The sequence below is a fragment of the Pseudonaja textilis genome, chromosome 10 (genome assembly GCF_049901715.1).
Source record: "Pseudonaja textilis isolate UNSWEBS1 chromosome 10, rPseTex1.2, whole genome shotgun sequence".
NCBI lineage: Eukaryota > Metazoa > Chordata > Lepidosauria > Squamata > Elapidae > Pseudonaja > Pseudonaja textilis.
In genome coordinates this window covers 7,833,532-7,977,710 of record NC_141999.1, presented here as the reverse complement: position 1 = coordinate 7,977,710, position 144,179 = coordinate 7,833,532, and the positions used below count along the sequence as shown (strand labels likewise).

The window sequence follows — 144,179 nt, the reverse complement described above, 5'->3', positions numbered from 1 at the left end:
CCCAGTTTCCAAGTTCCAACTGTCCCCCAGCCCTGGTCACGTGGCTGCCCACGTCACCGCCACATTTATGGCAACTTGCAGCATCCCACACGTCCCTCTTTCACGATGGTTTTGCGGAAAACCAGCAGTTACTTTGCTTAACAACTGCCAGGAAAAAAAAAGGGGGAATGAGAAATCAACCAGTTTATGACCATCACTGCATGACGATTGTAATGGGCAAGCTCCATTAGGTGAATATGTTGAGAACTACTGTGTCATGCCAGGGAACATCCTCACAGCATTGCGTAGCGCACGGGCTCAGCAATTCAACCCCGAGTCACGGATGTTCTTCTCTGGGCTGTCTGAGCTCTGCCTGGGAACCTTCAGCCAAGTCTTGCTAGGCGGCTTAAGGGTCTGCCGGTCTGTGACTGGGGAAGCTGGACAGACAGACAGACAGACGGGCTGGGCTGAGGCCGAGGCTGGCTCCAAGTCCCTCAAGGAGCTTTGCGGACTCGAGATGGATCTGAACTTGAACTTCCCTAGTCGGTCTCAGGTGTTTTTATCCCCCAGCCCTCCTTCCTGAGAGGGAGGGTGCTGAAGTTGAAAAGGGGATGATGTGATTTACGGCTACTGTCCATTTCAAGTCTTTTATTACTTGCTGGAGCAACTGCATTGGAGAAAACAGGTGCTGTTTATGTCAAGGGAGCCGGTCAATCCCAGGGCAGCATTTTTCAGAGGTGGCAAATCATCCCAACAGGTTGGAGAAAAGTGGCTTTTGTCTTTGTTGAATGGATATCCTGCCTTCCCTCCAGAAACACAGAATAGAGGATGCACAGAGCGCTTCCTTCTCCAATTTTATTTCTCTACTGTGAGGAAAATCCCAAGAGGTGGGTTGAGTTTCTTTCTCTTCCCAACTCAACCTAGTGTCAGCTTTGGAAGCCATATTCCACGCTGCCACACAGCCTGAGAAAGTGCGAGTGGGGGGGGGGTACTTTCAATTGAGTAGCTCTAAGTAGACAAAATAAAACTCTTTCGTTAGTTCAAGGTCATGGAGTGTGGCGCAGGATGAAATAACGATCTTACTTTTGGACTGGATGGTGGTTGGCGCATGTGATGTGATGATGACCAGGGGAGGGGATGGATTTGTAGTTTGGGAAATTGTGGGAAGCCCAAAAAAACTTTTAGATTCGGGATTCCACAGATGTGCCAGGTGCTATTCTAATAATGGTCCTTTTGAGATAATGTTTGTCTCAGAGTTACTGATTGGAGTGGAGGTTTGTTGGAACGCTGACACCTAGATCTCAAAGGTCTATGGGGATTCTCAGTCGTCCAGGTCACGGTTGACCCCAAGGTGCTTTTTCAAAAGGCAGCTGGACTTTTCGTCGGCTTTTCCTTGAAGACGTTTCACTTCTCATCCAAGAACAGAACGGAAGAAGCTTCTTGAACAGAAAGTGAAACATCTTCAAAGGGGGAAAAAAGGCAAGTCCAGTTGCCTCTTGAAAAAGCACCTTTGGGTCTCAAGGTTGGGTTCCCGGCCTCTCCCAAGGAGCTAAGGAGAGGCTTGAGCCTAGCTTATTGGCTTAGGGTGCTAGCTGATTTTGAAGTGAGGCAGAATAGAAAGCTCAGTTGGGCCCAGGTTGATCCCAAGGTTAATGTTATAAGCTGCTCATAGTTGCCTTGTGGAGGGAAGGGCACCAAACAAATTTCATAAATAACAAAAATATCTTCCTTTCTGAAGTCCTAAAAGCCCCAAACTTGGAGAAACTCAAATTTTCTCCTCTGTTCAAGTTCCAGATAAAAAAACCCCAATTTAGTTGCTACATTGCTCTGACTTTTTAGCAGCTTCAAGCAGGTCTCCGCTTGGCTTAGTACCTGTCCAGGTAGGCTTGGAAGGATGATTGGAAAGGACAGGAAACCCTCCCCAACACACACCCACAACCCACACACACACACCCCTAAGGCGTGGGAAAGTAAGAAGGGGTAATTTGTAATTTAGTCCCTGTGGTCATTCTTTCTTTGCTTGGGGCATGGCTGTAATTCTTACGCACACACACACACACACACACACACACACCCCTTTCTTGTGTCCCCGATAGACACCCCTTTATGGGGTCCCTGAATTGATTCCTTGACTTGGTTAATGAATCTTTCGGGAGAAAGCCTGCCCCCGCCACTGAATGCTCCTGTTTAATCGGCCATTTGTGTTGGGGGTCCTGACTAACCCCCCCCCCGAGAGCAGCTCCTCCTTGCTCCTCCTCTGCGTTTCAGACCCATTGAAACGTCCAGACCTGTCCAAGCTCAGATTTATTTTTCAAGAGAGCAGCCCGGCTAATCCTTCAACTTGTGCAGGCGGGGGTGGGGGGAAGAGGGGGGGGAGGGGGACGAGAAGAGAAGGCGCATTGAAAAGGCTGAGCCCGCAGGCCATCTATGGGAGTTTGGTCCCCATTGTGAGTCTCGCCTCTGCAGCTGCGTCTTGTCCATTCATCCCAGCCCCGGCCAGTGTGGGCTCTGACGTGACGGGAGCTCACCCTGAGTGCGTTTCTCAGCCTGGCTGGGTGAGCCCAGCGGAGGCCTTTGTGCGTTTGGTTTGGGCGCTTCTTCCAGGCGGAGGCCTGCAGAAGTGCGTGCCCACCGTCACTGCTTTTGTTCCCCTGCCAGTCCCGGAACAAAGTCCCCTGCTCAGCCCCATGGGATCGGTGGTGGTGGAGGAGGAGGAGGAGGAGGAGGAGGAAGAGAGCAGGCTCGCTTGATGCCGAGGGAAGGGCCCTGCTTTTGAATCCAGACAGCCCCAATCCTTTTGTTTGATAGGGCGTCTTGTCTGCTGCTGCTGCTGCAGATGAAGAGATTGTCTTGACTCTTCTCAATTCTTTCCTTCCCTCACCAAGCAAGAGTCCCACTGAAAGCCAACTTTAGAAGAGGGTCCATCTTTTAAGCAGCTAGCCCAGTGCAACTGAGCTTATTTTTCCTGACCCATCCCTGCCCCGCAAGACCTGCTGCTTTTCCTTGAGTTTTGAGACAAAAGAACAAGTGGAAAAGGCAAGGGGACCATATTCTTCCTTTTGTTGTTGTTGTTTCCCTCCGTAGACAAAATTGAAAATCCAGTAAAGATTAGGGAGAGAAGAACTTCTTGTACTTCGGTATCAGGAACCTGTCCTCTCCAGAGCCACTTTGGAAAACAAATGCAGACCAATTGATAGGAACTTTCTTGCTTGGATATCTGCTCCAAATTGCAGTTTGTGGCTTAAAAATGCGCTTCTTAAAACCGGCAGGAAACTTGTTTTGTCCTGATTCATAGACTCTTGTGTTCTTTAAAGCTCCGTGCAGGCAGTCCTTGACTTTTAACCACAACTGGGACCAACATTTCCATGGCTAAACAAGGCAGTCATTTTGCCCGCCTAACTTGTTAAAGAAACCACGGCAGCTGTTAAAGCGAATTGTGAGCCATTAAGCGAATCCTTCGTAACCCAATGACTTTGCTTGTTGGAGGCTGGCTGGGAAGTTGTGATCCCAGGGTCCTGCATCTGTCATAAATGCAGGTTGGCTGCCAAGTGCCTGGATTTGGGTCACATGACCGTGGAGATGCCATAACGGTTGTTAGTGCAAGGATTGATTGTAAGCTACTTTTTTGAGCGCTGTTGCAACTTTCAGTGGTCGCTACATGGGTGGTTGTAATTTGAGGACTACCTCTTCATCTTATTCGTCTTTACAGGTAGCCCTTGACTTACAACCACAACTGAGCCCAAAATTCCATTTTGTGACCGTTCTGAATCACCACAGTTGATAAGTTAGTAACCCAGTCGTTAAGTGAATCCGGCTTCCCCATTGACTTTGCTGGTCAGGAGGTCGCAAAAGGGGATCATGTGACCTCAGGACACTGCAACGGTCATAAATAGGAACCTGTTGCTGAGCATCTGAATTTTGATCACCTGAGCAAGGGGAGACTACAAAGATCGGTAGCATGAAAAATGCTGCTGTGAGTTTGAATGGTCACTAAATGAACTTGTAAGTCGAGGACGACCTGTATTACAGGAATTGCAATTGAGGCTATTTGTATAGCCCCACCCCCTCTTCATTTCCTAAGGCAGGGGTCCCCAAACACCGGGCCACGGACCAGTACCGGTCCGTGGAACATTTTCTACTGGGCCGCCGGTTTGCTGGGCGCCGCCATCTTGTTTGGCGAGAAAGTGCTTCCAGGTGAGCTTTTCTGGTTGGAAAGCGGCGTTTGGGTCCTGAAGGAATCCTCGCGCCTTAGTTTCATCGAAGGGGGGCCTTCGAACAAAACTAAGGCGCGAGGATTCTTTCAGCACCCAAGGCAAGGCGAGCCGAGCGACCGTCCCGAATCCGTCCCGAAGCGAAGCCCATCAACAAAGGTACAAAGGAGGAGTTGAAGGTGGCGGGGAGAAGCGGGGGACGGCTGGCTGGCCGGTCGCTCGGCTTGCCTTGCCTTGTCATGCGTGCTGATGCCGGTACCGGGCCGCGGATCATTTTGTGATGCCGGTACCGGGCCGTGGCACAAAAAAGGTTGGGGGGCCACTGTCCTAAGGGATGGGAATATCACAATGTTCCATCTTGGTTTGCATGTATTGAGTGGGCCATGACACTTGGAGCAGATGGGCCTGAAGATGATGAGAACTTGAGCCATAATGGGCTCCCTAGGTAATAACCAGCACCTCAGATTTAGCCTGGAGGTCAACTATAGTAACAGCCCCTACAGATTTAGCCAAAGAAGTGTCAGTCCATTCCATCATCTTCTGCGTTTGGAACCAACCTTTGCTTCTAAGTCATTGTCAAGAGCAGCTCTAAGAAGTGTGAATTGCAACGGCTTAAGTAGAAGACGACAAGGGGAAGCATCCATCCATCCCATCTAAGAGGGATTGCGACTGGTGGACCAGTTCAGAGGTGGCCAGATGTTCCAGCCATGGCCTTCTCTTGCTGTTCCTAAGCAGGGAGGCTAACCAAACTTCATGCGGTATAAATACAGCTACTTGGCTTGTAAAGAGATAGGGTTAATCATACTATTGAACAGAGTGACAGTGACTTTCGATTTCCTCCAGGAAGACTTAAGGGATGCTACAGACCTGTTAGAAAGAGCTTAGCCGGGGAAGGGAACAACGAGCCGTGTAAAGCAGAGGTGTCCAACATTGGCAACTTTTAAGACCTGTGGACTTCAACCCTCAGAATTCCCCATCTGGCCATGCATGCTAGAGAATTCTGGAAGCCACATTATGCTACAGCTGCATATTGAGTAAACCAGCTAATTATGGTTTATTTGACAAACCCTGCAATATCACAATCCCCAACACAAATTCAGCTGCCTTATCCCCATTAAAGTCCTGCTTTGTCCATTCAGAAGTGCCTTTTTTTTCCCCAGACTCCAATTAGAAGTACTACGTGGCCTTAGAGTGGTCTTTCTCAAGCTCGGCCATTTTAAGAAAGGTCCCAGAATTCATCAGCCAGCATGAGGAAAAACTGCCCTGCATTAAATATGCAAAATAAAACATAAAAATGTTCTTGTGGCTTTTTGTTTTTCCACATTCAGGATCCAGGTGATGCTTTACATTCTCTGTTCCCAGGTTGTTCAACTGCTACTATCAGACCGCAGACAGTTGGGGAATAGAAGCCTGCGAGGCGGGGATCTAATTGTTCTCTGAGCCAGTGATTTCTCAATTGTGATTTGTTTCCAAGCACTTTCCTAAGCAGGCAGGAGGCTTATAGAGCAGGGGAGGGAAGAGATGCCCAGACAACTCTCCCCTATGTTTCTTTCTTTTTTTTTTCCAGCTCCGTCCAGCTGGATATTGAACTGGGAGATCAAATGCCCAGGAAAACAGGATCGCACCATCATCTCAAAAGTGGAACATGCATTGGCACCTCTAGTTAAAAGATGGTGGATGATACAAAAGGGCACTTTTCTGAGACCCCCTGAGAGTTAGAATGTGTTGGAATTTCTGATTTGGGTTTTGTTTGGTGGTTGGCCTGTGATGAGAAGCTAGGCATTGTGATGTATAAAACCCTAGTTGGTAGGGTTTTGTCAAAGACTCACAATCATCCCTTGGATGATGTCAAGGACTCAATGAGCTGTGGTGGTGGAGGGGTTAAGAGTGCAGAACCGCAGGCTACTTCTGCTGACTGCCAGCTGACTGCAATTTGGCAGTTCGACTCTCACCAGGCTCAAGGTTCACCCGGCCTTCCATCCTTCTGAGGTGGGTAAAAGGAGGATCCAAATTATTGGGGGCAATATGCTGAGACTCTAAACCTCCTAGAGAGGGCTGTGAAGCACTGTAAAGCAGTATATAAGTCTTAAGTGCTTATTAGGCGATAGAGGATTTTACAGGGGATGATGTGACTCAGTTTGTAAAGGCTCTCCCTCTCAGCGTTACTCTGGTGCTCCTCAACAAAATATCCATCCCACTGTGTCCGAATGTCCATCAAGAGCTTACACTAGCCCAATGTCTGATTTTTTTTCAACATAGTCCATAGCCATTCAAGGACAGGGTGGATTGGACATTAACATTTGAACCATTGTAAGTCTATGTATTTGCTATACGCAAAATAAATAAATAAAAAGTTTAAGACAGGGGTGTCAAACTTGATTTCAGTGAGGGCCGCATGAGGGTTATGTTTAACCTCAGGGGCCAGATGGGTGTGGCCAGCTTGACATCAGTCTTGTTGGGGGTACCCCTTCCTAGGCTCTGTTTTCGGCTATGACAGCCTCCTGCAGCGCTCTGCCAGTGAAAACGGAGCTTGGAAGGCAAGCTCCGTTTTCGCTGACAGAGTGCTGTGGGAGGCCGTTACAGAGCCAAAAACGGAGTTCGGGAGGGCCACAGATGGCCCTCATGAGCTCCGTTTTCGCTGACAGAGTGCTGTAGGAGGCCGTTGCAGCCAAAAACGGAGCTCGGGAGGGCCACAGATGGTTCTCATGAGCTCCGTTTTTGCTGGCAGAGGCACCATGGCCCAGTCTTTCACTGTTTCTAGGGTGACCCTGCAGGCCAAGTTTAAGCAACTTGTGGGCCTTGAGTTTGACACCCCTGGTCTAAGTGCTGTTGCTATTGCTTTTCAGGTCAAAAGTATCCAAAAAGGTTAGATCATGGCAACTCAGCCAAACTTTGTTCATCTGAAACGTTTTGTTACTCATCCAGATAATTTCATCAGTCACTTTGTGAGCTTGGTATGTTTATGGCTTAGCATAGTAGGTAGTTGTGGCTTAGCCAGGGAGCTATGATTTTAAAAAAAAGATATAGTGGGAAGCTAAGTGAAAATATAGATCCTGCGTCTGAATTAGAAATATCTCCACATGTTTGGACCAAAAAAAATGTTGCATCTGAAGATATAGCATTTCACTGCAAACTGATATTGGAAAACTTCCTTCTTCAGCGCTTATATATTTCTTTCCGCAATAAATAATAACTAATCTTCCTCAGGACTCCAATTAACTGCTGGGAGATCTGATGTAGTGGAGGAAATTAGCCAGTGGAGGTAAACGTCTGTCTTATTTGTCAAGCAATTCTGTCACACATACATTTCCATCCTTGAAGTTTTGACTTTGGCCTTCTTGGGTTCACGGAAAATCTCTCCCATCTGTCTTGACTCAAAAAGTAGGACCGTCTTCCTTGAAGATCACCGTATTAGACCACACAGTATCAACAGTAGAGTCCTTCAAGTTTTCAGGTTCTACAATCTCCAAGGACTTGAAATGGATATCTAACATCACAACCATCATTAAAAGTGCCGCAAAGAATGTTCTTTCTGCATCAAGTCAAGAAAATTGAGATTGCTCAAGGAGTTGCTGATACAGTTCTACAAGAGGAATTATTGAGTCTGTCATTTCTACTCCCCTAACTGTCCAGTTTGGTACAACAACCAAACAGGACAGGTACAGATGTCAATGGATAGTTAGGACTGCAGAAAATAATAATTGCAACCAGCCTGCCTTCCATTGAAGACTTGTATACTGCATGGGCTGAGAAAATATCTACAGACCCTCACATCCTGAACACAAACTATTTCAACTTCTCCCCTTGGGACATTGCTGTGGGGCATTGTATGCCAAAACAACTAGACACAAAGACAGCTTTTTCCTCTTGTGCTGTCCACTCTGCTGAATATCCAATTCCCACGATACCGTCTTAAATATATTTACCCATGTAGTATAGCTGTATTGCTACTATCCTTCTCACCTTTTCTACTAGCTTCTCTCATTGGTGTCATTATGATTATTATTACTCTGTTGATTTGCATGTACACTGAGAGCTTCTGCACCAGAGACAAATTCCTTGTGTGTGTCTAATCCCACTTAGCCAAATATTGTATTCTCGGAGGAAGATAACTTTGAAGATATTTCACCCTACCTGCTTCGGATCGGAATATAAGAATTTAATCTCATCTACTCCATCTAGTTCAGCAGTCTGTTCTCATAGTGGCCAACCAATCACACAAGGAGGTCCACTAGTTTCCCAGCAGATGGCCTTTGGAGGCAGTCCCGCTGACATCAAGGTTAACCCATTGATTCCCATGAACATGAATTTGGGCAAACTCTGGGAGTTGTGCTATGACTTCCATGAATCGGTCCAAACTTTTTGAAGCTGGTCAAACTACTAGGCAGCATCACACCTCATAGTAAATGACAATGTTGCAATCATATTTTGGAGGTCCTTGGTACTCTCTGAGCAGGGTTGTTTTCTTGCAGACATTTCACCACTCAACTAGGTAACATCATTGATGCTGCGCTGATGTCTGCAAGGAAACAGGCTCAGAGAGCACCAGGAGCCCCACAATTCAACCCTATGCTATAAATATTCTCTTCTATTGCAATTGTTATTTTAGTGCAAAGACTGGCAAATTGCAGCTCCAGGGTCACGAAAATTTATCAAAGCCCTTGGTGTTTGCAGGGAATTTCCCCTTAAATTCCTGCCGCATTGTAATTTCATTGGAATAGAAATCTAAGCCATAAGCATGGGGTCTGCAGTTTAATTGGCTGTCAGATCATTTTGGTAAGTTAAAGACCACAGACCGAAAAAGGGACGCAAAACAACATTCAGAAATTGAAACAAGTGTATAGATAAAATAGGTTCTAGCAAGTATTCATGTACAGCTGAGATGGTGGAAATCGCTTGTTTTTCCAATGGACTTCCAACAATAAAGAGAGAGGGAGGTTTGTGTACCAGAAGATCTGGTTTTGCTTACTAATGTCAGCGCATGATTTATTTTCCTTTTTCTGCATGTTTCCAGAGCAGAATACTAGACATCTGTGTGCTTTTCAAAGTTCCCAAAATTCAGATTTTTGTAAAAATATTTGGTTTTGCCAGGCATGACAATCTGTGTGGCCCATAAGCTTTGACAGTTCCTAAAATTTATTGCTGGGAACGTCCTCTAAAATGGCAGTTTTGGAAGCTAGTCAGATCCCGTAGGACATCTTTGATTTCCCCTTGATTCCGCCTACTTGTGTGCCTGGGTCCCATGGACGTGGTGGGGAATAGTCCCCTGGCATGGCCCTCAAAGGTTTTAAAGAACCGCAACACTGCTAGGGTGGCTTGATGTTTCCAAAAAAATCTTCTCCTTTGTTCCTCTCCCTCCCTTCCCCATAGGGATTGCATTGGGTGGAAGAGACATTTTACCCTGCAGTGTCGCCACACAATATTGTAGCTATCCAGTATTCCGTGAGCTGTAACACAGCTTGAGACCAAGAGGATTCTTCGACTTTCTCCAAGCTTCACTCCCTGGAAAGTAGGTCAGAGAGCATTTCAGGTGACGTGGCGTTGCATGCATTTGCCAGCATCTGCCAGCCGTGTGCTAGGTTAGTGTGCTGGCATTGTTGCTCGATTCATCATGACTGTCGGTTCCTGCTGAACATCTAGAGCTGCGAAATCCCAGAAGAGATGTAAATGAGTAGCATGAACCAGAAAGCTTGCCATGGATGTAAATTGGCCGTTGAAGGTTCTGCTTTGTTTTGATCGTTATTCAAAGCCGGATGAAAGGAGCTTACCTTTTTCTGCGGTACCATGTTTCCCTGAAAATAAGACCCTGTAACACACACACACACACACATATATATATATCGCTAGCCACCAAAAAGGCACTAGGTCTTATTTTCGGTGGATGTCATCCACTGACTAACCTCACTTGCACACATCGCCCCCGGCCTCCTTTTTGCTGTCAGAGGCCTTCAAGAATGACTACTTCTACGGCCAGCAAGGCTTTTCTGAAAACTTCTGGAGCCAATAACAGAGCTCCAGATCGATCTGGAGCTTTGTTATCAGCTCCAGAGGCCTTCAGGAAAGCCCTGCCAGCCTTGCCAGCTGCAGAAGAAATGGGCCGGCAAGGCAGGTATCGGGATGTGCCTACAACTGTCCAAAGGGTAAGTAGTGGGGCAGCTCCACCTCCCCATCCCCACCCTAGCTTAATTTTTACCTCTCCATTCTGGAGTGGGTGGAATCTTAATTAGAGCTTATTTTGGGGGTAGGGCTTATATTGGGCGCACATGTAAAAATCAAGCTAGGATTTACTTTCAGGGTAAGTCATATTTTTGGGGAAATAGGGTAAATGGCAGAAGAAAGATCACACTTTAGCTTGCTCAAGTGACATACCGCTGAAGTCTGCACATGTCTACACAGAAGCAGGTCATCTCCAAGAGCTGTGCCCATGATTGGAGGTTCACTGGGAACAGCAGGCTTGGTCACATTTGTCTTTGACAAGAGCCCAAAAGAAACCTTGTTTGCTACTAAGGGTGAAGGTAGAAAAAAAAAAATCAGAGCTGGTCAGCAGCAAGAGCTCACAAGCTTCCTTGTTTAAAAGCTACATCTCCCTGACCAATAAAAATCTGTCCATTTTCTATGCAATGTCCTTAACACTCTACTGCTCTTTGGAAGGAAGCAGAAAAATAGCCTGTAAATACTTCCAGACCATTCGAGCCAGTATGATATGGTGGTTAAGATGTTGAACTAGGGGTGAGAAGACCCAGGTTCTGGTGTCCCTTCACCCATGGAAGGTTTCCTGTGGACTTATGGGCAGAGAAAATTCCAGGATAAGTACCAGTATGAGATAGTGATGAAAGTGCTGGACTATGAGTGGAGAGGCTCAAGATTCATGCCTGCCTTCAGCTGTAGAAGCTTACCATCCATTCCTCTCCTTTCAGCCTATTTCACGGTGTGGTTGTTGTGGAAACAGACCTTGTATTAGACTAGACTAGACTAGACTAGACTAGACTAGACTAGAATAGAATAGAATAGAATAGAATAGAATAGAATAGAATAGAATAGAATAGAATAGAATAGAATAGAATAGAATTCTTTACTGGCCAAGTGTGATTGGACACACAAGGAATTTGTCTTGGTGCAAATGCTCTCAGTGGACATAAAAGAAAAGATACATTCGTCAAGAGTCAAGAATCATCAGGTACAACAATAATAGTCATAGGGTACAATAAGCAAGCAAATCATGCTAGGAAACAGTCAATATAAATCTTAAGGATACAAGCAACAAAGTTACAGTCACAAGAGGGAGGGAATGAGTGAAAGGAAAGATGGGAGGATTAATAGTAATAGTAATGCAGACTTAGTAAATAGTTTGACAGTGTTGAGGGAATTATTTGTTCAGCAGAGTGATGGCATTCGGGAAAAAAACTGTCCTTGTGTCTAGTTGTTCTGGTGTGCAGGGCTCTATAGCGTTGTTTTGAGGGAAGGAGTTGGAACAGTTTATGTCCAGGATGTGAGGGGTCCGTAAATATTTTCACAGCCCTCTTTTTGACTCGTGCAGTATTCAGGTCTTCGACTGAAGGCAGGTTGGTAGCAATTGTTTTTTCTGCAGTCCTAATTACTCTCTGAAGTCTATGTCTGTCCTGTTAGGTTGCAGAACCAAACCAGACAGTTATAGAGGTGCAGATGACCGGCTCAATCATTCCTCTGTAGAACTAGATCAGCAGCTCCTTGGGCAGTTTGAGCTTTCTGAGTTGGCGCAGAAAGAACATTCTTTGTTGTGCTTTTTTGATGATGTTTTTGATGTTAGGTATCCATTTTAGGTCTTGTGATATGATAGTACCTAGAAATGTACTGTTGACACTGTGTTGTCTAGTATTGTAAGAGGTGGTAGTATGGGAGGATTATGTCTGGATATAAACACATGCTGGAGATCTTAGGGCATTGATGTGTAAGCAGTCTCTGATCTCCACAAAAGGCTGCCTTATTGCTTTCTCCTACATTTTGCCACCTGTGAATGTCATTCTTGGATGGTTGAGTCATCGGATAGTGCCAATGGTCCAAAGGAGAATGAATGGTGAAACTTCTTAGGAGAATCATGGCAAAGGATTGATTAAAGAACCAGGATCCAGTCGTATACCTATTTCTCTGGAAACCAGCCTCATTGTCTTCTGAATAACAGTGTAGAACGTAGAGTTGTTGGCTTGGTTTTGCTTTAGGGTGTTGGTTGGACCTAATTGTTGTACAGATACTTCTCGACTTAAGACCACAATTGAGCCCAAATTTTCTGTTGCTAAGCAAGACAATTGTTAAAGTGAATTTTGCTCCATTTTATGACCTTTCTAGCCACAACTGTGAATCACTGCAGTTGTTAATTTAGTAACATGGTTGTCAAGTGAATCTGGCTTCCGCGTTGACTTTGCTTGTCCGAAGGTCGCAAAAGGTGATCAAGGGCCCCTGGGACATTGCAAACATCATAAATATCAGTCAGTTGCCAACCACCTGAATTTTGATCACTTGACCATGGGGAATCAAATGAAGCAAACAAAACATTAAAAGGTTATGATATTTATGTAGTTACTTACCAAGCACATCTAAATTCTATTAACCAAAAATATCTTTACAATCCCCAAGGCATGTCACAACTTTTGAGCACCCTTAATGTTTGGAAATTGAAAGTTGAAAAAATTGACACAGCTGTAAGTGTGGAAAACGGTCATACCTCATTTTTTCCAGTGCCATTGTAACTTTGAACAGTCACTAAATGAACCGTTGTAAGTCAAGGACTACTGGTAGTTTCTAATCTAAGCCATGCTTGGTGACTTTTAGGGTGTCATGTGAACTGCAAAGGTGATTTTTATTTTTTTGGGGGAGGGGGGTGGCAGAATTTAACAATCTTGCAATCTTCAGATTTATTAGGAGATAAATTTTGGAATCCCCAGCCTGCATGGTATTGGCTAGGAATTGTGAAAATTACAGTCCCAACATGCTTTGAAATAGCCTCTTGGAGAGTCCACTCCAAGTTCCTTTCCTCTTGTCATTAACCTTGGTTAAGTGTCTTCCTTCCCACGTTCACAGGGCAGCATCCTCTAAAGAAGACCGATGACTATAATTATGGTTTCTCAGTTCCAGCATCCTATCAAACCATGACTAGCAATGTCTCCTCCAGCCATAGGCATCCGTTCCTAACCACGATAATGCCAATTGATGACGGGTGCGTTGTGACATCTCAACCCAACCTTTTACCTCTTTGCAATGCAGTTTCAGAGGAATGGAATTTACATTGTGATTCATGTTTCGTCACTTCTTTCCTTGGCTTTCTGTGGACGTTTGTGTTTCGAACCATAATTTCCATTTTTCAGCTGAGGGCCAAACAACATCACACTATGGAATTCATCTTCCAATAGAGGAGACTGTTGATAGTCCAGAGTTGAACTGGGAGGTCCTTGGTGCTCATTGATCCTGGTTTGTTTTCTCGCAGATGTTTCACTTCCCAACTACTAGCTAACTGGTGACGTTACCTAGTTGAGTAACGAAATGTCTCCAAGAAAACAACCAAGTTCAGAGAGCACCAAGGACCCCCAACAATTCACATTCTGTACTCAACATATAATATCATATAATTATTATATAATAATTTTGGTCTGTTCCTTATCTGCAACCCACTTCCAAAGGAGACACAATTAAATTTATCACACACAACAATCTGCGTGTATGTTTGCTTAAACAAGACTTTGCTGACCTGTGTTTTAGTTTATTTTTAAAATGTCAGCCTTAGAATAAAACAAACAGCCCATTGCTAAATCACACACACACACACACACACACACACACACACACACACACACACCCCTTGCAGAAGCTGCCTCTTTCGGTTTGGCCTCCCATTCTCTCTGTGTTGGGCCATCCTTGCTAGAGCTTGTAAATCACTTTTGATCCTTGGAGAAGCAATGCAGTGTGGGGTGAGGAAGAAAAGGTGGGGCAGGCTGGCCTCTGGGTGACCTTGGATGGGAATGCCTTTCTCATTTGACTGAGGGGGGGGAGCGGTGGATGGACGAAAGGGCCTGTGTGAGAAGCTCACGATTAGGAAGAATTTATTACAGTTTTAAATTGCCTGTCGATAATCAGACGGCATAAGAGGAAGCAATTGTTATCTCCTTTCAGGAAGTAAGAGAGAGAGAGAGAGAAAGAGGGTGGTGGTGGACGGAAGGAAGACAAGAAAGGGAAGACAACAAAGGGAGGGAATAAGGCAGGGAGAGGGAGGGAGGGAGAGAGGAAAGGAAGATAAGAAAAGGAAGACAAGGAAGGAAGGGATGGAGAGAGGGGAGGAAGGAGGGAGAGAGGGAAAGAAGGAAGACAAAAGGAAGGGAGGGAAGGAAGGAAGGAAAAGAAAGGGAAGACAAGGAAGGGAGAGAGGGAGGGAAGGGAGGAAGGAGGGAGAGAGGGAAGGAAGGAAGACAAGGAAGGAAGGAAAAGAAAGGGAAGACGAAGGGAGGGAGAGAGGGAAGGAAGGAAGGACCAAAGGAAGGAACGAAGGAGGGAAGGAAGGAAGGAAAAGAAAGGGAAGACAAGGAAGGGAGAGAGGGAGGGAAGGGAGGAAGGAGGGAGAGAGGGAAGGAAGGAAGGAAGACAAGGAAGGAAGGAAGGAAGGAAAAGAACGGGAAGACAAGGGAGGGAGGGAGAGGGGGAAGGAAGGAAGGCAAGAAAAGGAAGATGAAGGAGAGAGGGAGGGAAGGAAAGACAAAGATAAGACGGGGAGGGAAGGAAGACGAGAGGAAGGAGGGAGGGAGGGAGAAAGGAAGGAAGCACATTTTTCTTGGTGTTCATCTACTGTCTCTCTGTTCTTCTCCACCCTTCGTGTTTTCCCCCTTTCATTTGGTGCTGAGCTCTCATTCTTCCAACTTTCTGGACTCCCAGCTTGCATGTTTTACAGGCCAACAAGGTGCATGCATTATGTCTCTCATAGCACCGCATGTGGATCTGACAGCCCTAAAAATAGCCTCGGAGAAGCCTGCCCTTATAACTCAGCCCTTCTCCTGCTGCTTCCTTAGCACAGATCATGTGCTTAAAGTTTGGCTATTGTTTGGCAGGCTAGTCAGAGGCCCGAGGAGCAGGGACGCAGCAGAGAACGACTTTTCTTAGTCAAGAGCTGTCCCAGGAGAAGGGTCTTGCCAAGGAAATTCATCAGCAACGAAGCAGAATTGGCTTTAAAAGCGGCTACGTTCAGCCTCTTTCTTCTGGAAACTTCCTCCTTTGCGAGGATGGGCTGGATTGGAAGGCTAATCTTTGGATTCACCCAACCCTCCTCCTGCCACTGTGCCTTCTCCTTTTCACCTGGGTTTCCCTTGGAGAGGAGTAAAACCACGCAGTTGTGTTTAGCTTGCACGGATGAATGCAGGGATCACTGCAGATATTCGGGCTAAAAGATCAGGTGCCAGCCGGGTCCTAGCTTAGCGTTGGGAAAACAGAACTATGATTTTGGACAGTGTGGTTCAAAATGGCTGGTCTCTTGATCCAGCAAGCAGGTTAAGCCACGCGCTTGAGTTTCACTTGGATGAAGTAAAATCCAATGTAGGTAGGTCCTTGACTTACAACCGTAACTGAACCCAAAATTTCTGTTGCTAAGCGAGACATTTCTTAAGTGAGTTTTGCCCCATTTTACGACCTTTCTTGGCCCATTTGTTAAGTCAGAGGTCTCCAAACTTGGCAACTTCAGACTTGTGGACTTCAACTCCCCTCAGCCAGCCATGTTGGCTGTGGGATTCTGGGAGTTGAAGTTCACAAGTCTCAAAAGTTGCCAAGTTTGGAGACACCTACTTTAAATACAACATGGATGGTTGAAAAGTCTTCTCTTGATGTCCACCGTCATCCTGCTACTCTCTCTCTCTCTCTCTCTCTCTCTCTCTCTCTCTCTCTCTCTCTCTCTTGTGTGTGTGTGTGTAGTCATAAATAGTTGCCAAGTGTCTGAATTTTAATCATATGACCATGGGGATGCTGCAACGGTCGTAAGTGTGAAAAACAAGTCACAAATCACTTTTTTCAGTGACCTAAGTTCAAATGAACCCTTGTACCGTTTTTACATATGTAGGTAGTCCTCAGCTTAAGAACAGAATTGGGAGCAGCATTTCAGTGGCTAAACAGAACGATTGTGAAGTGAATCATGTCTGATTTTACAACCTTTTTTCTTTTTTCTTTACCACAATTGTTTAGGCAGATCATGACAGGTTTTAAGTGAATCGCCCTCAAGTTTAGAGCATTAAGGCTTCTCCCATTAACTTGGCTTGTTTTGGAAGCCAGTAGGGAAAGTCACAGATTGGGATCAGGATGCCCTGGGATGCTGCACCTGTCAGGAATTGTTGCCAGAGGCCTAAATGTTGGTCACATAACCAAAGGGTTGCTGCGGCAGTGCTAAATGCAGGGACAAGTCCTAAGGCTGAGGGTGAAGGTTCGTTCTCCAAGCTTGTGGGTTGGTTTCCAAACATTTCATTACCAGGCTAGGTAACCTCTTCAGTAGAGTTTAGGAGGTGGCGGTCACGCAGTGGTGGGATTCAATTTCTTTTACGACCATTCTGTGGGTGTGGCTTGATGGGCTGGGCGTGGCTTGGTAGGCGTGACAGGGGAAGGATATACTGCAAAATCCCCATTCCCTCCTCACCCCACTAACCTGCTTTCCAGCTCCATTCTCCTGTTCAGGGCAACCAAAGAAGACCCAGCCGATCAGCTGGGCCTCGGTAGGCGGAGAATAGGTGGGGTTGGCAGGGCCAGTCAGAGGTGGGATTTGCCGGTTCTCCAAACTACTCAAAATTTCCGCTACCGGTTCTCCAGAACTGGTCAGAACCTGCTGAAGACCACCTTTGGGTCAGTGTTATTGTTCTTCTGTTTATAAGGGCTTTGAGGGTGTGTGTGTCAAGCTGGGGACTTGTGATGGGTCAGGTATGAGTCATTGGTGAGAGTCCGATGATGGGGAAGTCCTAACTCTGTTTTCAGTGCCTTTGTAACTTAGAATGTTTGCTAAATCAATGGTTGTAAGTCGAGGATTACCTGTATTTGATTTAATAGTGTAAAACAAGCTGGGAAATAACAGCTTTCCTCCACTGGCCTGAATATATTAATATGCGTGGGAACATTAATGCAAAACTAATGTTTGACTTTGTGATCCTTTTATAAAACATGCATGTGTCACCTCTTGTAGATGGGCGTTGTAAAATTAATAATTTAGGTAAAAGTATTTTTTTTAAAACCTAAAAATGGTTATAGAGCAGAGGCAGCATTTTTTTCACAATTTCCTCAGGAGTACAGGTAGTCCTTAGTTAAAGACCACCCATTCAGCACTGTTCTAGGTTATGATGACACTGAATGAGTGATGGTTATCTCTTTGGAGATCTAGGTATTTCCCAGCATCCACGTGGTCGTGCAGCCATGATTAGTTTAATTTATTTTACTTTATGGTCATTGCACCTGGTACAACGAAATTAAATGCCATCTTCAATGGACATTATAACTATAAAAAAAACAAAAAAAACAAAGATACATCCTTTGGATTCTGTACAATTGAATTGAAAACCCCTGATATTGCATAATGTTGCACTATACAGTAGAATCTTCAGTGCACATCATGACCATGAAAATAAACTCAAACACACATCCTTCACGCATCACACATTGAATTGAAAATCCCTGACATCGCACCAACACTGCACTATACAGTAGAATTCAAAAGAGCTACTGCCCTGGGATAGAAGCTGTTTTTCAGCCTATTTGTCCTTGTTTTTATTGTCCTGTACTGTCTGCCAGATGGTAATAGTTCAAAAAAGGGTTCCCAGGATGAGATGGATCTTTGAGAATGTTTTGAACTTTCTTAAGAGCTATAAAGCTCTTCCAAAAAGGGGAGAGGGCAACCAAACGATCCTCTGAGCCATGATGTTAATCCTCCAGAGCGCTGTCCTATCTGCCACTGTGCAGTTGGCAAACCATACACAGGTGCAGTATGTCAAATTAATTAGGGTGCCTGGAACTAGCCCCGCAGTCATGTGATTGCCATTTGCCATCTTCCCACCAGCTTCTAAGATTTATTGCTCAAGCTTTTATACAAGAATCTAGTCAATTAAAGTTCAGTGCCCGATAAGGGTGAATGGAATGTTTGTGGGAACGTAAGGAGTCCACGCTGATGACTCGCTTAACTCTGCCCACCAGCTTTGCCGGTTCTTTTCCTACAACTTTCCCCACAAAGGCCATGCTACTAAATTTGTTATCTTGAGCAACATTTCTCTGAGAGTTTATAGGCAGTTTGAAGGCGGATGTCTAAAGGTGAGGGCTTATTATTAACACACACAGTTTTGAGGATTAGCGGTAGCAGGAAAAAAACTTTCCTTTCTTTGCCATGACAGCTGTGGTTTCTTTTTTAACAGGCATTTTAAAAAGGACAATAGAGATCAGCAAAGATCTGAAGGCATTACCAAATCTGTAATGAAAATGAACACAAAGGAGCTACAGGGAGTCCTTAACTTATAACACTTTATTTAGTGACCGTTCAAAGTTACAATGGCACTGAAGAAAATGACTTATGACCATGGCAGCATTCCCCTGATCACGTCATTTACATTTGGATGCTTGCCAACTGATTCTCATTTAGGATGATTGCAGTATCCTGGGGTCACGTGATCCCCTTTGGCGACTTTCTGACAAGCAAAGACAGTAGGGAAGCCACATTCACTCAACAACTGTGTCACTAATTAAGCAACTGCAGTGATTCACTTAACAAATGTGCCAAGAAAAATGGTAAAATGGGGCAAAACTCACTTCTCACTTAACATAAATTTTGGGCTCAGTTGTGGTTGTAAGTTGAGGGCTACCTGTACTTTCACCTTGTATTAAATAGGCGCTCCAAATCTAGATGATCTACAGGAGCAGCCCTTCAAGCGTGGTCTATTTACAGCTCCTAGCTCCCTCAACATCGGTGAAACATTCATCAACATCTGGAAAGCATGATTGGCCTACATTTCATCCACACTGATGGTTTTAGAGCAGGGGTCCCCAACTACCGGGCCCCGGACCGGTACTGGTCCGTGGAACATTTTCTACCGGGCCGCCGTTTTGCTGGGCGCCGCCATCTTGTTTTGATGAGAAAGTGCTTCCGGGTGAGCTTTTCCGGTTGGAAAGCAGCATTTGGGTCCTGAAGGAATCCTCGCACCTTAGTTTCATTGAAGTGGGTGGTGGCTTCGAACAAAACTAAGGCGCGAGGATTCCTTCAGGACCCAAGGCAAGGCGAGCCGAGCGACCGTCCCGAAGCTGTCCTGAAGCCCATCAACAAAGGTACAAAGGAGGAGTTGAAGGCGGCGGGGAGAAGCGGGGGACGGCTGGCTGGCCGGTCCCTTGGCTCGCCTTGCCTTGTCATGTGTGCTGATGCGGGTACCGGGCTGCGGACCATTTTGTGATGCCGGTACCAGGCTGTGGCACAAAAAAGGTTGGGGGCCACTGTTTTAGAGGACAGGTAGCCCTCAATTTAACGACTACAATTGTGACTGGAGTTTCTGTTTTTAAGCAAGGCAATTAATTGAGTCACGGTCAATTTTATAAATTTTTTACCATGGTTGTTAAGCTAACCATTGCAGTTTTTAAGTGAATCATGTGGTCATTAAGTGAATCTAACTCCCCCCTCCATTGACTTTGCTTGCTGGAATCCAGCTGGGAAGGTTGCAATGACAGCCTCATAATCCTGGGATGCTACAACTGTTACGTACCAGTCGCCATCCAAATTTTGATTGTGTGACTATGAGAATGCTTTGTTGGTTGTAAGCATGAGGACCGGTTGTAAGTCACTTTATTCAGTGCCATTGTAACTTTGAATTAACAAATGGTTTTAAGTCAAGGACTATCTATAGAGTCTTCCCCATTGCTAACAAGGATTGAAGCCAAACCTTTTGTATGCAAAACAGCGTTTGCAACGAGGGTAGAGTTTTGTTTCACTTCTGCCTTATCCACGGGTAACTTACAACTAATCCAATTTTCTGAGTCATGCAATACGCTCAATTATAAACTAATTACATCAGCCCAGTTTGTTTTTGGAAAAAAACAAACAAACTAAAATGTGGCTTGAACACTGCTTAGCCAGGCTTGATTGTTGTGGATCATGGACCTGGATCAAGAAGAAAAGGGGAGTGATGTAGTTTTCTCCAGAAATGCTTTATAGGAGAATCAACATCAGATGGCATTTCATTTCAATAAACTTAAGGGAAAATCCAGTTGACATGGAAAAAAAACGAGGTTAACAAAACAATAAACACAAAAATAAGAATAGCCCTCCTGTGTTACATCAAACCGTAGCCATAATCGTCTTGTATTTTGATTTGCATTGTGCCAACTGGATGCTTCTGGAGTTCTCGTAGGCCAGAGGTGTGGTAAGTAGGTGATCTGATACACACATAGCAATAACATTTAGACGAGAATAGAATAGAATAGGAATAGGAATAGGAATGGAATGGAATGGAATTCTTTATTGGCCACACTTTGCAGCATTCTCTGAACAGTGACAAATATCAGCATGGTGCCTCCAACAATTCTGGGTCCTCATTTCATCAACCATGGAAGGATGGAATGCTGAATCAATCTTGAGCTGGTCAGGGTCGAACTCCAGGCTGTGGGCAGAGTTAGCCTGCAATTCTGCATTGTAACCACTGTGCTACCCTGGCTCCATAGAAAGTGATTAGGGACACCTTTTCTGTATTGTATTGGCTGGAGGATTCTGGGAATTGAAGTCCAGAAGTCTTAAAAGTTATCAAGGTTGGATATCTATGATCTAGACCGGGGTCCTCAAACTTGGTAACTTTAAGACCCATGGGCTTCAATTCCCAGAATTCCCCAGCCAGAATTTTAGGAATTGAAATCCACAAGTCTTAAAGTTGCCAAGTTTGGAGACCTCTGATCTGGACACTCTAAAATATTTTTCAGCTGCTGGTTTCTCACATCTTTCTCTCTCTCTCCTCCACTTCCAATTGTTGTTTCTTTAGCAGTTGCTGCAGGCACTTACCTGCCACCCCTCCAGCAGGTATTTCAAGCTCCTCGTCGGCCTGGGATAGGAACCGTTGGGAAGCCCATCAAGCTCTTGGCCAATTACTTTGAAGTGGACATTCCCAAAATCGATGTCTATCACTATGAAGTTGACATCAAGCCGGACAAGTGTCCACGCAGAGTCAACAGGTAAGGCAAGTATTAGCATTTAGACATTTCTTCTTCCCTCCAGCCCTCACCAAAAAAACCCAAACACCTCAGGTGAACATGTTCCTCCTGTTCTAGAGTAGGGTTGTCCAACCTAGGCAACTTTAAGACTTGTGGACTTCAGAATTTTGGCTGGGGAATTCTGGGAGTTGAAGTCCACAGGTCTTAAATGTCCATGGAGATTCTCAGTCATCCAGGTGATGGTTGTCCCAAAGGTGTTCTTTTCAAAAGGCAACTGGGCTTGCTTGTTTTGCTTGAAGAACTGAAGAAAAGCTTATTGGATGAAAAGCGATATGTCTTCAAGCAAAAAACAAGAAAGTCCAGTTGTCTTTGGGGGAAAAAAAACCATCTTTGGGACACAGGTCTTCTTAAAGTTGCCAAGGTTGGACACTCCTTCCTGTTCTAGAGGGCTGGAAAAGAAAAAGGCACATAGAGGCAGGCATCTCTTCCTGCCTGTTGCCAAGTTTTGAGAAGCCCCATTTCTTGGCTGAGCTGTTTTCAGTCTACCTGGTTGCTTGGCCCTATTCAACTTTGCTATGGCTGGAACTGCTGTTCTTGCTTAGGTTGGCTGGGAGTAAGATGACATTTTTCGATGCTCCATCTCCTGTTAAGCACGGTGTTTTATGTCTCTTCTCCTCCCTCATCATCTCCGGTCATGCTTTGGTGGCTCAGGAGAAAACAGAGCCTTGATCTTCCATCTCCGTTCAGTTTACAGCAGCTGGGTGGAGCTGGCTGTGGTCCCAGGCTTTTAAAATAGCTGCTCTTAGACAGCTGGGCTGCCATTTAAATATCCTTCTTCCTGTAGAGAAATGTTTAAACTTGGGAGGGTCAGAGATCTGAGAGAGCATATGTGAAAATATGAAGCTTCTCACAGCTTTCTGAAGTCCTAGAGTTGGAAGGATCACGGAGGTCCTTGTTTCCAAGTCTCTTCTTTGTGCAGGAATCTACAGGGAGTCCTTGACTTAGGACTAATTGACCCCCAAATTATGTTCGTAAAATATTAAGTTGAGGCGTCATGCACCAGATTTGAAACAACTTATTATTATTTTTTTCAATGGTCGTTAAGTGACCTCTGCAGGCATTAAGTGAATCCATTTTCCCCCAATGGATTTTTTTTTTTTTTTGCCGGAAGTAAATTTCAGAAAGGGGCTAAAATGTCACAAACTGCAGACACATATGGCCGAAAAGGTGAGCCAGTTGGCGGGTTGCCAAGGGTCCAAAATGCAATCAAGTGAACATGAACAGCTGTTGTAACTCTGAAAATGGGCCATAAGTAACTTTAGGGATGCCGGTCATTATTTGGAATGGTCATTAAGCAACTTAGTAATGGTCATAAGTTGAGTCAAAACAAGCAAGAGGGCAACTGCAATTGCAAAATGTAAGTTGCAGACCCTTCTCACACCCCCTGAGCTGAAAAATCACAACCCAGTATGATCCAATTTATATATAAAATATATCTGACAGTTACTTGATCAAATAGTGAAAATACTCTAGCCGACCCAGTCAGATAAGCTGGAATTTTAACTTTCTGAATCTGAAAACCATTTGGTGCATGATCGTGCTGGTTGGGCTGTATAGGAATTGAAATCCCATGTTAACTGGAAGAGACTAAAGACCAGAGTTGTGGAGTTCAAAGGGACCCCAACGACCATCTAGTCCGGCGATGGCGAACCTTTTTGTTGTGTGCCGAAAGCAAGCGCCTGCCGGCATCCACAATGCACTGTCCCCTGCCCCCCTACACATATGCACGTAACACCCCCCCGTCCCCTTACCTGCACTGCGCATGCGCACGCCTTCCAACTGGTTTTCGGCCTGTTTGAGGCCATTTTCACTCACCCGGGAGCTCGAGGGAAGCCTCTGCAGCCTCAGGAGGCCAAAAAACGGGTCTTCTGGAAATACCGGAAGTGTCCGTTTTTAGCCTCTGGAGCCCAGGGGAGGCTGTTTTCACCCTTCTGGAGGCTTGAGGGAAGCCTCTGCAGCCTCGGGAGGCTGAAAATGGGCCTGTTTAGGCACTTCCGGTATTTCCAGAAGGCCCGTTTTTTGGCCTTTCGAGGCTGCAGAGGCTTCCCTCGAGCCTCTGCGAGGGCAAAAATGGCCTCAAACGGGCCGAAAATCAGCTGGGAGGAGCATGCATGCACAGGGCAGGTAAGTTTGGCTGTGGCACTCATCACGGATCTAGTCCAACCCTCTGCAATGCTCAGGACAATCATGATGAGAGGTGAAGTGGGAGATAAACTGTCCAACCTCTTAAAAATCTCCAGAGATTTAAAAAACACACCCTATAATGTCTATAGGTGGACTTCAGTTGGGGAAAAATGTTTATGGTAAATATATTAAATCCTCCACTCTACTAATTATTTCATATTTATTATACTTTTTAAAATAGTTTTTGAATTATTACTCTTGTTAGGACTTTTTTTCCTTTTCCAACGTCATGCTTTCAAGCTAATTTATGCAGCCATGTTAAAAACCTTACGGATATTCCTCTTTTCCTAAAATAAGGCAGATTTCTTAACAACAAGTAAATAGTAATAGTCCCTAGACTTACATGGTGCTCCTCAGCAGTCTCTGAGCAGTTTACAACATCAACATATTTTCCCCAATAATTTGGGTCCCCATTTTACCAAACTCCAGGCTGTAGGCAGATTTTTCCTGCGATGCTGCATTCTTAACCACGGCGCCACCAGGACTCCTAATTCTGCAGCATCATTAAAAATCAGGGTTTTGGCTTGCAAAACTACACCGATTACAACGGTATCCCTCAGGGATCATCCATGCGAAGCAAATAGAATATCCTTCCAAATTATTGATTGGCGGTGCAAACTATCAGTGTTCCAATGAAACTCCCCATTTCATTCAGCACTCAGAAAAAAGATTCATCCAAGCAAGAATTTATTGAACAAATCATATTGGCCCATCTAGGAAAACCCGAATATGAGAGTTCCGGGCTTTCCCTCCCCAATTGAAATTCACAAACTCATCCCCTGCACCCACCAGTACATCACATGGCCTAATCAACCTCCCAACTGGAGACCTTCCTCCAGACACTCCTTCCCAGGTGCAGAGTGACTTGTCCTTGACTTTATGAGAAGAATGTTGTTGAGTCTAACTTTCTACCACTCTACAAAATCCCCCTTCAGCGGGATTTCCCAGGCATAAAAATGTGGCAGCTTTGAGCTTCTAAACAAAATATGGCTTTCAAATATGACTTCCACTTTGTAAATTCAGTGTGCTTGTGTTTGGCCTGGTTCATGTGCAACAAACAATTGTGTTAAGCCTGCTTTAGATCAAAGCTCCCGTTTTTTCCTTTGCAACCAATGACTTGAGAAATAGTGGGGTTTTTTTCCCTTGGACTTTCAGTTCTAATCATTTTAGCTTCCTAGCAGAATTATATTTAAATGTGTCTTTCTAGCTTTTCCTTTTTCTTTCCTCCTCTCCCCGTCCGATGTCTGTCTGTTGCTTTTTTTTTATTTTTGCAGGGAGGTTGTGGAATATATGGTACAACACTTCAAACCTCAGATCTTTGGAGACCGGAAACCGGTGTACGATGGAAAGAAGAACATCTACACTGTTACAGCTCTGCCTATTGGAAACGAAAGGGTAAGGAGTTAAAAGTCAGGTGCAAAACCTTTTAGATTCAAACTAGGTTGTCTGAACAGTGCAACAGGTTCTGAACGTACTGGAGCTACTCTGAGCTTAATATTCTTCTGGTGTGGTCAGAACATTTCTGTAAGTGTGGAATAACTCAGAAAGTGATGAATTCAAAGTGTTTCCCATTGGGGAAAAAGGGGATGAGACAAATGAAACAAACAAAATGTTAAAAAGTTATGATATTTGTGCCGTTACTTACCCAGCACATCTAAATTATTGTCATGCCCCTGTTGGAATCTGATTCTGAAGGGGAGGTTGAGCAATTGACAGGGAGTGGGAGTGTGGCTCTGGTGGCTGTGGAAGAAACTGGGGAAGGGCACAGTCCAGCTGGACATTCAGAGGAAGACCCAGGGCCATCCCTTCTTCATCCTAAGGGCACGCAGGGAGGAATGGAGAAGGGAGCAACGTGAGTTACGTGGTTTACAGGGAAAGAAAGGGCCCTGATCCCCTTCATTAGCTGCAGCTGGGAAAACTGTTCAAAAAGGCAAACTACACACAGCAAAGTTGTTGGAAGCAAAGTTTGCATTATCTTTGTTTGTCAAGGCATATCTGGATTCTGGCATCATCCCAACTGTGTGTGTTTTGTTACCTTTTGGAAGTCTGCAATTCTTTATCCTGCCCTGTCTCATTAATTGCTGCAGCGTGGTTTGTGTTGGTTTTTATTTATAATTTATATGTACTTTGGGCTCAGACTGAATTTCTTCCCTTTAAAAACTGTTCTTGGGAGAGTTTTTTCTCCAGCTGAAGATAACTGGACATTGGCGGCCAAGTTGGAGGTATTAAAGGGGCTTTACCTACTGTTGTGACTTTGTTGCTTTTGTGCCACACCTTGGGTCATCACAATTATATTAAAGTAACCAAAAATACCTTTACAATTCCCAAGGCATGTCGCAACTTTTGAGCACCCCTAATGTTTGGAAATTGAAAGTTGAAAAATTTGACACGCCCTAAAATTTAGATAAACCTTAGTGTTCTTTTTCTGAAAGCAAGAAATATTTGCATATCTGAAGTCCTAGACAGGATGATATCATAGTTAAGATATTAAACTAGGAAGAGATTTATCCACTCAGCCATTGAAACTCACTCTCAGCGTGCTCACCCTGAGACCAATTTATGTTGGTGTTTATGTGGGGAAAAAAATCAAAGGAGAAAAGATGGGAATCTCACAAATAACCACAGATACACCTTGAGTTACAACTGGTCACATTTACGTCAGTTTGCAGTGTCCTGTGGTCACATGACCATATTTTAGGACAATTTTGCTGAAAACAGAGAACTTCCAATGGCTCTCTTAACCTCCACTGTAAAAAACGTTTGTCAAAGAGGGTTGCCCACATGACTGACCCATTTTATGACCATTACAGGTTATGACCATGATGGGAAACCTCCATTATGATAATATGTCGAGGACCACCTGTAATAGCATGTGTGCTTCCTTGTTGTTTCTTGTTTGCAGCATGGGACTGTGATAAAAACAAACAGATTTTTTGTTTTTTTTCAAGAGAGTTCTAGGTTTAAAATTTGAATTGTTCCAGGAATACGCAAAGCAGGTGACAGCAAGTTGACATTTTTGGATTAGGGGAAGGAAGCCAAAATTCAAGGGTTCATGTTGTTTCCTTGGTCTTTTGCAGGTTGATTTTGAGGTGACAATTCCAGGGGAAGGCAAAGATCGAATATTTAAGGTCTCCATTAAATGGATGGCCATTGTGAGTTGGAGGATGCTCCATGAAGCTCTAGTGAGCGGGCAAATCCCTGTTCCTTTGGAATCTGTCCAGGCCCTTGATGTCGCCATGAGACACTTGGCTTCCATGAGGTAAAATCTGATTCATATTTTTTCAACACGAATACCAAGAAGATGCTTGTAACTAGCTTGAGATGTGTCTGTTATCATTACTCACTTCCATTCAGTAATCCATCGACCGAACATTTCTCATGTTGTAATTATTATTTTTTTGCCAAGGGAGGGGGGTGGGGAATGACACCATGAAAAAGGTCAAAAAATCCCAGACATGTTTAGGGGAGGAAAGGACAAAATAAGAGTTCTCTTGTGTACATTTCATTGAAATGTGATAAAACCACCAGTATTCTATGTTTCAATAATTTCTAGATATAGAGATAGGATCTGGGCTTTGCATCGCTTTAGAAGAAGATAACAAAATGAGAAAAATATTGTTTCTGTTGGGCCTCAACTGAAATCAAAATTGTGAGGTTTCATGAGCATGTAACATGGTTCCTTCTTTCTAATGATCTTCCCAGGTACACTCCAGTGGGGCGTTCCTTCTTCTCTCCCCCTGAAGGATACTATCACCCGCTGGGAGGAGGTCGGGAGGTCTGGTTTGGCTTCCATCAGTCTGTCAGACCCGCTATGTGGAAGATGATGCTTAACATAGATGGTAATGATACTTACAACCCTCCCCGCCCACTCACTCCTTACCCGGCAAACTTGCCTGCTTAAATTGCTAGTTTTCCTTTTTCCGACCTCAGGTGTTCTGCTGTGCCGGGAGATTTAGGTTAGCTAGGAAGCAGGAAATGATTGGATTTCTTGCTTTCTAGCTAGTCTTTAGATCTTCGGCTCTTCTTTTAAGCACAGCCGAACCTCCCTTAGGACTGAAGGTTCTATTATTCAGTGCAGACTCTCGGCAAGCAGATTTGAGAGACTGAGCTAGCCGATGGCAGATAGATAGAATGATTCTGTGAGCAACTCAAATCTGCCTGCCTGCTTTGCCTGATTTTGAGTAAAAGTTCTTTTTTTATAAAAAATTCAGTATTTACATGCATGGTGTGTTGCGAGTTAATTTTATGAGTTTGCTTGCAAGCAAATTTTATGTGACAGATTGAGCTAGCCAATGGCAGATAGATCTCTGAATGAATCTGTGATTCTGTGAGCAACTCAATCTGCCTGCCTACTTTGCCTTATTTTGGGTAAAATATGCTCTTTTTTTATAAAAAAATCAATATTTGTAATATTTACATACAAGCCATGCCCAGCCGGTCACATGACCACCAAGCCACACCCGCAAATTAGGCCGTGCCCACAGAACCGGTTAGTGGTCCCTGGGATTTAAAATTATGAGTTTGGTGGTCCTGAGGCCCAAAAGGTTTGCGATCCCTGTTCTAGAAGTCGTGGTTGATTAACTCTTCTAGACGTTAGAGAGTAGGCTTTGATTCCATAGTCATTGACGTTATAGAAGAATAAATTATGCATCTGTTACTAAAAGAAATCATTAAAAATGTTCAGAGTCTAGAGGAAGAACTTTTCATTGAGGGCATCTTGTTGGTATTAAGAATTTGAAAAGATATAGCAAAAGAATTAAGGAGCTTAATTATTAATTCTTATAAGATGTTGGATAAGAATTATAAAATTGTAGATACCCTGCAGGGGTAGCTGTGGACTGGTTAGTTTGAGCAAGGGTGTTCAAACAGTTGCAAGATATGACATTGTTGTGATTCATGTGCACCTTTAGTGTCTGCCACGGCGTTCTACAAGGCCCAGCCGGTGATTGAATTCATGTGTGAAGTGTTGGACATCCGGAACATCGACGAGCAGCCAAAGCCCCTGACTGACTCTCAGAGGGTTCGGTTCACAAAGGAAATCAAAGGTAAATCATAAAGGCAGGGGGAATTTCAGAGAGCACAGCAGAGATTTGCCTGGCAATTGACCTGAATTTATTTATTTTAGATCATTTATATTGACGCTACTCGTATGGCGATGCCAGGCAGCTTACAAAGATATAAAAACACCATATTATAGAAATAAAAAGTAAGAAAAAGAACAAAAAAAAGAAAAATTCTCACCATCCATCCCGGTGACAACAGACATTCCTACTAATCACTTAATGGGCTTCCTCCCACTCTGGGTTCCCCAGGCCCGCGGTCAGAACCACATCTAGGCGGCTTACAAAGTTATAAAAACCATATAAAAGAAATACAAAATAATAAAAAGAAAAATAATAACCAAATAACCCCCTCACTGCCCCCCCTCCCCCCAGTGACAACACACATTCATCCCAGCCATTTAATGGGGTCCCCCCCTGCTCTCGGTTCCCCAGGCCCGCTGGCATTCAGCGACTTCCAAATGAGTGGGGGCCAGTCTAATCTCTTTGGGGGGGTGGGGGGTGGGGAGATGATAATGAATGCACCCTCACCAACAAAAATCTTGAGATGGATACAGCATTCCAGCTGAGATTTCTACTTGGTGTTTTCCTGAACTTGTATAAAATCCTGAACTGTTGAACGCAGATAGTCCTTGGTACTTAACTTTATCAGTCAGAGTTATGACTTAACCTGGAAAAAGGGAATTATGACCCAGTTCTAAAATTGTGACAGTTCCTCCCTCCCCACAGTCACTTGAATGCACTTCAGGCACCTGCAACACAACGGGGATTTTGCAGTAACCTTCCCCTGCCACGCCCACCAAGCCACTCCCACAAAACCAGTCGTAAGAAAATTTGTATCCCACCACTGAACACAGCTGCATTTATATGACCTTTGTAGTGTCCCACAGTCATGGGACCACATTTTGTGATGCTTTGCCGATAGCCAGAAGTTGCTTTCTGTTTTTGGTAAAACCATGTCATAGCAAGCAACTGTTTCACTGACTGACCACAGGGTTCATTTAATGACTGCTGGGGGGAGGGGAAGTCATAAAGTCGGGTTGATCATGTGAGGGTAATTGCTTAGTTATTTCCTGTTAATAATGAAATAATTCATCAGTAACATGAATTCCAGAATAAGCATTTTTTTAAAATCTGTAGAGTACAGATTGTAAAATAAGCAAGTATGAAAATATTTTTAATATCTAATTCTATCAAATGATGGAATCCCACCACTTTCTGATAACTTTGCTGTCATATTCCATCCAGTTTTAGTGCATGTAATAATAATTGCCTAAATTGGGTACTAAGGAAGATACGTTGAATATAAACATGATTAAGGAATCATTCTTTTGTGAAGTATTCTAATTAAAAAAAACTTGTAATTTCAGAGTTGTGCAAGAATGGATCTCTGAATAGAATAAGTGTTTGTAATTGTTGAAATCAGAACTTTACAACTTCTATTCATTAAATGCTCACTGGGTTGTAATTTTAATGGAGAATCTTATGAACTAAAATGGAATAACTAAAATAGAATGGAGGTAGGAGGCAGCTTTGAATGAAACCAAAACTACAATTCCTTGTAAACTTAATCTTCTCTTTCACTAGGTTTGAAAGTGGAAGTTACGCACTGCGGACAAATGAAGAGGAAATACCGCGTCTGTAATGTCACTCGGCGTCCAGCTAGTCACCAAACGTAAGGCAGGAGCAGTAGAGTGAAGAAACATAGGCAGGTAGTCCTCGCTTAGTGACCACAGTTGGGACCAGCAGGTCAGTTGTTCAGCAAAGTGAACATGAAACCACAACTGTGCTTATAACCTTCCTTTAGCTTTGTTTTGCTTTATGGATCCGCGAAGGTCATAAATGCAGGTGTCGGTGGCAAAGTTTTTTTTTTATCACTGTCGTAACTGCAGACGGTCACTGTCCGAGGCAGTTGCTTAACGAGGACTACCTGTACCAAGAACACAAACTCTGCCTTTTACACTCGTTGCGTGCCATTTTGTAAGGTGAGCTTGTGTTGTGATAATGCAATACAGGTTTTGTCCTTCGGATGCCCTGGTGCAGGGGTCCCCAACCGTCCGGTCCATGGACGGGTATCAGTCTGTGGCATGCCAGCAACCAGCCTGCACAAACAAGCAAAGGCCCATCTGTGGGATGCAGGCAGCAAGCAAAACTACGCCCCCTTCGGTCCACGGAAAACCTCTCTGTAGAAGTGCGCAAAAGATTGGGTCCCTCTGTCCTGGGGGTGGTTTGTCTGGAGGCCTCAGAGGAGTGAAGCTGAACCTTTTTTCGCCTGTGGGCGTTGGGTCTCTAAGGTTGCTCTGGTTCTCGTTGTACAGGTTCCCCTTGCAGCTGGAGAGCGGACAAACCGTGGAATGCACCGTTGCACAATACTTCAAACAGAAGTACAACCTGCAGCTGAAGTACCCCCACCTGCCTTGTCTTCAAGTCGGCCAAGAGCAGAAACACACCTATTTGCCTCTGGAGGTAGAAAGCCTGTGCCTGGGGCTGGGCTGGTGGCAGTTCTGGGCAGGGATCATGGGGGATAATCTACTAATGCAGTCATTGCTCTGTTCTTTGCTCTGACCCCTTCTAGCTTCATGTGGTGGAATGTAGTCTGGATTCCCAAGAGAGAATTAGAGATTCTCTCATATGTAATTAGAGATTCAGAATAATGTCAGCTGGTGCTCCGTTCAAAATCCAAGAAAGAAATACTTAGACTCTTGTAATTAGAGAAAAGGTGATCTTTTACTGGAAGTCAAGTGGTAGCAACAAGAGAATTCTGAACCTGGGGAAATAGGCACATACATCACATATATCAAGGGATTGAAATGTTCCCACCCCCAATAGTTCAAACGGTTCTTCCAATTAAAAGTTGTGAACCTCATCATGTGGACATCTTCAGGTGGTGATGATTAGTTACCTAGGCTTACTCAGATAAAGGTTTGCAGTTGCGCAGAGAAGAGAAAGCTAAGCAGGAATTAGAAACCGTCTCCAGTTTATACAATATCAGTTAGTAACACTTTCAGTTCACGTCCCATACGTCCCTCACGTTTCCCCCTTCCAGCCCTGCCCTGTTACTCATGACAGCCAGAAAGAAGCAAAGGAAGGGAGGAAGATCTTGAAGGCTGACAGGGGCTGCATTCCAGAGAAGCAAGTCCCAAAGGTGCTTTTTCAAAGGACAAACTGGCCTGTCTTTATTTTTTTTCTTGAAGACGTTTCACTCCTCATGCAAGAAGCTTTTTCGATTCAGAACTGAAGAAGCTTCTTGGATGAGAAGCAAAATGTCTTCAGGGAAAAACAAAGAAAGTCCAGTTGTTGTTTGAAGAAGCACCTTTGGGACAACCATGACCTGGATGGCTGAGAATCTCCAGAGACAAGAGATAGCAAAGTTTAGATAGTTTGATTGGGAGGAAGAAAGTCAAGACAGCTCCTCCTTAGAAGTTCTCAAAGTCTTTAATGATACAGGTACTTGCTTTAGTTTCACAAGATTTCTGTCTATAATGATTGCTCCCTATTAGTATCAAATAACTTTATGCAGCAATATGGTCACTGAGCAGTGATATATATTAAAAGGTGAATGTGAAAACACATATGTGTCTATTTGGAAATGCAAATATAAGATATATAACAAGCAATAAGAATGAATGAAATACAGGAGATAAAAATACAATAATAATTGAAGTAATACAAAAATGCAAGTGAGTACATAAATCAGAATGTTCTATTAGTATTTTTATTGCTGCTGCTGATCTTGCCAAAGTGGTTGTGTGGGAGAGTGATGCTTTCTGGAACTAGCTAACTCTAAGCTATCCATGCAACATGTTGGATTTTGGCTCAGCATGTTGTATGAATCTAATCTTCGTGGTTTGAAAACCTTAATTTGTAGCTGAGTTCGCTGTGTGGGCTTTGGGAACAGGAGCGTGTCCAGCAAAGTGAAACTAAGCAAATCAACTCTTAATGTGATGCGTTGTCCCAACTAGTTTTGTTTTCCTCAAACCAGGGTTTGGCAAAATCTGGACGATACACAAAACCCGAAATCATCATTGTTTTCATCCCCTTTTGAGTTCAAGGAAAGGTGGTCGCTTTAAACAAATACCTGCCTCCTCCTTACCCATTTTCCAGGTGTGTAACATTGTGGCTGGCCAGCGGTGCATCAAAAAACTGACGGACAATCAGACGTCTACCATGATCAAAGCTACAGCACGGTCTGCTCCTGACAGGCAAGAAGAAATTAGCCGCTTGGTAAGTACTGCTTCCTTTCGTCGGAACCATGCCAGAATGGGAGGTAACCTTTTTTGAGCTAGCCTGGGGTTGGTAGGAAGCTCAGAGCTGTGTGCTGCTGTAATTCAGAAGGAAGAGAGTGCAGGAATTTCATTCTTGGCTCTGGCTAATAACATACCAGCTGTGTACACTTCAGTGTACATGTGGTCCGCATTTTACAACTATTCATGTAACTGCTGTTCAAAATTACCATGCTGCTGAAAAAGTGACTTATTACCAGTCAAACCTGGCAACTTTAACATAGGTGGACTTCAACTCCCCACAATTCCTCAGCCAACATGGCTGGCTGGGGAATTGTGGGAGTTGAAGTCCACCCATCCTAAAGTTCCAAAATTGAGAAATACTGCCCTAGAGAAGACTATCTTGTTTGAAAACTTCAACCTCCCTTTGTCTTGTAGATGAAAAATGCCAGTTATAACCTGGACCCATACATACAAGAGTTTGGCATAAAAGTGAAAGATGACATGACTGAAGTGACTGGGAGGGTCTTGCCAGCCCCGATTTTACAATATGGAGGTCGGGTGAGTAGTAAGGAACCTGTGGGCTGCTTTTATTCACAAGCACAACTGGAGCCTGAGATGTTTATTTGTTAACTCCTATCAATCCATCCTTCAGAAACTGGAGTAGCAGGTAGCTTTCTGAGACCCTTAGCCAGGGGTCCCCAAACTTGGCAACTTTAAGACTTGTGGACTTCAACTCCCAGCATAGCTGGCTGGAGAATTCTGGGAGTTGAAGGTCCACATGTCTTAAAGTTGCCAAGTTTGGAGACCTCTGATCTTAGCTGTGATCTTAGAAAAGTTAACAGAAGGGAAAAAAGTTTCTATTTCTCTTAAGGTAAAGGTTTCTCTCGCACATACACGCTAGTCGTTTCTGGCTTTATGGGACGGTGCCCATCTCCATTACAAAGCCAAAGAGCCAGCGCTGTCCGAAGACGTCTCCGTCGTCATGCGGCCAGCATGACTAAACGCCGAAGGTGCAAAGGGCTCCCTATTTTTCTACTTGCATTTTTACATGCTTTCGAACTGCTAGGTTGGCAGAAGCTGGGACAAGTACTCCATTACGCGGCGCTAGGGATTCGAACCGCCAAACTGCTGACCTTTCTGATCGACAAGCTCAGCGTCTTAGCCACTGAGCCCCCACGTCCCTTCTATTTCTCTAGAAGCATCTTTTTTTCTTCCCTAGAAAATCATAGAATCGTAGGACTGGAAGGGTTCTCGGAGGTTTTCTATTCCAGGGGTCTCCAAGCTCCATGCCCACTACTCGGTCTGCTTAGTCAAGACAGAATAAGGCAGACTTAGGCTATCCCAGTCAAATGCTTGTGTAGTCCATTTTTTGAAAATCTTACTAATGGAATGCCCACAACCCTAGAAGACAAGCTATCCCTCCCCACCAGCCAAAATCTTTGAGCTATGGATTTGGTCAGGCACAAAGGAATAGGGTCACACAATAAGTTACAGATAAGATTGTTTGCTCAAGTCTATATACAAGAATCTTGTCAGCCAACTCAATTGGGGCTAGATAGGAGCCAGCAGAATTCGGGGTGGGGGCTGGACTTGGATCACTTGTGGCAACATGATGACTCCAGCCTGATTCCTCTCTTGGTGCCACCCCAGGCTCTGCCGCTCCTTCTCCTACAGTTCTTTTTTTTTTTTTTAAAGCATTTTCCTCCCACAGAACCGTGCCATCGCCACGCCCAATCAGGGGGTCTGGGATATGCGAGGGAAGCAGTTCTACAATGGGATCGAGATCAAAGTGTGGGCCATCGCCTGCTTTGCCCCTCAGAAGCAGTGCAGAGAAGAAGTGCTGAAGTGAGTGAGTGGAGTGCACGGGAAGGGGGAAGAAATGAAGGAGCTCCTAGAAGGAGCAGAAGGAGTTGACCTCGTCAGCTCAAGCCAGGCCTGGAACACAACCCTGTTTTGAAAAACCGGGTAGATACTGCTGGTTAAAAGAGGCAGGTTGCGGTTGCATAAAAATAGTGCAAGGGTGTCAGCCACAACAGAATATCTGGAAGCAATTTAACTCTCAAATATCCCCCGGTGCCCAGCATTAAACATAATAGTAGTTGCAATAGAAGATAATATTGGTAGCTCAGGGTTAAAATGAAAAGTCCTGGTGCTCTCTGAGCTTGGATGTTTTTCTTGCAGGCGTTTCATTACCCAACTAGGTAACATCATCAGTGCTAATAATGTAACCTAGTGGGGTAGTGAAACATCAGCAAAAAAAAGCAGCGAGAACACCAAGGAATAATTCCTTTGTAATAGCTTGGGGGTGGGCGGGGGGAGAATTACAGTTCTTGCTGGCTGGAATGTCAAACGTGGCAAGATGGCTGGGTTCTTACACGGGATATCCAAGATTCCACGTGAAAACAGTTGTAAAATTAAAGGTTTACTGATTTTCATCATTTTTTTGAGATTTAAAGACATCCTGTTCTGTCTCGCCTTTCCTCTTTCCGAAAAGATGAAAGAGTACACACACACACAAACGCAGGCAGGCAAGCTGGCTCGGACTTCACAGAGTTAATTCTTTGGAACTGATAATATTCTTGGCATTCCACCACGTCCTGCCTGCCAAGTCCGAACTGATAGCAAATAAAATTTTACACACAGAAAATCACAAGGCAGTCCACAAAGAAAATCTGAAGTAAGATTAAACTTTGTCCGGAACAAAGTTTCGGGAGAAAACACACCCACTTTTATCCCCTGTGGGGTGTGGCTCAATGACTCAGCTCACTCTCTGACCCTCCCACGCCTCCTACATTGCTGCTCACGTTCCTCCCTACGACGCTGCTTAGGATCGAGCCAACACTCTTCCTCTCTACTCCCTGTCAGGGGCTGCTCCGATATGCCTTCCTCCTGATTAATCTCAGGCTGTTCCTCTCGGTTGTCTGCTGGAACCTGAGGCACTACCAGGGAGGAAGGTCCTGGGGAGGAAGGCATTCCCAGTTCCTCCTCCTCATCTTCCAGGTCCTCTTCCTCTGACAGCATAGGCTCGGGAATCGGGGACACAACACATCCCCTATGGATGATATGCAAAATCTTACACATTGCTTATGCATAGAAGCTTCCAGGTTGAAACTGTAGGTTGTCCAGATAAGGATCTGTCTCTGCTCGGATTAGATCATGTTCAGCTCAATAGAGAATGATTTGCTGGAAACAAGCTTATTTCCTGTCTTCCCAAAGGGAAATAATTCACAAAGTACGGGAATATTGATGGAATACATTCACTCTCAACTTTGGTAAGGTTAAGATGTGTGGACTTCTAGGGAATTCTGGGAACTGAAGTCCCCACATTTTAATCTTTTTAGTTATACCGAATAGTAACCCTCGCTGTTTCTATAGCAATAACCAAACTGTTTCCTCCTGAATGGTGGCATATCAGTTGTGAAAAAGTCATCTACGCTCTTCTGATCTGACTTTTTGTTTTCTTTGGATAGGAACTTTACGGACCAGCTGCGCAAAATTTCTAAGGATGCAGGGATGCCAATCCAGGGCCAGCCTTGCTTCTGTAAATATGCCCAAGGTGCTGACAGTGTGGAGCCCATGTTCCGACACCTTAAAAACACATATTCAGGACTCCAGCTCATCATTGTCATCCTGCCGGGAAAGACCCCAGTGTACGGTATGTCACCAGAATGGGTGGTCAGGAAGAGCATTTGAGAAGCGTAGTCTTTAGTTACTACCTACCTGTTCTGGCTGTGGAATTCTGGCAGTTGAAGTCCACCCATCTTTAAAGTTGCCAAGGTTGAAAAACACTGCATTAATCTAACCAACTTGTAGTATTAAAAAGTTTGGAGCATCTCAAGATTTCTCTATTCCTTACGGGACTTTGATTTTATTCTCCGCCGTGTCAACGGAGGTTTTCCTAAAGGGAGCTGCTTCGCCCAAACTTGTAGTAGTAAAAAGTTAAACAAGAACCATCCTTTTGTGACGACCCCTGATCTCTGATGCTCTGTTCTTTCCCTGCAGCGGAGGTGAAGCGTGTAGGGGACACTCTTCTGGGCATGGCCACTCAGTGTGTGCAGGTCAAAAACGTGGTGAAGACTTCCCCCCAGACTCTTTCCAACCTCTGTCTCAAGATCAACGTTAAACTTGGGGGGATTAACAATATCTTGGTGCCCCATCAGCGGTATGTATTGCTCGGGGTTGAAGGGAGACCACTTGCTTCGTCCCTACTCGCTACTTTAGTTACGTTCTCTCTCTTCGTCTTTTGACCTTGGGGGAAAACTCCCAAGTCCTTTGTAAAATTGATCGTGAGGATGGGTCATAAATAGGTCTTTTTGATGCTGTTGTTCATTTGAATGGTCACTAAAGAAATGGTTGTCAGTCAAAAACTCCCTGTAGTTTCCTTGTACCCTCAGTCATCTTAGAATCGATCCTTTGTATAAAAACTCCTGCTTCGTGTTGCTTCCAGATCCGCCGTTTTTCAGCAGCCGGTTATATTCCTGGGAGCTGATGTGACTCATCCACCAGCTGGGGATGGAAAGAAGCCCTCCATAACAGCTGTAAGTTCACTTTTCCAAAGTCGTGGCCTTGAACAAAGCAAAGATAGCTCAGCTTTGGAATTCTGGTGGAAACGGGGCCTCAGCAGAAGACCTCATTTTGGGAGTCCTCCTCCTTCTCCCTCTCCCTCCCCCTCTCCTCTTCTCTTCTCTCCTCCTCTCCTTCCCTCCCCTCCTTATTAAGACGATTAAAGCGAGAGTGGGACTTCATGTTTCCTTAATGTTCTTCTCCTGATCTCCACCTTCAGTATATTGTTTCACTCTAACCAGTTGCAGTTTAGTCAATAATCCACGTTCAAGCATGGTTTAAGCTCAGTGTCTTCCTCTCCTCCTAAACTGCCCTTCCCCCAAAATGCTATATAAAGATTAGAGATCCACCTAACACCTGTTGCCTCCCACTTTCACCGTGAGCGAGTCATAGACATTGCCTCTTTGTCGACGGCAGGTGGTGGGCAGCATGGATGCCCACCCAAGCCGCTACTGCGCCACGGTTCGGGTACAGCGGCCACGCCAGGAAATCATTGAAGACCTTTCCTACATGGTTCGAGAACTCCTCATCCAGTTCTACAAGTCCACACGCTTCAAACCGACACGCATTATCTTCTACCGGGATGGTGTGCCTGAGGGACAGCTGCCACAGGTGAGGAAGACTTCTCCTTGCTGCCACTTCTGGAAAACCAGGTGCTGCATAGAAAGAGGAGTTCGCTCTCTGGTTCACCTTGGGTTGGTAGAGCCACCTTCTCTTCTTTAGATCAGGGGTCTCCAACCTTGGCAACTTCAAGACTTGTGAACTTCAACTCCCAGAGCAAAGCTGGCTGAGGAACTCTGGGAATTGAAGTCCACAAGCCTTAAAGTTGCTGGTCTTCCGGTTTGGGCTTCTTCAGCGACAGACCGAAACCTCGTCTCTGCGAGGCTTCGATCCGTGCTCACCGCTGGAGCGCCCTGAGCCGCCTGGTTTCGGGGCTAAGTCACCCCGTAGAGGTGGTGAAAAGGGGGAAGACTGCCTGAAGGGTTGAGGAGAGCCGCATCTCTCCTCCCCAGCTGGCCATTACTCCCTTCCCCAAAGGAGGTTGTAGCGGTGGTCAGAAATGGCCACCACAAAGAAGAACTCGACCGGAAAAGAATGTGCAGGAGGAAGATAAGAAGAGAAAGTTTTGGTTGACTGGGTCAAACAGCAAAAGCAACAAATAAGGTACCCTGGAATTGAAACTATTAAAAAACAAAACAATAACATTGTTCCCTAAGAAGATTTTTAAGCTGCGAAGGAGAGAGAAAAGGGAAAAGATTTGGTTTTTTTTCTCCTTTTCCTATACTGACAGCTAAGAGACTTAAGCAAGAAATTGGAAAAAAACCCACTTTGACATCAGTAGGCATTTAATGCTGAAAATAAAAAGTCAAAGGGATAATAAAGATTTCTGGATAATTAAAAGCTTTTGAAAACACAAGTCTTAAAAGTTGCCAAGGTTGGAGACCCCTGCTTTAGATGCTTGTGGGACCACCACCTCCCAATATTCATTGCACAACTTACAGGTAGTCCTCAGCTTGAGACTGCAATTGTGATCCACATTTCTATTGCTAAGCAAGGCAGTTACTTTTATCACTTTTCTTTCACAGTTGTCAAGCAGATCATTGCTTGTTAAAAGAACCAGCGGGAACTTTCGGTTTTCTTTTTGCAATTGTCATAAATGCCAGTTGCCAAGCGCCCAAATTTTGATCCTGCGACTGTGGGAAGGGCTGGAAAGTTAATAAGTGCAAGAACTGGTCATAAGCCACTTTTTTTTTTCAGAGCTGTTGTAACTTCCAACAGTCACTAAATGAAAATTGTAAGTTGAGGATTTATAGTCATGTTATATAGCTCAGTTTTTCCTGGATCTTCCTAACTTCTAATCTTCAGTGATCCGCTTGTTTGCAATCGAGAGCTGCACAATTTGCCAAGGTTGAACACCCCTGATCTATACGGTCTGTTCTGGGTCCTTTTGGGGAGGGCGCACAAAATAATACTCCCAAGCAGAGATGGTATTCAGCAGGTTCCGACCAGTTCTGGAGAACCGGTAGTGGAAAATTTGAGTAGTTTCGAGAACCAGCAAATACCACCTCTGACTGGCCCTGCCCCCATCTATTCTCTGCCTCCCATTGAGTCCCAGTTGATTGGCTGGGTCTTCTTTGGTTGCCCTGCACAGGAGAACGGAGCTGGAAAGCAGGTTAGTGGGGTGGGGAGGGAATGGGGATTTTGCAGTATCCTTCTCCTGCTATGCCCACCAAGCTGTGCCCACAGAACCGGTAGTAATTTTTTTTTTAATAGAATAGACTTCTTTATTGGCTAAGTGTGATTGGACACACAAGGAATTTGTCTTGGTGGAAATGCTGTCAGTGTACATAAAAGAAAAGATAACAGATAATAGATAATTAGAGTTGGAAGGGACCTTGTAGGTCATCTAGTCCAAACCCCACGCCCAAGCGGGAGACCCTACACCATTTCTGACAAGTGGCAGTCCAATCTCTTCTTGAAAGTCTCAAGTGATGGCGCTCCCACAACTTCCAAGGGCAACTTCTGTTCCATTGGTTGATTGTTCTCACTCTCTGAAAGTTTCTCCTTGTTTCCAGGTTAAATCTCTCCTTGTTCAGTTTCCATCCATTATTCCTTGTCTGGCCTACAGGCGCTTTAGAAAATAGCTTGACCCCGCTCCTCCTCCCTGTGGCAGCCCCTCAAATATTGGAAGACCGCTATCATGTCTCCCCTGGTCCTTCTCTTTACTAGACTAGCCAAGCCCAGTTCCTGCAACCGTTCGTTGTATGTTTTAGCCTCCACTCCCCTAATCATCCCGGTTGCTCTTCTCTGCACTTTTTCTAGAGTCTCAACATCTTTTTTATAGTGTGGTGACCAAAACTGGATGCTGTACTCTAGGTATGATCTTACTAAGGCTTTATAGAGTGGTCTTAGTACCTCCCTTGATCTCGATTGTATCCCTCTGTTAATACAATTTAAGATTGCATTGGCTTTTTTGGCTGCTGCTGCTGCACACGGCTGGCTCCTATTTAGCTGGTTGTCCACTAGGACTCCAAGATCCCTCTCCCAGATACATTCGTCAAGAGTCCAGAATCCCAGCACGGCTCCCAAGTGGGCTTCTCAGGGTCTTCTCTATTCATTGTGTTAGTGTATTTTCCTTCCTTCCTTCAGATCCTCCACTATGAGCTTCTGGCCATCCGGGATGCCTGCATCAAACTGGAGAAGGATTACCAGCCGGGCATCACCTACATTGTGGTTCAGAAAAGGCACCACACTCGCCTCTTCTGTGCAGACAAGAATGAGAGGGTGAGGCTCAGAGATGGGCATGGGTGGTGTGTTGATGGTGGAGGTTTATAGGATTCTGCACTGGGGTTTTATTCCGGTAAGCTGCCAGTGTCCCCGTGAGTTGGGCAGTTGTATAGGTAGCCCTCAACGTAGGACTACAATTGAGCCCAACATTCCTGTTGCTAAGCGAAACGTTTAAGTGAATTTTGCTCCATTTTGCAACCTTTCTTGTCACTGTTGTTAAGTGAATCACCACAGTTGTTACATTAGTAGCCCAGTTGTTAAGTGAATCTGGCTTCCTCATTGATTTTGCTTCTCGAAAGGGGATTGCGTGACCCTGGGACACGGCAACTGTCATAAATATGAGTCAGTTGCCCAGTCTCTGTAATTTAGTTTATTTTATTGTCATTGCACCTCCTACAATGAAATCAAACACCATCTTCAGTGCACATCATGACCATGAAAATAAACACAAACACACATCCTTCACCCATCACACATTCAACTGAAAACCCCCGACACCATACCAACACTGCACTATACAGCAGAATTCAACAGAGCTGCTGCCCTGGGAGATAAGCTGTTTTTCAGCCTGTTTGTCCTTGTTTTTATTATCCTGTACCGTCTGCCAGATGGTAATAGTTCAAAAAAAGGGTTCTTTGAGGATGAGATGGATCTTTGAGAATGTTTTGAACTTTCTTGAGGCAGTGGGGGCTATAAAGCTCTTCCAAAGAGGGGAGAGGGCAACCCATGATCCTCTGGGCAATGACGTTAACCCTCTGGAGTGCTGTCCTATCTGCCCCTGTGCAATTGGCAAACCATACAGAGGTGCAGCAAGTTAAGATACTCTCTATGGTGCAGCGGTATAAGGTCATCAGCAGTTTTCCATTCAGTTTTTGTTTCCTGAGAAATCTCTGGTAGTATAATCTCTGCTGGGCCCTTTTGACCAGGGCTGCAATGCGAGCCCCCCCAGGACAGGTCCTCTTTTAGGGTAACTCCCAGAAACTTAAAACTGGCCACTTGCTCCACTCGGTCTCCATTGATCACATGACTGTGGGGATGTTGCAATGGTCATAAGTGTGAAAAATGATCATGTCATTTTTTTCCCACTGCCGTTATAACTGAACGGTCACTAAATGAACTGTTGAAAGTCAAGGACTACCTGTATAAATGTTCTACATAAATAAATACATTCCACAATTCAAAGGCTGCTTAGACAGCTTAATCTGAGCATCAATAGCCATAGCACTGAGACTTATACACCACTTCACAGTGCTTTCCAGCCCTCTCTGAGCATTTTACAGAGTCAGCCCCCAACAATCTGGGTCCTCATTGTATCCATCTCGGAAGGATGGAAGGCTGAGTCAACCTTAAGCCTGGCGAGATTCGATCTGCCAAATTCAGGCAGCCGGCAGTCGGCAGAAGTAGCCTGCAGTACTGCACTCTCCCCACTGGGCCACCACAGCTCATCAAGACTTGTCTTCAACTCTTTCAAAGTATAGATCAGTGATCCTGGAATGGGAGGGGCGACTTGAGCGTATCCTGAGAATAATGGAGCCATCTGTAATGGCTTGCCTGCGAATTGAACTTCCGGTCTGGGGTTGCGGGCTGTGCTGGCGTAGAACAACAGAGTCTTTGTGGAAGGAGTGAAATGATTTGAGCCCCAGAAAGGAACCATTTGAGTCAAACCATTTTAAGAAACACAGATCTGGAGAAAGGTGAAGTTGCTGGACAGCAGACATTAGAAGCCGTGGGAAAGCCTTACCCCAGAACCATGCATGATGATAAATCAATCAATCGCACGCCTACAAAGGCAGTCCTCGACTTACAACCACAACCGACCCCCAAATTTCTGTTCCTAAGCAAGACAGTTCTTAAGTGAGTTTTCCCCCCATTTTTCTTGCCACAGCTGTTAAGTGAATCACTGCAGTTCTTAAGTGAATCAGGCTTCCCCATTGACTCTGCTGGGGAGAAGCTTGCAAAAGGGCCTGGGACACTGCGACCATCAGTTGCTAAGCACCCAAATTTTTAGCGCATGACCACGGTTTGTAGGTATGAAAAATGTTGCTTTTAAGTTACTTTTATTCTGTGGTGTTGTAACTTTGAATGGTCATTTGTTGTAAGCCGAGGACTCCCTGTCACTCGAACTGCACTGCAGAATTGTGGAATTAAAGATCTTGGCGATTTTTATGGAAACCTGGTCCCACTTTTTTCTGGTACCTTTGCCATTGCTATTGTCTTTAACTATGTTTCTCCCTCTCTCTCTCCCTCCCTTCTCTCTCCCTCCCTCTCTCTCCCTCCCTCTCTCCCCCTCCCTCCCTTTCTCTCCCTCCTTCCCTCCCTCCCTCCTTCCTTCCCTCCCTCCCTTTCTCTCTCTCTCTCCCTCCCTTTCTCTCCCTCTCTCTCCCTCTCCTTCCCTCCCTTTCTCTTTCCCTCCCTCCCCCCTCCCTCCCTCCCTCTCTCTCCCCCTCTCTTTCTCTCTCCTCCCTCCTTCCCTCCCTTCCTCCCTCCCTTTCCCTCTCTCCTTCCCTCCCTTTCTCTCCCTCTCCCTCCCTCTCTCCCTCTCCTTCCTCCTTTCTCTTTCCCTCCCTCTCTTCCTCTCCCTCCCTTTCTCTCCCTCTCCCCCTCTCTCTCCCCTCCCTTCTCTCTCCTCCTCTCCTTCCCTCCCTTCCTCCCTCCCTTTCCCTCTCTCCTTCCCTCCCTTTCTCTCCCTCTCCCTCCCTCTCTCCCTCTCCTTCCCTCCCTTTCTCTTTCCCTCCCTCTCTTCCTCTCCCTCCCTTTCTCTCCCTCTCCCCCTCTCTCTCCCTTCTTCCCTTTCTGTACCTCTCCTTCCCTCCCTTTCTCTTTCCCTCCCTCTCTTCCTCTCCCTCCCTTTCTCTCCCCTCTCCCCCTCTCTCTCTCCTTCTTCCTTTCTGTACCTCTCCTTCCCTCCCTTTCTCTTTCCCTCCCTCTCTTCCTCTCCCTCACTTTCTCTCCCTCTCCCCCCTCTCTCTCCCTTCTTCCCTTTCTGTACCTTTCCCTCCCTCCCTTTCTCTCTCCTTGCAGATTGGCAAAAGTGGGAACATACCAGCAGGAACTACTGTCGATACGAACATTACTCACCCTTTTGAGTTTGACTTCTACCTGTGCAGTCATGCCGGCATTCAGGTACCTTTTTTTTTAGCAGCTTCCTGGCAGAGATGGGTAAGGCAGGCCTCCTTCCAGGTGGGCTGGACTTCATTTCCCAGCATTCTCTGCCATGGCTGCAAATTCTAGAGATGGAAGGCCACATCTACAGCGAACGGAACAACTAACCGTAATCTCAGAAGACCTTTCAGACGGCCCCCCATCCTCTGAGGGGTACAGACAGTCCTTGACTTATGACCGTTAACTGACTTTGCTTGCCAGAAGTTTGCAATACCATAGTCAGGTGACCCTGGGACCCTGCCATCGATATAAATATGAGTCAGATGCCAAGCGCCTGAATTTGAATCATGCGATGATGGGGATGCTACAGTGGTTGTAAGTGTGGAAAAAAAAAGATAAGTCGCTTTTTTCAATCGGCTGGAACATCAAACGGACATTCAGTGAACCGTTATAAGTAGAGGACTGCCTGTACCTCCTTCTTTTTACTGCACCTCCTGCCCAAACACCCTGCTATCATTGTGCTGGTAATGTTTCTCGCCTCTTTCCTTCCTTCCTTCTCCCCTAGGGTACCAGCAGACCCTCCCATTACTACGTGCTTTGGGACGATAACCGGTTTACAGCAGATGAGCTTCAAATTCTCACCTACCAGCTTTGCCACACCTACGTCCGTTGTACACGCTCTGTTTCTATCCCAGCACCAGCATACTACGCCCGATTGGTGGCCTTCCGGGCACGATACCATCTTGTAGACAAAGAGCATGACAGGTGAGTAGCTGCCCCCAAGGAAGATGCTCCTTGTAGAGTCCAATGCCCACCACTGGGTGGCGCTAGTGAGTTAGAGGTTCTGGCCTTCTCTGAGCTGCGCTATTTTCTTGGAAGACCTTTTATTGCCTGATATAACTGATACTCGGCCTGGTAACAAAAAGTCGTCCAGCGATGCCACCTCAAATACAAACAGGTATTGCAGCTAAATGTTGGCTTAGAAGCTGTAAGTTACACTGGGGAGGGAGGATGCCATAAGTGGGGAATTAAGTATCTCCGGAAAAAATTGTATTAACAGTACAGGTAGTCCTCGACTTACGACCACAACTTCCCCATTGACTTTGCTCGTCAGAAGGTCACAAAAGGGGATCCCGTAACCCCCGAATACTGCAACCCTCATAAATATGAGTCAACTTCCAAATTGCATTTGAATTTTGATCACGGGACCACGGGGAAGCTGCAATGGTCATAAATGTGAAAAATGGTCATAGGTCACTTTTTTCAGTGCCGTTGTAACTTGAAATAGTCATTAAATGAGCTGTTGTAAGTCGAGGACTACCTGTAAATTTCACTTAAATAAAGGCTTTGTCAGGATTCCAGCAGTTACCCCCATTTCAATCATGAGTCTCGAGTCAAACTTCCAAAACTTCAAAAAGATTTATTGGGAGTTAACTTGTCCGGCACTGCCTGGTTGTAGCCGACTCTGAGACACATCATTCTTGTTACCCTTGATCCTGGTTTTCCCCTCACCCCCTGGATGTATCATAATTCATATTCTCCAATGGGAGACATCCCTAGCCAAGAGTCATCAATCATGTTCTCCAGTTAGAATTTTGCATGGCAGGAACTTCAGTCACCCAGTTACGATCTTTGAAAGCATTTATGGAATGCAGTTTCACTTTGCAAGCTGCCGCACTGCTCCCCCCTCCCTTTCTGTTGGCAACTCTAAAAGACCATAGAGATATTTTACGAGTTGACAGGCTTCACACTAATTCCCCAGCATGTCGTCCAAAGGCAAAAAGCGGCCCCCAGCCTGGAAAAGGGTTTGTCCCTTTAGTTCAGGGGTGCCAAACAGAAGGCCACGGGGCCCTCCTGCATGGCTTCGGCCTGGTCTACCCAGTGCAAACAGGAAACATGCCAGCAGTTTGGGGAGTGGCGTCAAGCTGGCCACGCCTACCTGGTCAGCCATGCCCACCCGGCCCCCAGAGGCCAACCAACAGCCCTGATGCGGCCCTCAATGAAATTGAGTTTGACACCTCTGCCCTAGTTTGTCTCTAATGCCCTTAGACTTATGGAGGAGGAAAAAACCTTTTTATCTAGCAGCGGTGTGCTGTTTGTCTAGAGCAACGTTTCCAACGATGGCAACTTTAAGATGCTGTCTGGGGAATTCTGGGAGTTGGAGTCTTAAAGTCCCCTGGAATAGAAGCTGTGCCATTTTACGCTGACAGTGATTTCCCTGCCTGGAGAAATCTGCCATCCTCGCGCCTTTCTTTTTCCTAATTAACGCTCTGTTTTAATCCCCCCCCTCCCCATTCCTTTTCTTCTGCCCTTTTAGTGGAGAAGGCAGTCACATCTCCGGCCAGAGCAACGGCCGAGACCCTCAAGCTCTCGCCAAGGCTGTGCAAGTTCATCAGGACACTTTACGTACCATGTACTTTGCTTGAAAACCCAACATTTTTACCTCACTCCAGAAAGCTTTCTGATTGGTAGGAGACATACAAAAAGAGAGAAAGAAAGAAAGAAAGAAGGAAGGAAAGAAAGAAAGAAAGAAAAAGAGAAAGAAAAGAAAGAAGAGAAAGAGAAGGAAGAAAAAAGAAGAAGCATTGGAGCACCTTGTGGTTATCCAATGGAGAGATCACTGCAGGCCGCGGACAAAACATTTCTAGGAAACTGCCCTTGTTTTCCAGGGTCAACGCAGGAGAACTGCATAACCTTTGTAGTATTAAAACAAGAGAGACTTTCTGCTTTTCAGGCTTTCCAGTTACCTGACCAAACAAATGCAAAATATTGAAACCGTGGGAGGGAATCTGTCCTTCAGTTTAAAAAAACAACAACAACCCCCACAGGTTTTCATCACTGGGATGGTGGGCAGTAGAGACAGGAGATGCAATATTAGACTTCTGACTGTGAAATAAGAAGAGTTCCAGTCCTTTTAATGCCCCAGTCAAAAATGCTGTTTCTTATTGGTTCAGGGTGGGGGGGGTGGGGGGTGGGGGGCTGGGACTTGTAGAGCCTTAAAACAGATGACTAGATTTATAAAAACTAATATTTTAGGATACAAAATGCTTTAATTGGCAAAGAAGAAAAGAAGCCAGTAGTTTATAGATGAATTTTAACACGGTTACCCCTTCTCCACAGAAGAGGAAAATAATATGAATTTCCCCCCCCCCTCTCCTTTCTATATAATAATGGTGTAAGGTACCCGCAGCACTTACCACAAAAGGAAACTTGTCTTCCGTCTGTTTAAAAAGTGAGTTGGCTGCTGCCCCCTTAATGCGGCAGAAACACACCGTGGGCGAGTGCCTTACTGCTGCAAAATGATGACATTTTTTTTTTCACCTTTCAAACTGAAAAGAAAAGGAAAAAGGAAAGGGAAGGAAACCAACAATGCTCTTGACTTGACTTGGTCGTGGTCCAGATCTCTAGCTTGAAAATGTCTGTGTTTTGGGGTTTTGTTGATGTTCACCAAGCATACCATTTCATTTTCGCTCACAGCCTCGTGGTGGATTACAATTCTGTGCACTTTTATCCTGATATAGAAATACGGAGAGCTGCTGATGATAAAAACCTGCTTTTTTATTTTTTTTTGATGAATTGCGATTGATGGAATTGCTTCTGATGTGTTTCTTGTGTGGTGATTTTTCCCCTCCTTTTTAATTTAAAGAACGCTGCATTTCTGATGAACAGGGTGTGTGTAAAAGGAAGTGTCTTTGTCTGCCCTGCAAGCACAAAAAAAAAAAGAACTCTGCTATCAGTTCATGTCCTGATTTTTTTAATATATGGATGAAATTTTTTATTATCAAGTATTTTTATACGATGCTGAGTCTATTGCCAAAACATACACTCAAATTCTCACTGTTTACATCATTTTCCCTCCTTTATCTCTGTCCAACATTTTGGGAATATTACAGTAGATCGCTTGATCATCACAAAAACTCAAATTGGCATTATATCGAGAAGATTTCCAGGTGGCTCAGTTTCCCAGGGGCAGCCAGAATCTTCGTGCTGTATAGTAAAGGAATGATCATTTCATTTCCCGCAGTTGTGTAACTCCGATGTCTTCTCAAACCTTATATTGTTTTTCTGTGACAGGAAAGATGGATGTAAATCAAGACCATTTCTCCAGCTTGCTTTGAGATCAGAACATTAAAATGCACTTCGCTGTTTGTCTATAGAAATGGATCCTGATTTTCTAGGGAAAAAAACAAACCAGTCCTTTTACCCGTGGCTCTGAATTTTCCTTCCTGCAACAAACACCTTGGATAGGAAATATCCTGGACCGTGCTGGCCCCTTGCAAACCGATTTTGGCTGTTCAGAAGGAAGCCTGTGCCATAAAGTTGTCTCCAAACCATATCCTGTCACTTCAGAGTTGTATCTTCGAGTGCCAAAGTGAGCTTTCAACATCAGCCTCAGCAAAAGATCCCGATTCTCCCATAGAGCTGCACAACTCTTTATAATAATAGAATTTTTTTATTGGCCAAGTGTGATTGGACACACAAGGATTTTGTCTTGGTGCATTTGTAGTTTTTGTGGAACTCCCCACCCGTCAAGGAAAAGGGCAACGCTTGTGGGGTGAGACTTTTGGACTGTATGTGCTTCCAACATCAAGTTCAATTTTCTTCTCTCTTTTTTTAGGCCTTATCTCTTCTCCCCGCTTTACCCTGCTTCACCGTATCCCGTAGGGCAGAAAGTTAATCCATCTGAAAGCTATGCAAGCCAACAGGCCACTCAGAACGGAACCCAGTTAGGTGCTTTGCAATTTGATTGTGAGTCTGTATTATTTAACCACGAGGCTAACAACTGCCATGGGAATGCGCCCAGCCTGACAGTGCGCACAAAGAGGAGGTGGAAATTCCTGACACAAATGCTGTATCTCAGATGGCCTCTGAACAACTTGTCTGTTGCTCTGCTTAACGTGGGTGGAGCTGGTTGATCTTTCAAACATGAATAATACAGATTGTGGGCTCAGTGATCCTTCCTTCCTCTCATCCATCCATCCTGCTGCCTTCTTCCCTCCCTCCCTCCTTCCCTCCCATCCATCTCCCTCCCATCTTCCCCCCTTCATCCCTCCCTCCCTCTTCCCATCCATCTTTCCCCCTTCCCTCTCTGCTTTGAATCCTTCAAGGTTGGCATTGTTTTGCCCTGGGCACCTGCACTCAAACAGAAGCACCAAGACCGGAAGCCAACATTGCTTAACCAAGTGCCTGCATGGCAAACTCACCTACCAGCCTTCATCGAAGCTCCTCGTAGACGATTGTCGGTTTGCCTCACCCCCTTTTCTCAGCTTTTGCGTGAAAATGCATTTACAAAACAAAACCAAAACCAGAAGGACATGTTGAGTTTTTCTTGGTGTCTCTTCAGCCTGTCTGACTCTTTTCTGCTTGGAGTAGATTCTCACTTCTGACACCAGCACCGCGACCGCGATTCTAAACTGTTTTTGAGCAAGAATAAGCGACTTGGGCATTTGCAGAACGGGGAACGTGCGGGACAAGAGAACCCGAAAGAAACTTGGAGCTTTGACAAAACCACCCACAACAACGCATGCTTTAAAACCAACACCAAACCTCCGGGACTTGAATTGTTACCAATGGATCCCGCTTTCAGATTGTTTGTTCTTTTGCACTCCACAGTTAGGTTGCTGCTTTTAAAGGAGGAGAGGGACATGGCATGATTGGGGGGATGTTAAGTGGCCAGCGCTTTCCTCACCTCACCCCACTTCCTCACCTCTCCCCACCTGGTGCATGCAGAGTTTTCACGAAGTGCCGTAAATAATGTAATTGCTGCAACCTCTTTGAAACCATGTTTTTTTCTAAGTTTGGGGTGATTCTCCCCCCCTCTCTCTCTCTCTCTCTCTCTCTCTCTCTCTCTCTCTCTTTCATTTTGATGTTTTAAGAACTGGGCTAACCACCCCCTGCATGTGCTACGTAACAAAAGCTACCTGTTGCATCCCTGCTTCGCTTGGGCAAAATTTGTCTTCTGTCTTTTGCAGGGGGCAGAGAGTGCACCCCAAAGAGGAAACATTCTCTGCTTCAGCTTCTTCCTCCGTCACTAAGTGTGGCTGTTGCTGCTGTTGCGCACTGCACGGGTGTTTTTGTGAGATCCGCAAAACGACAACAATACTAGTTTTAAAAAAAACCCTGTTTTGGGATGTTTCGCCTTGCACCTTAACCCGTATTCCTTGTGATAGGCTTCCCCCTCCCCTTTCTGTGGCCGGAAATGTTGCCGACGTCCCACAGGCTGTGTGGGTGGGTGGGTGGGGAACGGGAGCGTGAATGCAGCGTACAAATGTAGCCATCGGTTGTTGGTTTTTATTGTGATTATTTCTAATTTTGCCTGCACTGCTGCTTGTTCCGATGGACTGCTTAGGTCTGAATGAGGGGAAAGGGAGTGGGTGGATGAGGCTTCATAAAAGCAAGGAGAGACGTAAAATAAGGCCCGATTGAAGATTGGAGTCCAGGGGTTTGAGCGCTGATGGGCCCCGATGCCACATCAGAAGCTGGCATCGCAAGGACCTGGATTCAGAACTAGCTTGTAGGATTGAAGGATTCCAGTTGCTTGGGGAAACATTTTTTTCTCTGCATCCTGGATGTTTACAGTAGAGATGGTGTATCTCAAGCATTAGGTCAGTGCTTCTCAACCATGGCAACTTGAAGAGGCGTGGACTTCAACTCCCAGAATTCCCCAGGCAGCCATGCTGCCTGGGGAATTCTGGGAGTTGAAGTCCACGCCTCTTCAAGTTGCCATGGTTGAGAAGCACACTGATCTAGGTTTGCAATAGTGGTGATTATCTGTAGCTGGGGGTGTAGGAGGAGGATGGAGATTTCATTCTCCAAGCTTCTGGGTTGGTTTCTGGACGTTTCGTTACTAGGCTACATAACCTCTTCGGTGGACCTTAGGAGTGTTAGTGTTCTGCTACTTCTTCGTGTGTCCCACCACACAGACCCCTTATAGGCGGAAGAACGCCAACACACACATTCCCTAAATTTCGCTGAAGCCTGGTTACGGAACGATTGGAAACCAACCCACAAGCTCGGAGAAGAAGCCTCCACCCTCACTGATCTAGGTGTTGCTGGATTCCAACATACATCGTCTCAACACCATTATCTACGCTGGGTGGGGATTATGAGAGTTGGAAACTAGCAGAACCTGGAAAGTGAGAAGTTCCTCCCCGCATCCCTGATCTAAGTACCTGGCAAAATTTACTTGAGAAGTTTTAAGTGGAAGCAAATGGACTTTTTTTTCTTTCCCATTTGGTGGATGCTTCAGAACCTTCTCAGGTTCTTCTGCTTTCTGGTCAGAATATCCATAATTGGGTGCAAACGCCTTTCTGGGTCTAGTTCTACATCTTTAAATGACACCGGAAGCTTTTTGTTTCGAAAGAGCTGTGTTTTTTTTCTCCCCGTCTGTTGAAAATTATACAAAATGTTTTGTTTTTTTTCCTCCTAAAGATTGTTCTCAAAAGAAAAGATATTGATGCTTCCTCCCCCTCTTTGCCTCTCTGTTTTCTCCTTATCACTTTGGGACCAACGAAGCAACTACTGTCCATAAAAAGCTGACATTGTAGAAAAGATGTAGTCCAGTCCTTTTTTTTTTTTCCTTCTTCTTCTCTCCCTCCCCTTCCTTTTATTCAAATGTTAAAAAGCATCTTGGCAGCCCAGTGCAAACTTGTTGTGCTGGTTCTATCTCGTGAGAGCCACACAGCAGAACAGCAATAATAATAATAATAATTTAAAAAAAGAAACAAAACCCGTATCACACATGCGCATGTAATTTTGCACTTCTAAATAATTGTGAAAGTTTTAAACTGATGGCAAATCTAGTCTTGTGTTCAAAACAGTTTTTTTTTTAACCTGTTATAAGGAAGCGTGGATGTGTAAATATAGAATGTTCACAAAACACATATGTCTGTGTAGCTTTGATTTTTTTGTGTGTGTTTGTGTGTTTATTTGAAATTGAGCATTGCATGGTCTGTTTTATTAAGCGGGTTTAAACTATTGCTGCATAACCTTGATTGACAGCAAGCTGCGGTCTTAATTTGATTTTTTTTTTTAAAGAATAACAAGATATCTTTCTATAAACATCAGAAATGCAATAATAAGGGGTGAAACAGAAAGTACAAAGGGAGGAAACAATGCTATATTGAAAAATTGTGGAGGGTTAGTTTTAACTTTCTTCTAGGACAGTTATTCCAACCTGGTGCTTTTTAAGTACACTGGAATTGCAATTTGAGTCGCCATCGGCGAATAGTCGGCAATATAAATTCAATAAACAAACAAATAAACACAAATAAAACAAATTAGCAGAAGCTTTGCGTTGGCTGGGAGTTGTAGTCTCATTGTATCTGAAGCGCACAGTTAGTCTAGTACAGCATGGCTGGCTCAGGAGTTACGGGAATTGAAATCTACAAGGGCCATAGCTGCCCATCCCTGGTCTAGTATATCAAAGAATCTTTCTGCACAGTCTATTCTTTGTGTGTCTGTGTGTGACCTTTGCATCAGGTGTTTTCAAATGACCTTGTTCTCTTTGGAATATCTGTAAATTACACTCAGTATTAAGCGAGCGCTCCCCTGACAAAAGGACTTTTAGAGCTTGAAAACCGAGCTGTTTGGCTCTCCTGCAATCCTGAAAATTGAACCTATTTATAAAATCCATGTATTCAGAGAGAGCAGCATTACTTAATCTCGTTTCTCTGGTGCTCCGTTGGAGTGTAATATAAATCAAGAGGCCAATAACTCCAACTATAATACTGTAGATCAGAAAGGAACCGCAAATTAGGCGTTGTTGAGCTACTAGCATTGTCTTAGTCCACTTGACCAGGAATTAAGTTCTAGAGTGATTGCAACCTGAAGAAGAGAAAATGGATTGGTACTATAAAGTTTTGTTATTTTGAATTAAAAAATTCTTTCCTTTTCCTTTCTTTCCCTTCTCCTCCCCTCCTCTGATCCTTTACTTCTCAAAAAGCTTGTTTCCTCTGAAACACATCATGCTCAATTCAGCAAATACAAGAAAGCACAATTTAAACAAAAGATGAAGCATATGGACATTTTAAACACCAAGATAGCATTAAAAACTGTGATGTAATATTCTGGAAAGCAATAAAATAAAAGGGTCTCAAGACCGATATAAAACTTTTAAGGTAGGTCAAATGAAGAAGGAAACATTGCAGGATTCTGATAATATTTTATTATTGTACAGCACGGTTTCTTCACCAAGGCAATCTTAAAATGCGTCCCAGACAGATGGCTATCTTAGTCTCTGAGTCTATCCACTTCTTCATGTCATTAGATGCCCTGTTCTTTACCCCATAAGAAGCTTTTTCAAACATTCTCTTGGAATTTTCCTGAAACTTAAAATCTGATTATTTTGGGCCATGCAACTCTGGATAAAACATAATAGGTCTCAAGTTCTTGTTTGATGCCTTTTCAAGTATTTGAGGAATGCTATCATTTTTCTTCTTGACACTAACATTCCTACTTCCTTGAATCACCGTGCCTGGTTTTTAGGCCCTGATCATTTCATTTCCCCTTTCTCAATCTGTTCCAATTTCTCTGAATGTTGCTCTTAAAATACAGTGCTCAGAAGTGAGGGTAAGGCAGCAGAGTCTGATCAAAGCAGAATAAAATGAAACACTGAGTTTGTAAGTCCTGTAATTTGGACATTGTACTTTCTCTTAGTGCACCTGAAAACTACGGGTAGTCCTTAACTGACCATCACAACTGAGGCCAGAATTTATGTTGCTAATTGAGGCATTTGTAAAGTGAGTTTTTCCCCATTTTACAACTTTCCATGCCACATTGTTAAGTGAATCACTGGAGTGGTTAAATTAGTTGCACGGTTTTTAAGTGAATCTGGCTTCCTCACTGACTTTTGCTTGTCAAAAGGGTGCAAAAGATGATAATGACCTCGGGATGCTGTGGCCGTCATAAATATGAACCAGTTCTCAAGCATCCAAATCAGAGGTGGTATTCAGCAGGTTCCAAGCAATTTCTGGAGAACCGGTAGCGGAAATTTTGAATAGTTCAGAGAACCGGAAAATGCCACCTCTGACTGGCTCCGCCCCCATCTATTCTCTGCCTCCTGAGTCTCAGCTGATTGGCTAGGTTTCTTTTGTTGCCCTGAACAGGAGAACGGAGCTGGAAAGCAGGTTAGTGAAGTGGGGAGGGAATGGGATTTTACAGTATCCTTCCTCTGCCATGCCCACCAAGCCATGACACGCCCACCAGGCCACACCCACATAACCAGTACTAAAAAAATTTGAACCCCACCACTGATCCAAATGGAAATCACGTGATCATTGGGATGCTGGTGTTAAAAAATGGTCATAGGTCACTTCCCGGTGCCGTTGTAACTTCAAACAGTCGCTAAATGAACTGTTGTAAGTCAACAACTACTAGTATTCAGTTTTGCACCCAGCCCAACTCATAGTTGGTAACCCAATATTATATTCCAAAGAATAGCAACCCCTTATGGAACAATAGGAAGATTCAGGAGGACCTTTAACAAGTAGAGGATTGGGCAGAAACCAGCAAGGTGAATTTTTAGGAGTGTGATTTTCTCCTTAGTCGTTCCCTAATCGATACCCTGATAAGGGAAAGGTACCAAGGAGAAGACCATACAGAAGCCAGTTTGGTCTAGTTGTTAACACACTAGACTAGAAACCAGGAGTCCTGCCTTAGGGATGAAAGCTAGCTGGGAGAATGGGCCAGACCTTGTCACTCAACCCAACCTACTTCACAGGATTGTTGCTATGGAGAAAATGGGAGGAAACTGTTTTAGATATGTTCACCATCTTGAGTTATTTGTAGAAACAATATAAATAGAATGGAATTCTTTATTGGCCAAGTGCGATTGGACACACAAGGAATTTGTCTTGGTGGAAATGCTCTCAGTATACATAAAAGATAATAAAATACTCCTCCCCAAAACTGGCAGGGCAAACTACTGTATATAAACAGGGAGGAAACCCCACACTGACTTTATTTGATTTGATTTGATTTGATTTGATTTGTCAATTGCTTACAAGATAATGGGTATCCATCATTATGAATACATGAAATGGATACAAATAAGAAAAAAAGAAACAATAGGACAGGGACGGTAGGCACGTTGGTGCACTTATGCACACCCCCTACAGACCTCTTAGGAAAGGGGTGAGGTCAACAGTAGACAGTCTAAGGTTAAAGTTTTTGGGGGTTGGGGAAGAAACCACAGAGTCAGGTAGAGTATTCCAGACATCGACCACTATGTTGCTGAATTCGTATTTCCTGCAATCAAGTTTGGTGCAATTAACCTTGAGTTTGTATCTATTGTGTGCTTTTGTGTTGTTATGGTTGAAGCTGAAGTATTCATTGACAGGTAGGACTTTGCAATGTATGATTTTATATAGTATACTTAGGTGGCGTAGTTCTAGGTTTTCTAGGTCTAGAATTTCAAGTCTGGTGGCATAAGGTCTTCTGCAACGAGTAGAGGAGTGGAGAACTCTTGTGAAATATTTCTGGACTTTCTCAACTGTGTTAATATCAGATACATAATGTGGGTTCCCGACTTGCACTGATGATGTTACATAGTTGGGTAATGAAACATCTGTAAGGAAACAACTAAATCAGAGAGCAAGATATGATATAAATTATTAAAAGAATACCATCTAAGGGATGCTGTTTTTTGTTAAAAAATGGGTTTTTCATGAAGAATAATAACGGGTTTAATAATGTGATTTTTACACCATTCAGTATTTTATGAATGCAGTCGCTTTTGATTTTTAATACAGCAATAGCACTTAGACTTATATACCGCTTTATAGTGCTTCGCAGCCCTCTCTAAGTGGTTTACAGAGTGAGCCTATTGTCCCCAGCAATCTGGGTCCTCATTTGACCCACCTCGGAAGGATGGAAGGCTGAGTCAACCTTGAGCCTAGCGGTATGCTAAATATCAATAAATTCCCTCCACACAAAGAAGAGTTATTTTATTGGAGATTACTCCATCATTTTTAAAAGTGGGAAGGGGTCCAGGGAAGAAAAAGTTTAAGAAACACTAAAACAGCCTTTCCAAAACTTCTTCAGCCTTTCCATTCTATGACTCAATGATAACTTTACTATTTTAAAAAATATATACCTATGCATTTGCCTCTTGATTAATTTTATTCTGACGCTTTCAGCCCTTTTCTCTTCCCCAAATTGCTCTGAATGTTATTTCCAACTTCCAGAGCTAAATCTCTCATCTATTTTCATTTAATCTGCAGATTTCATCAATGTTCTGATGGCCATTCCAGTTACTGATTTTTACCAAAAAAAAAAAATGTGGTTGGAAAGAAAAGTACAGCAGACAAATTATATTTGGTCCATGCAATGTGTTAAATTGGCTTATTCCACCCAGCTATGGTGAGAAGAGAAAAGCAATTCTGGTTGTAGAATTCAAATTCACGCAGAGACCGCTAGGATTAAAGAAGCAAATATTTATTTATTTGATTTGATTTGATTTGATTTGTCAATTGCTTACAAGATAACAGGTATAAGTATGTACATAGTTATGAATAAATGAAATGAGTACATATAAGAAAAATAAAAGAAATAAAAGAAACAATAGGACAGGGACGGTAGGCACGATTGGTGCGCTTATGCACGCCCCCTACAGACCTCTTGGGAAAGGTGTGAGGTCAATAGTAGACAGTCTAAGGTTAAAGTTTTTAGGGTTTGGGGAAGAAACCCCAGAGTCAGGCAGAGTACTCCAGACATTGACCACTAATGTTAGTTAATTCCGCAGCTCATTTATCGTTTGTTATTGCTGGTTATCAATAAAAATAATAAAGGAGCAATCTAGATTCGAACTCGGAACTCTCCGTCATTGAATCACTCCGCTTAAGCAACAAATGATTAAAAAAAAAAAACACGCTTCCTCCTCTTCTGCTAGAAACTCCGCCTCTCCACCGCCTTTGGAGGAGCGGCCCAGCAAAAAAACACTTGCGCGTGCGCAGTGAGTAAAGCGCGAACTTGCGCGGGAGGAAGGAATTATAGAGCAGAAGTCTGTGAAGTCGAGGAGGGACTTCCGGAGCCCGGAACAGAAGTTAAAATACGCATGCGCGCCAACCGGTGAGTGTAAGGCGTATATAGATCGTCCCCCTCTTCTCCAGGCGCTCAGGGAGGTTGAAGAGCAGCTCCTAACCAAAGAGTCGAGAAATAGGAGGGGGAATTTCCGGGACGAGCGGGGAAGAGTGCGGTGGCGCATGCGCGCCCCCTCAAACGCCGAAGACCGCTCTCCTCAGAGCTTGGCTCCTTCAGGTCCCCTCAGTCGGTGAGCGGCGGAGCAGCGGTCGAGCTGGGCTGCGGGCGGCCACGCAATTTCCGCCTGCTCGGCCACCTCCGGAGCCCGCAGCTGACCGAAAAGGCCGGATTGGGCTGAGGCAGCAGCACAAGAAGAAAAGGGCGACGCGACTTCGGGCTGAGAGGCAGAAGAAGAAGAAGAAGAGGAGGAGGAGGAGGAAGAAGAGGAGAATCCTCCGTCGCCCCCTCAGGCCCGGCCGGTCCGGACCGGGACGGCGTGAGCAGAAGACGAGAAAGAACCGGAGCGGCCCCCATCCCACAGAGCGGCCGCGCCGAGTCCATGAATGGAAATCGGCAGCGCAGGTGAGGCGGAGGAGGAGGAGCGGGCATCGGTAACGTCGGACTCGGCGAGGGGATGAGAAAGCCTTTTCCTACGGCCTCATTACTCCCCGGAAAGCGCAAGAGGGAGAGCGGCCCTTGGGGAGACTCCCTGACTTCTCCCAGAATTCGCCTCCCGTGTCTGGGCTGCTTTTCGGAACCGAGGCAGAAGTGGGCCCTTTGGCTTCAACCGGGGATCCAAGAGTGGTCAATATCGACCACCAAGGGACGGTCCAAAATAACCGTAAATGAAGTCAAAAGGGGGAGTGTCAGTGAATGGGGGGGGGTGTTATTAAAGAGGTCGATATAAGGGATGGTCAATATCGTGATCGTAAGATAAGCAGTCAAAAATACCGGTAGGAAAGTATGTTTGCTGCCTTTATTTATAAAAAATTAATGGTGGGTTATAACCACATGATTGGGGTCGGTGAATCTTTTAGGGCAGGGGTCTCCAACCTTGGCAACTTTAAGACAGGCGGACTTCAACTCCCAGAATTCCTCAGCTGAGCTTTGCTGGCTGAGGAATTCTGGGAGTTGAAGTCCACCTGTCTTAAAGTTGCCAAGGTTGGAGACCCCTGTTTTAGGGTCTCTCCATAAGGACCACTCCCTAGTCTTGAAGATGAGGCGCCTAGTAGTGGGACAGAGTTACCCAGGATTTGATAGACAGCTTGAATGCCTTCCGGTCTCCATTAATTGCTACTATTAGTATTAATAGTAATAGTACTATTAAAATAGCATTTATTAAATTATTTTCATGTGTTTGGGGCTCAGTAAACCATCTGAAACTTTATGAAGAGATGAGGGACCTAAACCTTCTCCCAAACTGGTGCCATCCAGCTGTTTTGGGGTTATGGCTTCCTTAATTCTCACTAGTCCCACAACTCTCCACTGTGCTGGTTGAGAGCTATGGGAATTACGGTCTAGCTTCTCCCCTTCTAGAGGACACAGGTTGGGGAAGGGGATAAAATGGGAGGGTGGATGAGTTGACTTATAGGGGACCGTATAGCAGGTGAGAAGAGGGTGGAGTTTCATGCTTAAGTTTGGACTGGGAGTAAAGGTGACTGTTCAGGCTTTGTGGAGCACTCCTTACCTGTTAAAGGAACATTGCATTGCCATGAAATAGATGACTATTGTACACCTTTTTATTAAATGGCATATTCCAATAACTATGGACCTGCAGACTTGGAACTGTTGAATGAAGAAGGGGAATGGGTTTCTATGTGCTTTGGAAGTAAATTAGTACAGGGTACTGCTTTTCAGTTAAAAAGTGGGCAATAGAGTTCAATTCCCATGATCATCTCCAGCATACTGTTGAAAAGCACTGGTATACCCAAACACCATTATTGTAAATTGTGTGTGTGTGTGTGTGTGCATGCGCTCTTGCTCTGATGTATCATTTCAGTAGAATAAAGATGAGGTATTTTTGTGGCAGTGAGCATCCTGGATATAATAATGATGAGGGGCGCTTCGTATCTTATTATTCTAAAGGATGAGAACTGAAATATTTATAGAAGAAACTGTATTTCTATTGTGAAATAGATACTCTAATATATGCTACAGCTTCTTATTGCCTATTCTGATATAAAAATTGCATAAGGCGATGGATCATTGGGAGAAACCTACTTATTCCCCCTGAAAATTGCATTTTCTGTTACATATTGGCAGGCATAGTATTGGTCAACCCAGTGTAGTACATTTAAACATCAGTACTATGCTACACAAAGTTTGCTGAAATATTGTGGAACCATAGAAGCTACTCTCACCTAACTGAAATAAGTTGGAGAAATCTGCTTAATTGCTTTAGGCACAATAGCTCAAAATTTAGGAATATTTTGATTAGCTGACTTGAGAGATTTTGAAGTGAGAGTAAATCTGTTCTCTATATGCTTCTCAAACGTGCTTAGAAATAACGTACTATTATTGGTTATCTAGAACTACTTGACTTTTTATTGAATGAGTTTTGAAGACTTTAATACCAGTATAAATTTCAAGGTATAATGGAATAAATGATGGCAACTGCTTTCTTCAGTTATCACTGTTTAAATCAATTGTTTAATGAAGAGACAGCAGCTTTTCAAGTTATCAACATGAGAGCTGACATAGTTGCACAAAAACTGAAACTTTATAATTATTCCTACAATTACAAATTTTTAGTATTATTTAAATCACAGTCTAGATTAGTTACAAGCAACATTGACTAATAGAAGCAGATATTTAAATTTTCAATTATGATCATCAGTCACATTATTTGTTTTCAATTCATGATCTTCATAGATTTCAATATTATCCTTTTCTGCAATGAGAGATGGATTTTTAATATTTATTCACAGCAGTTAAACTATTTTGAAGTTAGTGTTCCTTACAATATGACACATATTTAGTGTGACTATTTGCAGCTAACTTAAAAAAAAGTGACACTGTATGACTTAATTCAACCATTAATCCATAAACGATGCTTTACAAACATCGTTAAGTGAAAACAACAATCCATATTATAATGGAGCATAGCAAATTGTATGAATTGGGCCACAGTCTACTGTATTGAGTAGCCATTGATGTCATCTAGAGGGATAACCTTTGCAGTATATATGTGTTTTGTTTTTTTCATACTTTAGGACAGGGGTATCAAACTCGTGGGCTGGATGCATCACATGCTGGCCACACCCACCCGTTTTAGCGAAGGAGAAAACAGTTGCGATACATCAAGACAACATAACTGCGAGTTTGACACCCTTTAGGACATTGCTGGGTTGCATCCAGAATTTGCTGTTTAATTTCCTAACTAGATTTGTATTTAAACTTAATTTTTTAAAAAAGCACCCTGAGAAACACTCCCACAACACACAAATTTTCCATGCAGATGGAGAGTTGAAATAGAGCTTGAACCCTTTTCCTCCTCTTCCATCATTTTGGTCATTGGCCAACAAAATTCATTTATTCAATTTCTGTAGCCGTCCATCTCAGTCCAATTGACTTTTTTTAAAAAAAGGTTTCAGTACTAAAATTAAAACAACATTGTGCCAAACATTCTAAACTACATGCTGTAAGAATGAAATGTAAACTGCTAACATAAATATAAAAATATAACACCAATATAGCAATAGCTCTTAGACTTATATACCCTTTCACAGTGCTTCACAGCCCTCTCTAAGTGGTTTACAGAGTCAGCAAATTGCCCCTACCAATCTGGGTCCTCATTTTACCAACCTTGGAAGGATGAGTCAACCTTGAGCCAAAGTGATGGCAGCTGGCAAACATGATTATAAATATTAAGATTAATAATCAACCATGTAGTCTTAGATTATATCTGTACAACTGGCATTTTGTGCATATATAAATCTATATAAAACAGTAAAATGTACATATAGTCATAAATATAAGTGTCTACAACACTATAAAACACTGTAAAAACTACAGGTATTCCAAAGGTAAATTTTAATACTTTGTCTGTAAAACTATGTTGCAAAAATTTAGATGGAACATAGATGTGTGAGGAGGTGTGGAGACTGAAACCTAAAATAACCCAGAAAAATAGTGATGGACCTGCCTAATCGTAGTAATGACCCCAGTGCCCATGAGTATGAATCACAGCAAATGAGTGTAAACGTTAGAGCTGATAAAGCTGCTATAATTGTTTTGAAAAATGGTAGTAAAACATGTTTAATATATGTTGAAAAACAATAGAATTTGTTTAACGTTATTAGAATTGTAACTTTATATCCTGGTGAGTTTCTTAGGCTGCTTAAGTAAGAGGTAATTGCAACCCTCCTGTAGCTAGAAAAAACCCCAATATTATGCTTATTTATATACATAAATAGTTATAAGGGTTTTTCTATCCAAATTTCCTTTCTGCAGAAGTTTCCATTATTTCTATCAAATCCTTAGTAGTTGTTGTTATTACTGTTCAATTCTCAGAGACTGCTTGGGCAAGTCCCTGTAATTTTCTTGGCCAGGTTTTTCAGAAGAGGTTTGCATTACCACCACCTAGGACTGAAAAAAAGTGGCTGGCCTATGGTCCCCCGGCTGGCTTTATGCCCAAGGGAGGACTAAAACTCACAGTCTCCCAGTTTCTAGCTGATGTCTTAATCACTGCAGCAAATTGGCTCTCAGCTATTATTATAGCTCTTACTTTAATGCTCCCAGTAAATCCACAAAAGTTGCACTCTGAACTAGGTTGGCATGTCACAGTATATTTTAAAATGTCTTGGCATTGATTCAAACTTAATGTCAAACTGTAAATCTGGCTGTATTCACATGACTTATGCACCATGATTAACTTAATCATGGTTTCAGCTAATCCAGTTTCAACAATGCACACGCAGATTGGGTTCACATGATGCAGTTAAATATGATTGGCTAGTTCATGGCTCAGTTTTTGGATTCCAAATAGTCACTGAATAGAGGATTCTCTATAAAATTAGTACTGAAGATAATTAAGAATGACTGATAATGTGCAGCAGTTTTCAGATGAATCTTTGCTTATTTCAAAATAGCTTGACACACTAACAAGTGCACAAGATTTGTACAAGCTCCTTGCTAGGTACAGGAGACTTTTCAAACACCAAAGATAATGTTTTGATTCCTTACTTCTATCCATCACATATACAAAAATTCTTGTTTGCAGAAACTAATATCTGGAAATGAACTTACATCTGATCTGAGGTAATGGTTGATAAAGTTGTGATAGTGGAGTTTCGCTCTCTTCCCCCATATTTTCCTTGGTTACTGGATTATGTTTCTGTGTATTTGAGGCTATGATTAAATGCCATTTGCATAGAGATAAAAATTTGGTTGCACTGAAGTGTATACTTGAGTTTTGTGGATCTTAAATAAAGATGTTTTCTACCTAACATGTCAGAAGATCTTCCCAGGAAGAGTGTCAGAATATAAGATGAAGCCACCAAAGGATTCAAGTCTAAGCAGTATTCACTGTGCTTATGAGTATTACTGTTAGTAGGTAGTTTGCAAAGCAAGGCTCTGTATTTAACTTTCTGGAGAGTTTTATGAGTCACTAATATAATTACGAATCTGTATTAATAGTATATTTTAAAGTAATTTAGTTGGTGCCTGAAAAGTTTCAGAGAAAAGTGTTTTTGGAAAAGGTGTACATAGCAGAGATGTAGAAACACATCAATCAAACAAAAATCAAGATAGATTTAAGAGGAATTTAAATATCTCCTTTTGCTTAAATAACTCCATTAAGTAATTTCCTTCTTTCTGAACATCTTTATTTCTGGACCAAAATTGGCTTCCTGAAATATAACTAAACAATTCAATGCTTTGGCAAGGGACGCAGTGGCATAGCATCATGAAATCTGTGAAATATATACATTATATCCAGGGGGGAAAAAACTATAATATTTATATCTATCAGTATACCATTGTTGTCTTTCTTTAGAACATTTTAGAGTTTTGGGAGTTATTAGGAAAATTTCCCCTCCTTGGTAGCTGCTGTTAAATGGAACAAAAGTGTTATTAAAATCAGATCTGTACTTATAACCCTGGGATATGCCTGAAGTCTGTACTTCCTTCTCACGGTTATTCTATATTTATTATCTACAAAATGATGGCTACACTCATCATACTAAGCCACAATGTGTTTCTTTTTGGTTTAATCAGTTCTGGGAATTCAACTGCCAGTATTAATCCATGGTTAATGGCTTAGTCTGTTTGAGATTTTTTAATTAAAGATTTTAAATACAATAGTATTTAGTAAAGTATAGTAAATAGTAAAAGTAAATGCAGATTAAACTCAAAAAGAAAGAATAAAAAGTACAAAGAAAACTAGAAAAAAAGGAAAGAAATAGAATAATGAAAAAAATATCTCAAGAAATGACTTCCAATCTTAATTAGAACAAGTTAAAAAAGATAACTCGTCACCCCTATAAGGTTACAAACCCTTTTTTCTTCTCCCCATATCCCATCCTTTCTATAAGGAAATTCATCAACTTTTCAGCCCTACTTTCAGCAAAAAGTTTGTAAAGAGGTATTCCTTTCTTTTACTTGTAGCAATCTTGATTTTTAATTCATTCAGATGTTGTCTTTTTCCCATCACAGATTCCCAAAACTTTAATATGCCTCTTTAGTGTAAAGTCATTAGTGTAAAATCTTGGTTAGTCTTTTGTATTGTCCCTTTGATTTTCAAAGCATTAACGAACTCCTTTTTTTATCCAGTAAAAACTCCTTCTCAGGATCCTTCTCTTGGGTCTTCTCTACCTTGTAAGCCACATTTTTTTCTTGTCATATTTATTTCCAATTGAATGCTTTGTTTATTTTGTAACCCCCACTTTTTAAAAATCCATATTTCTGATTCTATTATTTCTGCATTGAGAAAACATTTTTTCACATCTTTTCACATCTTTTAGATATAATCTGTCCATAGAATAAGATAAACTCTGATTAATAATCCCCAGGCTAATTTAACAGCAACAAGTCAGAAATCACTCTTTGTATGGCACTCTGGTTGGGTTTCTCTAATTTTCTGAAATCACATTATCCACAGAACCAAAACTAATGAGACTAGGCTCAACATGCCAAGCCAACAAAAACAAAAGATAATTAAAATTAATGAAGTTTAACATACTATGTGAATGCAGCCACTGTGTTTTTAACTTATTTGGCTAAGCATGCCAGCACACAAGTCATTTGGCTAACTAGACACTCTACAAAAGCAAACAATGTGCGGGGGCGGTGGGGGACAAAAAAAAGTTAGGTTATGCAACATTTGTTTTTGTCAACTTGTAGAGTAAGACAGTTTATAAGCCACTGTAACTGCATCAATTTTATTCATCAAACAAACCCTTAGGATTTTTGTTTTTAAATCAAGCTAATAAGCGAAACTCAGTTCCTTTCCCTTTTCCAACATGTAGTATGGTTTATATGTTCAAGTCTTTTCATTTACTACATCATTCCTTTATTTTAGATATGCCAATGCTCCTTAATCACTACTGTTTTCTATTACTATTATTTTCCTAAATAATTTAAACTGATCCGTATGAAGGTGAGGGTGCTGAATGTGTAGGGCATATTTTATAGGATAAGCATATTTCAGCTATGGTTAAGCTGTACAATGACAATAAAGGCAGAATAGAAACATAGAGGGCAGCTTTTTATTTTTACCATCTGCATAATCTAAGCAATGCTTGGATAACATTTATAATAACATTCTTTCACCATGGAAGAAAAGCTCGATACAAAGGTATAGTAGCAGGAACCTGAAAATTACTCAGCCTTTTAAGCAAGCAGAAACAAGATCACAAAAGGCCAAATGACTCACAAGTCAAATTTATATGAGTGACAATTCATATTTTGGGGAAAATAATGAAGGCAGGATTTAAAAAAATCTAAATCTAAAACCAATGTCCCATAGGAAATGTAGTGTGTTGTCCTACTGCTTATACTATCATGTACAGCATTATATTTACTGAGGAGAAAATACATTAAAATTCATATAATTAATAATTCTTATTCATTATTAATACAGTACTTTAATTATATAACCTATAATTAAACTTTCTTTCTATGTACCTATCTATTTAAACATATACATACACTTCTTTCAGAAGGCTAACTAGAGGACCAAGAAAGAACATAATAAATCCCATGCTCTAGATTTCCACACTGCATGATATCATTAATTATGATTTACTGAAGAAACCTTAGTTGATCAGGTTTAAACAGACCAACCTATGGCTTCCAGCGGAGGCATGGCAAGCTAAACGTGTCTCCATGGAATGCAGAGACGATGACCTCAGCAAAGACCAGAGAAACAGTGAGTAGACTGGTTCTTCAGGCAGCATAGGAGATTGCCCACAAGTACTCTGGATGGCTATACCTCATAAGAAAATCACAGGATACCAGTCTCCAGCAAGTCGGAATGCCATATGAAAGGATTAACCATCAAGCTCACATCTACAGCTGGCACCTTTTAAAAGACACTAAGTTTGCTATCCTCCCTTCTAAACACTTTTGGAAATTGCTTATTTAAATATATTAAGACTATTCGGAACAACAAATTTGAAGTCTCCCATGACAGTATCAACAATATCAGTAACAATGTGTTAGTTTAGTATTCCTAGATAGTTTGGGAAAGATAAATCAGGACCCCTATTTAAAGTGGTGTGGTAAACAACTAATTCTACCACTGTTTGCTGGCTGGGAAAATTGTGGCAGTTGAAATCCACAAGTCAAGATTGAAAAACATTGCACTATAGTGTTCATTGGCACAGCTTCCAGGAAAACATGTCCCAGAGTATATCTGCAGCCCCTGAATTTCATATCATGAGAGAATCAAGTTCATTGTCACCATGATAAAAAAATGGTTGAGATTCTAGAAAGAGTGCACAGAAGAGCGACAAAGATGATTAAAGGCTATCTGGTCGTGGAAGAATGGTTAATCAGTGGAACAGCTCGCCTCCAGAAGTTGTGGGTGCTCCATCTCTGGAGGTTTTTGAGAAGAGATTGGAGAGAGCAATTTGTCCAGAAAAGTTTAGGGTCTCCTGTTTGAGCAGAGGGTTGGACTAGAAAACCTCCAAGGTCCCTTTCCAGGCTTGCTTTGTGTATTCTATTCTTTAATGGTTTCTATAGAAAAAGGCTGTATTCAGCATAACTCCATTCTTTACCAGTATGCTCTGCACTGTAATTTATTTTCATAAGTGAACCATACACCATCACCAAATAAAGGAATTGTTTTTTGTATTAAACATTCATTTCTACTTTATGGGATTTTTATGCATTTTGTTCTATTATTTTCATATTTCAATTTTGGATTGCTAAAAATGGAACAAACTCTGTTTAGCATGAATATTATCAAATTATTAGAGGATTGTATTCTTTGAAATGATTCGAAAGAATTGTGTTGGAACTTAATATCTCCATGATACTAACTAATTAAAGCAGATGCATGTTTTCCTGGTTCAAATGGAAAGACTCCCAGGCTATTTTAATTAGGAGTCAAAAAATGCTGTGCTCATTAAACTTCCAAAGCACTTTTCCCAAATCATTTCAAAGAGTGCCCAACTCTTTGAAGACGTACAGCCCCAATAGTTATACGTTTTCTTGTAATAATTTGTAATGAAATTGCTTTACATGCTGAAGTTCATTTTGTACTTCTTTCGGGAACAGTAGTTTTTAAACAATCCTGTTTCAGACATTTTAGAATAAATTTATAATTTAGATAATTTCAGATAAATTGTGAATATGAAACAGAACAAATTTAACAAATAAATCAATTAATCTACTCTACCAGTAGGGAGTTTGAATGATTTATAGAAGAGCTCCCTCAAAAATGATTTCATTCTTTCAGGGAGAAGCAGAGGCAATGACAAAAAATACTTTAAACTCCTTGCAACATTACTTTTTTCAATGTTTTGTAAACACAAGTCATAGACTAGCAAAGACAATGTTTATCTGAGTTGATACTTTTCTTCCAGTTAGAACTGTTTAAAACTCTGGTAGTTTAAATTGTTTAAAATAAACAGTAGTTTAAATTTAGTTTAAAATAAATACGTAAATACCTATAGAATAGATTACAAGAACTGGTATTGTGAGAGCATTTTCTCAAATGACATGATGGCTGGTTTTACCTGTTAACCTCTTGTGATTATTAGAATTTTCTGAACGCTTGGTGAAGGTTAATATATTGCAATATAGCTGTGAAACCAGGGGCAGAATGCCCTTTACATTATTTATGTTATTGCTTGTTACCATGCATCAGTGATATTAACAGCTGAAATCAGTAAGTGGGAATATGTACAGGTTCTATTATGTGTAGGTGTATGAAAGTGATGGTTGTGGTTGATTGTGTTGCGTCCGCAAATGATGACATTTGTCTTATGAATCATTCCAAGAACCCCAGAGCAATGTTCACCTTTTCTTTAATTTCTTTATTTTTCATTAATGACTGGCACAGATAGTGAAATGAAAATGTCACTATCTTGCACAGTGGTGGCTAACCTTTGGGGGTTTCTGTGCCAAAAATTGTGCTCGCGCACACATGCCAGCACCCAGAAGGCAATGCGCACATCCTCCCATGCCCCCCTGCACATGTGCATGCAATCCCCTCTGCCCACTTACCTGCACTGCACCTCACAGCTGATTTTCGGCTCTTTTGAGGCCTTTTTTGCCTCCCAGGGGCTTGAGGGAGGCCTCTGCAGGATTTGCAGGCCGAAAAATGGGCCCATTTTGTCACTTCCAGTATTTCCGAAAATATAGGAAGTGATGAAACGGGCCTATTACTTGGCTTGCAAAGGCCTTCCTCAAACCTCTGGGAGGCCGAAAAGAGCCTCAGGTGGGCCAAAAATCAGCTGTGAGGTGTGCGTATGCTCAGTGAAGTAAGTTTGCCTGTGGCTCGTGTGCTGGAACAAATGGCTCTCCCTTGCCACCTGTGTTTCTGTGTTTCATCCTTGTGTTTCTGTGCAGCCTGGATTAATTGCTTTGTGGGGGTGCTCTGGGGGTGAGATTTCTCTGCGGCCCACCAAAATTTTCTCGCAGCCCACCAGTTGGCAACAGCTGCTTTAGCAGCAATCGGTTGTTCTTACTGCTTGAGAACTGACTGTGTATCCCTCTCATTTATGTAGTGCTGTACATGTACTTCTGCTACTTTATTTATAAATTCAGTAGCATTATAAATATACAACAACAACAGATATCTAAAGGGCAGAAGCTATCTGAAATTAGCATTTGTCTTGGCTTCAGATCTAAGATATGGAGATAGGTTTGGGTGAATATAGACACTGATAAGGGAAAGGCTGTGTTTTCCTAAACTTGAGATAGGTATGCCCAGAATTTTGATGAATGAGGAGAAAAGGACTATAAAAACGGGTTTATAGGTTTATAAGGTTTAGATTGCAAAAGTCAACATTAGCTGTAAATATTTTTTAATATGCATGGTAACGGCTGGACTGAAAAATATAAGCAACAAAATGAATTCATATCAGAATTAATTCAAGGTATGGCTAATTAGAGCAGAACCAAACAGTATAGGTAGTCTTTGACTTACAACCATTCATTTCGTGATCATTTGAATTTACAATGGTGTTGAAAAAAGTTATTTATAACTGTCTTTCACACAACCGTTGCAGCATACCCATGGTCACATGATCAGAATTTGGATGCTTGGCAACTGTTGTGTATTTATGACGGTTGCAGTGTCCCAGGGTCATGTTTGGCTACCTTCTGACAAGCAAAGTCAGTGGGGAGGCCAGATTCACTTAACAGACATGTTATTAACTTAACAATTGCAGTGATTCACTTAACTGTGGCAAGAAAGATTGTAAAATTGGATAAAACTCTCTTGACAACTGTCTTGCTCAGCAATAGAAATTTTGGGCTCAATTATGGTTGTAAGTTGAAGAATACCTGTAATATAAAAGAAGGAAAAATTCTCTTGATTAACGCTTTCTTGTCAACAAGCCTTGTTTCAGGATGGTGAGGTGTTTCTTTTTTTAAAAAAAACTTTTCAGTTTAAGCTAAAGCCAAGGAATTTTCTGATGATCTTTCATTTATTTCTAACTAGTCTCACTGCTTAGCTTTTAGGTTAGCTGTTGCAGATGGAAATTAGTGCAGTAGTTGTGTAAATGTAATGGAGGGGATAATTCTGGATGTTTCTTTGCATCAATATCACTAAAGCAGTTTTAGCATTCATCTCTAAGTTATACCCTTGTTTTATTTGGCAGGAACCGTTGGGGCTCAGCCCCTACTCATGGTGCCCCGACGACCTGGCTATGGCACCATGGGAAAACCTATTAAATTGCTGGCCAACTGCTTCCAAGTTGAAATCCCAAAGATTGATGTCTACCTCTATGAGGTGGATATTAAGCCAGATAAGTGTCCTAGGAGAGTGAACAGGTAAGTTATAATGGTTAATATTATTTTAGCTTACTAATATTGATTAGCTGGTGAAGTGAGATGCTTTGAATAGCTAGTGCTGGTCTCTTGTTTGAGGAGAAAATGTTTGATAGTCTTTTTATTTTTAAAAAATAGCTGATGCTATGAGCGTATTATTTATTCTTGGATTGAGGAGTAAATTTGTAACTCAAACATACATTGTTTTACATAGACATCCACATACCGGAAAAAAATAAAATTCATTTGTAAAAATGGCATATGTCTTTAGCATTGGCAGAGCAAATAGAACATGACAAAAGTAAGTAGCTTTTTTTGTTTTTAAGAGTCATTAGCACTTTAAGTAATTTGGGAGTCAGTATGATTCAAAATGAAATTGAACACAACTTTTTGAAAGTTAACATTAATCATGAATCTGGTTTAGTTTCTATAGATAGCATTCTTTTTTTATACTGAAATTATACCGTGGGCTTCCAAGAAAGGGCATGTTTTCATGGTAGTGCTATTAGAGCAACGTAAGTTAAAAAACAACAACAACCATAATTACTTTATTGGATGATTCCTATTTCTTGGTAGGATAGTAAACTTTTGTGTGTTGTTACTCATTAAAAATGCTTATTAGTGTATTAATCAGAACACAAAATCAACCAGTTGCAGATTAGATTTGAATAGGCTGAAAACTCTGCTGGATCAGGCCCAGGGTATATCTAAACTGGCCTTCTGTTTCCACAGGGGTCATAGAGTTGCCTCTGAGAAGCCCAAAACAGAACATAAGAGAATAGTCACCTCAAAACCTTATTTTTCAACAACTGGCTTTGAGAGGCAAATTTCCACAGTTACTAGCAATACTATACAGCAATCATCTTGACTAAAGGTCATGGACTGCTTTGCACCCAATGAAACTGTACAGATGAGTTCTATAATAGAAAATGTCAGTGTTCAACAATATACAGTTAAATAATCCCTGTCTTCAGTCAATTACCATTCTGCTTCATTGTACAACTTATTCTATTTTATACAAGAACTTTCCATTTACTCTCACCATGCTATCCATGATTCCAACCTGAGTATTTCCTGTACCAAAGAAAACCAAAACATGGGAATTGTTCCAACCAAAGAATATAATTTTTGTTGTTCCTTTCTGCATCTTCTGCAATCTTAGTTTCATTTTAAGATGTAATAAACAAAATTAAGCACGGTATTCTATAAGTAATTTATATTTTATGAAACACTTCATTAGAATTAACTGGAAACTATACACATGGGCAACTTTTTCCATGTGTTAAAAGTTTTGAACTCATGGGTAAGAACTCTGTTTCTTGGTCTGTAAATGGTGGAAATAGATAATTAACTGTAGCCTGACTTCAAGAAAATAGAATTTTGAAGTCCTCTGAATGGAACAGTTTTAATAACAGATGTTTATGTTGCTCTTCCTATTGAGGGTTTGTGTAATTTGTCCACTAGACAAGTAATTTAATTTGGGTAAATTAAAAGGAATTCGAACTGTTTTTGGTTCTGCAATATCCATATGATGTGAAAACATGGTCTTGTAGCTGACTGATTTCATACTTGCTCAGGAGTTTCATCAGCTATTGTTTATATGCTATGCAGTAAGTATCAGTAACTAGATTTTCCATAATGCTTTCTTTATTTTTGCTTAATATTTATCTGTGTTGTTTAAACACTCATCTTTAAGACATAATGAAAGTACGTTTTGCGATTTCAGTGAATTTAGTGTGTCAAAGAAAAATTGACAGACTTGTGTTTAGATATTAGAATCTTAGTCCATTGAAGCCTGTTAATTTTAAGCTTAATTTTAAGTGTTGCTATGTAACTATTACAAAGAATATAATTTTAGTTATAAAAGGTAAGTATAGATAAGTAACATTTTAAAGTTTTATATAAAAGGGCATTGCAATTTTAAGCTCTGTATTCTATATAGCTATGATATAAAATATTTATATTGTTAGATTTGTATTCACTTTCTATTCAAGACTGACCTCCCTCCCTCCGTTTTTCCCATCACAGTTCTTGAGATTATACAACAGATTAATGATTTGTTTATCATATCTTGAGGTTTCAAGGTGAATAATATTAAACTCAAAAGCCTGTTTGCTGTTCCATAATGACTTAGAATTCCCTTTTCAAAAGCTGTAGACCAGTTATCTGTCATCAATACCTTAGATTAAAACCTGGAGAGATTCAGAGAGCACTTAATCTCAAGTGATTTTGAAAAATAGTACAGTAATTACAAAAATTGGCATGCATCCATCACAAAGGAATCTACCTGTGTGTTAAAAAAAAAAATTATCACAGTAAGGGTTCTTCCGCTGTAGAACTAATTACCAAGATTGTTGGTGAGCTCTGCCTGGATAGCTTTTTGATAGGGATACTTTAATTTGAATTCCTGCTGTGAGCTAGAAGTTGGGCTTTCCACCTTTCTCCAGAGTGTTGTCGACAGGATCCAGGCATGGGATATATTCAGCTGTGCTCGGCTATAGACTGAATAGAAAAACCGAAGACTCCCACCCTCCACCCCCGGCTACTGTCTCCAGTTCTTCTATTCAGTTGTGGCTGAACTAGACAGCTCCCCTGTTTTTAATAAATAGAGGGACACTGTCAGGTTAAATTTCCTTGGATATATATTCCATGAACAGTCCTAAAGGGACTAGAGGCACGAGAGGCTCTGGTTTGCCTTCGTGCTTCCTTCGCGCAGGAAAAAGAGGAAAACGTTTGGAACAGCTGCAAAGCGAAGGGCTTCGCATCTGTCATCTGGCTAGCGGGGGACCGGTTTTTCAGATTTTTCACAGTTCCGAAGATATTGCACCCAGCTCCTAGAGAAAGGTACTGGGGGCATCTAGCGCTGACCTGCCTGATAGGCAGCCTGCCTAATAAGGGAGCGTTGCCTAATCAAAGCAGCGGATCCCTGTGCCAGTTCCCTGGCTTCACTGCCTGTCACAGGAGCGTTTTGATGGGAGCACCATTTTGAAGTGAAGAAGATTCAGAGTATCAGAAGCCAGAGCTAGACAATTTACAACACTGCAACCTGTTATTAATTTGACGCAATCCGTGGCTAGGAGGATTAAAATAGTCCTGTTATTGCCATTTATCTGCCTGGCTGGAAATTCAACATCAGTCTGTCAAGCGACTTTTAGAACAATCCGCTGGCTACAAACTTTTGAACAGCCCTGTGATTGTCTTCCTGTTGTGTTTCAACAGAGTCTCAGCTATAGTGTGCAGCATTTGGCTTTCTCATTCATTCAGTGGCATCAGTGGTACGAGATATTTTTCAATATGGTCCAAAGGCAGTTAGATTTACCAGAATCTTGCCATTCCTTTATAACAGGGGTCTTCAAGCTTCTCCACTTTAAGACTTCTGTGCTTCAACTCCCAGAAATCCCCAGGCTCAAGTCTTGAAGTGGTGAAGTTTGGAGACCCCTGCTTTAGAGTAGCTGTTAAACCTCAGAAGTCAAAATAGAATGTGCTCCATAAATGATGTGGCAGAACAGGAGTCTCCTAGAATCATCTCGAAGTATTTAATAGCCAAATATGAATGGAACTAGTGGAATCATATTACCTCATCCTAAAATGCAGTGTTTTGATATAAATCTGAAAAGATGAACAGGTTCCCCGCTTCTCTTATATGTCTATTTATGATGTGCACCACCAAAGAGCTAGTACTTTTGATCTCTCCCCTCCTCCATCTGATTCAAAAGTAGATTGAAGTGGGATCAAAAACACTAGCTTTATCTGGAAGTCTGATCTGTTTTGTTCTGGTGTGTTAGCCTCTTCAGATTGTTTAATTATTTTTATTGATGATATAGTATATTAAATTAAATGTATATTACATTTAATGTAAATAGCTTGTTTTATTTCTTCTCTCTGAATGCCATGCAATTTAAAGGTGCAAATATATTTTTCCCCCTCTTTCATTTTCCTAGGGAGGTAGTAGATTCAATGGTGCAGCATTTTAAAGTGACGATTTTTGGTGACCATAGACCAGTTTATGATGGTAAAAGAAGCCTTTATACAGCCAATCCACTCCCTGTAGCAACAACTGGGGTAAGATAGTTACATGGTTTCCTTATTTGTGACAGATCTAAAGCTACAAGAAATTGCTTCAGTGTTATTTTCAATTGCTTGTTATATATTTCAGTTACTACCACGTACATGGGGATTTTATTCATTTATTTAATTTGACATTGGTGATATATGTCAAAAATTTGACTGACAACCAAGCAATTTCAAGCCACCAATTCAGTAAATTGATAACATTTTACAAACGAAAGCATAAAAAGGGTAAGAAACAATTAAAAATGAGGACAACAGAACTATTTTCAGAATATTACTAATTCATTTTAAAATATAAAAACTACATATTTAAAATTTTGCAAAGAAGCATAATCAAAAGAGAAAGAAAAAAAGAAAGTGAAAGAGAGAGAAATTAAGAAAGAAAGGCCTTTACTAGATATTAACACTCTCTGGATACTGAGAGTGACAGCAGAAGGATTTGAGAGTAGGGAAGAGGTAGACATAAAGGGACTGTTGAACAAGTGGATTTTTCATCACCAGCATCATTTATAAGGCATAGAGCAGACAGGGTCAAGCCCAAGCCCAAAGACAACACAGTGAAATCAGTTAAGTCCAGTCCTTTATTTGCTTGTACAGAATGGACAGAATTTGCCAGACTAAAGCTATAACCTTCTAACCTACTAGATATATCCAGAGAGATTCTAAGAGGTGGCTACCCCGAACCTCTTCCTTCCTTCTCCATCCAGCTAAAGACTGCACAGTCCCTTTATTTTGGGCTTTTCTCTGAATGTGCTGCCTCCTCCCTGGGGGTGCTTGGTGTGACCAAGATCATGCCCCCACCCCCACCCCCCTTCAGCTTCTCCAGGTGCACATTCCCTCACAGTGTAGTGTAGTGTAAAAATGTTTGATTTGAAGTGAGGAGACCCAGATTCTAGTCCATCTTCAACTAGAGAAGTTCACTAGGTGACTTCGGAGAGTTATTTTTTGTCGGCCCAACTGGTCTCATAAGACCTGTTGTTCTGGGGGAAATAAGGAAGTACAACACAACCCAATTGAACTCCTATTACAAAAGATAGGATCCAAATGAAATAAATAAATATATGTTGGACAGGCTCAAGGTGCCTTACATTAAAAACTCAGAGTGGTTAAAATGCAAAACATATAAAAATGAAATGATGCTGTGGGAAAGCAGATAGAATGCCACAAGGAAGGGCTACCCAGCCCTCTTGGGGAATGATACTCCAGAAGTATCTATAGAGTTAAATTTTAGTACATAAAATCTGGATAGGCGTCATTGAGTCGTCAATCCTGGGAAAAGTGTACTTTTTGACATATCAAGCACGGACTGTATACATGTTTCTTCTGTAAGAGATGCTGAGTTCTTAAGGTTTTCCAGTGAATGTAATTCTTAATTGCAGTGTGGATCCTGACATATTGGTAGGGACATACAGGGGTATTCCTTGTCTAATGACCTTAATTGGAACCAGAATTGAAGTGAAACAGTTGTTAAACAAAACAACATGTCACTGTGCCATTTAGTGACAGCAGTTCTGGCAGTCCTGATTGTGGTCATTAGGCAAGGACCTCATACTTCTCCCGCTCTGCATGAATTGCCTCTGCTTCAAATTCCCCCACCCACCTACCTCCCACCATCTCTGCCCTTTTGACTGCCCTTCACTCCACTGCCTACCCCCACCGCACCCAGCTGACCTTCGCCAACATCTTTTTATTCCTGTTACTAAACAGGGATCCAGGAACTGGATAAAGGCATGATCCCAGGATGCGTATGGCAGGATGGCAAAGCGTTGCCCAGGGCCTAGATCCCAGGCCAGCAATGGGGGTAGGCAGTAGGGATAGGCATCTAGGTACAGAACAGTCAAAGGGCAGAAATGGAGGGTGATAGGCATGTGGGGAAGTTAAGCACAGGCCGTTTGCAGAAGGCAGGATAATGCAAGGAAGCACCGGGGAGTCATTGCCTAAAGCCCCAACATCCAAATGTGCATTTTTGCTCCAAATTAATTATTTTAATCAGCAAATAGGAACAATATGGATGGTCTCTCTTGCTTTACAATATCTCCACAGGGGTAGGGAAACGTGGCTCTTTCATCACTTATGGACTTCAACTTCCAGAATTCCTGAATGAGCCATAAAAGGTTTCCCCATCCCTGGCCTACTGGTTTTTCAGTTGTGGGGGAAATCAATTTTTGACTTGAATGGGAGTTCTGGGAGTTGAAGTCCATAAGGGATAAAAGAGCCAAGTTTCCCTACCCTTTGGACCATCCTTCTGCATGCTGATCTCCCTTTAAAAGCACAAGATGTGAAATTATGAAATGCTGATGCATATTTCATCTACTATTTTGTGTGACTGCAAAATACTGGAAAGGATGCTTTTGTCTGCTGATGTGCCAAGCCAGATTGTGACAATATTTTTCAGATGTTCTAACTTCATAATGGTTTATACTCTTATTGTAGTCTTAAGTAATCTTTTAAAACAGCTTTCTCAGGCTACAATGCAAAATTTGAAGAAAACCACCATGGGGCATAGTTTATTTATTTAGTAGATTTTTGAAGCTACCCAGCTCAGTGTGATTCTAGGTAATGTATAATAACAAAGAAAATTAACCCCCTCCCCAATTGCTCCAGAGAATAGGAGCAGCTGTTGAAATTTCTATTTAGCACCTGTAGCATAGGCTCCCCCTAAGAACAGTTCTAAATCTGTATTATGAATGGTTTGATATTTATTTATTTAGCAAATTTATATAGCTGCCCATCTTACAAACATGACTCTGGATGGTGTGCAATAAAACAGACAGTTAAAAATATAAATGACTATCAAAAACAAATTAATTAAACTTAATGATAATCATAAATAAAACTGCTAGGGATACCACAGTTCTACCTTACTTAAACCTATACAATCTTTTCAGCATTTGCCATAGTAAATGAGGCTACCTTTTTGTAAGGATTTCAAGGTCAATGATGTATGTGCAAATACAGATATATTTGAATTTGTTTTCAAATATGGTGAGTTTACAGTTTAAAAGCAGAATGCTTGGTTACAATAGGATTCCAGATTCCTATCTAAAGTTCAACATGGTGTTTTAAATATTTCCTTTCCATATTTGAATTTAACTTGCTGCAGTTTTCTTGTCTTCAATATATTGTCTGGAATTTCTTCCCTGAATAGCCATAGATTTAACAGCAAGGGAATTAAAGCTGCTTTAAATCACGTAATTGAAATTTATTAGCAAAGAAATGAAATTAAAATGTGTATGCAATTTTCTTGACTTTTCACACTGAGCTTGAAAATTTTCTTTACTTCCTCTCCATGGCCTTTTCTCTCAATAGGTTGATTTGGATGTAACATTGCCAGGAGAAGGTGGCAAAGATCGTCCCTTCAAGGTGTCTATAAAATTTGTTTCCCGGGTAAGCTGGCACCTGTTGCATGAAGTTCTGACTGGACGAACCTTACCTGAGCCTCTGGAATTGGACAAGCCAATCAGCACTAACCCTGTTCATGCTGTTGATGTGGTGCTACGACATTTACCCTCCATGAAGTAGGTTTCCTAATGTGCTCTGTGCCATTTATTTCCAGAGTTATTTTTTTGTGGAGTTTTGCTTTTAGAGTTGCGTGCAAAAGTTTGGGGGATGAGGAGAGCATGCATTTTGCATTAGGAAGATCATTGATAGTTTCTCAGTTCTGCTTGTTGAGCAAATTAGTTCTGGTAGAAATGAAGAGGAAAATTCTTGAATAATTGGTAAGGTTTTCCACAAGGATGTAATTAAGTGAAGATCAAGGGCAATGGGAGACTTGTGAATTTGACAAGTGACAGACAATCAAACGAAGTGACAGACACTAAAGCAAGAGAAATACCAGCTGTGCTGCTTGTCTTGAAAATTAGGGCTGTATATCTCGGAATTACAAAACTGTATTTTAAAAGCATTTTTATATGAAGATATACTTTCAGCAAGTAGCCGTTTATAATGTGAATTGGTCTTTGAAAGTTGAAAATTTGAAAAGAAATCCATTTTATACACTTACCTGTTTAATTTCAGTTCAGTGCCTTCAAGGTTAAATGTTCTACAAACCTGGTTTTCAGGACTCCAACATTCCCTTCCCCCCAAAAGGAGACAGGCCCTTGTAGGTGGGGAATTTTGAGAGAAAAGTAAAACTCCAGATTGAGTGGTACTGGGAAAGGTGAGGTGTGAAGTGCTCTTTTTTTAAAAAAAAATCATATGTGATGAATTCATTAGATAATTCAAGCAAACTATTTCCTCTTAGAATGTTCTCCTTCTCAGGTTTGGAAAAAAAATAGACAATAAATACCAGGTAATAAATCATTTGTGTAGACCGAAGATGCTAAATCCAGCTTGTAATGTAACTGTTAAGTGATTTTTACTATAGTTTTTCCAACTATAGTAAAAATGAGCATGACTCACTTAACAGTTACATTGCTTGATGATGAACATTCTGATTCCAGTTGTGGTCATAACTCAAGAACTATCTATAATGTCTTTATTTTATTTTTATTATTTATTTATTTTTTATTATGAACCACCAGGCATTCATGTAGTTTATGATGACCTGTGAAATAGATCAATAAAAACTTGGTTCCTTCTCTACATAGGTATACACCTGTAGGCCGTTCCTTTTTTTCTGCTCCTGAAGGCTATGATCATCCATTGGGAGGTGGCAGGGAAGTCTGGTTTGGATTTCATCAGTCTGTTCGGCCAGCAATGTGGAAAATGATGCTGAATATAGATGGTAACCACCAGTTCTGTTTTGAGAAATGGCAGGGGTGGATTTATAAAAGATTGACGTTGTACATGGATATGAAAATGCATTTATGAAGGCTTAATATGTATACACATAGACAACTCATTTTCATGTTTTGTAAGGAAAAGTCCTTCTGTTTTACAAATCTCAGTTTCCTTGTATAAATTCCCCATCCTGGCTTGGGGATTCTGGGATTGAAGTCCACAACTCTTCAAGTTTCCAAGCTTGAAAAACACGGAATTAGGGAAACAAAATAAATACTATTTTGTTCTGATAGGAATAACAGGTGTGCATTTGTCAAAAGAAATTGTAACTGGAGGTAAATAAGAATTTATGTTGCAATTCTGCAACATATTTTCATGCTTGAACAGTTTGCTTGATTTTTTCCCTCTGAATTAACCCATGGGAAAAATAAACTGCAGCTACACTTCAATCGTGTAAATTTTTATTCTGATTCTCCTGCCTGTACATTGCCCTTGTTGACCCCAGGCAAGATCCTAGCAGGAGTTCTAGACCACTCAGAAGGCTGGCATCGGGATGTTTTGGCTTCTGGTGGTTCTGGTTCTGTGCTAAACTATGGTTAGATCATTTTAAAAAGTGTTCTGTTTTCTAATAAAGTTGTTCTCTCAGACAACACAAAGGCCAATCAGTCTTTAAATTGCTCTCTCCGGAGGAAAACTTTTAACATTACTCCAAAATTTAAATTGCTGTGGAAATAGTTTTTATTGATTGCTTGTGTTTATGTTTAACCTTACCAGCAAAACTACAAGGCAAGCTATGTGATACCCCTTTCCCCAGTATTGGCCTTAGGCTTGGGGTTGATCTTTGCCATTGTTTAATGGTCCTTTGTGGATTTTGTTAGCAGACTATTTTAGCCTGGGTTGCTGTTGATTTAATATTTTTAATTTTGCAGCCAACCAGAGTCCACTGGAGTCAAGACATTTAAATAAATAATTTTCATAACATCTTGTGAAGGAAGAAAGGCTCAGATATAGCAACTAGTCAAACATTTGCCCTGTTGCTCCATGATTAAGTAGGAGCTGAGTATATGATTTTGTATTTCCAATATTAAGCACAAGCATTTGCTGAGATTCCATATTAAATTAATTCTATTTATTTAGAAATTTTGTGAAAACAAAATCCATTTAAATCAGTTGAAGATTATTGTAAAGCATAAAATTATTTCAGCCAGCCTGAAATACAGATACTTGGTGGTCCTCAACTTCTGACTGGTTTCTTTGTGGCAAGTTATGATGGACTCCCCAAAAAACTGTTCATGATTCAGTTTCAAAGTTACGATGACACATACCCTTGCAGACACATGATTACAGTTTGAGCGCTTGGCAGTTGACTTTCCATTACAGTTATTTGCAGCGCCCCAGTTATGCAAATGCAATTTTTGGTGTTTTTTTGCTGGTTTCTGGCCTTTACTTTTGGTTTCTGGGAAAAACTGACCATTGAATAAAACGGATTCATAAAATGTCTGCTGTGTTTGCTTAATGATCACAGCAAAAAAATGTCATAAAATTGGGTCAGGTCATGTGACTTGCTTAACAACTACAGTGACTTATGGCCATAATTCTAGGCTCAACATGAGGAGTATTAAAATGCTTTGGTCCAAAAATTGGAGCTGAAAAGAATGCAGTGTGTACAGTCAAATATTTTGTGTGCGCTGTTAATAAGAGAATGAGGAATCAGCTTAGTACCAGAAAAGTCAATATTTATTCAAGACATAATTGAAGTGTGGGGTTTGCCACATTAGATATAAGACAAGTTTCCAACTTAGTGATTATGTCAGTGAAGGGAACTGTTTAAGTGGCATATCAATCTTGTTTATAATCATTCTCTCACAGCCAAACATATTCAAAATTCTCAGTGTTGTAGATTTGCCCTATCCAATGTCATGTTTTCAACTGCCTCTTGTCTCGATACCAGCCTCTGAATCAGAATAAATCAGAGGAAAAACAAATAACCCCTGGACATTGGAGGAGGAGAGCAGTGTGAGTCTGTCAGGAAGAGTCTGATAGCACCTTTTCTGGATAACAGATTTTATTAAAAAGCAGGAGCTTTTGTGAACTGCAACTCACGAAAGCTTAAGCCTTTTAATAAAATGCATTAATCAGAAAAGGTGTTACCAGACTGCTTCTAAAGAATCCCTGGGATAAAAGGTAAACTGTCCAGTTGAGGAGACAAGGAATAATGGATGGAAACTGATCGAGGAGAGATTCAGCCTAGAAATAAGGAGAAATTTTCTGACCGTGAATCAACCAATGGAACAGAAGTTGCCTTCAGAAGTTGTAGGAGCTTCATCACTGGAGGCTTTCAAGAAGAGCCTGGATTGCAATCTGTCAGAAATGGTGTAGGGTCTCCTGCTAGGGCAGTGGGTTGGACTAGATGATCTACAACTTCCAACTCTGTTAATCTGTTAATCTTAGGTAGTGATTGTGTGACAGCTTTGAAGACCATTTATTTCCTTACTTTTTATTTTTCCCCTTAGTTTCTGCCACTGCCTTCTACAAAGCACAACCTGTAATTCAGTTCATGTGTGAAGTTCTTGATATACACAACATTGATGAACAGCCACGACCTCTGACTGATTCTCACCGTGTAAAATTCACCAAAGAGATAAAGGGTGAGTTTAAAAAATGTAGCATTTAATCCACACAGTGCTAATCTTACTGCTTTAGGAGGTGCTAGCTTAGATCTCAGACATCTCTATTCATCAAAAACACAATGGTACATTATCTTTGGTGCCACATAGTGACTTATTTGCGTGGCATCTATGTGATGGGCAATGGATTTGTATTTTTGAAAATGTATCCTCTCCCAATAAACAATGAAAGGATTTTTTTTTTCAGCTGTCTGTGCTGTAGAGATTTCAGTCTGCATTGCCAGAAAGGCTCCATTGCCAGAATTGTGTGCTGGTTCTTTATCTCTTGCCTTCTAACCACACTGTGCATCATCTCTGATTGACTTTTACTACTGTATTCTTTCAGCTGCTACAGTGCAGCTTCCTGACAAAACTAGGTTGGTTATATGCCAACCAATCGGTCACCTTACAAATGCACCAAGTGTAAGACATGGGGAGCATTGGATTATAGTTATGTTCAAATAGTACTGTTTGAGATATTTCTACTCGTAAACTGACAGCAAACAACACTCCTAACTAGCCCTGATGATGTTACCTTGTTGGGGTAATGAAATGTCTGCAAGAAAACAAGCAAGCTCAGACAGCACCAAGGATTCCCCATTGATATTTCAACTTGTTTCATTTGCTACTTACTTCAGTTAGTATCAAAATATTGGTTCTTGCGTGCTATACGGGTAGTCCTCGACTTACAGCTGATCACTTAACAGTTCCAAAACTCCAGTGCTACCCCCTCTGGGGTTATGTGACTGGATTTTGGGCATTTGGCAACTGCCCTGCATTTATGGCCATTTATAGCATCCAATGGTCACATGACAATTTAGGATGTTTCTGCCAAAAACTAGTATTTACTTCTGGTTTTTTTGCAAACCCTGACCCAGAGTGAACAATGGGTTTGTTTAACAACTGCCAGGTTCACTTAACAACCATCACCAAAAAGAAATGTAAAATCATCTCTGATTGACTTTTACTACTGTATTCTTTCAGCTGCTACAGTGCAGCTTCCTGACAAAACTAGGTTGGTTATATGCCAACCAATTGGTTGGCATATAACCAATGATTTACAACCAATGATTTACAACCAATGATTTACAACCATTATGACTTGCAATTGTAATTGCCAGGTTTAGTTATGGTCATAACTTGAGGATTACCTGCCATGGTTAAAATATTAGACTGGGATCCAGGTTCAGATCCAATATCATGGAAGCACATTGGATGGCTTTGGCCAAGTTATTCCCCTCATGCCAACCAACTTTATTAGACATTGTTGTTTGAAAAATTGTGTGTGTGTGTGTGGGGGGGGGATCATGTATACAATCTTGAGCTCCTGGAGAAAAGGCAAGAATTACTGGTACAAACAAACAAACAAATAAACAGCCATATTTGAATTGGAAGAAAGACACCCCTTGTGAGGATACATTTTGTGTGTACCTGAAGCTACTTTGCCTATTTTAAATAGAATAGAATACTTTATTGGCCAAGTGTGATTGGACACACAAGGAATTTGTCTTGGTGTAAATACTCTCAATATACATAAAGAAAAGGTACATTAGTTAAGAATCAAGAATCATAACGTACAACACTTAATGATAGTCATAGGGTACAATCAACAATCAAATCATACTAGGAAACAGTCAAGTGGGAGGGGGTGGGTGATAAGGAATGGTGAGAAGATTAACAGTAATAGTAGTGTACACTTTGTAAATAGTTGAACAGTGTTGAGGGAGTTATTTGTTTAGCAGAGTGATGGCTTTTGGGAAAAAACTGTTCTTGTGTCTAGTTGTTCAGAGCTCTATAGCGTCATTTTGAGGGAAGGAGTTGAAACAGTTTATGTTCAGGATGTGAGGGGTCTGTATATGTTCCCAGCCCTCTTTTTGACTCATGCAGTATACAGGTTCTCAAATCAAAGGAAGCATATGCATATTTTAAATTAGCAGTAGTGCAAAAGTAGCTTCCCCATTTTTTTCCAAAGAAAGTAAAGGGAGACATGTTCTTTTGATATGTGTCACTGCTTCAGACAAAGCAGGTTTGCTGATTAGCCTCCATTTCAGTTCTAGTTATCGGGGCTATGCAGTAGCATTCAGAGTAGCAGCTGTGGTTTCTTTATGGCGAGCATCAGCAGTGTTTTTCCTGGGCAGTGTGCCATGGTGTGATCTTGCACGAAGAGGTGGGGGGAAGTAAAAGGCCCCAAATGTTGCAAATCCCAAAAAAATCTTACATGTTCGATAGTGTACCTCCTTTCCAAGGTCTTGCATGTTTTACTTGAAATCTTGCAAAACTGTAGCCTTTTAAAAGATATGTATCCACTTGGCTGGTGTGGATGCTGTCTGGGCCAATTCTGCTCTATGAGAAGAGGAAACACAAATACGGATTCTTTGAATTGGATCGGGTTTGCTGTTTCATTTCCTTGTAGCCTTCACAGGCATTGACTTCCTTCCACACTAGAAATGGACAGACTTTTGAGAAGGAAGGAAGTCCTTGTTCTCTCCAATGTTCACACATACTCATTTTCATTAAAAAATATATGAACGTTCACAAAATAGGGAAAAAGACACTCAATGAAACATGGTCATCTCCCCAAAGTTGTATTCCTTGCACAAAGGAGCTAACAGGATGGACGTGTTTGGCTTGATTTTTGTTTTTTGGAATTTTAGAGCTTTATTTTCCCAGATACAGTGAGCAGGAAGGAAGCATCAACAGGGAAAAAATCCTTCAGGTGCTGTCTGTATTCTTTGTGGTGGGAGAAAGAAAATGCCATTCTCCAATGAATTGCTCCGAGCATCCAGAAGTGGGAGGTGCTTAGTCTCTGCTAGGATAGGCTGGGTTTAATTGATAGGATGCTCCTCCTTCTCCTCGGGCTCCTGCCTAGCGTCCCCCAGTTTTAGCTCAGCCTTTGGTGCGATAGGCAGCTTATCCTTGGCCGGAGCAGGAACACTTTGAGGTTTGGATAGTTTTAAAACATACCAGCTTTCTAAATGTTCTCTTTCCTCCAAGCTCCGACTGCAATTAGAGAGGAAGCAGTCAGAATGAATAGCAGATTGTCTTTGGCGATCCGACCGCATTCGCAACCACAACACTCATAGCCTCGCTACCGTAACAGCAGTCATGCCTCCTTAAGAGAACGCGGCTTTCCCTTCTTTTGCCAAATGCTTCTGTCCTTGCCATTGTGATTCGATTTTTGCGCTGTTCAAAGACAGCACGCTTTTCTCTCTCATTCCTTCGCCAGTGGCTATTCCTCCCCTCGGAAAACACAGGGGTGGGGGCGTCGGAGCCCTTATTCTCCCCTCCTCACCGCTCAATCACAGAGTAGCCGTTTCTTTTCAGTTGATGGGGTGGCGAAGGTTACTGCTGTGTTGGCGCCAAACTACGGCCACCGCCTTCTTAAACTGGGGCCCGGTGGCCATTTTAGCGCACAATCTAACGGACACCGCCATTATCACGTTGCATCGTGTGGACTTCAGGCGACCTTCACGCCAACAGCGGCTGGCCTACGCCAGGAGGAGTTCCTGCCAGGCGAGGTTCCAGAGACCATGAAAGCATGGATGGAGTTGGCGATCCACAGAGGAATCGCAGCGGGGTTGCAACAATCCATGATGGCCAGACAGATCCCAGTGTCGGAATGTGACTCACAGTCAGTAAGATCTCTATGTAGAACTGACCTGCATTACCCTCAGGGACCTCCTCAAGGGAGGATTTCCCTTGATTTCCCACATGTATTCACATGATTTACAGGAGGAGGGAGAAGGAGAGGACCAAATGGAGCAGGTAGATGCAGTATCAGTTCATGACAGTGAAGTCCTATTGGAGGTGGACCCCCTAGAAAGAGGCATGTCAGATGATGGGAGCATCATGCCTGACCATCCTACCTTTACGGGACTGTTCTGTCCACAACTTTTCAAATCCCTCCTCTTCAAGTGAAAAAACCACAGCTTGCCTTGAAAAATCTCCCTCTGTTTAACAACCAGAATCTCAAGAAGAATCAGAGGATTTGATTTTCTCACAGCCCATTAACGAAGCTGACATTATCCCAGTCCTGCAAATGTTTTCAGATCTGGTCCAGAAACAGTGGGCTTCAGCAGCAGGGTACCTGGCCCCCACAAGTTTTGATAAGAAATTCTTTAATTTAGCTTCAGAATTTTCTAATTCCCTGAATACCCCTGAAGTAGATGAGCCAGTGGTGGCCTTGGCATCCTCCTCCGCTATTCCCACCGAAGAAGAGAAAGCCATTAAGCCAGAGGAGAAGAAAGCCGAGATAGCACTCCGAAAGGCACATCAGTCCAATGCGTGGGCCATAAGGGCGGTGACAGCCGCATCCTTCTTCACTAGGTCTTCCCTCAGATGGCTCTGTCACCTGAGGGACACCATACCAAATTCTAATATCAGGGCGCATCAGGACATCACCAAACTGATTGCAGCTGCCGAGTTTTCTGTGGATGCTACATTCAATTCGGTCATATTTTCAGCCGATTGCTATGGCTTAGGCATTGGCAAGCTGATACCAAACACAAATGGAAGTTGGCCTCTTCCCCAATTTCAGGTGATAAATTGTTTGGCACTGCCCTGGATCTGCTTCTAATTGAGACCAGAAGCAAGAAGAAGATTCTCCCCTCCCTCCTTCGTCACTCAGACAACAGAAATTATTAGTTTGGTTTATTTTATTTTATTGTCATTGCACCTCATACAACGAAATCAAACACCATCTGTCAGCCCTTTCGGAGAGGTTCCTTTTGCCCCTATTATCAAGGTCCATTCTCTCCTAGATTCCAGAGAGTATCAGGATATAGGGGCACTCAACAGTCTGATAGATCAGAATTTGCTGACAGAACTCGCAGGGGAGGACAAGGGAAAAGACCTTTTAGGGGAACAGGAAACAGAGGGGATTATGCTCCCATTGGAGGACGATTAAGGCTCTTTGCAGACCGTTGGGACTCCTCTACATTGGATTTCTGGGTTTGCAACACCATCAGATTTGACTTGGCTCTAGAATTCCAATCCACACCCCAAACTTTTTCATGAAATGCCCTCTCTCCAGAGACCCTGTTAAAAGGAACCTGGTGGAGACAGCGATCAGTCACTTACTGGAAATACAGCTCTCATGAAGGCCCCCTTTGAAACCTTCTCACATACAAGGTAGTTTTCCTAGTAGCAATAACATCAGCACGACGTATCTCAGAAAGAGCGGTTCTATTGGCCCGACAACACCTTTATATTTTTCATGCTGACAAGAGTGGTTCTTCGACCAGACCCCACGTTCATACCGAAAGTCAATTCTGCCTTCCACAGGGCACAAGAACTTGTTCTCCTGAACTTTTGCCCGAGGCCTTCTCGGGGACTAGAACATCAATGGCATCGATTGGATGTCCGCAGAGCTCTCCGTACGTACTTACATTGAATGGCTCCTTCTCGGAAGACTCGGAAGCCCTTTTTGTATCCTTTCAGCCAACCACTCAGGGACACAAGGTCTCACCTCCTACTATAGGCAGGTGGCTGAAAGCCGCAATAGCCAAGGAGTACAAGACTCAATCGTTACCAGTGCCTAGGGGCATAACAGCGCATTCAACCAGGAGTGCCGCAACTTCAGTGGCCTGGGCCACTCAAGCTCCTATAGCAGAAATATGTCGAGCAGCAACATGGGTTTCCCCATCGCCTTTCATTAGGCATTACAAAATTGATGTTTTTGCCTCTGCTGAAGTCTCCTTTGGTAGGAGGGCTTTGCAACGCGTCCACTTGGACAGTGGGGGTGCTCCAACCCAGGTGGAGACCCTCCCGTAGGACAAGCCAAGCTTTGGTATGTCCCACTCTCTGGATGCTCAGAGCAGCTCATTGGAGAAAGGGCTTTGGTACTTACCTGATAGGCCCGTTCTCTGTGAGCTGCGACAATCATCCAGCCCCACCCAATTTCCGTCTGGTGGGATCCTGTTCCGGCCAATGACTAATCTGGAGATATGTAAAAGAGAGAGAGAGAGAGAGGCCGAGGGTTGCATCACTTCGTCTTCGCCAAAACTGGGGGGCGCTAGGGAGGAGCCCAAGGAGGAGGAGGAGCATCCTATCAATTAAGCCCAGCCTATCTGAGCAGAGACTAAGCACCTCCCACTTCTGGATGCTCATCGCAGCTCACAGAGAACGGTCGTATCTAGTAAGTACCAACGCCCTTTTTCTGACATCCAAATCAACTTGTTTTCATAGCCCACGGGGTTTTCCTATATATCAGAGCCTTTTGCTGGGTCACCTTTTGGAAAAATTCAAGCTAACCCATTAACATTCATGAAATTGGTTTTTGGATTTGGCATGCTTAGAAAAGATACGTTTAAGCTGCTATTGATCAGGTTAACTGTCTCCCCCTTTATTGGAAACCCAGAGGCCTTCCAAAATTGGGCCATTGAAATTTAGAAACCACCAAATAGTGGCACAGTTTTCATTTCTAATATAAGAGGAATAACAGTAGTGTTTTAAACCTTTGGATTAACACATCAGTCATCACAGCAGTAGCATAGCAATCCCATAAAATTAAGAGAAAAGAGGAAGAATCATTCTATTTCATTTTGGTGACATCAGCTCTTGAGGTTGAAAAAAATATACAAAAGGGAAATTTTTTTAAAAAAACAAAGCACCACTGTAAAATATCACCTAGTCCTGTTTTGTGGGAAGGCTTAGGGGCCACAAATCTGTGGGATACATTAGGAATGTCTAAACATTCTTATTTTTTTGTTCCAATGGCATATGTAGAAATTATAGCAAATCTTATGGAAGGGATGAATAAGTTCTGTTACAAAACATCTTATGTGCATACAGGCATTCTCTGACGTCTGTATTTTCTTTATCTTTTTTTATCCAGGTCTGAAGGTTGAAGTGACTCATTGTGGAACGATGAGGCGGAAATACCGTGTCTGTAATGTTACACGGAGACCTGCTAGTCATCAGACGTAAGTACATGGCTAAACTACACAGTTAACATATGTGGCTACAAGATAATATGCAGGTCATTCTTGATTTATAATTCCAGCTGGGACCAAAATTTTAGTTGCTAAACAATGCAGTTGTTAAGCAAATGCTCATGACTAGGCCCAGTTTTGCAACCATTTTTACCATGGGCATTAAGTGAATCCCTTTTTCCAAGATCGTTATAATTTCAAACCATCATTAAATGTACAGTTGTCATTCAAGGACTACCTGTATATAATACGGGAGGAAAAAGATACATAGATTCACAGACTTGTGCAAATTAACTGTTCTTTCAATTCCGCTTTCCAGATTTCCACTGCAGTTAGAAAACGGTCAGACTGTAGAGAGAACAGTAGCACAGTATTTCAGAGAAAAGTACAACCTACAGCTGAAATACCCTCATCTTCCTTGTCTACAAGTGGGACAGGAGCAGAAACACACCTATCTGCCTCTTGAAGTAATGTATTTAATATCACAACCTCTGAAACATTTGAAGACCTCAGAATTTTCATTTGCAGATTTGAAAGTTAATTTTTTTTTCAATGATGCATATATTTAGTACATGTGATCCTATAACCATGAGTCTAAATCACTCTTTGCTCATGAAACTTTATGTTCTAATGTATCTGTTAGATTTGTAAAGAGTCACTATTCTTTGGCGCAGTGTAAAGCTGAAAAACACCAGCTGTAGAAGCTTTCAGGTTTTATTTTAAAAAAAGTATAATAGTATCTTACCACTTAAAGACCTGAAAGGGGATTAATCATCCTGGAGGAAAATCTATATGGTTGGTAAGGATTGGTCCATGCCTGATGGCACTAAATCAGTTAAACAATACTATCCAGCCAATTCACAAAAGTGTTATTGATGCAGAATATGCTTCTCAAACCTGGGTGACCTTCCGTTCCCAGACTTCTCAGCCCAGGTCTTCATATCCCCTGGGAAATTCTGGCAGTTAAATATACACCTGCAGAATTCCATTTGGACAGCATTATCACAGCAAGTTATTTGGGTGGAAGTGGAGTTTCACCTCTTGTATAAAGCACATTGCATGCTGCTCACAATTTTACAGCTCCATCATTTGTTCATTGGTTATAATAAGATTGACATATAATATTTTTGCAGGTGTGTAACATCGTGGCAGGCCAGCGATGTATTAAGAAGCTTACAGACAATCAAACATCAACAATGATAAAAGCAACAGCCAGATCTGCACCTGACAGACAAGAAGAAATCAGCAGACTGGTTAGTTTGCCTGTGAATTAGAAAAATAGATAAAGCCAGCTGGAGGGGTCATTGAGGATCCAGTGTACTTGTTCCTGTTGGGGTCCTCATATTCCAAATGTCTCCCCTCTTTTTTAATCATACCAGTTTATTATTGTGTAAGCATTGGTGCTAGCTATTGTATTATCACATTATCCCCTTTTTAATCTCTTTTTTTCAGGTGCGAAGTGCAAATTACGATGCTGACCCTTTTGTTCAGGAATTCCAGTTTAAAGTGCGTGATGAGATGGCTCATGTGACGGGGCGTGTGCTCCCAGCTCCCATGTTGCAGTATGGAGGGCGGGTAAGAAACTCTTCTCTGGATTTATTCTTATATAATTGGATTTGTAGTTTTGGACTCTCTTGGTTAGTGATTTCATTTCTCTGTCTAGGAATATGCATCTATGATATGACATCTAATGCTCATTGTGTAAACTGCAAGCATATTGATATTTCTGTTTGTTTATTTAGAATCGAACAGTGGCAACACCAAGCCATGGGGTATGGGATATGCGGGGGAAACAGTTTCACACAGGTGTGGAAATCAAGATGTGGGCCATTGCTTGCTTTGCAACACAGAGGCAGTGTCGCGAAGAAATACTAAAGTAAGCCTATTCAAGATACGAGTTGCTTCCCTTTGGCCTCAAATAGATGTATTTTGATAGCAAGGCCACATCACCGATTCTCTCTGCTTTTTGGTTTATCCTTGATCTCTAAAAATACTTTGCTGTTCAAAAAAAAAAAAAAGGTGACTGATTATGTGCCATCAAGTTATGTTTGATTCCTGGTGACCACATAGATAGATTTTCTCAATTTTCAGTGTTTTTATAGATGTTGTAATATTGCTTCTCATCTTTCTAAACAGCTCTCTAATACTCAAAGGTTTTTTTCCCCTGAATTTTTAATCTTTCCGGGTTGGCTTCTCTTGGCAATTTCTGCATTTCGTTCTGACATTCAGTTTTCTTTCTTCTGTTTCTCCATGTTTCATTCATAACAATTTCCTTCAGTTCATTCCTCAGTATATCTGGTTCTCTTGTCAGTCAGGCTTGAGAATCCAACGAGTCCTCCTTAAAAATGGTGGGTATATGCTAAAAACCCCATTGAGTAAACTAGTTGGTTTCTTCTTTAGCTTAATCTAGAACTTGCACATGAGCCGTTCATGATCTTGTTCCACAGTCAGCACCCGGCCATGCCTTTGATCCTATAATTGATATCCTCCACCTCTTTTTTAGCAATAATATAATCAATTTGATTTCTGTGTTCTCCGTCTGGTGATGTCCATGTATGTAGACATCGTTTTGGTTGTTTTGAAAATAGTGTAAACTATGAAGTATTCGTGGAAGTTGAGGGAATTGATGTCAGTCCTCTTCTTCATTTCAGTTTCCTAAACCATATAATCCATCTGCATTTTCCTTCTTAATACTTTAAACTCTCTCATTTCAGTCTAATAAAAAAACCATAACAGTATATAATTATAATGTTATCATTAATATTCTTGTTATTCAGAATTATATTAGGTGCTTAATACTAGCCTGTGATTATCATCTTTGGCTTCAAAACTTGCTGAAACTCATTCTCATTAGTACAGATAGTGTTCAACTTACAACCACAAGCCCAACGTTTCTAAGTTGCTTAGTGAGACATATGTTAAGTGAGTTTTGCTCCATTTTACGACCTTGACACATTTGTTAAGTGAATCACTGCAAATGTTAAATTAGTAACACAGTTGTTAAAGTGAACCTGGCTTCCCATTGACTTTGCTTGTTAGAAGGTTGCAGAAGTTGATCACATGACCTCAGGATGCTGCAACTGTCATAAACATGACTCCATTGCAAAGCATCTGAATTTTGATCATGTAACAATGGGGATGCTGCAATAATTGTGTGAAAAATGGTCATCCGTCACTTTTTTCAGTACTGCTGTAACTTTGTCACAAAATGAATGGTTGTAAGTCAAGGACTACCTGTATTAATGATAATAGCCTTCAGCTCTGGTTGTCACTCTCTGAACACTATCTAAATGAGCCATTAACTCTCACTTTTAGAGCAAAGGGGAACAAACATGAATAACCTCTATTCTCCTTTCATCCAGTTTTTATTTGTTTTTTTATTTTATTTGTTGCCAGGGGTTTCACGGACCAGCTGCGCAAAATTTCTAAGGATGCAGGGATGCCAATCCAGGGCCAGCCTTGCTTCTGTAAATATGCCCAAGGTGCTGACAGTGTGGAGCCCATGTTCCGACACCTTAAAAACACATATTCAGGACTCCAGCTCATCATCGTCATCCTGCCCGGAAAGACCCCAGTGTATGGTAAATAAATATCCAAATGCTTTGTATGAATTCTGCTTGTTTTGATTTGCCTTAAGAAGACTTGAGAACAAAAGTAAATAATCCTAAAGCAATAGATTCTGTATGAAGCTAAGGTTGAGGACACAGCAAATCAGGTAACAATAGAAATGCAAGCTTTTCGTGTTTCTTGTTACATTATGGGAGCTGAGAAGAGGATGGGCTTTGGGATAAAGTTCTTCAGGAAGTCAGTGAAATACAGGTGAAACTCGAAAAACTAGAATATCGTGCAAAAGTTCCATTTGTTTCAGTAATGCAACTTAAAAGGTGAAACTAATATATGAGATAGACTTATTACATGCAAAGCAAGATAGTTCAAGCCGTGATGTGTCATAATTGAGATGATTATGGCTTACAGCTCATGAAAACCCCAAATCTACAATCTCAGAAAATTAGAATATTACATGCAGTCAATAAAACAAGGATTGTACATAGAACAATATCGGATCTCTGAAAAGTATAAGCATGCATATGTACTCAGTACTTGGTTTGGGCCCCTTTTGCAGCAATTACTGCCTCAATGCGGCGTGGCATGGAAGCTATCAGCCTGTGGCACTGCTGAGGTGTTATGGAAGACCAGGATGCTTCAATAGGGGCCTTCAGCTCTTCTGCATTGTTCGGTCTCATGTCTCTCATCTTTCTCTTGGCAATTCCCCATAGATTCTCTATGGGGTTCAGGTCAGGCGAGTTTGCTGGCCAATCAAGCACAGTAATCCCACAGTCATTGAACCAGGTTTTGGTGCTTTTGGCAGTGTGGGCAGGTGCCAAGTCCTGCTGGAAAATGAAGTCAGCATCCCCATGAAGCTCGTCTGCAGAAGGAAGCATGAAGTACTCCAAAATCTCCTGGTAGACGGCTGTGTTGACTCTGGACTTAATGAAGCATAGTAACCAATGTTATGATATGTACAGAATAACCCTTGAGTAACAAGGACATGCACATGGAAACGTTTATGAGAGTAGTTATGAATAATTATTCAGCCACACACAAATACACTAAATTGAGTTAGTTTACTTTAAGAAATAGCACAGTCCAATAAACGATCCAGGTCCTATACGTTTATCAGTCCAAAGAATATCCAATTACAAAGTCTTCTTACTGGTTGCCTTTGTCATTTACAGTAAACAAAAATATCAAAGTATAAGCACAGTATAAATACAACAGAGAACCTTAGATAGCAACAGACCAACACCAGCAGGTGACATGGCTGCCCAAATCAACACAGACTGTGGAAACTTCACACTGGACTTCAAGCATCTTGCAGTGTGTGCCTCTCCATTCTTCCTCCAGACTCTGGGTCCTTGGTTTCCAAATGAAATGCAAAAGTTGCTCTCATCAGAAAAGAGGACTTTGGACCACTGAGCAACAGACCAGTTCTGTTTTTCTTTAGCTCAGGTAAGATGCTTCTGACGTTGTTTGTTGTTCAGGAGTGGCTTGACAAGAGGAATATGACATTTGTAGCCCATGTCCAGGATCCGTCTGTGTGTGGTGGCTCTTGATGCACTCATTCCAGCCTCAGTCCACTCCTTGTGAAAGTCCCCAATACTTTTGAATGGCCTTTTCTTGACAAACCTCTCTAGGCTGCGGTCATCCCTGCTGCTTGTGCACCTTTTTCTTCTACACTTTTCCCTTCCACATAACTTTCTATTAATGTGCTTTGATACAGCACTTTGGGAACATCCAAGTTCTTTTGCGGTTACCTTTTGAGGCTTTCCCTCCTTATGGAGGGTGTCAGTGATGGTTTTCTGCACAACTGTCAGGTCAGCAGTCTTTCCCATGATTGTGATTCCTACTGAACCAGACTGAGACCATTTAAAGGCTCAGGAACCCTTTGCAGGTGTTATGGCTTAATTAGCTGATTAGAGTGGGACACTTTGAGCCTAGAATATTGAACCTTTTCACAATATTCTAATTTTCTGAGATTGTGGATTTGGGGTTTTCATGATCTATAAGCCATAATCATCTCAATTATGACACATCATGGCTTGAACTATCTTGCTTTGCATGTAATGAGTCTATCTCATATATTAGGTTCACCTTTTAAGTTGCATTACTGAAATAAATGAATTTTTGCACGATATTCTAATTTTTCGGGTTTTATCTGTATACCTCTTGATTGGGAGAAGAACGTCTGTGGGAAAGACTTTGTACCACGTGGGAGAAAGTAACGCTTTTTAATATGTTTTGTTCTTTGCATCACCATATAGATTCTAAATCTTTAATATTTTCAGAGAATATTGTGTGGATAGATGATAAAAGCAAGGGAAAAACAATAGGAATAAATATTTGAAAGTAATCTGTGTTTTCAGGACTTTGTTTATATGAAGGGCTTCTTCTGGAGACTTCTGACTTTGAGAGCTTTGAATGTTTTGATAAGGGCTAGAGTGGGGGCTGGTTGGGGTTTTTCTTCTGATATTGATCTCGCTCGTTGAACTAAACTTCCTTGGTTTTGTTCTATCTTACTGCTCAAAACCTCTAGGAAAGATTAGTCCTGGCAAAACGCATAGCAGTAGAGGCAGAACCTGGTGATTGGGGAATTCTGGAAGTTGAAGTTCATTGGTCTTAAAATGGACAAGATTTAGATTAAGATGCTTCCCAACTTGCTGTCCCCTAGATAATGTTTTATTTATTCATTTATTTAAAATGATTGAAAGGAAGATAATGTAAGCTATGATCCAGCCCATCTGGAGGACATCAGTTGGAAAGGCTAATACTGACTGATAAGAAAATCTGGGCATGATCTTCAGTAAGCCTATAACGGTATTGCAATGTTAGATTTTAGAACCGTTCCTTAAAACTTTGAATATTGTTCATATTAATGCTTGGGTTTTTTTTTAGCGGAGGTGAAACGTGTGGGGGACACACTTCTGGGGATGGCTACACAGTGTGTTCAAGTCAAGAATGTCATAAAAACGTCTCCTCAGACCCTCTCAAACTTGTGCCTAAAGATTAATGTAAAATTGGGAGGAATCAACAATATCCTTGTACCTCATCAACGGTAAGAATCTTTCCTTAATGCTTCCTTGAATTTGGCATATAGAGTGCATGCATCCAAACTCTGGAATTGCAGTGTTTTAATGTGGCAATTTTTTAGATACAAATCTTTTAACATGGCTGCGATACCTGATTACTTTAATAACCAAAATCGTGTTGGTTGCTTTGAAGTGTTTTTTTGGTGATCAAATAGGAATTTTTAAAATGGTACAGATAGTCCGTAATTTACGCTCGTAACGGAGCTTGCCTATTTACAGTTGTGATTGTTGTAGAACGGATCACTCATGTGTCTAACCTAATTTTTTGACCATTTCTTGAGATGATGGTTAAGTGAATATGGTGACCCTAAAGCAAGCATGATTATCTCCCATTGTTTATTATGGCGTGTTTTAGCCGAAAATGCTGGTTTTCAGGCAAAAGCATAATAAAACACGGTTGGATGCTGCAAATGGCCCTAAATGCAGACCAGTTGCTGAGCACCTGATGTAATGACATGACCATGAGATGTGTGATGACCATCGAAACTTTGGGACCAGGTTGTAAATGCCATGGAGGGTCCATTATATCTTCAAACAATTGCTAAGCAATTCTTTGTAAAGAGAAAACTACCTGTTATGCTGCTATAAATTCTGATTGCAGATCTGAGAAGATGCACATTCAGGCAAGGAATGAATACTCTACATTGATGTTTACTTTAGCACAGGGGGCATTCTCTATAATGACAGAGTATGCTCTTTGTTTCACATGTAAATTTATTTATTTTTTCAAAGAAACTAAATTCTGTAATATGCAGGAGTTAGCCATGAATTTGTTACATTCCTGGCTACATGCCAGAAGCATCTGCCTTTCTTTCCTTCCAAAAGTGAGGTGCATGTAATGTAACCCAGGGCCTGCTGACCACTAGTTAGATATTAATACTGCGGTTGATTTGTCCCCTTTTTTTAAAAGACCTTCTGTGTTCCAACAACCAGTGATCTTCTTGGGAGCCGATGTTACTCATCCACCTGCTGGGGATGGAAAGAAGCCCTCCATTGCTGCTGTAAGCTGCGTTGTATTTATGGGTCTCCGCCCCCCAAATAATTTGAATGAGAAAACTGAGGAACTTGGATTGAAACAGAATGAATTTATTTTGATTGCTTTAATCCAATTCTTTGTGTCTCATGGGTTTATCAGGCATTCTCTCAGCTTAATTTTTCATCGTGTGGAGATTATCACCGTCTCTGGTAAAGATGAAAGATTTTTGAGGGTTACTTGTAGTTTCTACACACCTGGGTTCTGTGAATCATTGCATTTAACTTTGCTGTCCATTTATCTTATTAAAGGAGAGAAGGCATTTGTTAAGTAGTGATGAAGCATGTGGGAGGTGCGTAGTTCTTCTCTCCAAAAATAGTTCAGATGGATAAATATTTAGATAAATAAAAAATATTATATATATATTTGTAGATTTTCATGGGTACAGGTATCCAGGTCTTGGCGTGTTCGGGTCTTTTCCCATGTAAGATTGAGAGTATTTTGGCAATGTTTCGGCAAGGTCCCACTCGCCATCTTCAGGCTGGTGCTTTCGGCTTTGTGCTTGTGCGAGCAAAGCGTGATTGGAGCTGCCATCTCTCTATAAATACCGGTGGGGAGGTTGTCATTTCTTGATTGGTTGTCATTTCTTGATTGGTTGATGGAGTTGATGTTTGCAGACCAACTCCATCAACCAATCAAGAAATGACAACACAGCCAACCTCCCCATCAATCAGTGACATTTAAGGCTGAAAAATAAGATAGTGTGTGTGTGTGTGTGTGTGTACTTACATGTGTGGTATTCAGCTTTGTTCAGGTATTTTCCCATGTCATTATAGTTGTGCTTTTGAAGTTGTAGCAATGTTTCGGCAGAATCTCACCTGGTTTTTTAATGGAGCTTGGCTCGAGTAAATGGACGGCTATCATTTGTTAGGAAGCTAGGTTTCATCTGCGTGCCTGGTTGGGGTGTGTTTGAGCTGGAGGTATTGGGGTGATCTGTTTGTGCCCAGGTGTTTGCCTGGCTTGTGGTGTGGAGATTTTTTTGTTTGTGAGTGCAGGCTTCCAAATAAGTGACAGTCTGTTTTGTGGCTTTTTTTGTCTTGGTTGGCTGGCAACATTGTGTTCCTGTATTGGAGGCTTTTAGTGCAGTTTGGCTCCGAGTAAATGGACGGTTATCATTTGTTAGGAAGCTAGGTTTCATTTGGATGCCTGGTTGGGGTGTGTTTGAGCTGGAGGTATCAGGGGGGATCTGTTTGTGCCCAGGTGCTTGCCTGGCTTGTGGTGTGGAGATTTTTTTTGTTTGTGAGTGCAGGTTTCCAAATAATTGACAGTCTGGTGGAGTCAACTCTTCTATTCATGCTTTCTGGTCTTTTTTTCAATCTCCATGGCTTCTCTGATAATTCTGTGGCTGGGGTTTTCTAAAGTGGCTAGGGTTTTGGTGCCATTGACGTTGATGCATTGAAATTGATGCCTGCACTCACAAACAAAAAAAATGATAGCCATCCATTTACTTGGAGCCAAGCTGCACTAAAAGCCTCCAATACAGGAAGACAATGTTGCCAGCCAACCAAGACAAAAAAAGCCACAAAACAGACAGAAGATATTAGAAACACCAATCAAACAGAACACAGCAAACTCCAAGACCAATAAACACAGACCAAGACTCCCAACCAATCAGGATGAAGAAAAAACCATTCTGGCGCAGCAGTAGGTTAGCCTCAAATTTAAAACTGAAACAACTGTAAAAGTCTAACTCACAGACGAACACAATACAGAAGCCTGATGATGGCAGATGAGATTCTGCCGAAACATTGCTACAACTTTAAAAGCACAACTATAATGACGTGGGAAAATACCCAAACAAAGTTGAATACCATATATACGGGATGACACCTCCCGCCTATCAGACATCTGGAAGCTAGCCCTCACCAACAAACGAGTCCCAGCCACGAAAACCAGCACCAGACCTGAAACAACGCGGGACACCACCGCCAATCCCCCTCATCAGATCCAGGCCCAAGGCCATCCTATAAACTAAGGACAACCACCATCCAGAAATCAGACCACGGCTGTTTCACCAGCTGTCACACACCCCAACCCCAAAACCAAACAATGTTTTCTTGATGATATACTTACTTATTAGCTGAACAGCCATAGAACAGTTGGTATAAAGAAAGGATATTTGAAACATGGCCTCTATGGAATCCTCATTCATTTTCATGTATCCCTTTTTCACTGTTAGGTTGTAGGTAGCATGGATGCTCATCCAAGCAGGTACTGTGCCACAGTGAGAGTCCAGAAACCCCGCCAGGAGATCATCCAAGATTTGGCCTCCATGGTTAGAGAACTTCTTATCCAATTCTACAAATCAACACGGTTCAAACCCACACGAATCATCTTCTATCGTGACGGAGTTTCAGAAGGACAGTTTCGACAGGTATTAATATCTGTTTATATCATACTTATGTCCTGCATAGTTTGTGGGATATTTCAAACCAACTAACAATAAAATTCAAACACTAGTTCAGTGGCGGATTGCCAAAGAACTTAAGCCTTGCATTCATAACAAGAAAAAAGAGAAAAGAAAATCATAGTGAGCCCTTAAACACTATCAAGACCCCTATTGTTGATGGCCAGGTACCAGAATAAGAACATTATCAGCATCACTGCCAGAAAAAGGTCCTTAAAATCTGTCAACAAAGGCATTGCTTGAATGATTTCTATGTCATCCACTATGAACTATGTTGAATAGGGCTGGTTCTTCCATTGATCATTGATCACTTTCTATGACTCCAGCTTAGGAATTTCTTTTTGAAAATCTTTATCTGTCCCTAACCTTTAACCCAACCTTCTTCACATGGATGAAATGGCAACCATGTATTACTCTTGCGGGGAAAGGTGGGGTAAACATGCAGAAAGGTTTTAAAAGTTCCAGTTATAACACAGACAGTTTAGTCCTGTTCTCTGCTAATCTGTTTTTCAAGCTTGGCAACTTCCAGATGGGTGTTGAAATCCATCCATCTTAAAGTTGCCAAGCTTGAATAATAGTGCTGTAGAAGTTTGTTGAGGCTAAAAAATGATAAATAATGTGTGTTTGTTTGTCGGAACAAAAATCTGATGGATGTTCCCATGCTTATCGCTATTCGAATGAGCCAAGCCCTTTATTCCTCCTCTGTAGGTGTTGTATTATGAGCTGCTGGCAATTAGGGAGGCTTGTATCAGCTTGGAAAAAGACTATCAGCCTGGCATAACATATATTGTGGTTCAGAAGAGGCATCATACGAGGCTGTTTTGTGCTGATAGGACAGAAAGGGTAAGTCTTGTCCCATTTCCAAGCAGTTTTTTTTCCCCAAACAAGAATTGTAGTTGTCATTCTTAGTACAGATACAGAGTGGTTGAGTCTTTGCAGCATTTCATACTGGCTACCATTCTTTCAGCAGATCTATAAAGTAGATAATTGCTGTTGCCACATATCCTACGTGTGGAAATCCAAGACTTTGTAATAATGACAGGAGTAAGAGTTCTTTCAGAGGCTTCCTGATTAGGTTCTGTTAAAAGGTTTTATCCCCTCATCTTCAAGTTACCTTTCCCCAATCTGTATTGGAAATGCAGGCCCCCCAATTGCCAACTAGTATTGGGTGGCTCAGGTCCCTGTGGATGTAGCTGAAGTTCTTTGGTTTGTATAATTAATTTATAAATAGCTTTGAGTTAATTTCAAGTTTAATCAAGTGATCACGTTTTAAAAACAAAATGTGCATAAAAACTGACTGACAGTTGCTACATGGAAGGCATAATGCTTTAAGAGATTTTGTGCAATGTAGACATTAGAATCGCAGAATTGAGAAATATACTTTTCTTTTTTTTTAAACCACATTTTTAATTTAATATTTAATTTACTTATGTTCTAGGTTGGAAGAAGTGGAAACATCCCCGCTGGAACAACAGTAGATACGGATATCACACATCCTTATGAATTTGATTTTTACCTCTGTAGCCATGCAGGAATACAGGTGAAAAATGAAGCATTCAGTTCCTGGACCAATACTTCCTGTCATGCCTATCCAAATTTGGCATCACTGAGTGGATGAGAACAAAATCATATTTGTCCAGTTTTTGATTGAGAAAACTTAAATCAGCAAAGACTAACCTAAAGGAAAATTACTAATTTATCATTCAGTTATTTCTGCAAATGCAAACTCATTGGTTAGAATAAGCATTAAAACCTCGATTTGCTATAAAACAGAAGCTTTCTCCTACCCAGGGTGATGAACTCTAATGGAATCTATTCTCTAATAGCCCTAAGAAAAAAGATGTAGTTACTTCAACATAACATGTCTATCTCTATCCAGTTGTCTTAAGTTTGTACTGAAATGGTTTTCTGAAATAACAGACAGAATAAACTCTTCTGCATTTCTTTGGGATGCAGATAGATTTTGAACAGCTTTTTGTGCATCTTAGCTTATAATCACGCTGGACACATGACCACAGAAATGTCTTTGGACAATGCTGGCTCCTTTCGACTAAGAAGTGGAGATGAACACCGGCCCCTAGAGTCAGACATTACTGGGCAGGGAAAACCTTTCCCTTTAGATAGTTTTTGAGTCCTCTTTTAAGTTCCAATTTTTGAGAACAGACCCAGACTGTATCAGGGCAACTAAAATTTATCATGAGAGCCCTTTCTTAGACTGCTCAGAATCATTTAATTGCCATGCCTATCCTAATAAATTTTAAAAATGTTACAGAATAGTGTACCTCAGCCACAACTGCGTAGTAGTGGTATTCCATTTTTTTTACTAGCGGTTTTTTGGGCGTGGCTTGGTGAGCCTGGCACGGAAAGGATACTGTAAAATCCCCATTTCCACCCCATCCCACTAACCTGTTTTCCAGCTCCGTTCTGTGCAGAGTGACGAAAGAAGACCCAGTCGATCAGTTGGGACTCGGGAGGCAGCCAACCAGAGTTGGTATTTACCGGTTCTCTGAACTACTCAAAATTTCCGCTACTGGTTTTCCAGAACCTATCAGAACTGGCTGAATGCCACCTCTACAACTGTGGCAACTTTAAGATGCCTGGACATAACTCTGCTGGCTGGGGGATTTGGGGAGTTGAAGTCCACTCTCAGTTGCTGAGATTGAGAAACATAATATATGAGGTCAAAAATTAATGAGTTGAAGTACTGGAACTACTGCCATGTTTTCTTTTTCTTAGGGTACCAGCCGCCCCTCACACTATCATGTCTTGTGGGATGACAATTGTTTTACTGCAGATGAACTTCAGCTGCTAACTTACCAGCTCTGCCACACCTATGTGCGCTGCACACGATCTGTGTCTATACCTGCACCAGCTTATTATGCTCACCTGGTAGCATTCCGAGCAAGATACCACCTTGTGGACAAAGAACATGACAGGTGAGAATGACTGCTTGTGTTGCTCCCTCAGCTAACTGACTACCTAAAAGCCAAAGGTTGGTTCTGTTTTCCAGAATTTTCTGAGCAACATTGGCTTTTTTAAAGGATTCCTTGGGATAGACTTAGCTACGCTCCATTGCAGATTCTTTTAGTTGGGTCCTGTGGGCTTTGGGAAATCAGTACTGAAATAGAAATTATGTTTTCCATATAGCAGTGTTTCCCAACCTTGGCAACTTTAAGATTGGTGGACTTCAACTCCCAGAATTCCCCAGCCAGCATGGGGCATTCCACAGTATGCATGTGTAGGATCCCTCATAGTCTTTCATCCGTTACACTATTTTTTTCCTGACAAGAAGTGTGGATTAAAGGACACTGGGATGGACAACATAGCACTCTTAGTGTGAAATTCATTTCAGGTTCCATCTAACTCTTTTGAAAGGCCTGTTCTTATCTCTTGAAATATTTCAATGCTGCCCCAGCCTTGGAAGTCAGGTTTATTTAAAGTGGGGCATTTCAAGTTTAGAACACTTTTGTAAAGTTTGCACATTGAAGCTCATGTAAGTTCAGAACAGTTGGTTTTAAGCTTCAGGTCCTTCAAACACGAAAAACTTTGCATAGAACTGCAACATACATAAACATGCATTGTGTATGCATGTGACTGTAAGGAGGAAGAAAAGTGCATTGCTCATTCAGTCCACCACGTTACATTTCATATCAACAGTATTATATGAAAAGTTTTCCCATCATGTCTGCAGAAAACCACCTTAGATACATATTTTTATAAACATTATATATAGCCCAAGGAATTATTTAGAACTCTGGTTCTAGAGATTTATTTTGCATTTGTTAACTTACACAACAACAATTCTAATATTAAAACACCACCTTTGACAACTTGGGGGGAGTTAAAAGGGATAGTGAATAAAAATGTTAACTTTTGCTGGCTACTGGATGTAAACTCTGACAATACTAGAGAATTTTGACTTCAGAGCTTGTTCATTTAGAAACCTAAGAAGGAAAGAGAGCAGAACTGGTGCCTTGCAGATCTTCTGGAATTTTTTCATCCTCTCTTCCCTTCTTCTTCTTCCTACAGTGCCGAAGGAAGCCATGTTTCTGGACAGAGCAATGGAAGAGATCCCCAAGCCCTCGCTAAGGCTGTACAGATTCACCAAGACACCTTACGCACCATGTACTTTGCTTAGCTATATATAAAATAAAGATAGATAGATAGATAGATAGATAGATAGATAGATAGATAGATAGATCAAATGAGATGGACCCTGTTCACGAAAGGAAGAACTGCAGAATTAAGTCACATACAGTGTATGTTTCCAGAGCAATTGATGAACGGGGGGGGCAGCTCTGCCTTGCTGAAGCTGATTTCTGTTTTTGTGGGGATGGGGAGCAGGTCTTGTCCTTGTCCTGAGGCAAGGAAGATCGTTTACTTCACCAAGAACACGCCACTTATTATGCAATATGAAACCAGCCAACTGCTTTCGGAGCAGCTTCCTATGGGAAGTGCTGCTGTCATCATCTTTTCCTTAGTGTGTTTGGGTCTCTGTGTTTCTTTTTCGGGGTTGGGGGGGGCGGGGAGGAGTAATAGTCTAATCCTGTTTATGCCTTTACCTCAAGTTGCTCAGCAGCACAACTCTTTCTGCAAAAAAACAAAAACCCACAACAACAACAACAACAACACAAAGGGTATTTAAAACTTATAGGAGCAATGCAAGTGATGTTGAGGTGGGAATGGGTTGGTCGGTGTGCAAAAGTGTTTTTGTCTGTTTTGTACCCTTGTGGGGGTTGCAAACTGCTTCCCCTCCACGGTTGTCTGTGCTTGAATGCAAGCAGAACAAGTGTTACTTTGTGTGAATGGCCCCATCTCTATTGTGGGAAAGAGTGTGCGCATTTGCACTTAATACTTCCCTGTGTAGTTTCGCCAACTGCTGCCTTTCATGTCTGTCTGCATAGCTTGGGAGTCGCACCACTCCATTCGCTTTCCATCATGGAATTAAATTTGCCGTGTACTTTCCTCCCGGAAGTACCGATACAGCCTGGCCAGATTAATGATGTCGTTGCTTTCTGCTTATCCAAAAGTTCCATCTAATTTTTCCTCTTGTGTGTTGTACCTGTATCTTCTGAGCTCCTTGTGGCATCATGTATTTTCCTTCATTTCACTAGGTGGCATGTTGTGATGAAGTAGAGTTACTTTTGTTTTTAAAAAGGAGACCGATGAGCTGAGTAGCTTCCTCTCACTTTAATGTGACCTGCGCATATATCTACATGTGTACTTCCCCACCCCCTCTTTTATATTTATTAGACAAATAATGCTTTAATTTAAGTGGGTGTACTGGCAACCTGGTTTTTTTTATGTTTAGAGACATAACTATTTTGTTTAAAGGACTGACAACCTGTTTTTGCTATCTTTTTAGTGCAATAAGCCGTTAAAGGGAAAAAAATAATCTGTCTGTTTTTGTTGTAGCAGCATTTTACACCTTTCATCTGGGCTTCTAAACAGACAAAATTAGCCTCAATTTTGAAAGGAAAGCCTTACAATAGGGGATTTTTTTTTTTTTAAATCAAAAAGGCAAGTTCTTTCATGCTGCTCTTTGTCCCCAGCGTTTAATGCTGCCTTGTAATACAGGACGTCTGTTTGCTGAACCCTTATTTTATGAGTATTTTTCCTCTACAGCAAAGCCTTTTACAGAAGCCTAACTCTTGTCCCAATGAAATCAGGCCAAGCCCCAAATGCAGGTGGGTGGGAGGGAGTCTTAAGAAGCTATTTTTGATTCTGTAGGCTTTTTGTTTTGAAATTGAGCGTGTTATTTTGTTTGGTGGGAGATACGTTTTAGAAATGAGATCACTAAATGTGAATCTGGTAAATGGGCCTCTCTCTCTGTTTCATTCCACTTGACAACCGAAGCAAAGTATTTTATTGTCAGAGGTGAACATTTTGACTCAATGGCAGGGTTTGGGGAAGCGTTTTGCACTTTGTAAACACGTGAACTGCATTTTTGTCTGCTTTATTTGCACTGGTTTTATATTATATATACAGATACGCGTACTGCAGATGGTTCATTTGGGCATTGTTGAATAACCCTGCCCTGCTGAAACAAACCAAGCACTCTCCATGTGAAAATCAGTTGACTGGGTGAAGTATTACTTACCTTCATATTGCATTGAAAAGAATCCACTCTTTGCCAATCTCTTGTACAGAGAGCTGATTAATCTGAGCCCGTTTTGCTCCCCTAGCCATGATCCTTTAACTTTCTGCCACGTTTTAGAGGATGGGTGTGGATTTCTATAGGATGGTGTCTCAAAGTGCATTTACCACACACGTCTGGCCTAGCAGGGTTTATTCTGACTCGCAGGAAAGGGGCCCAATTTGAATGCACTTGAAATCACTTTGAGTAGAGAAGCAGCTCACTTGGGTTACAAGTAAACTCCTGGTCTGAAAAATGCCCTAGTTGAGGATGTGTTATGTACGGCGCTTACCTTTGCTTTTGTGTTCTCAGCATGACTCCAGGGAGGTCAGCACAGGCAAGAACCTATGAAGTTCAGGCTTTGGGAGATTCCTTCATGTTTAGCTATCATCTCTTTGTCCAAAGGAAACATGTCCTATTTATCAATCCAGGCTGTCCAACCTCCCTGGAGCTCAATGCAAGTTTTGTAGTACCAATAGAAGAGAATACTTGGAGCTCAGGGTTAAACTGTGGAATCCTTAGTGCTTTCTGAGCTTGGTTGTTCCCTTGCAGACATTTCATGACTCAACTAGGCCACATCTAGTTCCCTCCCTCTCTAGCACTGATGATGTTACCTAGTTGGGTCATGAAACATCTTCAAGGAAACAGCCAAGCTCAGAGGACACCAAGGACCCACAGTTTTATTGTTCTGGGTGAACATAAGGTAAAACGATAGCATGTTTTCATAAAGGCTTAAACTTTTTTTCTGTTTTAGAGGTTGCTACTTCAGTAGGAATTCATGCCCCAAACTATTTTCCAAGTTAGCTTTTTAGAAGTACTTTTAAAAAGTGATTTTGGGCAGTTGAGTTTTGCTTCCTTTAAAAAAAAAGTTGTTTACATCTCGATGCAGTACGATATGTATTTCTTATTATGTTCCTACTGTTAACCAGATTAGTTTGCAAACCTTGCCTGTCAGTTTCCTCCTTCCTGCCACCTGGAAAGCATCTTTTCAATTCATGCAGTAAAATGGTTTTCATGTGGAGAGAATCTGCTAATTTAAGAACCAAACCTGGCAACATTGGAGTTGTGAAACTATCTTTATAAAGTGCCGATAAACATTCTTAGTACAATATCAATGTATTGGCATTGGGTGCCACACTTCTTACAATACTATAGCTGCTATATTTATTTAAATGGAGGTGGATAATGACTGCACGAGGCCAGAGAAGCAGGAATTCAGACTTGTGTTTAAGATGTGAGATTCTGATTTTCTGTTTTGTAATGGGTTGCTATAACAGGGGGTTCTGTTTTAACCAAGATGATGAAACAGATATTATTCTTTTGTTTTTAAAAGACTTAAGATATTTTTTGATGTTGCAATGGAACTGGGTGGGTGGGTGGGTAATAAATGGTACCTCATCTGTGATGGCAGTTTCCAGTATATTTTTCACAGGAGTATATGAACTTATTTTTGTACATGTCCTTAGTTTTAAAAGCTTTCTTGAATTTTAATGTGCTTTCATGGAAATCTTAGTCTATAGAATCTTAGAGCTGCCTGTTCAACCTGTGTACAACTGGGTGCGTAGGGGTAAATGTCTTCTACATCCATTTTGGCTTTCTTTTTAGTATGCATATTTTTTGCCGAAAATGGTGGCTCTAGCACCCTGTGGATCCTTCCTATATATGCAAGTGCCTCTGTCTCCTGTCCTCTCCCCAAACCCAGATACTTGAGAAGGAAGGTCCACCAAGAAAATATAGCTAAGAAAATATGCTAAAGGGGGCAGGGGTTTTCTCTCTGTGCCATAGGTCTGTTGGTCATGCACAGTCTCCAGTTACTCCACTTTGGCTGCATGAGGAGGGATCCTTTGTTCCTTTCTTCTGATGACTAAACGGTCAGAAGCAGAAAGGATCCCATCAGTCAAGCTGATCTTATCTAAGCATGAGTTGCTGAGTGATGTACTACCCAAAGACATCCATCCCAAAGCTCCATTCCATAGGAACTTTTGGGCATGGAATTTGAGATAAATAGGTGCCTGCGTGAAGTTGAATGATTTAAAAAACAACAACACATAGATGAACAATATTACTAACAGCTAGGAGTACCTGGATCAGCTGATTTGGGTGGTCCGTGTCCAAAACGAAGCATGCACATTTGGGGTGTTTTGGTTTCTGCACAGCCAGATGGGACTGTTTTGTTTGAGCCTCCCAGAATTGCATTTTAAGTTGGGCAGCCATCCAAAGGGATTGAATGGAGGGTGGACCAAAATAGGGCCGATTCAGGCAGAAGTGTGTCTAAGAGGGAAGAATGGGAAAAGCCCAGCTCATTTAGCAGAGTGGCAAAGGGAAGAGCGTTGAAAGATTGGGGGACAGTTCTGGCCAGTAAAATAGGCCATGCTAGACAGAGCCCGCAACGGAGAGATTGGGAGAGGGGTGCGTGGAGATGGGAGATCATGCACCGGGACCTGCTGAGGGACCAAGGACAAGAGGGAACGATGCACACCAGCCGTGCTCTACTTGCCCTGTCTAGATTTCATTTCATGTCATCCCACCCCAATCCCAGAGTAACCCAAATGTTTGGGATTTGGTTCAGGTGACTGTGACTGACCTGAAATGGTTGGGCAAAACTCACAGAATGGGTTGGTTTATTGTAGGCTTGAAACAAAATGTGGGGTTTTTTTGCATTTCATGCACCTAAAGTCTATTTTATAAGCCTTTCAGACTGCGTCTCAAGACAGTTTCCTGCAAAAATGCATTAAAATTGCAAATGAAATTGTTTCAGGATGTTCTTTGTCTTTATTTTGTATGTCCCTATTCTGTGGATCACCCCTGTGGATCTGATGGGTCTGCTTGTTTCCAGGGGATGTTTGAGGACTTCCTCAGGGACTTGGGAGGTTGTTGTGCTCACCTGGGGGTACTGTTCTGTCAACCTCTAGAACAAGACAATAGCAGTGATCCTTGATGGGATTGTGCCTCAACAGCTTCTCAGCTGATCTAGTAGTTTCTCTGAAATGTTGAGGAACTCTGGCAGATGAAGCAGTAGAAGAGATGCCTGGAACAATACTGAAAAGCAATGAAGAGCCGTTCTGAGTCAACATGGCTATCAGGTTAGGGTCAAGCCTATAGCATAACTTTACTCTGTGCTTATTAAATCTGTGGTTTCCTTCCAGCAATCTTATTTAAGGTTTCCTGGGCCTTTTAAGGGAAAGATGGGCTGGATGATCAGTTAGTAGGTTGCTGTGATGAATTTGTAAGGCATCTGGAAGGTAAAATCACATTTCCTCAAGGTTGATGTCAACTGGCCGTGTTCAGTAGCAATGACTTGCAGATCGTCTTGTTAGGTTATCTGGGACCAGTTCAACCCTGTTGATCCCAAAGAAGTGGACTAACTCCTCTGTGACATGACTTGTGGACTGGATTGATTTGGTGAAGGCTACCAGGGAAATAACAGGTGTGACTAAAGGGTAGCTCATCTTGGAAGAAGAGCACCAGTGTCTTTTCAAAGGAAGTAGCATGACCCCCCCCCTTCCAAGGATACATTCACTCCCACCTCTCCTTGAAAAGCCATTATTTGACCCAGCTATTTGTACAACTATTGATGGGGATCCAATGTGTTCTCTCTCTCTCTCTCTCTCTCTCTCTCCCTCCCTCCCTCCCTCCCTCCCTCCCTCCCTCCCTCCCTCTCTCCCTCTCCCTCTCTAGCAGAGATTGCACTGATGGTCCTTGATGATCTGTAGTGAGATAGGGGAGTGCAATATCCCAATCTCCTTTGAAGGTTAGGAGTAGGGGACCTTGTGTAATAAACTTCTGGCTGATTCAGTTGATTTGGAGCGGAGGCTTCGTATTCAGACCCTAAGCTGTGGGGGACTACAGAGCTCGGTTCTCTTTTCCGTATGCTTTAATCTCTATAGAAAGCAGTGGGTAAATTATCTATCAATACTGGGTGAAATATCAGTATCAGTACTAAAGATATATTTACCCACAGTGCTGTTGAGCTTCTGTCTTGGTTCCTGAATGGTGTTAAGATCTGTATGGAAAGAAATCGGCTTAGATATCATCCCAGCAAAACTTTGTGGCTGCTGATTCAGAACCAACGGATTCTGGAAATAGTGGTTAGCAAAACAGGATAGTAGGTTCTTAGTTTGGGTGGTCCCTTGGATACGTGGCTCCAACTCAACGAGCAGTTAGAAGCAGTGGCCGGGAGAGATGTTGCATAACTTCATTTTGTGTGTTAGTTGCAACTGGATATAGAACAAGAGGTCTCTCATGACTATTGGAGCTACTTCTGAGCTGCCTTGGAGGACTATCCACAATGCGGCAGTCTGAGTAATAATTAGACACAGCTTGGTTTGCCTGGGTTAATATCTAATACAGGTGTTACCCTGATTTGCAGTCAATTTCCAGGTGCATTTTTAAGATGTTGGTTATTTTTATGTTCCTTTGTATCTTAGGAACTGGCCATATCGTTTTTAGGCTGTCTACTCCGTATAGAATCTTGTCTGTCCAGGCTTGTCTAAGTCTGGACTGGGACTAGTCGACGTAAAAGAGGTCCCGAGGATAAGCTTCCTTGAGCAGCAGGGGCAGGTCTCCTTAGGAATAGCTTCCTATAGCTTCTGGAGATAAGGACAGCTTTATTCCCTATTCCAATGAGCATTGAAGTCTGATTCTGAAGGGACCATAGGGTGGCCTGGAATGCTGGTTTGTCCAAAGGACACGATGCCAGCTTGTGGAAGCAGGTTGAGAAGAGGGGTGAAGACTCTCTCTTTTTTTGTGTTTTTTTAAATGAAATATTATACTGAGGAAATGTATGCTGCTCGGAGATGGTTTGATTGGAGCAATATATATGCCTAGGTAATAAATATGCAGGTAATCCTCAACTTGCAACCATTCGTTTAGCAACTGTTCAAAGTTACAACGACACTGGAAAAAAACAGCACTGAAAGAAGTGACTTATGACTGGTCCTCGCACTTATAATCATCTCAGCATTCCCATGATCAAAATTCAGGCACTTGGCAACAGGCATGCATTTATGACAATTGTTGTGTCCGAGAGTCGTGTGATCATTGTTCGGGATCTTCCCAGCTGGCTTCTGACAAAGTCAATGGGGGAAGCTGGATTTGCTTAACAACCTTAAGATACACTTGACTGCAGTGATTCACTTAACAACTGCCTTGTTTAGCAATTTAAATTATGGTCCCAATTATGGTCATAAGTTGAGGACAACTTGTGTTTTTTGTGTTTAGAGATGAGGCATTGGATAAGCTTTTAATCTCCTTGTAACCTTCTTCTGGAGACTGCTTTTTTGATGATTATATTGTCTGTTTTTTCCACAAGTCGCTTTAGAGATTAATTTTGTGTGTGCATTGATGGAAAAGCTGTCTTTCTAATCTGTGTAAACCCAATCCAAACCCCAAGCGCTGTTTATCATTTTCAGTTTTCCAAATATGGCACTTTAAATTGACATTGATAATAGGGCTAGCTGTTTGTATGCAGGGGGTGTTCAGAGCAGGGCCTAATCCCGCCATAACTTCTGCTTCCTATCCATAGGCAGTTAGCACATGCGTGTTTGCTGGATTGATGCAGATAATGGCTGGTCTGCATAAAAATTGCAAGTCGAGCACTAGGCACAAGTTACTTTTTAGATATGCAATGTGTACTTAACCCTTAAATGTTTCTGCAAAGTTGGACAATTAGCTCCTGGACTACTTGCAGATATACTAATACATATTGATAATAATACTTAAAGGCGAAATGCCACTGTGAGGCAAAAATTAAACAGGATAACACAGAGCCCTCTGTTATCCTTTCTCCATAGATATGCTGAGGTTTTGGTTTTGCTGATAGTACTGTAGTTAGAACTCAGTAACCAATGGGAATCTGAGGAACAGACTACCAAGGCTTACAGATGGGAGTGGGAGAGCTTTAGAAAACTAAACTAAACTGAAGAACCACTTCTATAGGACGTAAAAAAGTTGACAGAAAGGAAATGGCTTGTCCAGCGTACTGCTAGTTCATATCCATATGAGAACTATGTCTGAATTACCTCCGGCCTATAGATCACTCTGAAGACCTGTTTCCTTGCAGGATAGTTCCGCCATCTTGAAGCGGTTGGTTGATTGAAAGCAAAACAGTCCTCAAAGTGCCTTTTTAGAAGATGGTGCTGTAGATGATTTTTTGGGTTGTTGTTCCCAAAGTTGTATATTGGGGGGGGGGAGGGACAAGTGTGGGGGGGGGGCAGTGGAATCAAAATGTTCCGTGAAAACTTGCCAAGTTCTTCATAATATCCCTCGTGGTGCTTGGTACTACATGGCATTTTCCCTTAAACCAGGACCAAATAACCATGGACCATATAATATTTGGGAAAAAGGAATGGTACTGTTAGATGATTAAAACTCCACTGTGTGGATTATACTTTAGATATTTTAGGATAGGTGAGCTCAAGATACTGTAAACTCTGAAAGTCACTTCAAAAGTCATCAACAGTGAAATTGGGGGTAAGCAGATACACTCCTGAAATTTTGTGTACCTCAAAGCGGGTAAATTCTAGCTTTTACCTAGGTTTTTTTTTAAAAATTATTCTAATGATTGCAGTAGCAGATGTAATGGCAAAAAAAAATTGCCTTTTTGTGCTGAATATGCCTATTAACCCTGAGACATTATCTCTTTTTTTACTTTTCCAATACTGTTTAGTTTTGTGGTTTCTACTAGCAAGGAAGTAATTAATACCATGCATCTCAGTAGCAGTGTAATTCTGCAGAAATAGCAGTTAACAACATTGTGGTCACACTCTAAAAGTTACTCATAAATGCCTCAAAATCGAACCAAACCAGTAACAATCTTGATATTAGGAGCATATTTTTCAAGAAAAATCTTGACTTCTATTTTGTTTAGATTATTGGTCATCAGTGTCGTGTGATTATGCTGTAATCTTTTTTTTTTTTTTGCTGGAAATTTAGCTAGGCTGGGGGTTGGTCTTGTTGAAATTACCCTTTTACAAATCAAGATTATTTGGGCAGGCTACCAGGGCGAAGGAAAATGTACAGGTAGTCTTTGACTTACAACAGTTCATTTAGTGACTGTTCAAAGTTGCAACACCACTGAAAAAAGTTACTTGTGACCACTTTTCACACTTATGACCATTGCAGCATCCCCATGGTCACATGATTTATATTTGGGTGCTTAACAACTGGTTCATCTTTATGACAGTTGCAATGTCCCAGAGTCATATGATCATTTTTTGCACCTTCTGGCAAGCAAAGTCAATGAGGAAAGCCATATTCACTTAACAAACAGGTTGCTAATACAGCAACTAGAGTGATTCACTTAATAACCATGGCAAGAAAAGGCGTAAAATGGGGTAAAACTCACTTAGCAAATTTCTCACTTAACAACAGAAATTTTGGGCTCAATTGTGATCGTAAGCCAAGGACTACCTGTATTCTAAGCCCATATAATATTATTTTTCAGCATTCTGGGACATCTTTGTATTCAGCCATCAGTTAAGATGAGACAGATTCTGCCAGCTCAACACTGAATTGTAAAAGAGACCATTTAACTCTTTGGGTCATTGACAAATGCTTAAGCATAGAAAAACAGAGAACTTAGATTTCTGGTGAAGCAGCCTACTTTTGTTTATGATTATGCCACTGTTTAGCAAGAGTAAATGTGGCCTGCAAATATATCTACCCACTGCTCAACTATGTTTCTCCATGCCCATAAATGCCAATTTTCTTCCTCTCGGGAGAAATGGACCCAGCTCCACTAATTTTTTTTCCAGAGTCATGGAAGCTTTGAGCTATTGCAAGTATCATTTTGGCCTGTTGCCTTAATCCACATGTGTGTTGCCCATTAATTTCTGTTATTTTGTAATTTTTTTTGAATAACCTTATGTAAAATAATGTATTAATAATAAATTGTTCAGTATGCACTGTGATGTCTGAGTTCAGAGTAATTCGATCATATATTGTTGTGAATGGGTCAGTTACTGTACTTTCCCAACAATCACTCATTGCTGGGTATTTAATAGCAGGTAGGATATGGTGTTATATTAAATGAACATAAGCGTTTCTGATCACAATATCCAAAGGACCAAAATGCTAATACACATTACTCGGTGATGAGATGGTGAAGTCCAAAATTTTATAAAGATGTTTAAATAATGTATTATTAAATCAAGTTGACAGAAGAGGGTGATTTCGCAATATTAGAATTCTAAATGCAGTGTCTATTTGAGTGACAGACTCATGTCAAAATAAGGTTGCAACCCAATAAATTTTAATACATTCACATTTAGTCAAATTTGTATGTTTAAAAATAATTTCTGAAGCATGAAGCTTTTTTCCGGTTTTAGTTGATGCTCTGGTGTTGGGTCATTCTTTCCACAATTACTGCATTTTTACAAGCATTACATTTTAAAAGAATATCTAAACCTGTATTCTAATTGGGTATATTTTTAATTAACTTGTAGCCTTCCAATTGTTGCTGGACTGCAGTTTCCAGTATTCCTCACAAATTGCAGCTGATGAATACTTGAAGAAGAAAGTTATGTCAAACTTTTATTCCTAGCTGATCTTTTGTAAGGGACAAAAAAAAAAGAGAGAGAGAGAGATAAATTCATCTCACCTGGAAAGCTTCCTTTGAAGGCTGATGCTTTTCTAGAATGGTGGAGAAGCATCTGACTTTAAGGTGTAGAAAAATAGAGTGGCCATTCTCTCACTTCTAGTTGCTTAAAAGTAAAATCGGCTTGTTCCTGTATTTCCAGACCCAATTGCCATTATTTATATCTTGCGTAGATACTTAGACTTTTCCCCCCCCCAGAATTTCATCACACTTCAAAATTTGAGTCTTGCTTATAAAACTCAGGTACCCAAGTTGGCCTAGAGCTGGAAAGAACCATGCAAAGTGGTTCGTTTTCTTCACGCATCCCCCAAGAACTTCAGGCAAAGGACTGCACTTTATTCAGGATGAAACCTTTGTACAGAAACATACATACATTCAATATATATGATGAATCAAAAAGCAACAAATCAAATAATAAAAAGACATTTATTAGATTTGAGAAAACACAGGCATGTTTAAAATACATTTCATCATCTACTTCCCCATCAGGATTTGTTTCTTAATACTTGTAACTTTAATCAGGGACTTCTGAAAATAAGCCGTTTTGTTTGAGTGTTTCTGAGAGGGCTGGTTTTTTACACATTAAAGGAATTCATTTTGGTCCAGAGGAAAAACATTGCTTCCTAAACTTCAAAAGGCGGCATGGATGCCATGCTAAAATGCTGATATTTATTAAAATGCTAGTAATAAAATATAAATTCTATATAACATGGGGAACTGAAGATAAGTAAAAATGGAGGCATTCTTGTACTTGGCAATTTGTAACTGCTTATACCCCAATTTGCCTTCTGGAAGGGAAATTAGTGATTGTAAACTATCTGTCCACACATATGAACATAGTAAACACACATCCATATCTTGGATACTAATCGGACCCACATCTTTACCTTCAACAGTGGTCTTGCCTTAAGCAACTATGATGGGCCCTTTTAGATGTCTATGGACAGTGGTGTCCTTATCAGGGTGGTCTAAACTGGCAAGATGGCACTAATGAACAGGGATGCCCAACCTTGGCATCTTTTGGATGTGTGGATTTCAACTTCCAGAATTCCCAGTCTGGCTGAGGAATTCTGAGAGTTGGAAGTCCACAAGTCTTAAAGTTGCCAAGTTTGAACACTTCTGAACTACCATTAGGGTATAGATGAAGCCCACACACGTACATACCAGTGGTGCCATTCAAAAAAAAAAATTACTACCAGTTCTGTGGGCCCGGCTTGGTGGGTGTAACATGGCTTGGTGGGTGTGATGGGAAGGATACTGCAAAATTCCCATTCTCTCCCCACCCCACTAACCTGCTTTCCAGCTCTGTTCTCCTGTGCAACAAAAGCCGATCAGCTGGGAGGAAGAGAAGAGATGGGGACGGGGCCAGTCAGAGGTGGGATTCCGAACTACTCAAAATTTCTGCTACCGGTTCTCAAGAACTGGTCAGAACCTGCTGAATGCCACCTCTGGTACATACCCTCCCTTGGTGAGCAAGACTTTTCCACATTCAAAAGCATCTTACCTGTTAATTTTCCCATAGATTCTATATACTTTAACCACAAATTAAGCATGGTGGGAAGAGTCTGATTCCCAACATGTCATTATTGTCCATGTGGTTGCTATCTGCAGAGTAAGTCACACTTTTTGACAATACTTCTTAAAAAGAGCTGAGAAATATTTACAATAAAACATTTCCACCAAATAATTTGGAAATATTGCCAATTCCCCAGCGCGCATCTCATCTTTGAAAGATAAATTATTTAAATAGATCCAACAATTTAAATTATTTTATGGATCAATAACACTCAGATTTTTGAGAGCAGCTAAATGCTGACACCTACTGGGACACAAGGAATATCTCGATCTCATCGATGGGGAGACCCCGAAAGTTAAAATTCTCTGCTTCAGAATTCAGCTCGCGCGAGCATGCTGGGAATTGTAGTATCCGCTGCCGGAAGCCCGCGCAGGCGTGTTTCAACGTCTTCCGCCTCACTCTCTCGCGCAGACTCCCGGCATCCCTCGCAGACGTTTACCTGTCGCCAGCTGCCTGCTGGGAGTCGTAGTCCTGCCCCGAGGAAAGCGACAAGGCGGAGGCAGGGCCGCTTCCTTCTCCCGGAGCTCCTCTTCCCGGCCGGGCGAGCGGCTCGGCGGCGGCGACGACAAAATGGCACGTCAGGGCAGCCGAGGAGGCTCCGAGAGCAAGAAAATGGTAATGGCCGCTGGCGGGGAGGGAGGAGAAGCGGCGCGGGGGGGAGGTGTTTGTGGCGGCTGCTGCCCCGGCGAAGAAAGGCGGCCGTTGGGCCTCGAAGGAGGGGAAAGGCTATGCTTGCAATGGCCACCGTGAATAGATGCTGCACGTCAGGGTTTCCCTGCTAATGTTGGTGGCCTTTGCCAGGCGGGAAAAGCAGACACGGGAAAGAGGTAGTGGGGATGAGGCTGACACGCGGGCCACCCCCGAGGAAGCCCAGAAGGTCCCCAAAAGGCGAGACAGGGACCTTAATTAGCTAAGTGGAGAAAAGCGTATCTGGTCAAGGGGAGGAATATCAAGCATGTAATCATCATATTGTCCTGTATGTTGTATTTAATAATAGTGCCCTGTATGATGCATTATGTCATATTATCCCTTACATATAATGTCCTACACACACACACACACACACACACACACACACACACAAAATATAATTGTCCTATATGACATTATTGTGCCCTTTATGGTATTATCCTATTTATATTGTTACAAACATGTAGTAATAACAATAATACATTTTGCATTTTTCCTCTTGATCCCTTATGCCTTTTCTAATTTATGGAATTGGGGTCCCTTTCCTATTTTTAATTACAATTATTTTCATTATCACTTATTAAGGGGTGCATATGAAACATTAATATTGTATACGTTTTCACATCTAGGTGATTAGGGTATTTTATTTATGTATTTTATTATTTATTAAACTTATATGCCCTCCCCCTCAATCTCAACAACTCTGGATCTCTCACAGAAAAACAAGCAAACAAATTACAATAAAATCAAACAAAAAATCGCACTGGGAAACCTAGTCACTTGATTTAGACAGTTAGAAATGTTGAATAAAGTAATAGGCAAGTTTCCCTAATTTTTCTGGTGTATCATATTTATAGACAGCTAAATCCCTAAGGACTCTTGGCAGTTTACAAGAGTCAAGAGTGAGGAGCAATAAGTATAAAAACATAGAATACAATAAAATTAAGAAAACCAAACTGTAATCAAACCAAGATGAAGTCAAGTGTCAAATACCATTCTGGATCAGGAGGCAAATCAAAATGCTTGAGATATGCCAGCTTCCCATATCGGAAAAACTACAATACTGGGGAGGTTTTAACATACTGTAGAATGAAGACAAGTCGAGGTAGGCATTGTAGACGAATAATTTTTTTGTCATAGACCAAAATATGCTTTTGTCTCTTACAGCATTAGAAACTAGAAATTCAGGACCAGTAAAAACATTTCTGTACGTAATGCATAGTTAGGCCATCAGATAGAGTAATGTATTCCAATTCAGATTGTTTTAGATGTATGCATGCGGGATCAAGCAATGAACAGCGTCTAGTCTTATGGATTGGGCCGTGCCTCCTGAATCCTGGCAGCATGCTTAAATTCTAGGAGCTGAGGAGCCGTATTGGAAGGAGGGGACTTTTTTTCTGTCCATGCCTGTGTATTTCATGAATGCGTTTGCATAAAACGCTACTGTTTATGCTACTGTGTAGCATAAAATGCTGGACTAGATGGACATTTGGCCAGATCCTACATGATTATTGTTATGTTCATATCTCAGTTTAAAACCTGAGGTTGCCTCAACACAAATGTTGAAGGGCCCACCTGGATTTCATATTTTTGAGGGTGATTGAACAGGTCCTTTTTCCTCCGCATGGATATGGATGAGGGTTGATCAACCTGGTGGATTCCAGAGAGAGAATTGATGGATTTGGTGGATTCTGGGATACTCTGGGAGATTTCCATCTAGCGAGGTGGGCAATACTCCCAGTTGGATTGTTCTAGTTCTTTGTTAAGGTGTGATGCTGATTTCCTTGACACCCCTCTTGACCTGAGGTGCATCTTTATAAAAATCTAAGTGTTTCTTTACTTCGACAATAATGAGATTAGGGCATAAAAGAATCAACCAGGTCTCTCAAGCATGTGTGTAACCTGCTTCCTTTGCTACTAATTTTGACAGATTTTCATCTTGTTGGGAAATGGTTTCAGCGTGTCTAGTTCAAAGTCCAAATTGTTTAGATTTCTATTATCTTAGAAAATAGGCCATGGAATAACAGATTTAACTTACAGCAAGGGTCTTGGCAAGCTTAAGAGTTGTGGACTTCAACTCCCAGAATTCCTAAGCTAACATGACTGGAGGAGGAATTTTGGGAGTTGAAGTCCACAAGTCTTAAAGCTGTCCAGTTTGAAGACCCCCAACTTACAGAAAGTAGATTGCAATTGAATGCAGTGAAGAACTTTCTAACAGTAAGAACAGTTTCACCTTGGAACCAATAACGTTGCACAAAAGTGAGCTTCTCTTTGTTGGATGTATTCAAAACCAGGTCAAATGCTTTGATTTGGATTCCTGCAATGAACAAACATCAGTAGCCTAAATGGCAGCTTCTGAGTCAATGCCGCCATTTGGTTTTACTCCAGAACAGTGAACCTTTGTGAACGTTAAACACAATTTCTCTCTTTTTAATAGCTATGGATAGGCAAAATGTTCAGAAGTGAATTGTTAGCCGTTGAGCATTCTCCATTCTGTCATGTACTGTTTTTTCCCACCTGCCTTGTCAATGGTTATTAAAATATGTGTTGTTATTACTAACCTTTCCTTTATTTTTGTCTCTTCTTCTACTCTGCAATTATCAGCTAGGTTCTTCAGGCTCCCTTTCCAAGCTTTCTAATTCTACAAAACAGCTTTATGTAGCTTTATAATGCTAATTCAATAAAGCAGCTTTGGCCAGTCTGGATCTCCTATTATCCTTCAACTCTCTGTATCTTCTGATGGCTGATGGCTATGATGGCTATGGTGTCTCTGGATCCATTTGATACCAAAATTCCAAGCCACAGCTTACAGAGGATCTTGCTTTTTCCTTCCCTCTCAGTATAATAAAAGCAGTATTGTGGTGCAAGCTCTACCACTGTGGGATATTGTGACATATGCAAAAAAAAGAAAAAGGTGAATGGGGCTTTTACCATGCACTACTTTTTTCAGTCTGAATCCCCTTTGCTGCCTTGATAGATGACATTGGTTGCAAAATATCTAAAATCATGCAAAACACAACCACTCAGAAAAAGAGGTGTGTGGACTGTTGGATTGCTGCCCTCAATATTGCTACTCTGTAGAAATAGCATCATGTTGAATGAACCTTAACTTCACACATGACTTGATTGTCTCTTCTGTGTTTTGGCTTTGTGTGAGCATGTGAGAATGTGGTGTGGTTTCTATTGTCTCACTAAACTCTGATGTCTTTTTTTTCCCTCCCTTTCTGCTTGCCTGCTGCTTTCATTCTGTAGTATTGGTATTTGCCATTCATTTCACCTTCTGCATCTATGCATCTCATGGTAGGTTTTAGGTTTCTTAATCTGAGACTAGACATTTCTGCTGTATAAAATGAGATTTTAATAAAGTCTTAAGCAGGGTGTGTTAATATATATATATAGCCGTACCTTTTAAAACCTTGACATTTTCAGCTCTTAATAGGAAGGCATTTGTGTAGCCAATAACTGATGGATTGATTATTCACTTTAAGTTTTAGGGATGGGTGGAAGATACAGCAAGTATTTTTGTCCTTGTTGATGGTGTCTATATTTCTGTTGAAAATTTATTACTTTTGTGGTTCCTTTGAATTTTTAAGTGGAATACTATTGAAACACTGAAAGTCAAAAAGTGTTCTTATAAGATTGGACACTTGGAATCTGTCAAGTGTCTTTCTTTTTTTTTGTCAGTGACCATTTTCATCTTGAAAGCAAGGAATTCAATTTTGTGAAATCGTTTGCTCTAAAAAGTTCAGCTGATCCAATGTTTGGGCCAAACTACTGATTAGGTCTGGCCACAGGGAGCATGTGATTCCTTTGTTCCAATAGCTTCATTGTCTCTTTCATGGAAGTATCACTTGTGTGCCAAATTCTATCCTCACCCAAGCAAGTATTGATTAATGAACACGGGAGCAGTTATTACGCCAAGAATATTAAGGGTTGGGTTAGAATTTATGGGCTATCTGTTGGTAGCCATCTTCAACTCATAGCAGAATCACTGATGCTAAGGAAAAGCAGAGGTCTCTCCCCATTTTCTATATCTTCTTCCTATCTTTAGGACAGGGTTGTTTTATTTATTCTTCTCACCCTCGTTCAAAACTTATGGCCCATGCAGTATTCATGCTCTTCACTATTCTGGTGAACCAAGTCTCCTTGTTCATTTTTTTTTTCTTGTGACAGACTAAGCTGTGCCTGGGTCAGCCCCTAAATATTTGCAGCCTTTTTTGTCTGGTATATGCTAAATATCTTATGAATTTGTCTAGAGCTCGGAGCTCTTCACTTTGACGTATGGGGCTTTGGTCACTCAGCTGTGTAAGGACTACGAGAATGATGAAGATGTGAACAAGCAGCTTGACAAAATGTAAGTAACAGAAACAATGTGGGTGTTCTCAAGTTAGAAATGTCAGAAACCCCTTTTCCATGGGTTATTCACTTGCAGAATAAATCTAATTTTATCCAACCCTTGGAGTTTGGGAAAATAAATGAGCATGGATTTCCTTCCTCAGAGTGTTTCCCTCCAGTCTGATCTGCTTGATGTGATCACAGTTTCATGGCCTCTTGCTTTTGGCTGCTTTAATAGGGGCTACAACATAGGTGTTCGACTTGTGGAAGACTTTCTAGCACGATCCAATGTTGGGAGATGCCATGACTTTCGAGAAACAGCAGACGTAATTGCAAAGGTGATGCCTCTTTTTGACTGTTTGTTCTTTTTTTTGCATGTTTGTTGTTTGCTTCTGTTGGTGATAAATAATCTTAGATTTTCTTTGACTATGTGTTATGAGCAGAATTTTCTCAGCACAAAACAATTTTCATTCTTTTAGTTTTTATTATTGTTTCACTTCTGTTTTCGGTAAAGGTTCCCCTTGCACATACGTGCTAGTCGTTTCCAGCTCTAGGGGGCGGTGCTCATCTCCGTTACAAAGCCGAAGAGCCAGCGCTGTCTGAAGACGTCGTCATGGTCATGTGGCCGGCATGACTAAACGCCAAGGGCGCACGGAATGCTGTTTTATTTAAAGATAGAAACAATTTCAGAAAACAGCTGAAAAAAGGGTAGTTTTCAGCTGTTTTCTGGAATTGTTTCTATTTTTAAATAAAACAGAAGTGAAACAATAATAATAAACTAAAAGTGTTTTTATTATCAAAGCTGGATGTCTCTTTGACTTTTTACCAAGAAACTAAGTAAGATGAGATAATTTTGTAACAGGAAAAAATGATTCAGAAAGGCTTTTCTCCTATTCAATATTGTGAGGCAGTGGTCTAAATGTTACCACTGTTTTCAGAAGTGGAAGGCATCAAAATCAGTCTTTGTCTTGTCTAACCTGGTGTGTGTGTTTACTTAAGTATGTTACATTGAAGAATTGCTGGGGCTTGTTTTGCAGTCGTTTGTTCATTGATGTGTAAAAATGGTAGCTTGCTAAATCTTTCACTCTTTTAATCCAGCTCTTCTCTCATACCTGTTTCACTTGATAGGTAGCATTTAAAATGTACTTGGGTATCACACCAAGCATCACAAACTGGAGTCCAGCAGGCGATGAATTCTCCCTTATCCTGGAAAACAATCCACTGGTGGATTTTGTGGAATTACCAGACAACCATTCCTCTCTTATTTACTCTAACCTCTTATGTGGGGTGCTACGGGGAGCCCTGGAAATGGTGAGAAGAAGGGGAGGCCAGTTGAACCAATGGCCCTGGGTGGCTGCTTTTAATGGAACTACAAGACTCTGTGTTTTCTGCATCCTATGAAAAGTTCAAAATAAATTGTGGCCATTAAGTACAGTGGTTTATGGTAAAGTATCAGCAATGTGTTAAAGTAATGGGTAGAATTCATTTGGTAATATTAGATTTCTGTTAGGACTGTGAGTCTGAGAACATCAATTGAAAAAAAAATTAAATATTTTCCAACTTTTCCATTAAAAAAAATTCTCTAAAATTTCCTCCATATCTTCATGATAATAAGGTTAGTTTGCAGGCTGTTACACTGTAGTATTGTGAAGGCCAAAGCAGTGTTCTAATTTATCAGGACTGAATCAGCTGTTTGCATCGGCTATCTCTTTTAAAGATTCTAAATAGCTCACAATCAGACCATAGAGTATCAATGAGGATGACTTTGGAACCTTTCGTCATATATCCTAAGAACATTTTGTGACAATGAAGTCCATCAAGGGGGTTCCAAACCCCCCCAATACAAAGGGAGAAAAAAGCCCACGTTGCTTGCAAGACAGGAAGGTGGATAAAGGCAGTGCACCGAAGGCTGTAACGTGGGAGAAGGGGGACTCTTCATAAGTAATGGGATGTATCTTGGCATGAATACCTGTCCTTTTCAAAGGGGTTTGGGGACTTCAAACCTGCACTTTAGGGAGCTGTTGTAGCAAAATATCTCAAAAGTGTGGACTTTCCTCCCTTTCATCATAGGTACAGATGGCTGTGGATGTCAGATTTCTTCTGGACACCTTGAAAGGGGATGGAGTCACAGAAATAAGGATGAAGTTTATCAGGCGGATCGAAGACAACCTCCCAGTTGGAGAGGAGTGAGTCTTGAGCAGCCTTCATACTGGACTGGAAGGGATGAAGTCACTGAACTGGAGCTTCATTCACATATAGTACCCTATGTACTTTGAGACACTGTCTGGTTAAGACGTCAATTCATTTGAAATAGTCTGTTTTATTTCCACAGATTTCTATTAAAAGCTTTTGTAGGATGCAGAACTCTTTTCACATTCATCAGAAACACAAGGCACCCTTTCCTTGTTACCATGCTTAGCTCCATGCAAAAATACAGGATATTAAAATTCTAATTTTGAACATCGGAATAATTCCAGATGCCACTTTTGTTCTACAGTAAGTGAAGAATTCCAGCATTATGTCCTTTGTTTATGTTGGTCAGTTTTCCTTCATGGGGAAGCCATTCCTGATAGCACAGAACGTGTTCTATGATTTGAAAGAATTGAGAGCTCAACAAAACAATTAAAATTCATGTTGAAACAAGAGCTGGATCCATTTTGACAGTCCTGAAGGAAGTGTGTCATAGAAGCTCAACAGAATCCCAGTTGGTTGGGCATTCCCACTTTCATCTTTGTCTTCCTAGTTGGTTGGCCAAAATAGTTTTAATGAACCAATGAGGTAGGGGCTCAAGTTTCAAATGTTTATATAATGTTAGAAAAATTATATTTACTCTGAGGGCCTCTTCTTTACCACACGTTTGATTTCGGTAACTAATTGAAGAGTTGTTCACACCAGCTTTGTTTTCTAAAAGTTTTAGGCAAGTGCGTTTCAAAAACGTTGCTGTCGGGCATCCGTGCTGAGAGGATAGAGATGGTGGTAGCATGTTTCATGTGCATTCAGGTTTTTCTTAAGAAAAAGGGCTCAAGATTGCAGACCAAAGGATATAAACAGCCTTGCATGGTAGGTTGATCAGTGTATCAAACGCTGGATGATTGAAAGGAATTTGAATATCTTAGGAGAGCTTAACAGTGAATATTCACTGAGTTTGTCATTGTGTGTATTTTATGAGGTTTTGTTGGGCAAAACAGCCATTGTTAGGCTTTGTGAACAAATCTGTACTAAATTGCGGAAATCCCTTGAATTGAGGATCCCATGGAGAATATGCATTAAACATGGAAGTGCCTGGCACACTTGAAGAGGCACAAGAGGCTTCTAGTGATCTCTGCCTTCTTAACGCATAGTGGAATCCATTATCCCATGTTGGTGATGTTGGTGAAAAGATTACAGTACTTCATTCTTTAAAGAAATTAATTGGTGGTTGGGAGGCTTTATGATTTATTTATGTGGGCATCAACTGAATTGTATTTTAAAAGTTGGCAAAGGGAGCCATAATTATTCAGTGACTTGGTCTTGTAAATAATGCTCTGGATAATAATGTGCCGCAGGAGAATGAAATAGCTTACCTAATTGCAAGAAGATGAAAACCAAACAGTTGCTTTCTCAAGACAGTGGGGCCATTTTTAAGGGTATCTTGGTCATATTTTCCCAGTGCTCTTCTATAATTTTTCTCAGTGCAGAAGTATCGAGGCAATATTTTTTTGCATCATGAAAAATAAAAATTTGAGCATTCCTGTTTTGAACTAATTCATTCTGACTGTCAGAGGAGTCTAGCCCTGAGAAAACCATTTTTGTTCCTTCTGTAATTTGTGATAGTTTTTTAAAAAATACGCTGATCTACATCTGATTGGTAAATATTTATTAGATGCAATTTACACCGTTTTATTTGTATATATGGGGTGTGGCTTATGTGTCCATTTTTGAAGGTATTGTTTTGAAGCTCTTACATTAAAGAAATTCTTAAGGTGTATGGCAGCAGATTCATAGTAAATTTTATTAAATTTTATCCTACTTTCCCCTAAGTGACTCTCCTCTCTTGTTCCACACTTCAGCAACATAGATTTTAGATTGATTGGGTTCCTATGGCAGACTGGGAATGGCTGGATCGTGTACAGCAATCAAATAAAAATAAGTACATAAAAATACTCATTATAAAAATATAAATCATTATTAAAATTAAATATTATTAAAAGTTAAAATATACAACCCCAAAACATGGAGTAAATACATCAACCACATTAATGGAGTCATCCTAGAATGTTACTGGTTCTCTGGGACCCCCAAGCCTGCTGTCATAACAGACCTTAAAGATCTTCTAGAATGATAAGATGGATGGAGCTAACCTGAATTCAGGTATGGGAGAATATTCCAGCAGGGCAGATGTCATGGCAGAGAAGATCCCCCTCCTGGAAGACTACTAAATGTAAATCCCTAGTACCGGAGTGGGCAAATATGGCCCCTTTATGACTTCAACTCCCAGAATTCCTCAGCCAGCCCTGTGAGTGGGAGTTGAAGTCCACAGGTCATAAAGAGGCCATAGTTGCCCACCTCTGTTCTAGCAGATGGTACCTGCTGTGTACCTTCTCTGTTGGGTATAATGGGATGGGCTGATAGAATTGGGAAACGGTCCCATTCCATGAAGTCCTTTAAAAGTTAAAACCAGTGCCACGAATTGGTTGTAGAAGCAAACTGGCAGCCAATGCCTACTGTGCTGTTCTGGGGCCACACATAACTGCCTATACTGCTGCATTCTGCATAGTTGAAGCTTCTGGATACTCTTAAAGGGTAGCCTCATGTAGAGCACATGACAATCTCATCTGGAGGTGATTAGGGCATAAGTCACCGTTAGCAGAGCACACACACCCCCGATCTAGGAACAGGCACAATTGGCAGCCAATATGAAACTGTGTAAAGCAGTACCCCTCCAACCTTTAGGCACCAGGGACCAGTTCCATGAGAACCCCCCCCCCCCATGAACGGTGTGTGTGTGGTTTTGCACACTACCTAGATCCAGCAGTTGCGCAGATGAAGCTTCACTTGTGTGGTCAAACGGGCCACGGACTGGTACTGGTCTGTGGATTTGGGATTTGGCATTCCTGGTGTCCTCAATGTGGACTTGGGATTGGGGACCCCCTCCTAACCGCAACTGCTACCTCTGCAAGGACCACCAAATAGTAGACCAGGTCTGTGCAACCCCATCCAGCATGAAAGATTGAGTAGTCCTAGAACCAGTAGGCTCCAAAACACAAGGCCCCTCAGTTTTGCAATGGTTCAACTGAAGTCTGTTCTCTATCAGACCCTCCTAGCTTCCATACCAAAGGGTAAGACATTCATGGCATCGCTTACTTTGCACGGGGCACTGTTACATAATTGGATGTCATCAATGTCCTGATAATACCTCACCACCCCCATGGCAACAGATGGTTTCACTCAGCTGCCTCATAGAGATGACACAAAGGAGAACCCAGTGCCACCCCATAAAGTAGGGGCCAAGAGCAGGACCTCTCCAACCACCCCTGATTGGAATCAACCCCCAAGAAAGGAGGCAAAGCAGCACATCCTCATGTCATCTACTCCCAATTCTCTGAGCCGATCCATGGTCAATGGTATCAAAAACCACCAACAGGTCAAGTAGGGGAAGGATCAACATACTACCACCATCATGCTCACTACAGAGATCTTCCAAAAGTACAACCAATGCTGTTTCTGTCCCACAGCTAGGCCTGAATCCTGGCTGAAAAGATTCCAGATAATCTGCTTCCTCCAAGGTCCTTTGAAGCTGTCATCCAACTACCTTCTCGGTCAGATTGAAACCTCCAAGACTTTATAAGACTGGGGAATTCCACCGCCAATGCAGAAACGGAGCTCAGGCAGGGAGGTTGTGTGTGGCAGGGAAGCTGGTACAACAGCAACAATCTCAACTGATCCGTAGAGCCCAACTTAATGAGCAAGACCCCACATCCAGCGACCTTGTAGAAATGCCCCTGGAAGACATAAGAGACATAATTGTTCCATCTGCATAGACTGGAGAGACTGTGTATGCCCAGTAATAGAGACAGAAGTCTGTGCTTTGCAGCTTACTGAGAAGAGATTGCTGGATGATGATCATCACACTTCTACCTTAGAATCTTGGATCACGCCATACCTGAAGCCCATCTGGGACTTCTCTGAAAGAGCCACCACAACCACCCTCCTGGATCCAGCCAGGTCTTGGCAACGCATGCCAGGTTGGCCACATATCAGTGATTAGATTGCACACAGACTGACCCTGGCATTTAAAAGCAGCCCCAGGAAACCAGGACCCCTGAAGTTCTGCTGATTGGGCACAAGGACTGAGCAAGGACCTGGGGAGAGGTTGAGAAGCAACGAGGACCAAAGTCGGAACCAAGAAAAGGCATTTAATTGTTCTACTTTTTGATAATCAAGTTTTGGATTGTGCCACTCAGGTTTTGTCCTGAGTGTAAAGAGGAAGGTGCGTGCTAGTTTCATACAAGTGGAAGGCGTGTGCTAGTTAGCTCAAAAGTTGGTCAGTTGTACCGCACCATTCTGCTGCTTCTAATAATTGGGACTACAAAAACACCAACAAGTGAATTCGTGCTTATGGTAAGAGGTGGCAGAATTCTTTCTCTCATTGTATAGGTCCTCCACTAGATGTCCCTAGTTATCTAGAAGGATTGATTTGGAAGGGCTGGCTGCTATCCCCACCAAAAAAACTAGTAATGGTAGAAATGTGAATGTATTATCTGTATACTATCTGTCATTCTACTCCTCCTTATGCAATTTAAAATTCAAGATGCATTAAAAATTAAAAGGTATAAATCAGGGATTGTAAATAATGGAGTGATAACTTTGGGAGATGTTACTTGCCAAGGTGCATAGAAATGGTTCCAGTGCTATTATTCGAAACCTAATCCCCACTAAGGAGGCTATGTCCATTCAATTAATATCAAGTTGTCCCCAATGTTAACTGTAAACCTTTTAGCTGGTCTTGTTATCTTTGAAAAGGAAGGAAAGAGAGCTCTGTGGCTATTTATGCAAACAGATAGTAAGAATTGGGCCATGTCTGTTTTCTGTATTCTTGATTTATACTTCTATAGATGCCAGATTTGAGTTTTTAGCAGGGGAACCTAGAAACCTAAATCCTGCCATGCTGGATTGTGTCAGAACAACAAAAACACCACTATAAAACCACTCCCTTCACTTGTCTCAATTAACATAAAACAAAAATCAGAGTGTGTTTCTAATTTGGATAATTTCTTTTCCTACTTAAATTTCTAACTGCTGATGCTTGCTGACGTTTAAACTGTAGTGTTAAGATTTATTTTATATTCTCAGTTCACAGTTACAAATCTAATGTTGGCTTTCCAGAACCAATCTCTCTCGCCTCAGGAGATCCCCCATAGAAAATGTGTTATGTAAAATGATTTAGCTTCAGGATGGATCTCTCCTATGCTTTCTATGAAACATAACGGGATGTCTTATATTAGAGTGCCTTCTTCATTGTAATTAGCATTTTGTGGCGGCAGTGACTTGAGTTTCTTCTCCGGGTTTTCAGCTAGTAGTTTAAGACGTTTCCTTAATAATGATGGATAGCTAAACTTTTTATGGCTGATGCTCATAGTAACCAAATTTATTCCATCTGCATAGACTGGAAAGACTCCGTGTATGCCCAGTGATAGAGACAGAAGTCTGTGCTTTGTAGCTTACTGACAAGAGGGAGGGGTGAATTGTCCAATTACAATATATGCTATTAATTTTTGAACGATTGATGCTGCTTTAGAAAATTGAACACCCTACTGGAGAACCTGTCTGCTTTCCCACGCTAGCTTTTAATGAATTAGTAAGTCAACTGTTTACAGAACACTTCCTCACATCATCTCTGATCCTCTCAACGTATTTCCCTGTAGAGTTTCCTATCATTTCGAAGGGAAACATTTCAGTGGAATGAATTCTGAGCCGAATGGCTCCCACTGGTTCTAGACAGAGATATTTCTTGAAAAGGATTGCACCTTTTTATTCCTTGGAGTTTGGGCCAAGGGAAGAAATCTTGCCATCCTCTTATCGGTAAAGTGGAGAAGCAGAAAGCTATTTTAGAACAGAGTACAACATCACACAAGGGTTTCTCGGATATCTAACTTGCCCCACATGTAACCCCAATTTCAGACTCTTACATTTATGTCTTATCAAAAACACAGCCCTATCTTATTATCAGTAATGAACCGTTCACAATAAATTTTAATGCCACTGCGTGTCAGTGTATGAATGAATGAAATTTAAGCAAGACACACAGTAGAGACGGGGCTGGAAAACAGTATGGAAGTCGAGTCATGACAGCTGGACTTCTTTTTGGTTTGAAGCATTTCACTGCTGCTTTCCTTTTTTTTTTTTTTTTCAAACCAAAAAAAAAAAAAGTCCAATTGCCATGATTCAACTTCCAGGCAGTTCTACCTGGAGAACTGAGAATCTCCATCAACAATCTGGGTGAATATTGTGAACTAACAAAAGGAGAGGAAGTTCTGAACTCTGCAACCAGCCCTTTGTGGTATGATCTACCACTCCATAACGTGTGGGAAAGGAGCGGTTTTGGAAGCGATGTATTGAGCCGTCTTTCTTACCTTGGCCTTGCGTTGACAACTGCCAAACGTGTCTCTTGTACACATACCAGATGGGGAATCTCAAAAAAAAAAAAAAAAAGGGTCCTTGCTGTTGAGCAAATTGGATTTAGGCAGCGCTTAGGCACCAACATTTAAAAAAATCCCACCGCCATGGGTTATCCAAGGTAACAGCTGTATAGGGGAAGGGAGCGACTTGGTTTTAAACACAAAACAAATGTAATTGAGGAAGGGAGGCAGAATTGGGCTCTAGATAGGAGGAGCAGACAGGATTTATAGCTCTGGTAGGGATCTTGTTAAAATGATAGAAAGCAGTTGCTCAACTCCATCATTGCTTCACTGGCGAGGGAGGCAGCTGCCGTTGCTGAAGCTCCACATTCAAAGACGGCGGGGGGAAAAACGCTTTCTATTTTGCCTCCTTTGTGCAAGTTGAAAAATGGGAGGAAAAGCCATATTCTGGCATAGAAACTGCAGCATTTCCTGGCATAGAAAATGCAGTAAACCTGCCCACCCAACGCTAGTGCTTGTTCAAGTCCATCCTTCCCAGGGGCTTTAAAGAGATTTCCTCCTCTGAGGCAGAAAATGCAAACGCTTGTACTTGACACTAATTCATGGGTGTGTGTGTGTGCAACTCACTACAGGTAGTCCTCAATTTACGACCACAGCTGAGCCCAAAATGTATGTTGCTAAGTGAGAAATTTGTTAAATGAACTTTGCCCCATTTTACGACTTTTCTTGCCACATTTGTTAAGTGAATCGCTGCAGTTGTTCAATTAGTGACACGGTTGTTAAGTGAATCTGGTTTCCCCACTGACACCGCTCGTCAGAAGGTCACAAAAAGGGGATCCAAGGACCCCAGGACACTGTAACTGTCATAAGTATGAACCAATTGTCAAGCATCCAAATGTAAATCACATGGACGTGGGGTTGTTGCGATGGTCATAAGTGTGAAAAATGGTCATAAGTCACTTATTTCAGTGCTGTTGTAACTATGAACAGTCACTAAGTGAATTGTTGTAAGTCGAGAACTACATATAGTAAATGCTCCCACCCAGTTTCCTCTGGGTTGGAATGGGGTTTTGTATGAAGAGAATGCCGCTAAGGAAGGCCTCCCTTCCACCTGAATACAGACTTACAACCATTCATTTAGCGACTGTTCAAAATTAGAACAGCACTGAAAAAATGGACTTGTGATGGTTTTTCACACTTACGAACATTGCAGCATCGCCATGGTCATGTAATCAAAATGTCATTTGGCGACCGGCTTGTATTTATGCCAGTTGCAGTGTCCTGGGGTCCTGTGATCAATTCTACGGAGCTTCTTCTGAGCAAAATCCATGAGGAAGCCAGATTCACTTAATGTATTACTAACTTAACAATTGCAGTGATTCACTTAACAACTGTGGCAAGAAAGGTGGTAAAATGTCTCAATTAAACCACAGAAATTTGGGGCTCAATTGTGCTCACAGGTTAAGGACCGCTGTATCACTTGTGCAGAAGAACTCCAGCTCTGATTTGTCTCTGTTGCTGGCCTCTTGAAATGGCTGCCAGGAATGGTTTGGTGATGCTAAAACACAACTCCCGTTATTCCTCACCAGGAACCCTCCAGGATGGATAGCAATAGCAACAGCACTTAGACTTATATACCGCTTTGCAGTGCTTTACAGCCCTCTCTAAGCAGTTTATAAAGTCAGCCTATGGCCTCCAACAATCTGGCTCCTCATTTTACCTCAGAAGGATGGAAGGCTAAGTCAACCTGGAGCCTGGTGAGATTCTGCCAAATTGCAGTCAGCCGGCAGTCAGCAGAAGTAGCCTGCAGTACTGCACTCTAACCACTGCGCCACAGAGGCTGATGGCTTCACACTCATAAAAAAAATTGGGATTGACCCAGACATCTTCATTTCAAATAGTCAGGGCAGGAAATCATGAAGGATTATATATCTCGGGCAAGATGTAGCCAGTCCTCAATTTACTAGCATTCGTTTAGCAACCATTTGAAATTACCACAACACTGAGCGACTGGTCCTCAGACTTACGACTGTCGCAGCATCCCCATGATCACATGATCAGAATCTGGGAACTTAGCAACTGGCATGTATTTAGAATGGTTGCAATGTCCTAGGTTTATGTCATTTGTGACCTTCGCAGTCGGCTTCCAACAAACAAAGTCAGTGGTGGGAGATGGATTTGTTTAATAGCAATAGCACTTAGACTTATATACCGCTTTACAGTTCTTTTGCAGCCCTCTCTAAGTAGTTTACAGAGTCAGCCTATTGCCCCCAACAATTTGGGTCCTCATTTTATAGACCTCGGAAGGATGGAAGGCTGAGTCAACCTTGAGCCTGGTGAGAGTCGAACTGCCAAATTGCAGGCAACCAGCAGTCAGCAGAAGTTGCCTACAGTACTGCACTCTAACCATTGTGCCACAATGGCTCATGACTTAATGACTGCATGACTCCCTTAACAACTGCTGTGATTTGAATAATCATGTCAAAAAGGAATCTTAAAATCAGGTGCCACTCACTTAACAACCTTGCTGGTCCCAATTGTCATAAAAGAAGGACTATCGTTGACTTACAATCCTATACATTGATTCAAAACCTCTGGAGTAGATTGGGTTGCTTGGTTCTGGGTTTAAAAGTATGCATGCATACTCTCCCTAAGTATCTCTGATTGGATGCAGCAGCCAGTAACTCTGTTTTAAATTGCCCCAAAGTGGTAAGGCCTAAATGTTTTGAGACAGAACATAGAATAACAGGGCTGGAAGGGCCTTTGGAGGTCTTTTAGTCCAACCTCAAGCAGGAGATCCTATACCAGGGGTGGGATTCTACCGGTTCGCACCTATTCGCTAGAACGGTTGTTAACATTCTAAGCAGTTCGGAGAACTGGTTGTTAGAAGAAATTACTGGCCTAATCCTGTAAGGAAGGCAGGAAGGAAACATTCTGGTGTTACTTACAGAAACTGTCTCTCCGTTAACCCTTATTACGTCCTTGGAAGGACTCTGGAACGTCTCTGAAGTTTTTTCCCCCTCCTTTGTTGGTACTTTGCTTGTGTGGAGTGACCATTGAAAGTTACAATGGCATTGAAAAAAATGACTTATGACCCTTTTTCACACTTACGACTGTTGCAGCATCCCCACAGTCAGGAGAGGAGATGCGTGCCTTGATGTGAGTGATGTTGAGTTGGCCACGCCCAGCCAATAACATGACCACCTAAGCCACGCCTACCACCTAAGCCACCCCCACAGAACCAGTTGATAAAAAAAATGAATCCAACCCCTGTCCTATACCAATGTTGGCAAACCTTTCTGGCAATGAGTGCCGAAACGGGAGCGCGCATGTGGGAGGGTGCTGTAAACCAGAAGAGCAGGTCCCCAATGTGCATGTGCGTGCCTGGAAGCTGAGCTGCATGCTGCTGTCCACTTGGTCTTCCGGTTGCCGGTGCACAGGTGCATGCGAAGACCAGTTGGCCAGCACGCATGCTTGACACACTGGAAACTAGAAGCTCAACTTCCCAGCACAATGCATGTGTGCCAGGAAGCCGCTCTTCTGGTTTCCGGTGCTCCCGCACATGCAAAGACCAGCTGGCAAACATGCACCAGAACCCAGAAGAGCAACGGGTGATGGCTGGCATGCCGGGAGAGATGGCTCTGCATGCCACTTCTGGCACGCATGCCATAGGTTCGCCATCACGGCCCTATACCGTTCCAGACAAATGGCTATCTGGTCTTTCTTGAAAACCTCCAGGGGTGGAGCTATGCTAGCTGAGGAATTCTGGGAGTTGAAGTCCACCCATCTTCAAACTGCCAAGGCTGAGAAACACTGGCTGATGGTGATGCTTTTCACATATAGTTTTCTATGCACTTAAAAATCAAATTGCTTTTCACTACAAAATGCTTTTTTACCCCTATGTTTGTACTAAGAAACAGGGCCAACCTAAAATATTTACTGACCCAGGCAGACCCAGGGTTGGACCCTAACCTACTGCCTAAGTCAAGGGGGTCAGAACTCAGCTCCAACTGAGATATTGAGGCACCTGAGACAGACATCCTCCAAGGACCTCGTCTTATTCCTGGCATTTAAAAAAAATACGACTAACTTTGGGCAGTCGTTTCACGTCATTCGAACTTTGCCAAGTAGTAGATCTGGACTGTCACTTGGGCATCTCTTCATCCCGTTGAGTTTTTGCTGCAGTCTTTAGCACTGAAAATAATTTTCTCTTGTTCCAAAAAGTTGATGGCTTACATATTTATTGGAACATTAGGGGGTGCCCTTACAACGTCTTCCTTCCTTTGCAGCAGATAAAGCGAATAATTCACTCTCCAGTGAGAAGAACTTGCTTGCTCAGAGTTGCTTAAACAGCCAGAAGCTTTCCAAGTTGGCCAGTTCAGAAATAAGATGGAGAGAAGCATCACTCAAAACCCAAAGCATTGCAGGGCATAACTTTTGTTGGGCTTGTCCTTGTTGCTGGGGCTACGATATTTTGAATTAAGCAGGTCAACAAACTATAAAAAGATGTTGAGACTCTAGAAAGAGCAACCAAGAGGATTAGGGGACTGGAGGCTAAAATATATGATGAACGGTTGCAGGAACTGGGCATGGCTAGTCCCGGGAAGAGAAGGACCAGGGGACACAGGATAGCAGTCTTCCAGTATTTGAGGGGCTGCCACAGAGAGGAGGAGGGAGTCAAGCTGTTTTCCAAGGCACCTGAAGGCCAGATGAGGAATAATGGATGGAAACTGAACAAGGAGAGACTCAACCTGGAAATAAGGAGACATTTTCTGACAGAACAGTCAACCAGTGGAGCAGAAGCTGCCTTCGGAAGTTGTAGGAGCTTCATCACTGGAGACTTTCAAGAAGAGATTGGACTGCCATTTGTCAGAAATGGTGTAGGATCTCGTGCTTGGGCAGAGGGTTGGACTAGATCAGGGGTCGCCAACCTTTTGGATCTCAGGGACCACCAAACTCATAATTTTAAATCCCTGGGACCACTAACTGGTTCTGTGGGCATGGCCTATTTTGTGGGTGTGGCTTGGTGGTCATGTGACTGGCTGGGCATGGCTTATATGTAAATATTATAAATATTTATATAAATATTGAATTTTTTATTAAAAAAGAGCAACTTTTATCCAAAACCAGGCAAAGCAGGCAGGCAGATTGAGTTGCTCACAGAATCATTTAGTGATCTATCTGCCATCGGCTAGTTCAGTCTGCCACATAAAATTTGCTTGCCATGAGTCTGCACTGAATAATAGAACCTTCAGTCCTAAGGGAGGTTTGGCTGTGCTTAAAAGCAGAGCCGAAGATCTAAAGACTAGCTAGAAAGCAAGAAATCCAACCATTTCCTGCTTCCTAGCTAATCTAAAACTCCCAGCCCAGCAGAACACCTGATGGTCGGAAAAAGGAAAAATAGCAATTTAGCAGACAGGTTTTCTAGATAAGGAGTGAGTGGGCAGGGAAGGTTTCCGTGGGCCATTTGGGCGGCGCAGCCTTGTGTTTCTATGCAGCCTGGATTAATTGCTTTGGGGTGGGGTGCTCTGGGGGTGAGATTTCTCTGCGGCCCACCAAAATTTTCTTGTGGCCCACTGGTTGGCGACCACTGGACTAGATAACCTACAAGGTCCCTTCCAACTCTGTTGATCTAGCTATCTAATCTATCTAGGTCTACTTGAACTAAGAACTGAGGATGGATGAACATTGAGGAACAGTTAAAAAGGGTTTAAACTACACTTTCCTTCCACATTTGCTTTTATCTGCCATTTACTGTCAACCTTACAAGGTCCAGGTAATCCTTGACTTAGTGACCAGTCAAAGTTACAACAGCACTGGAAAAAAGTGACTTGTGACCGCTTTTTCACATTGCAGCATCCCCTGGTCACATGATCAAATTTATTTATTTTTTAGTTTACTTTATTGTCATTGCACCTCGTACAATGAAATTAAATACCATCTTCAGTGTACATTATGACTATGAAAATAAACGCAAACATGCTTTGCATTCTATACAATTGAATTGAAAACCTCTGATATTGCATTCTTATTGCACTATACAGTAGAATTCAAAAGAGCTCCTGCCCTGGGATAGAAGCTGTTTTTCAGCCTCTTTCTCCTTGTTTTCATTGTACTGTACCGTCTTTCAGATGATAATAGCTCAAAAAAAGGGTGTCCAGGATGAGATGGATCTTTGAGGATGTTTTGAACATTGCACAAAAGGTCATAAAACAGGCACAACTCACTTAATAACTGTCTTGCTCAGCAATGGAATTGTTGGGTCCTGTAGTCCAGATAGGAAACACGACCAGATGAACTAATCCTACTTTATTGGAAGGTTAACATAATCCTCGTAGACTTTCCCTTATCCATTTTGATGCGGATGTTTCTCCTCCTGAGACGAAGCTTCAGATGAGCCAACTGTTGGTTACTTGGAACACAAAGATCTCCTCCAATGCTTTCCCAAAAACCTTCTGCATCGCTCCTGTGGGATGGAGCGATAAAGCTGTTTGGGCCATTGGTTTGGCTGTGCTTTGGAGTCCCCTCCGAAATCAGGGGTGTCGTGCCCCTGTTGAAATCTGATTCTGAGGGGGAGGCTGAGCAGCTGACAGGGAGTGGGAGTGTGGATCCAGTGAGTGTGGAAGAAACTGGGGAAGGGCACAGTCCAGCTGGGCATTCAGAGGAAGACCCAAGGCCACTCCCTCTTCATCCAAGGGCATGCAGGAAGGAACGGAGAAATGCTGCCCATCTCCCCTGCAAGGTGATTATAGAACAGTATTATCCCAAGTTTAGCTTTATATGCATTTAGGGACTGAACTCTCAAACTTTAATGCAAACAAAGAATTGAGAATAACTAACTAATTTTAGCTTTATAGTGTACGTGACTGTACAATAATCAAGGAAAGAAGCAACCTGGAATTAAGGAGAAACTTCCTACCTTTGAGGATAATTAACCAGTGGAACTACTTGCCTTCAGAAGCCATAGGGGCTTCATCACTGGAAGTTTTTAAGAGGAGACTGGACAGTCGCTTGTGTGAAAGGTCTCCGGCTTGAGCAGGGGATTGGATTAGAAGATCTCCAAGGTTCCTTTCAACTCTATTCTGATTGATTGATTGACATTTGGAATTCTGGCACACAATTGCACTTTAATATTCCCTAGGTGCATTTGCTTAGAATCTCCATCCTTTATTTGTCTGACGTCAAGTGAACACTCTCTCTCTCTGTCTCTCTCTCTCTCTCTCTCTCTCTCTCACACACACACACACACACACACCTAAATACTGTTAAAATACTGAAGTTTGCTGATGCCACAACAGTCATTGGTCTCATTCAAGACAACAATGAATCCACATACAGACGGGAGGTTGTACAACTTGCCTCGTGGTATAACCGGAACAATCTGGAACTGAACACACTCAAAACCATAGAAATAGTGGTAGACTTTAGAAGAAACCCTCCCATGCTACCACCTCTTACAATACTATACAACTCAGTATCAAGAGTAGAGAGCTTCAGATTTCTAGGTTCTATCATATCACAAGACCTAAAATGGACACCTAACATCAAAAACGTCATCAAAAAAGCACAACAAATAATGCTCTTTCTGTACCAACTCAGAAAGCTCAAACTGCCCAAAGAGCTCATCTGCACCTCTATAACTCTGGTTTGGTTCTGCAACCCAACAAGACAGAATTAGGACTGCAGAAAAAATAATTAGTACCAACCTGCCTTCCATCAAGGGCCTGTGTATTGCACGAGTCAAAAAGAGGGCTGAAAAATATTTACAGACCCCCCACGTCCCGGACATAAACTGTTTCACTCCTACCCTCAAAATGACACTATAGAGCACTGCACACCAGAACAACTAGACACAAGGACAGCTTTTTTCCAAACGCCATCACTCTGCTAAACAAATAATTCCCTCAACACTGTCAAACTATTTACAAAGTCTGCACTACTATTTCTATTAATCCTCCCATCATTCCTTTCACCCATCCCCTCCCACTTGTGACTGTATGACTGTAACTTTGTCGCTTGTATCCTTACGATTTATATTGACTGTTTCCTTGTATGATTTGATTGCTTATTGTATCCTATGACTATTATTAACTGTTGTACCTTATGATTCTTGACTCTCGATGAATGTATCTTTTCTTTTATATACACTGAGAGAGCATTTGCACCAAGACAAATTCCTTGTGTATCCAATCACACTTGGCCAATAAAAGAATTCTATTCTATTTGGAAACTTAAACCCTAATATGGTTTTCTTTTCGGTTAGCATGGTATATGCTAGCACTATTTTTGTTGGATTGTGGTAAATGACTTAGTATTATATGTAGATGTAATTATTGTGGGCCATTCTAAAAACCAATTAAAAGAAAAAAATGGCTAAATACAATATGTGAATGTACCTATCATATGGTGAACTCCCTATGAGAAAAATATAATTTTGTAAAATTATGACACAGAATTGTTGAGAGCAGCTTTTGAATGGGTTGAAGAAGAAGAGACTTTCTCACTTTTGACAGTCAACATGGTAACCTTTTTGTGAATATAGGGGTAACTCATGATTGAACAACAACTGGAGAAGAGTTGTAGGGATTCTGGGTTGTGTTAACACAACACTCTGAGCCAAAAGCACAAAAGCACATTTTAGCTCAGTTTCGTGGGGTTAAGCTTATATAGTTTGACTGAATATTAGTTTTATCATGGATAGCTGGCCAAGAAAAAGAATTTGCATTGTGTTTAGGATGTACACATGTTCATAGTAGAATTTGCTTGTTTGTTTGTTTATTATTAAATTTATATCCTGCCTTGGTTAGCATTTGACTTAAACACCAAGAAATCTCATGGCTGTAGACTTGGCTAGAAAACTGAAAGACCATCCTCAGAAAAGTCAACTGCAAACTACTTGTATACATAGCCAATATGCAACATGGAGATGTCCATAAAGTTGCCAGGAGTTCAGCTTGACTGTTGCTGCTAAAAATTCACAAGAGCCCAAGGAACCAGCTGCTGTTAGTTTTACTAACAAGGTGGTAAGAAAGATCACCCAATTGTAAGAAAGATTACTTAGAGCTGAAGAAGCTTCTTGGATGAGAAGCGAAACGTCTCAAAATCAGAAAGTCCAGTTGCCTCCTGAAAAAAAACCACACCATTGGGACAATCTTGACTTGGAGGATTGACAATCTCCTTAGACGTTTAGCGATGCCCTTTGGAATGAGCACCCTTCAAATGGTACAGGAATATGAATGGATTTCCAGAAAAATTACAGGCTACAGGAACCATTTGTGCATCAAGTTTGAGATGAAGACAGCACAGACTCATCCCCAAACAGCCTGTGCTCAATGGCAGAAAAACATCCTGCCGAAAATGAGCTGAAGAAGCTTCTTAGAAATGTCTTCAAAGAAAAACCCAAAAGTCCTGCTGCCTCTTGAAAAAGCATCTTCGGGATGCCCAATTTTTAAGCCTCTTTGATGACTACTTGGCACAGCTGGGACCACATGCCTTCCCCTAACTTGTGGTCCTTCTCCCTAGACAAGCGTACCTCACATCAGGCCTGGAGAGAATTTAAAGGGAAAGTGAATTGGACAAAGCAGTTTGTGAATTTCAGCGAGAGTTCCCTTCTTTTTCAGCTATCAATGAAGGTCAGTTGTATCAGAGCAGAGAGGGACCCTATCACAGACTTACAAAGGTCAAACCAATTGCCAATGTGTGTGGGTTTTTTTCTTTTCATGGGGCTAATCCATGATTTCTTCAACCATCATTTATTAAAGGACAACAGGTTGCTTTCAGGCATGTTAAGTTGCAAACCATGTTTCAACTGTCAGTTCAGAGGTGTTATTTTATTTATTTATTTTTGTCTCCCATCTGACCACAAAGTGATTCTAGATGGCTTACAATGTTAAAAAGAAGACAATAATACAACAGAGCTTTCTGAATGTTAATAGAGCTTTTTTTTAAAAGTTTGAAGAGCCCTCCTGTTTGTCCTTCCTAGGTCAACAACTTCCACAGAAACAAAAAAGGAAGCCGAACTGCTATTAAATGATAAAGCAGAGCTCCTTTTCTTCCTTCCTTTGGGAATAATCAATCTTTTATTTCAGTCACAGACCAGAATTTAAATTTAAAGCATTGAAATAGAATGAAACACAACTGAACAAGATAGCGTATTACAGATAATGGTGACGCCATCAATGGATGCCCACAGTCTCCCTAACTTTCGTTGACAGTATAGCAAAGTTTAGCTTCAAAGTCACCATATCACAGTGACCTGATAGTAATAGCTCTTGTACATAAGATATTAGAATGTTCAGGCTATTTTACCAAGTAACATGTTATAAAATGGGAGTGTGAATCCTTACTGACTGTACAATATAGCAGGAATTGTGGTTTCAATGACCCCTTCTGTACAGGAACACACAATCTCACTTCATATGGGATATTTTGTATTGGCTCTTCAGAACTGCTGTAGGAAGAGACCATTGATTGGACCATATGTCCAATTAGCAAGCAGGCAAAGGTGAGCTACCAAGAGTATGTCAAGACAGGGACCTTCAACTCATGAGTTCAAGCTGATGGGGCCTTATTGTCACAAGCTTGTTGGTATTTTTATTTGCAAACTAAGTCTGCTGTTAGCATCAGAGCAAGATCAAGAAGAGAGACAGGTAGAGATGGCTCCAAACATTGATCTACTGGAATGGAATGGAATTGGAATGGGATTCTTTATTTGGCCAACTGTGATTAGACATACAAGAAATGTATCTCTGGTGCAGAAGTTCTCAGTATATATGCAAAGCAACAGAGAGAATAGTAATAACAATAATGCCAAATCCAACAATAATAAAACAACAATAATAAAAGGGGGAAGTAAACAAGGTAATTAAAAGGATAAATAATAATACTACAGCCACAGTACATGGGTTAATATACATAGACATTAAAACTGCGAGAATTAGGTGTTCAACAGAGTGATGGGACAAGGGAAACTTAATTTCTTCCTCTTCTAGCCTTGTGTTTACACCATTCTCTCATGGAAAAACAGGATTTGCTATAAATCTTTGCCAACACTCCCCCCCCCCCCGTGGCTTGTGGCAAACCTGCCAGTTTCCCCCGTCCGTTCCCATTCGTTGGAATTCCTTACTTGTGGGTCAAAAGCAGCTCTTGGAAGAAGAATATAAGCATCCCAAAACACATTAAGCAAATTAAATGTCTCTTCTCACAAGTAGCTTTATGGCAGATGAGGGAACCTGTGCCCAGAATTCAGCGCTCTCAGCGCACAGCTAAATGATCCCAGGTGCTCTTGATCAGAAACAAATGGCAAAAGGCTTGATGCCTCCTCCGCAGAGCCCTGGCATGCCTCGTGGCCGGGACACAAACTGGGAATATCTTGGCCCTTGGAGGGAGTGCAGGAAAGACATTCGGGGGGGACAGTTGATTGGGGCATTACCAAAAGAGAGGCAACAATTGAAATCTCTGTTTCTCTCTCTCTCTCTCTCTTTTTTTTGAGTTTTAAAATGAACTTTATTTGCAATGGATTAAAATGATATAAACCTACGAGTATACAGAAATAAAAAATAGTAAACATACTAATAGGACAGTAAACACATTTCTTTCTATTACATTGGATAATAGGTTTGATAGTTCACAATAAACACTAATAACTGATAATTGGCAAGTATTCCTTGTCTCTTATAGATAACATATTAATAAATAACATGTTACTCTACTATTGCTATTGGATTATAACTGTATTATTTAATCATTAGAACCTTCATAATGTTTAGGTATTAAAGGAGAAGCTTGAAACCATTATTTTATATATTCACTATATACAACTATATATAATATGTTTCCTGGGTTCATTTATTCTGTACATTCTGTTTCTTGCGTTCTACCCAATTGTACCCTTGCTGGCTGGGGAATTCTGGGAGTTGAAGTCCAGGCATCTTAAAGTCGCCAAGGTTGAGAAACACTGATTTGTATGTTTCTACCTGTGCCTCATTTCAAGGGCTCCAAAACCGAGTCTTGTAGCCAAAGTTTCACAGCAGACCGATTTCGCTACACACTTGTGACCTTGTCTAATTGTTCCTCTCTACCTTCTTCCATGATGTTATGAAGCCACTTTTCTTAATTTGTGATGATAGTGTCATATTTCAAGAAGAACAACCTCTGAGTGTAGATCCATCCAACTTATCCCAAAGGTGTTTTTCCAAAAGGCAACTGGACACTCTTGTTTCCTTTGAAAATATTTCACTTCTCCTCCAAGAAGCTTCTTCAGTTCTAAGGGAATGTTAGGTCCAAATGTTAGAATTGAAGAAGCTTCTTGGATGAGAAGCAAAACATTTTCAAACAAAAAACCAAGGAAGTCCAGTTGCCTTTTGGAAAAACATCTCTGGGACACCATGGCCTAGATGATTGAGAATCTCCATAGTTACCCATCCAATTTCTATATACCCAAGCTTTCTCCCTCCCACTGTCTCTTTCACTTCCCAGAATTCCCAAGGGTCCTTTGGCAGAACATTCTAGGATTAACCAAAGAAAAGGAAAAAAAGCTGAAGTGACTTATATATATATATATATATATATATATATATATATATATATATATATATATATATATATATATATATATAAATAAATAAAAAAAACTAGCTGGGGACTCCACAATGCTGTCTCCACGGTTGTACCTGTACATGTTCACCGATGCCCCATTGTCATATGTCTCCTGCTGAAAAGAGCCAGATTGTATCACCCAGATTGTATTAGCCAAGTTGTGTACGAGGCCCCCAGTCAAAGCCTGACCAAGTCTAGCGGAGAACTGTCAGGGTTCAGCTTTCTGACAGTGCAATGGAATAATAAGTGTAATTCTTGCCAAAGGTGGAAGAACTTGCTGCAAAACGAAGACCTTGCTGGTTGTGCCTCTTCCTTTGAGAATACATCATTGAATCAACTGAGTATCAGAAAACCAGTAAAAGCTTGGAACAGCTCAAAGATTAGGCTGTGTATATGTGAGGTAGGTTTGCATGGGAGGCTGAGATCCCATCTCCTCCTGAAATTGATGCCGTGGAAAGCATCACTTTTCCATAGTGGTTAATCTAATTTTTTTCTGAGATGTTCTGGGAGGTACATATATAATCTTATCCGTTTCTTTGTTCGCCACAGTTCTGAGCATTGAGCCCTGGACTCAGTCCAAACACAGTCCCCTTTTCTCCAGAACTAAAAGTATTTTGGGGATGAGCAAGTAAGGGAAGCGGCTCTGGAAATCCAAGTTTGAACAGCCCACACCCACCCCAGGGGCATTACCATAACTTTGGCCATCAACGTTGTGAAGAAGCTTCCTCTAAGGAAAAATGTTATTATGAGGAAAACGTATTCATGGATAAATGCATTCATATTTGCATTTTGGCAAAAAGAAGAGACACATAAAACCATCTGAATATGTTCAGCTTGCTTAAAGGAACATGAGATCCTTTCTATTGTGATATTATTTTATATATTGTAGGGCTAAGATGAAAATTTATCTATTTCTCATTCAAGTTCCAAACTAACTACTTCTACATTTTTGAACCAAAGCACACAGTGGAACAGATTGTCCTTTTAACATCTGTGCTCCTTTGGATTTTGCCATGCACTTTGTCAGTCAAAATAATCATGCATTTTATGAGAACAATCTGCACAAAAATGTGCACTGTCATGACAATAATATCGAAAAAGAGATTATTGTCTGAAAAATGCTGCACATTTAGACCAAATGGCTAACAGGTATGCCAAAATACAAATTTGTGCATAACAATTATAGTGCAAGAAAAAGAAGCATTGTTTTCAATTTTTAATCTCAAAATACATATTTAAATTTTCTTTCAGTTACATATTTAAATTCACCCTTATTTTAAAAAATGAAACCATATATTGATATTATGGGAAAATGAACTGCTCATTTTCCTTTTTTCTAAAAGTGCAAAGCCAACAGGTTTCTATTCTGATGCAACTTTTAAAATGTTGTATTTCTTCCCCAATTTTCTGGGGCTTTTATTCCTGGCAAGGGAGGGGGTGGCCAAAGGAGAAAGCAAACTGATAGCTCAAGGTCCATTGAGAATTTTTAAAAAAGATCTCGCTTCGTTAGCCTAATAAGCTTAATTTTTCCTGGACACAGTGAATACAGTTTCCCCAGAAACTATATCAGAAAGGGATATTAGCTGACATTTGCATCTGAACAGGTTGCTCTTTGCACAGAAGGAAAATACCGCGTGGCATTGGGTTTTTTGTGAACGCATCAGTGAATGGGAAATCTTGCAAGAACTTTGGACAAAGGAAAGAAACAAGTACCCAATAGGTGGACGACGGAGAGGCAGTTTGGGATGGTGGTTAAGGTGATTGTGAGCTCTAGTGAACCTTCGTACAAAGCCAGTCCTTTCTCTCAGCCCTAGGAAGGAAGCAATGGCGAACCATTTCTGCTAAACCTTGCCAAGAAAACTGCAGGCACTGCTCCCAGCAGTCACGGGGATTCAGTGCTGTTTTGAAGGAGGAGGAAGAAGTAAAAGAATAGAGCAATTATTATATCTACAAATTGTGGATGACGATAGTTGCAGCCCAGAACATGGTGACCACCAGTTTATCAGACTGGATGTACAGTAACCTGTGTGGTTAGAAGCGCCTTTTTTTGTGCTTGACCCCGACCCTCTCCTATTCAACAGCGAAGGTGGTGTTGACTGCATAGTAGATGGATCTGTCCAAGCATTGTTGCAAACAGGATGCTGGGTTAAATGGAGGTTCAGTTGAATCCGCTCTGATGCGTTGGCAACATCTAGAGGTTCAAAGATCCATGGGAAGAGAAACCAATGTCCTGGTCTCGCCCATAGCAGGAAGGAAGTGGCAGCTACAATGAGTTGGTCATGCCAAGCAAAGGAACATGTCTACATATGCCAAAGGTGTGGTTGGACAGATGTCTCTGTTAACCATTGACCTTATCACATCAGGGATCTGATGGCTTTATAACTTTTTTAGAGCAGTGTATCTTAACATTGATCACTTGAAGAATTCCCCCAACGCATGCCTTCCATTCTTCCAGCAATGCGGAATTTTTCATAAATATATGGATTTATTTAATAATTACAATTATGTAATTATGTAGATTCAGCAAAATGTTGCAGAGCTCAATTTGATGAATTGAGTAACCACTTATATTCCATTTATGTATTTGGCTAAAGGTAAAGGTTTCCCCTGTCCAGTTGTGTCTAATTTTACGGGGTGATGCTTATCTCAGCCAAAAGAGCCAGCATTGTCCAATAACGTTTCTGTGGTTACGTGGCAAGCATGATATCACTCCACAGCGCAGATTGTATGGTGAAAGATGAAATGCTGTTATTTTCCCACTGCAGTGGTACCTGTTTATCTACTCTCATTTGCATGCTTTCGAACTGTTAGGTAGGCAGGAGCTTGGACGAGTATTGGGAGTCCGCTCCATCCTGCGGCATACAGGTCTCAAACCTGGGCTGCCAGCTTAGCTGACAAGCTCAGCTTCTTAACCACTGAGCCATTGCACTTCCTCTACTTGGCTACTATGAATCATTTATTAATAAAAGGTTGATGCTTATGCTAACAATACAAAAGGTCTCAAATCTGTTGCCTAAATGTTTGAATGGTGCTTTTGTGGACAATTCCCTGTGTGATACAACCTGTTTGTGTCTTGGACTGCAGCAACTTTCCTTGATTGAGCAGGTAAAGGAACAAATATCCCAGAAGAGTGTGTGCGGTTAGCACCAACTTATGCCATTTTCAGCTAAGTGTGTGTATGTGTGTGTGTACATTCACACACACAGAGAGACACACACATACACATAACTTGTCATTCAATGCACACAGGGAAATAGATTTTCATAGGTTATGGAATAATTGGTAAAGAAGTGGAAGTGAGGACAGCAGGAAGGGAAAGAAACTTGCTTTAGAAGAGAATATTTGTAGCTCAGGGTTGAACTGTGGGGTCCTTGGTCTCTGAGCTTGGTTGTAGATGTTTTCACCCAACATCACGCACTAATGATATTACTTAGTTAGATAATGAAACATTTGCAAGAAAACAGCCAAGCCCAGAAAGCACCAATGATCCCATAGAAATTTGCCTGCTCAGATTCCTAACCATTTATGACGTTACAGTTTTCAATCCACAACAGCTTTGTTCATTTAGCAAGTAAAAAGCCTGCAGACTGTAGTATGGACCATCAGTTTTCATAAACTTACAGGTTCACATCAGTAGTAGTAGTAAAAAATTTAAATCCCACTACTGGTTCACATATAACTCAAACCACAACGAGTGGATTCACACATAGTACTAACTTAGACCAGGCCAAGCATTTTGAAAGTTTAGCACAACCAAACCAAACTAAACTAAACTAAACTTTTCAAACTTGACGATTTTAAGATGGGTGGACTTCAAATCCCAGAATTCCCTTCTCCACAAAAATACTCCTGCTGGAAATGCTTCTTG

General features: G+C 41.7%; 3 protein-coding genes across 6 annotated transcripts in view; all 3 read left to right on the top strand.

The window, feature by feature from the left end:
• Positions 1 to 46,386, top strand: part of LOC113437582 (protein argonaute-1) — a 67,579-nt gene extending 21,193 nt beyond the window's left edge. Inside the window, exons 2-19 of one of the 2 annotated variants that reach the window (XM_026702656.2) lie at positions 21,173 to 21,362; positions 24,860 to 24,980; positions 26,663 to 26,844; positions 27,288 to 27,424; positions 28,496 to 28,630; positions 30,233 to 30,320; positions 30,964 to 31,111; positions 32,750 to 32,869; positions 33,307 to 33,429; positions 34,583 to 34,716; positions 36,342 to 36,526; positions 36,874 to 37,033; positions 37,319 to 37,409; positions 37,852 to 38,046; positions 40,585 to 40,719; positions 43,744 to 43,845; positions 44,390 to 44,589; positions 46,142 to 46,386. In XM_026702656.2, coding sequence (XP_026558441.1) covers positions 21,173 to 21,362; positions 24,860 to 24,980; positions 26,663 to 26,844; positions 27,288 to 27,424; positions 28,496 to 28,630; positions 30,233 to 30,320; positions 30,964 to 31,111; positions 32,750 to 32,869; positions 33,307 to 33,429; positions 34,583 to 34,716; positions 36,342 to 36,526; positions 36,874 to 37,033; positions 37,319 to 37,409; positions 37,852 to 38,046; positions 40,585 to 40,719; positions 43,744 to 43,845; positions 44,390 to 44,589; positions 46,142 to 46,250 — 2,555 coding nt within the window. In that variant the 3' untranslated portion in view covers positions 46,251 to 46,386. The remainder of the gene's footprint in view (positions 1 to 21,172; positions 21,363 to 24,859; positions 24,981 to 26,662; positions 26,845 to 27,287; positions 27,425 to 28,495; positions 28,631 to 30,232; positions 30,321 to 30,963; positions 31,112 to 32,749; positions 32,870 to 33,306; positions 33,430 to 34,582; positions 34,717 to 36,341; positions 36,527 to 36,873; positions 37,034 to 37,318; positions 37,410 to 37,851; positions 38,047 to 40,584; positions 40,720 to 43,743; positions 43,846 to 44,389; positions 44,590 to 46,141) is intronic. The other variant, XM_026702657.2, reaches the window with a different exon arrangement.
• A 10,505-nt stretch (positions 46,387 to 56,891) lies between these two features.
• On the top strand, positions 56,892 to 102,763 carry LOC113437581 (protein argonaute-3). Of its 2 annotated transcripts, none has more exons than XM_026702655.2 (19): positions 56,892 to 57,426; positions 69,117 to 69,288; positions 73,227 to 73,347; positions 76,666 to 76,874; positions 77,946 to 78,082; positions 80,592 to 80,726; positions 87,580 to 87,667; positions 87,996 to 88,143; positions 88,810 to 88,929; positions 89,129 to 89,251; positions 89,419 to 89,552; positions 91,073 to 91,257; positions 94,130 to 94,289; positions 95,234 to 95,324; positions 97,536 to 97,730; positions 98,472 to 98,606; positions 99,202 to 99,303; positions 100,500 to 100,699; positions 101,793 to 102,763. In XM_026702655.2, exons 1-19 carry the CDS (start codon positions 57,408 to 57,410, stop codon positions 101,899 to 101,901), a joined length of 2,583 nt encoding a protein of 860 aa, XP_026558440.1. In that variant the 5' UTR covers positions 56,892 to 57,407; the 3' UTR covers positions 101,902 to 102,763. The 2 variants fall into 2 exon arrangements, with proteins under 2 accessions (XP_026558440.1, XP_087795738.1); XM_087939612.1 differs by lacking the exon at positions 56,892 to 57,426 and adding an exon at positions 68,707 to 68,783.
• An 11,718-nt stretch (positions 102,764 to 114,481) lies between these two features.
• Positions 114,482 to 123,061, top strand: TRAPPC3 (trafficking protein particle complex subunit 3). 2 transcript variants are annotated; one of them, XM_087939610.1, is made up of 6 exons: positions 114,502 to 114,686; positions 118,014 to 118,061; positions 119,018 to 119,115; positions 119,335 to 119,434; positions 120,225 to 120,407; positions 121,167 to 123,061. In XM_087939610.1, the coding sequence occupies exons 1-6, from the start codon at positions 114,642 to 114,644 to the stop codon at positions 121,284 to 121,286; spliced, it is 594 nt and encodes a 197-aa protein (XP_087795736.1). In that variant the 5' UTR covers positions 114,502 to 114,641; the 3' UTR covers positions 121,287 to 123,061. The 2 variants fall into 2 exon arrangements, with proteins under 2 accessions (XP_026558443.1, XP_087795736.1); XM_026702658.2 differs by lacking the exon at positions 118,014 to 118,061 and having other exon boundaries at positions 114,482 to 114,686; positions 121,167 to 122,823.
• The last annotated feature ends 21,118 nt before the right edge of the window (positions 123,062 to 144,179 follow it).

Excerpts from the sequence above, each read along its gene's own strand:
- LOC113437581 (XM_026702655.2), top strand. Across the intron at positions 80,727-87,579 it reads ATTCACCAAAGAGATAAAGG|GTCTGAAGGTTGAAGTGACT; the intron begins GTGAGTTTAAAA and ends TTTTTTATCCAG. Across the intron at positions 91,258-94,129 it reads CGGAAAGACCCCAGTGTATG|CGGAGGTGAAACGTGTGGGG; the intron begins GTAAATAAATAT and ends GTTTTTTTTTAG.
- TRAPPC3 (XM_087939610.1), top strand. The coding sequence starts at position 114,642 with ATGGCACGTCAGGGCAGCCGAGGAGGCTCCGAGAGCAAGAAAATG. Across the intron at positions 118,062-119,017 it reads CTGCATCTATGCATCTCATG|AGCTCGGAGCTCTTCACTTT; the intron begins GTAGGTTTTAGG and ends GAATTTGTCTAG. Across the intron at positions 119,116-119,334 it reads AACAAGCAGCTTGACAAAAT|GGGCTACAACATAGGTGTTC; the intron begins GTAAGTAACAGA and ends CTGCTTTAATAG.